Source organism: Neovison vison, chromosome X, assembly GCF_020171115.1.
Source record: "Neovison vison isolate M4711 chromosome X, ASM_NN_V1, whole genome shotgun sequence".
Classification (NCBI taxonomy): domain Eukaryota; kingdom Metazoa; phylum Chordata; class Mammalia; order Carnivora; family Mustelidae; genus Neogale; species Neogale vison.
In genome coordinates, this window is record NC_058105.1 from 90,129,729 (window position 1) to 90,268,531 (window position 138,803).

The 138,803-nt window shown below is 43.1% G+C and overlaps 2 protein-coding genes, 1 non-coding gene and 4 pseudogenes across 3 annotated transcripts; 4 read left to right on the forward strand and 3 right to left on the reverse strand.

The window, feature by feature from the left end:
* Nucleotides 1–9,423: 9,423 nt before the first annotated feature.
* On the forward strand, nucleotides 9,424–9,530 carry LOC122897770. The gene has a single exon (XR_006382613.1). It is a non-coding gene; the product is annotated as a U6 spliceosomal RNA (small nuclear RNA).
* Nucleotides 9,531–46,817: 37,287 nt separating this feature from the next.
* Nucleotides 46,818–86,919, forward strand: ZNF41 (zinc finger protein 41). Its single transcript, XM_044235048.1, has 5 exons — nucleotides 46,818–46,888; nucleotides 65,977–66,283; nucleotides 79,427–79,553; nucleotides 79,818–79,913; nucleotides 84,302–86,919. Exons 2-5 carry the CDS (start codon nucleotides 66,212–66,214, stop codon nucleotides 86,332–86,334), a joined length of 2,328 nt encoding a protein of 775 aa, XP_044090983.1. The 5' UTR covers nucleotides 46,818–46,888; nucleotides 65,977–66,211; the 3' UTR covers nucleotides 86,335–86,919.
* On the forward strand, nucleotides 86,582–86,912 carry LOC122896940 (annotated as a pseudogene).
* A 6,883-nt stretch (nucleotides 86,920–93,802) lies between the features above and the next one.
* LOC122896656 lies at nucleotides 93,803–94,243 on the reverse strand (annotated as a pseudogene).
* A 4,364-nt stretch (nucleotides 94,244–98,607) lies between these two features.
* LOC122897711 lies at nucleotides 98,608–98,740 on the reverse strand (annotated as a pseudogene).
* Nucleotides 98,741–110,165: 11,425 nt separating this feature from the next.
* ZNF157 (zinc finger protein 157) lies at nucleotides 110,166–112,814 on the reverse strand. Its single transcript, XM_044234737.1, has 3 exons — nucleotides 112,649–112,814; nucleotides 112,380–112,475; nucleotides 110,166–111,447 (listed from the first exon to the last, which is right to left on the reverse strand). The coding sequence occupies exons 1-3, from the start codon at nucleotides 112,812–112,814 to the stop codon at nucleotides 110,225–110,227; spliced, it is 1,485 nt and encodes a 494-aa protein (XP_044090672.1). The 3' UTR covers nucleotides 110,166–110,224.
* Nucleotides 112,815–120,010: 7,196 nt separating this feature from the next.
* On the forward strand, nucleotides 120,011–121,459 carry LOC122896658 (annotated as a pseudogene).
* Nucleotides 121,460–138,803: the final 17,344 nt, after the last annotated feature.

Consider the following 138,803-nt stretch of genomic DNA (forward strand, 5'->3'; position numbering starts at 1 on the left):
ACCCCTATTGCCGTAGTCCTGAGTAAAATCTGTTTTCACCACTCTAACTACTGTCCAGCTCTGGCTTTTCTTTGACGATGGGAGGTCCCGGCCCCTGACACCCCCAGGCCTCTGGCTTTCCTGTCCGATTTCCTCTGTCCGAAGTGGGGGGCCTGCAGGGACAAGGCTGTGCAGTCCCTACAGCAGCTGGGTTCGGTCCCTTCCAGCACCTCCACCCGGGACCACAGAGACTGAGAGACCAGGATCTCCAAGGAGGGGCCCCAGGCCCCGGCAGCTAGGGGCGACAGTTCAAGATCAGCCACAAAATGCCGGGAGGGGAACTGGACCCAGGCGGAGTCACCAGCTGGCCCGCCCGGGCCCCCTCTCGGCCGGCTCATTCCCCTGGTCTAACAAGCAGCCAGGTCCGCAAGCTCCTCGGGCTGGAACCCCCACATTAACAAGCGGACGGCTGGAGAGAGACAAGGGAGAGAGGGGTGAAGGAAAAAGCTGCGGCAAAATGGAGGAGGCGGCGGTGAAAAGCAGAGGAAGAGCAGCCGCCCCTTCCAAGTTTACGGCGAGAACGGCAGGGGGCGCCAGAGACCGCCGAGGCCAAGGCCAGGTGCCACTGCGGCAAAGGCGCCCGCCCCGTTCTCCGCAGTGTGGAGGGCTGGCCTCCGCCTTCGGACGCTGGTCGCTCCGCCCCGTTCCGCAGCCTCGGCGCGGTGACTGTCGTGCTCACTCCTAGCTCCGCTCTCCGCGATCGTGGTTCCTAACGTGAAGCAATGGTCCTCCTCCCTTCGTCCTCCCTCTCCTCCCACGCCTCCTCCATCTTCTCGTCCATCTTCTCCTCCATCTTCTCGTCCGTATTCACCTGCCTTCGATACATAGATGGTAAAGAGATAGGTGTGTGTGTGTGTGTGTGCGCGCGCGCGTGTGTACAGGTAGCTATCCAGGCTTTATTTGTAAAAACGGAACCATTGAAATCACAGTTGAACAGTAATAAACTAAGGAACCCAGGGTAGACTGCCTCTCTAAAGACTATGAAACCATTTAAAATACAGTTTCTCGAGACTGTGTAACATGACTGGAAAATGATTTTTCATGCAATAGTAAAGCAAAATATGCAAGAAAATACGTGGATTTCCATGTTAAAAAAATGTTTACTTGAAGAAAAGGAATGACAACAAATATTTCCCCCCACACACAAAATATGAGTAATGGTTTTCTGGAGGTATGGTAATGCTTTTCCAGAGCTTACACATTTATAGAGTATGTATGAATTCGTACTAAAATAAAAGGAAGTCTTCTCTCTTTGCAAATAGAGGGAGCAGGCTGCATCAGGGCTGTGACTGGGCGGGAGAGGGAGCCTGGGCAGGGTGTGAGTAGGACACCGGGTCTCCTGAGCAAAACCGTGGCTGCTGTCCTCCACACCCTGGGGTCTACCCCATACATCTCTAAAACCCGCAGTTCTCGGCGCCCCCTTCCTCTGTGTGCAGGTATCTCATCCTTAAGACCCCCCCCACACACACATATACAAACCCACCCACACAAACCCAGAACATTGCTCTAGAAGCTTCTCGAAGTAACCTGCTAACATTTCTCTGCTCAAAATAGTTTTAAAATCTTTTCATTGACCTAATGAATTGAAGAAGTGTATCCATGTCTGGCATTAGAAGCATTAGCACATTTGGCCCTGATTTATAGTTTCCTGGTAACTGCAATTTTCCCCATAGGTATATGTATCAGACAAAGGAGGCAAGTGGCCATTTCTGAATCCTCCTCACCTTGCCAATGGTACTTAGGGCCATCTATGCCCCTGGGCCCTGGGCTCAGAGCCCTAACGGGGAGCTCAGAGCCCCAAGGTGTGTTGTCTTGGCCCCAGGGAGCTTTGAGTCTAACGGATGGGATTGAAATGAAAAGACAGGTAACGCTTCCTGTTACAAATCTGGCCCCTGCCTTCAGCAACTAGGCAGGTGGTTGGGCGGAGAACACTGGCAAACAGCGAAGCAAGATTTTAAAATAAGCATTTCATTTCCACGCATATGATACACTTTATAGTCATGTTCAGGCCCCACCCAGGCCCCTAAAAGTAATTTTCACTCAAGTATATTGGGCCCAGGATGGCAGGTAAGGAATTTGAAAACAGCCCTGATCTACTGCTTCCTGCGGAGGCGCAAGAGGACACACTTGGCCGCTTCTGTGTCTGTAAGAAGGAGCTCTGTGTCTTCTGCCTTCCTAACTCACTGGGGCAGGCAAAGAATGGTTTCACACTGAGCCTGTGATCTTGATTTGCCGCTCTGGCTACGGTGGAGCTGAAATACAGCTTCTGACTGAACTGCTACGGGGTCGGCCACCTTTTTGCCCAAAGTACACCTGCCCGCTAGGCTGGGGCTCCCTGGGGGATGGAGCAGAAATGGCTGTGCTCCCCTTCTCCCTAGTCACACCCTTTCTTCCTGTGTTCTCTGTGTTCTCTGCACCTGACGTGTCCCTTCTCTTCCAGCTTGTCACCATGACTGGAATAAATGGAGGGATGAGTCAGGACCTGGCAGTGATGGAGGAGTTGGAGGGGAGGGGCTGGTCCTCGGGCTCTAACACTTCCTGTTACAAATCTGGCCCCTGCCTTCAGCAACTAGGCAGGTGGTTGGGCGGAGAGGATTGAGGCACCAGGAGTTGACACTGGTCATTTTTCCCCCTCCTCCTCCCAACTTTCTTTGGCTGTTTTTTCTGCTTTATGTCCCAGATCGACTTGACATTCAGCTGCACTGCACTGCTCCTTTCAGGACCTCAGTCCCCACCCTCTTCACTGTACATCAAATCCGGATCCACAATATTTTTAGGATGCGATGTGTGTGTGTGTGTGTGTGTGTGTTAATATCAGAAAGAAGAACACATGGTGTTTCTCTAATTGTCAGAATTAAGGTTCAAATGGCATTTTTGAGGAGCACCTGGGTAGCTCCGTTGGTTAAGCATCCAACTTTTGATTTTGACTCAGATCATGATCTCAAGGTCATGAGATGGAGCCCCATGCCAGGCTTGCGCTGGGTGTGAAACCTGTTTAGGATTCTCTCTTCCTCTCCTTTGCCCCTACTCCCCGCAAAAAAAAGGAAGGGAGGAAGGAAGGAAGGAAGGAAGGGCGGGCATTTTTGAGTCCCATCTATTAAAGAGAAGATATCTGACATGAATCTGGTCCTTGTTATACCCTTCTCTATTCTAGTTTTTGTTTTTAATTAATCTATGGGTTATGACTCACATAGTTATCAATGTGTTATTTTAGATAATAATCTTTTAGGGGCGCCTGGGTGGCTCAGTGGGTTAAAGCCTCTGCCTTCGGCTCAGGTCATGATCCCAGGGTCCTGGGATCGAGCCCCGCATCGGGCTCTCTGCTCAGCAGGGAGCCTGTTTCCTCCTCTCTCTCTGCCTGCCTCTCTGCCTACCTGTGATCTCTGTCCGTCAAATAAATAAATAAAACCTTTAAAAAAAAGTTATAGATAATAATCTTTTAAAAATTTTTTGAAGATTTTATTTATTTGAGAGACAGAGTGAGAGAGAGAGATCACAAGGGACGGGAGGGGTACAGAGGGAGAGAGAGAAGCAGGTCCCCCTCTGAGCAGAGAGCCCAATGCAGAACTCCACCCCAGGACCCTGGGATCATGACCTGAGCCAAAGGCAGATGCTTAACTGACTGAGCCACCCAGGTGCCCCTATATAATAATCTTCTGATCATATTTTGACATTCAGTTTTATAACTGCATTTAGACTTTTATAAACCATGATTGTGTCTAACCAGCTTCAAGCTTCACTGGCCAGACCCCACCAGGACCAGCACTTTGTCCCATAGGAATATAATGCAAGCCATATAAGTAACTTTAAATTTCTTGCAGCTACTTTATAAAATGTAGAAGGATACAAGTGAAATTAATTCAAAGAATGTATCTCAATTAACAAAACACATCCTAAGTCATTACCATTTCGACATGCAATGGATCTGAGAATATTAATGAGATACTGTATTCTGTTTTCATACTGAATCATTGAAATTCCACATGTAGGGGCACCGGGGTGGCTCAGTCATTCAGCGTCTGCCTTTGGCTCAGGTCATGATCCCAGGGTCCTGGGATCAAGCCCCGAATCAGGTTTCCTGCTCAGCAGGAAGCCTGCTTCTCCCTCTCCCACCCCCCCTTGCTTGTCTTCCTTCTCTCGCCATCCCTCTCTCTGTCAAATAAATAAGTAAAATCTCCTTGAAAAATCCCACGTGTATTTTACATATCTCAATTCTTGATGGCCAGCAGCTGCTATATTAAACACTGCAAGTCTATGAACCTCCATCCCTTTGTAGGCAGGATGAGGAATCAACAGAACTGAATTTGAAGATGAAATTCTAGCCTGTCATTTTCAACTATGTCATGTTAGGGAATAAGCACAGCCAGTCACAGTCAAAATACTTGCAATTCTCTTTAGTTCAACGACTGAGCATGTTGAAACAAAGAAAAGTAGCAGAGATTTATCTACTATGGCTAATTGTTTTATTACTCATTTTAATAATGATGACCATTTATTAAGCACTCATCTCATGCCTGCTAGTGTGTATTTTATGGACCTTCTGGAAGCATCCTGTTAAGCATGTCTGGAGGCAGACTGCCTATGGATTAATCTTGATTTGATCCTTTATTAGCTGTGTGCCTTTGAATAAGGACATTGAATAAGGACAATCCTGTTTTCTCAGGATAATAATGCCTAATGCACTGTTGACATGAGGATTAAATGAGGTAATTCTCAATAAGACCTTACTCCACTGGGGCGCTCGGGGCGGGGGGGGGGGAGCTCAGTCAGTTACGCATCTGCCTTCGGCTCAGGTCATGATTCCAGAGCCCTGGGATCGAGCTCAATGTCGGGCTCCCTGCTCAGGGGAGAGCCTGTTTCTCCGTCTCCCTCTGCCCTCCACCCCAGCTCATGCTCATTTTCTCTGTCAAATAAATAAATGAATAGAATTTTTTTAAAAAAAGACCTTACCCCATTGCCTGGCTCGTAGGAGTTCCCCAGTGAATGTTCACCTGCTACCATTAGTGTCCTGCTCAACCCTTAGGACAATCAAGTCTATTTGAGGGATAAGGAACCTTGGCTTTCCAGGGGTTACAGGAGCTGTTAGATGATGATGGAACTGGTCTTTAAGTCTTTGTTACCCTGCCCCAGAATCCAGGGGGTTTTAATTCCCACGATACTCCCTGTCTCTACTCTCATCGTCAGCTTCATAACCAGAGGAATTGGTTGCGTATGATTTGGAATCTATCCAATACAAAGCCTACTTTTTTTAAGTTTTATTTTTTAAATTTTTAAAAAAGATTTTATTTATTTATTTGACAGAGAGATCACAAGCAGGGAGAGAGGCAGGCAGAGAGAGAGGGGGAAGCAGACTCCCTGCTGAGCAGAGAGCCCAATGCGGGGCTCGATCCAGGGACCCTGAGATCATGACCTGAGCTGAAGGCAGAGCTTTAATCCACTGAGCCACCCAGGCGCCCCCCACCTTTTAAAAAAAGATTTATTTATTTATTTGACAGAGAGAGAGAGATATCACAAGTAGGCAGAGGGGCAGGCAGAGAGAGAGGGGAAAGTAGGCTCCCCACTGAGCAGAGAACCTGATGCAGGGCTGAATCCCAGGACCCTGAGATCATGACCAGAGCCGAAGGCAGAGGCTTAACCCAGTGAGCCACCCAGGTGCCCCCAATACAGAGCCTTCTTATGGGATTTCCAGGCAACAATGAAGAAAAGCAATTGCAGAACCTTAGGGGAGTAACAATTCAGAAATGAAATAGAAAAATTATATATAAGTCATTTTTATTGGCGGGACTTCGGGGTACAATTTTTCTTACCTATGAACAGCCATACAACTTTTTCTATTCATAGATCATTGTCCATTCATTATAAACATTCAGAGTAAACAGAACAACAGAAAACATTTTTAACAAGAATCTGTATTCCCACTAACACAATAAAATCACCAGGCTTCTTTTTTCTATGTATTTGTTAGGCCAACCACAGAGAAACAAACCAATGGTACAGGTACATATAAAGATGGAACTGAACAGAGAGAGAGAGAGAGAGAGCGTGTATGCGTGCGTGCACATGACACTGACCTCATCAGGTTTGGAGTTATATTAAGCAGCAGGAGATGCTGGAAGCTAGAGGGTTAGCTTGGGATGGGCAGCTGATGGGAATGGGAGGGCAAGACTATTTGGGTCTGGCTAGGAAGCAAGTGGTGCTTGAGATCCCCATGTGCCCTTTGCTCTCTGGGGACATCAGGTCTCTGGGGAGTGACACGTGCTTCACGTGTTCACATTCCCAGTTCCTGGCAGGCCCCCCCTTGGCTCTATCTGTCTGTCTCCCTTCCCCACTCCAATCCCTCAGCTGGTCCTTAATGGTTCTGTGTTTTCCGATCCAAGATATATACACCCTCTCGTGGCTTCTTACCTCCGCCCACACTTTTGCCATTTTCTTAGACCCTTCCCGTCACCCAGTTTGAGGGTGCCATCTGTTTTCTCCCAGGACCCTGACTGGCAGGATAGAAATAGCCCAAAAGTATTTTTCTTACTTATATTCCCTTCCCATTTGCATTTCACATACCTATTTTCGTATACTGTGTTGTCGTGATGTAACTGTTCTTTATTTTTTTTTTCAGGTTCCACATTTTCTATTGCGTTGTTTAATGTACGTGTTCTGACAATGTGCCGTGTGTCAATAATGTGCCCCATCCCCCACTGTCTGGAGAGTGCCATCCTCATGGCCTTGGCCTTTGAGAAGTATTTGAGTCTGGGCATGTGAGAGCGACTGGTCGGAGTACAGGGCCTTTTGCTGGGACATCTTGTAGGAGAACCACAAGATTATGGCCTTTGGGGGCACCTGGTGGCTCAGTCAGTGAAGCGTCTGCCTTCCTCTCAGATCATGGTCCCAGGGTCCTGGGATCGAGCCCCACATTGGGGTCCCTGCTCAGCAGAGAGCCTGCTCCCCCTGCTTGTGTTCTCTCATTCCCTGTCTCTGTCAAATAAATCAATTAAATAAATAAAAATAGATAGTGGCCTCTTGTGTTCAGACCAGCTCTGAGTCAATAGTCGAGAATTTTGCAAGACAGTGAAGTGATGTCATCTCTTTCCATGTTTTAATTGGCATCTCTATACCAGCCAGCACAAGATTTACATTCGCGGCCCAGACCTTTCTTGACAGCTTCGGTCTCCTGGGTATATTGTTCTTTGAACATTTTGCTGTTTTTAAAGATACCTAAAAACTCAATATTAACCTCATCTGGCTCCTAGGATGTAAGCCTAGGAGCAGGGCAGGGACTTTGTTTCTGTTTGTTGTTTTACTCCTGTATGGTCAACGCCATATGGCAGTTGCTCAATAAAAATTTGTTCAATTCTGAAAAAATAAATGTATTATTCCTTTTACTTATTTTTTTATTTAAAGATTTTAATTTATTTACTTATTTTGAAAGAGAGAGAGCATGAGTGGGGGGAGAGGCATAGGCAGAAGGAGAGGAGGAAGCAGAAGGAGAGGGAGAAGACGGCTTCCCACTAAGCAGGGAGCCTGACGCAGGGCTCCATCCCAAGAATTTGGGATCATGACCTGAGCCAAAGGCAGATGTTTAACTGACTGAGCCACCCAGGAGCCCCTGTATTATTCTTTTCAGCCAAACTCTATCAGAGCATGCGGCCATAAAACAATTTACTTAAAAAGGTATATAGAGCGTTTTCCATATTTCAGGGTCTCTTGTAAGTAATAATTCCCTAAGTTTTATACCTGTGATTTTTAGTGGTGTTGAGTCATTTCTAAAGGATAAATTATGAAACATGAGGCTAACGTGCTAAAAGCTGTGAACATTTGTAAGCTGCTGCCTTCGGCTCAGGTCATGATCTCGGGGTCCTGGGATTGAGTCCCGTGTCGGGCTCTCTGCTCGGTGGGGAGCCTGCTTCTCTCTCTCTCTGCCTGCCTTGCCTCTCTGCCTATTTGTGATCTCTCTCTGTCAAATAAATAAATAAAATCTTTAAAAAAAAAAAAAAGCTGTGAACATTTGTATGGTAAATGATATGTATGATCAAATTTTTTCCCAGTGGGGATTAGGAAAAAAACACCAGAGCAATGCTAGACTAAAATGGGTGAGTTTTAAAATATGTTTTTAAAATATCCCCATTAATAGAATCAGCATACCATCTTGTTTCCCTTTTCTCCTTCCTTCCTTCCTCTCTCTCTCGAGATCTCTCTCTCTCTCTCTCTCTCTCTTTCTTTCTTTCTTGTCTTCTTTTTTTCCTAGAAAAAGACTGGCTGGTCAGGTATTTGAGATGTCAGAGTAAATGGTCATCTATTCTGGAACCAAACAATAAACAAATGAAAACACAAAACCCTAGAGTTAAAACTTATGCTTAGATGTCTAAAATGCCTAAGATCTCTCCAAAGAGAATTTCAGACAGTTCATCCCTGAACCTGTAAGTAACTAGCGTCTCAGAGATTTGAGAAAAGGAATCCATGTCACTGTGAAACTTACCACTAGCAGGAAACAGTCGCAACAATGTGTAAGCTCTTGTCACAACAAACAGCAACTATACCAGGGGTTCAGAGAGCGTAAGGATAAAGGGTAAGGATCTGAAGAAGTTCAATATGTCTCCCTTCCAGACTGGATTGCTGGTAGATTTTAACATCGAAAGGTATCTACATTATACTGATGAGCAAAGCAAAATAAAACAAAGCAAAAGTTTCAATACCCAAGGTCACTTGTCAATATTGGTATCATGAAAAGGAAAACAATGCTGTGTCATGTGTGTATCCGTAAGTGCAATTAAAAAATGCACATCTCCTACGAAGTATTCTTATCAAAATATAACACATGAATCTGATCAAGCTTCTAACATCTGTTCACAGGAACTTGAGGGGATAAAGGTACACATCATAGGCCACAAGGAAGATGCGGTGAGCTAAATCCAGAATGTGAAAAATTCCAGGCCAAGGCACCAGGATGCTTTCACAAGTAAAACACAAGAATAAAAGAAACGGAGGGGGCGCCTGGGTGGCTCAGTGGGTTAAGCCTCTGCCTTCGGCTCAGGTCATGATCTTAGGGTCCTGGGATGGAGTCCCGGATCGGGCTCTCTGTTTGGCAGGGAGCCTGCTTCCTCCTCTCTCTCTGCCTGCCTCTCTGCCTACATGTGATCTCTCTCTGTCAAATAAATAAATACAATCTTAAAAAAAAAAAAGAAGGAAATGTGTTATTGATTAAAAGACACTTAAGAGGCATATTGACGACATGCAATGTGGACATTATGTTCTTATTGGAACAACCCAGTTGTAAATAAGAGACTTAAGAGACAATCAGGGAAACCTGAACACTGATAATATTAAGTGATTTTTGATAGATTTTGGAGTGTGTTAATGGCATTGTGGCAATGTTATTAAAACAAAGAGTCCGTGCTCGCTTCGGCAGCACATATACTAAAATTGGAACGATACAGAGAAGATTAGCATGGCCCCTGCGCAAGGATGACACGCAAATTCGTGAAGCGTTCCATAATTTAAAAAAAAAAAAAAAAACAAAGAGTCCTTGCGCTTTAGGATGCATAATATAGTATTTATTTATTTATTTTTCTATAATGTGGTATTTATTGACAAACTGTTACAGTGTCTGGGACTTACTCTTCAATAGTCAACAGTGGAGTTGAAGCACAGAGAAAACAAGTTACACGTCGATAGTTGTCGAAGCTGGGTGACAGATAAACGAGGGATTATTTTACTAGTATTTTATCTTTCTTAAATTAAAAAAAATTATTTTAAAGTGGGCTCCACACCCACTGTGGGGCTCGAATTCACGACACTGGGATTAAGAGTCCCGTGCTCTACCAACTGAGCCATCAGGTGCCCCTAGCATTTTCTCTTTTATATAAGTTTTAAGGTACCTATAATAAAAATAATAAGCGCTTTTGGGGTGCCCAAGTGGATCAGTCGGTTGAATGTCTGACTCTTGATTTTGAACCCCAAATCCAAGTCCAGCTCTATGCTCAGTGTGGAGTCTGTTTGAGATTCTTTCCATCTGCCCCCTCTCAAATAAATAAGTAAATATATCTCTAAAAAATAATAAACACTTGTAAGAGTAGGTTTCAAAATAATGCATAATATTAGAGATTTTTGGAATAATGTTGGGTCTTTAGGCAAAAGACAGGCTGGGAAGATACATACAAAAACAATAATGGGGGCACCTGGGTGGTTCAGTTGGTTAACACTCCAATTATTGATTTCAGCTCAGGTCACAACCTCATGGTTGTGAGATCGAGCCCCACCTCGGGCTCTACACTGGGCCTGGAGCTTGCTTAAGATTCTTTCTCTCTCCCTCTTTCTTTGCCCCTCTACCCCCTCTAAAAATATTAAAAAATATATATATATATCAGCCAGGAAAAAAAAGAGAGAAAGAAATAAGAGGCATCCAAATAGGAAGAAGTAAAATTGTCTTTGTTTGCAGATGATATGATCTTATATAGAGAAAATCTTAAAGACTCCACACACACACACACAAACCTGCTAAAACTAATCAATAAATTTAGTGAAGTTGCAGGATACAATATCAACATATTGAAAAGAATTGTGTTTCTATACGCTGGTAATGAAACCCCTGAAAAAGAAATAAAGAAAAAAATTTTATTCACAGTAGCATCAAAAACAACAAAATACTTAGGAATAAATCTAACCAAGGAAGTAAAGGATCTTTACTCTGAAAACTCCAAGACTTTGATGAAAGAAATGGAAGAAGATACGAATAGAAAGATATCCTGTGTTCGTGGATCAGAAGAATTAATATTGTGAAAGTGCCCATATTACCCAAAGCAATCTACAAATTCAATGCAATCCCTATCAAAATTCCAATGTCATTTTTCACAGAATTAGAACAAACAATCCTAAAATTTGTATGGAGCCGCCAAAGACCCCAAATAGCCAAAGCAACCTTGAGAAAGAACAAAGCTGGAGGCATTACACTTCCTGATTTTAAACTATACTACAAGCCTGTAGTAATCAAAAAAGTATGGTAGTGGCATAAAAATAGACACTTAGACCAATGGAACAGAATAGAGAGCCTAGAAATAAACCCGTGCATGAACAATCAACTAATATTTGTCAACGGAACTGAGTACTCAAGGGGGAAGGAGAGTCACTTTAATCAGTGGTGCCAAGAAAACTGGATACCCACATGCAGAAAAATGAAAGTGGACCCCTGTCTTCCACTGTCACAATAATTAACTTGAAATGAATTAAAGATCTAAATTTAAGACCTGAAACAGTAAAACTCCTAGAAGAAAATATAGGGTAAAAACTCCTTGACATTGGTTTCCCCAAGAATCTTCTGGATATAACAGCAAAAACACAAGCAACAAAAGCAAAAATGAAGAAACGGCATTATATCACACTAAATACCTTCTGCACAGCAAAGTAAACGATTGAATAACACTAAAAGGCAACCTCGGGGCGCCTAGGTGGTTCAGTCGTTAAGTGTCTGTCCGCCTTCCGCTCAGGTCATGATCTCAGGGTCCTGGGATAGAGCCCCGCATCCGGGCTCCCTGCTCAGTGGGAAGACTGCTTCCCCCTCTCCGGTTGCCCCCGCCCCGGTGTGTTCCCCCTCTCTCACTGTCTCTCTGTCAAATAAATAAAATCTTTTTAAAAAAAAGAAAAGAAAAGACAACCTCAGAAATAGAAAAAAACGTTTGCAAATGATATATCTGATAAGGGGTTGGTACCCAAACTATATTCAAGAACTCATACAACTTAATGGCAAAAAACCTAACATCCCAATTACAAAGTGGACAGAGGAACCGAGTAGACAGTTTTCCACAGAGGATCTACAGATGGCCAACAGGTATATGAAAAGGTGCTTGACATTACTCATCATCAGAGAAATGCAAACCAAAATGACAATGAGATATCACCTCCCACTAGTCAGAATGGCTGTCATCAAGAAGACAAGGGATAAGCATGGGCGAAGATGCGGCAAAAAGGGAAGCCTCACGCACTGTCAGTGGGAATGGAAACTGGCACAGTCTATAGCAAGCAGCACAGAGGTTCCTCAAAAAATAAGAAATAGCACTACCATATGAGCTAGCAATCCCACTTCTGGGTATATATCCAAAGGAACTGAAATCAGAATCTTGTAGAGAGACATCTGCTCCCCACGTGCTTTGCAACATTATTCGTAATAGCCGAGACACGGAAACAACCTAAGTGTCCATCAGTGGATGAATGGATAAAGAAAGTGTGGTATATCTATAGATGTATCTACCTCCATATATGATATATAATGGAATACTATTCAGCCACGAGAAAGAAGGAAATCTTGCCACCTGCAGCAACATGGGATGAAATTCAAGGGCATTGTGCTAAGACAGAGGAAGGCAGCTAGTGTATGATCTCACTTGTATGAGGAATCTAAAAAAGCCGAACTCATAGAACCAGAGAGTAGAATGGTGGTTACCAGAGGCTGGAGGGGTGAGGGAAATGGAGTGATATTGGTCAAAAGGTACACTCTCCCAGTTAGAAAATGAACAAATTCTGGGGATCCAATGTATGGCATGGTGATTCTGGCTAATGATACTGTATCATGTACTTTAATGTAGCTCAGGGCATAGACCTTAAAAGTTCTCACCACAAAAAAGAAATGGTGACTATGTGATGGGATGGAGGTTGTAGATATTGCTATGGTGGCGATCATTTTGCAACATGTAAATATATCGAGTCAACGTGTCCTACACCCACCCTAAACATATACAGTGTAATGTGTCAATTACGTCAAAGCGGGAGCCAGGGGGTAAAAACCGCCTAGGATCGGAATAGTCTTTCTTAAAGAAAATCACAAAAGTACAGTTTATAAGGCAAAAATTTGGTAAATGTCTACTTCAGAGGAATTTCTGCTCAATTAAGGGGCCCATAGACAAAGTTAATAGACCAATGAAAAATTGGAAGTCAATATTTAAATGTCTAACACCAACCAAGGACAATATCTACTGTATATCATGGAACTTCTGCAAATCAGTAACCACAATGGAAAGCTAGGAACTCCAATCGAAAAACAGGCAAAACATGACAGGCAGTTCCTAAGCCTGATGCCAAGAAACATATGAAGCAATATTTGAACTTTTTAATAGTTAGAAAAGGGTAAGTTAAAACAACTACGATATAGGGGCTCCAAGGTGGCTCAGTCATGATCTCAGTTTCCTGGGATCGATTCCCATGTCGGTGTCCTTGCTCATCGAGGAGTCTGCTTCTCCCTCTCCCTCTGTACCTCCCCCTACTTGTTCTCTCTCTCTCAAATAAATAAATAAATAAAATCTTTAAAAAAAAAACTATGATATGTTATTTATACCCATGAGGTTATCATAAATTGGAGAGTTGGATCATGCCACATTTTGGCAGGGATGAGGGGACAGATGAACTCCACGCCCAGTGGGTGACAGCAGCCCTTTGAGAATGCCATCTGGCAGTCCTCATTTAAGTATAGCTAAGTCCTATGACTTAGAAATCTGAGACCTAGGCAGAAATCCCCGGGCAAATCCTGTCCTCACAGTGGACATAGATGAGGACGTAGATTGCTTGCTAGGGGGCAGTACGGGTGTCTGACCCTGCTGGAGAAGCACCACAAGGGACCAAGTAACATTGGTGAATCCTGAAAACACACGCTTCACAAAACAGAAATTATCCAACCAACCGCATGACCAATACCATCTCTTTCATTTTTTAACTTAATAAACTATGTTTTTAGAGTAGTTTCGGGTTCGCATAAAATTGGTCAGATAGGGCAGAGTTCCCGTACGCCCCCCCCCCACAGCTCACAGGTTCCCTTGCTAGTAACATCTCGCCTTTGCGTGACACATTTGTTACTACTCATAAGATAATGTTAATACCTGATTATTAACTGAAGTTCATGGTTTACATTATGGCTGACTCTTGATTTTGTACAGTTCTAGGAATTTTGACAAATGGTCATGACATGTATCCACAATCACAGTGTCATACAGAATAATTTCATTGCTCTAAACCTCCTCTTGTTCCACCTGTTCACCCTTCTCCCTCTCCCCACGAAACTCTGGCAACTGCTGATCTTGTTATAGTTTTCATCATTTTTAAAAATGTTTTTTATTGCGGAAAGCCTGGGTGGCTCATTCGGTTAGGTGTCTGCCTTCAGCTCAGGTCATGGTCATGGGGTTCTGAGATTGAGCCCCGCCTTGGGGGGGCAGGATCCCTGCTCAGGGGAGAGTTGACTTCTCCCTCTCCCTTTGCCCCTCCCCCTGCTTGCGCGCTTGCTTTCTCTCTCTCTCTCTCAAATAAATAAATAAAATCTTAAGTAAAATAAAATAAAGTGGTTTTTATGATGGCAAAAGATATATCCCATAAAATTTACCGTTGTAACCATTTCAGGTGCACAGTTCAGGGGCTCTAAGTAGATCCACAATGTAGGGCAACAGAGCTCAAGAACCTTTTCATCTCACAAAACTGAAACTCAGCCCCCATTAGACAACAGCTCCTCATGGCCTTCCTCCCCCAGCTTCTGGTAACCACCATTCTGCTTTCTGTTTCTATGAATTTGACTACTTTAGATCCTCCATGAAAGTGGAGTCATACAGTATGTGCATTTTTTTTAAGATTTTATTTTATTTATTTGAGAGAGAGAGACAGTGAGAGAGAGCATGAGCGAGGAGAAGGTCAGAGGGAGAAGCAGACTCCCCATGGAGCTGGGAGCCTGATGTGGGACTCGATCCCGGGACTCCAGGATCACGCCCTGAGCCGGAGGCAGTCATTTAACCAACTGCGCCACCCAGGCGTCCCAGTATGTGCATTTTTGTGACTGATTTATTTCACTTAGCAGAATGTCGTCAAGGTTCACACACACTGGAGCCTGTGCCACAATTTCTTTCTTTTTTAAAGCCGAATAATGTCCCATTATACGTAAATACCACATTTTGTTTATCCACTCATCCATTCGTGGCATCTGCCTTGTTTCTACCTCTTAGAGAATAATGCAGCTACGAACATGGGTATACATGTCTCTACCTTTTTTTTTCCAGAATGTCAAAAAGTTGGGACCATATGGTATGTAACCTTTGCATATTGGGCCTCTTCCACTAAGCAATGAGTATTTAAAGTTCCTTCATGTAGGGGCGCCTGGATGGCTTGGTTGGTTAAGGGCCCAACTCTTGATTTCATCTCAGTTCATGATCCTGGGGTCTTGAGGTCAAGGCCAGCATTAAGTCCTGCCTCAGGCTCTGCACTGGATGTGAAGAGCCTGCTTGGCATCCTTTCTCTCTCAATATCCCTCTGGTCCCTCCCCCACCTCTAAAAAAAATTAAATAAAAAACAGAAATTAATTTTAAAAAGAAAAGAAAGTTCCTCCATGTCTTTTCATGGTTTGATAGCTTGGTTTATTATTATTAATAATAATTGAATAATATTCCATTGTGTGGATGTGCCACATTGGTTTTTTTCTTTTCATTCACCCTTTGAAGGACATTTTGGTTACTTCCAGTTCTTAGCAATGGTGATGAAAGTACTATAGACGTTCCTGTCTAGGTTTTAGTGTAGACATGATTTTCAGCTCATTTGGGTTACTACCTGGGAGCACAATGCCTACCTAGGTCATACGGTGAGCTTACATATAACATTGTAAGGAAGTGCCAAATACTTCCAATAAGGTTATACCATTTTGCACTCCCATCAGCAATAAATGAGAGCTCCCACTGCTCCGTATCTTCACCAAGATTTGGTGTTGTCAGTTTTGTGGATTTTAGCCATTCTAATGGGTATGTAATAGACTTTCACTGTGGTTTTAATTTGCAATTTCCTAAGGAGGTATGGCATGGAGCATCTTTTCATGTGCTTGCTTGCCAACTGTATATCATCCTTCGCGGTTAATTTTCTGTGGGGGATCAGGGATGGACTCTGTGGCTGTCAGTGATCAGTGGACTTCAGAGCACACTGTGTAAGAATCTATGCAACTATTCGTTGTCTGTTGAGTCCGAGGTAGAAGTCTCTGGATGTCACGTTTTGGGTGTCTCTTGGATCAGTGATTTGGGATCGGTTGATATCAAGGGTTGGAGATCCGTGAGGGCCAAGAAAACAGAGCTCTGTTGCTTAAAGCAACCGAGGGCCTGTGAGAGTTGTTGGCTGGGGCGGGGGTGATGTGTAGGTGAGTAATTGGGAGGCCTATGGGTTAGTGAGTGTGGTTGTCTGCAAGGTAGTGATTGGGGGGAATCGGGGGTGTGGGTGCTCTCGTAGTCGATTATTAGGAGCTCTACATTCTGTGGGGTCTGTGTGGGACCAGATATCAAATATATCAAATATCAAATATATGTCTCTTAGTGATTAATAGTCAGTAATTAGGAGGTTTGGGGGTCACATAAGTGGGTTTCCTGGGGTACCTAGATGGAGGCAATTCCTTTTTTTAAAGATTTTATTTATTTATTTGGTAGAGATCACAAGCAGGCAGAGAGGCAGGCAGAGAGAGAAGGGGAGAAGGAGGCTCCCCGCTGAGTAGAGAGCCCAGTGTGGGGGCAATCCCAGGACCCTGAGATCATGACCTGAGCCGAAGGCAGAGGCTTAACCCACTGAGCCACCCAGGCGCCCCTACGGAGGCAATTCTAAGATCAGTAGTTTTCGGCCAACACCAGATTCTGGGGTTAGCAATGCTGAGCATATGATGAGGTGATTAGGAGGCTTTGGAAGTCAACAGATGGAACATTCCTGGAGGTCATTTTCTGGGTGTGTAATGGGTCAGTGATTCACAGCCCAGCAATGTCCATGACTGCATCCCAATGATATAGTTACTGAGAAATCAAATCTATAATCCCCCAAACATGAACAACTTCTGTGTAGCAGGGGACCGTACGGTGCATTGTAGGCTGTTTACCAGCATCTCTGGACTCTCCCTTTTAAGCCCCAGAAGCACAATCACTACCTAATTGGAAAAACTAAAGTGTCTCCAGACATTGCCAATGTCCTTGACGGGGTGTGTATGGCAAAACTGGCCCCTGTTGAGAATCACTGGTCTAGAAACAAGGCCCAGAGAATCATGCTGACTATAAATGATTCACCTCATCCCTCATAATGATAGAGAATCTCAGAATGAGATATGGTTATATTCGATTGACAGTGGGAACGTTCAATGTGAAATGGGAAGGTTGGAAAGGATAAGAAGGATGAAGTGTTCTGTAAGCCTGTTGGGTCTGGTTACACAGCTCGCTGTTGGCCCGCACGTTCTAATTTGGGAAACTGACTGGCTTGCTAGAGGTTAAAAGTCATGAAAATTCAGTTCTGAAGTTCAGAGGAAGGTAATGGTGGGGGTGTAGTTGTATTCGGGATAAGCGTGTGGTTGATGGGAAAGTGTGGGGTCTTGATCTTGCTGTCAGCAGGCACTAGATGTTTCGTTTTGAGGATGTCTGTGATAAGACCAGCTTCCTGCCCCTGTGGACTGCCTCGATCGTAATTTAAAGTTTCAGTCTCGGTGGCAGGCATGCTGCTTTCTGCTATTATTTTTGCTTATAAAAATCTTGAGGAGGATGTTGATTCTGGCAGGATCGAGCTGATGAATTCTCTTCCCAAAAAGCAACTCTAAAAGCTGGAGGGAAAGAAATGGTCAAAACAAACCAACCAATTGACAAAAAACAAACAAAAAAGCCCAAAAAACAACCACTTGGGTCCCCCCAGAATTAGACTAAATGCATACTACAAATTGAGAAGTGGTTTTTTAAAGGATTTTGTTTATTTATTTGGCAGAGAGAGACCCAGCAAGAGGGAACACAAGCAGAGAGAGTGGGAGAGGGAGAAGCAGGCTTCCCACGGAGCAGGGAGCCCAATGCGGGGCTCAATCCCAGGACCCCAGGATCATGACCTGAGCTAAAGGCAGACGCTTAATGACTGAGTCACCCAGGCTCCCCGAGAAGTGTTTTATTCATCAAAACTGTTCAACTGTGGCCCAGAGCAGGATAGTTTGTGGGTTTTTTTCCCAGTGGGGGTCCCATCCCTCCTCCCATCCCATCCCAAACAACCCAAGTGTCCTTTTTCCTCGTGGGGGTCCCATCCTTCAAAAGTCATTCAAGCAGGGCAAAGCAGACTGGGAAAACACGTTTCACAGTGGCTTCTGGAGCTAGCTAGAGTGATCTGGAGTCTGGCCAACTTAAGTGACTCTCTCAGCAGCAAGCAAAGGGAGGGGGCCAGCAGTGCCATTTATCAGACCTGACAGCCTGTTGGGGGCTATCAATGGACTGATCTGCTGGGAATTGAACTTGGTGGTCTGGGAGGTGGGACATCCATAGGAGACCAGTTGTCTTGGGCAGACTGGAGCCCGTAGGCATGGGCAGCTGAGCTGGGAGCATACCCAAATCACCCACATAGTGTGCTCAGGGTGGGGCGTGGGGGGAGACACGAGCAAGCCCCATCGGGGGGGAAAGAGTAGCCAGGGAAGATCTACACGCACTCTCCAGCCGTAAAGCGAAGTCTAACACGGTTTGACCTGTTTTCACACAACCTCTGATCAGTCTTTGGCTGTACGCTACACTGTACGGACAGGGGGTGATCTTCAAAAGTCACCTTTAGTACAAAACGAAACAAAACGAAAAACCCAGTGGAGACATCCATGGCTGCACATTGCTGGGGAGACAAACTTCACAGATTTAGCTTGGCAATAAAACCTGAGCGAAATGCATGGACCAGCCTTTGGAGAGTTCTGAAAAGTACACAGAGCAGGAACCCCGAGTTTGAGGTGCTGTTGAAATGGTGGTGAGCTTACCATTTTTTATTCCTCCTCCAGGATGCCCTGGCTTGAACTAAATGCAGTTGAAATGGGAAATGAAGACTGTGCTATAGAAAGATCGGGAGAAGCCCTTTAGTTCTGGGGCGAGGAATGGAAAAGAGAATGCCTAATGCTCAGAGAGGACATGGAAATCCCCCCACCATTTCATTTTTATTTTTATTTTCTCTGGTCTCCTGTGCCCAGGCCTCGAAGCAACATCATGGTGTCATCAGAGTGGCCAAAGGAGCCAGAACCAGGAGGGAGGGGACACCTTCCTTTCCAGCAAGTGGAGCTGTGGGCCCAGGAGGGCGGAACCTCCCTCCCACCACAGAAGGAAGAACTCGGTAAACCCCATAAAATGATTTATGAACTCCAGAGATCAGTAAACTTGTTCTGTAGAGGGCCAAGCAGTAAATATTTTAGACTTGGTGCACCACACAGGTTCTATCACAACTACCCCTCTCTGCCATTATACTGGAAAAGCAACCGGTACAGGAACAAACGAGTGTGTCTGGTTCAAATAAAACTTTATTTCCAAACACAAGCAGCAACCTGGTTTTGGCTCACAGGCTGCAGTTTGCTGGCTTCTGCCATAGAGGAGTGAAGACTTACGTGCACACCAAATAGGAATGCTGATCACAGCCCTATCCATACTTGTCCCAAACTGGAAACAACCCCAAAGGTCCTTCAATGAGTAAATGTGTAAACAACTAGGATACATTCATACAATAGAACATACAAACTATGCTGAGTGTACTCAGCAATAAAAAGAAATGAATGGGGTGCCTGGGTGGCTCAGTTGGCTAAGAAGCTGCCTTCGGCTTGGGTCATGATCCCAGGGTCTTGGGATCCAGCCCCACATCAGGTTTCCTGCTAGGTGAGAAGCCTGCTTCTTCCTCTCCCTCTGCCTGGGGCTCCACCAGCTTATGCCTTCACTCTCTGTCAAATAAATAAATAAAATCTTAAAAAACCTGAACATGCATACATGCATCGACATGGATGAATTTTAAATATCAAGTTGAGTGAAAGAAACCAGGCTTAAAACGTTAGGTACCGTAACCTGAATGAATGTTCCTGATGATTCCATTACATGGCATTCTGGTAATAACAAAAAGAAGGGACGGAGACACATCAGTGGTTGCCAAGGGTTGCCAAGGATGAGGGAGAGGTTTGATTATAAAGGAGAAGCATGAGGGAATTTTTCAAGATAGGAAACCGTTGTGTATACCGATTTCAGTGGTGAATCAATATATGGGTTAAAACTCATTGAACTGGGGGCACCTGGGTGGCTCAGACAGTTAAGCAGTTGCCTGCAGCTCAGGTCATGATCCCAGGGTCCTGGGATCAAGCCGTGCATCAGGCTCCCTGCTCAGTGGGAAGCCTGCTTCTCCCTTTCCCACTCCCCCTGCTTGTGTTCCTTCTCTCACTGTCTCTGTCAAATAAATAAATTAATTAAATCTTTAAAAAAAACCTCATTGAACTGTACAATGGAATACATCAATTTTACTGCATGCAAATTTTAAAACAATCATATCCTTGCATAAGAAAAATTAAACTACACTCCAGGTGGGCAAAAATGCTGGCTATAAAAATGTTGGATGACAATATAGAACATTACTAAATAATTTCAGTTTGTAGAAGGATTTTTACAGTAAGATATAAAATATAAAAGCCAGAAGGAAAACTATTGACAAATATTACCACATCTAAGTTCAAAACTCCTGCAAAATAGAAGATCGTAAATAACATTGAAAGATAAGTCAGGAGGCATCTGGGTGGCTCAGTGGGTTAAGCCTCTGCCTTCCGCTCGGGTCATGGTCTCAGGGTCCTGGGATTGAGTCCCACCTCAGGCTCTCTGCTCTGCCGGGAGCCTGCTTCCCCCCACTCTCTGACTGCCTCTTTGCCTACTTGTGATCTCTCTCTCTGTCAAATAAATAAATTTAAAAGTCTTTTAAAAAAAAGGAAGGATAAATCTCAAAAGGAGAATGAGGTTTAATATCTAAAACTCAGGAATTCCAACCAACCAATGGGAAAAATTTTTGTTTAAAACCCGTAAAAAAATGGGCATGTTATGTGAACAAGCGATTTATAGAAAAAGAAATACAAATGTCCAGTTAATTTAGAAAATTTGCTCAACAATAGAGAAGTAGAAAGGTATTTAGAGACACGCAAAGTAAAACCAATATATGATTTAGTTTTGCATGAGCTAAGGAGTGATTGCATCCAACGTTGGAGATAGAGTGCATAATTGGCAGAAACTTCCACTCATAAACATTGCTGATTCTACTTTTGTTGGATAATTTGGCTGTTTTTTAAAATAAAGATTTATTTAGTTTAGAGGTGGGGAGAGGCGGAGGAAGAGAAGCCTCTCCAAGCAGATTCCCCACTGAGCACGGAGCCCCGCATGTGGGGCTGGAGCTCACAACCCTGAGAGCACTACCTGAGACAAAATCAAGTCAGACGCTCAACCCAGGGGGCCACCCGGGAGCTCCTAATTTGGCAATTTTATTACAATTAGTAGTGACCATCCTTGTCCTAGGAATTCTATTTCTAGATATCCCTTCTCCTAATAAAAGATTCACATGAATACCCACAGAATTGTGCACCAGGGAATCTGGCGAGCATTCAAGTGAAAACTTAAGAGTGACCTACAAGTTCACGGGTAGGGAAATGGCAGAACAAACAGTGGCATTCCCCTACTATGGAGTAATGACAGAGTAGCAGTTCAAAATGATGAGGTAGTAAGTATATTCACTTCCTTTTGCTGCTGTAACAAATTACCACAAAGTCTGTGGTTTACGACAGCACGAAGTTATCATCTTAACAGTTTTGGGATGTGGAAAGTTCTAAATGGGTCTCACTGGGTTAAAATCAAAGTGTTTGCCAGGCTGCATTCCTTCCGTAGGCTCTAGGAAAAATTCATCTTCTTGCCCTTTCTATCTTCTAGAGGTCACCTACATTCCTTGGCTTATGATCCCATTTTTCATCTTCAAAAGATCAGCATAGAAATCTACCCCCACCCCGCCCACAGCCCTTCTGCTTCTCTGTCTTTTAAAAAAAAATTTTTCTATTTCTTTGCTGAGAATGCCTGGGGTTTTGGGTTTTTTTGTTTTGTTTTGTTTTTTTGTTTGTTTTTTAAGTTTACTTATTTTTTTCAGTTATCTATATGCCCAATATAGATCTCACGACCCTGGGATCAAAAGCAGCATACTCCACCAACTGAGCCAGCCACGCCCACTGCTTATAAGGACCCTTGTGATTATACTGGGACCAGCCAGATAAGCCAGAATAATCTCCTTGTTTTAGAAGATAACTAATCTAATCATACTGCAAGTCCCTTTTGCCTCGTAAGGTCACACATTGCTAGGTTCCAGGGATTTTGATGTGGGTATCTTTGAAGGCATCATTATTCTGAATACCACAGATAGCTTTATGTGTATCAATATGGAAAACTCTCTGATCCATATTCAACCTACACTTTTATTTTAATTTTTTTTATTTTTTAAAAGATTTTATTTATTTATTTGACAGACAGAGATCACAAATAGGCAGAAAGGCAGGCAGAGAGAGAGGAAGGAAAGCAGGCTCCCCTCTAAGCAGAGAGTCCGATGTGGGGCTGGATCCCAGGATCCTGGGACCATGACCTGAACCTAAGGCAGAGGCTTTAACCCACTGAGCCACTCAGGTGCCCCTCAACCTACATTTTTAATTGGAAAAGCAACTGGCAAAAAAAAAAAAAAATAAGAATATCCCCAGAAAAGGAAAAACCACAAACTATGCATTTTTCTGTGTTATATATATGTATATATATGTGTGTGTGTGTAAATGTACAGAAAATAGTCTGGAAGGACACCCAGGAAGCTGATCCACAGCAGTGACCTCACTAGATTCTAGCATTGGAGTGGGCGGCCAAGTGTAGGACAATGAGCTCAGACTGGGGCAGGTCAGAAAGTTGCAGAAGAGATTTTTTTCAAGATTTATTCAAGGGATTTCTTCAAACAGATGGAATCTTCAAAAGATTCCATCAAGCAGATGGAATGAATAACCTGTGTTTATTATTTGAATCCCAGCACCAGCACTTTCTAGCCTGCAATTTGAGATGATAGGAGATAATAGAAAATATCGTTTGGTTTCTGCTCCCCATTCCTGGCACAGAGCTCCAAAATTCCTTGTAATTTCCTAAGTGATGAGAGCACTAGAAGCACCTTTTGTTCTAATATTTAGTCTTTGACCTTGCTTCCTGACACTTGCCTCCTGAAACTCGTAATTTCCTGGGTGATGGGCGTGTCTTTTGTTCTGGTGAGGCAACTGTGGGTGGCCTCCCAGATAAGGGCTGGTCCGGGGGAAAGACCAAGCCATGATTAGATACTTGGGATTTTCAGCCCCATCCCCCATTGTCTCGAAAAGGGTGAAGGGCTAGAAATGGAGTTAATGAGCAGTCATGCCTATACAATGAAGCCTCTGTAGAATCCCAAGAGCTTAGGGTTCAGAGAGATTCTGGGGTGGTGAACACGTGGAGGTGCTGAGAGAGTGGCACCTGGAAGAAGGCACGGAAGCTCTGCCCCCTCTCCCCATACCTGACCCTTCCATCTCTTCCATATGGCTGTTCATCTGTATCCTTTATCATATATTTTTTTTAGAGTTTATTTATTTATTTGACAGAAAGAGAGCACAGAGAGGGAACACAAGCAGGGGGAGTGGGAGAGGGAGAAGCAGGCTTCCCGCTGAGCAGGGAGCCCGAAGCGGGGCTCAATGCCAGGACCCTGGGATCATGACCTGAGCCAAAGGCAGCCGCTTAATGACTGAGCTACCCAAGTGCCCCAGTCATTTTTTTATAATAAACCAGTAAATGTAAATAAACTGTTATTCTGGGGCACCTGGGTGACTCAGTGGGTTGGGCAACTGACTCTTGATTTCCGTGCAGATTTGGGATCTCAGGGTGGTGACATTGAGCCCTGTGTGGGGCTCCAAGCCCAGTGCGAAGTCTCCTTGGAATTCTCTCCCTCTCCTCCCGTCCCTCCCCCTGTGCGCTCTCGCTCTCTCTCTCTCTCTTTCCTTCAAATAGATAAATGAATAAGTAAATAAATAAAGTCTTAAAAAAATAAAACAGACCATTTTCCTAAGTTCTGTAAGCCACTCTAGCAAATTAATCAAACCCAAAGAGGGCATCATGGGGACCTCTGATTTATAGCCCCTCAGCCAGAAACACAGGTGACAACCTGAGACTTGGGATTAGCATCTACGTAAGGAAAGGGGGCAGTCTTATGGGACTGAGCTCTTAACCTATGAGATCTGATGCTCTCTCCAGGTAGAGAGAATGAGGTAATTACTCATTAGTCAGAATGAGTTAAGTTGTAGGATGCCCCCTTTGGTGTCACAGAGAATCACCTGGTGTGGGGAAACACCTCCCCGCATTGACTGGGTGACCAGAAGTGTCAGAAGTGAAGTGTTCTGTGGAGCACCTGCATGGCTTAGTCATTAAGCGTCTGCCTTCAGCTCAGGTCATGGTCCCAGGGTCATGAGATCAAGTCCCACATCAGGCTCCCTGCTTCCCCTTCTGCCGCTCCCCTGCTCGTGCGCACGCTCTCTCGCTCTCAAATAAATAAAAATATTTTTTTAAAAATCATAAAGAAGCAAAGTGTTCTGTGTAAGAGTGAAGGAGGGGGAATTGTAGGTTCTATCTACCTATGCAGTTACTTCCTTAAACTTTCTGCACTTCAGTCTCCTCAGCTAATAAAATAGGGAAACTCAGATGACCTCTCTCAGCAGGTGGTTGTGGGGTGTTGTGCGGAGTGCCTGCAGCAGTGCCTGTTACATAAGCGTTTGCTGCTGATGTTATTACTATTAACCCAATGGGTGGAATATGTTGATAACATCTATCAACAGGAATAATTCCAATAGGAAGAAGTCCAAGGTCAATTCCCGGTAAGCACAGAGAAAACCAAATAAACCGCTAAACCGGACAATTATCAACCGCAGGAAAAATGAAAAGATGAGCAGGAAAGGAAAAATAATCAAACCACAGCATGGCCCAGCGGTGAATAGCTTATGTGGTCGAAAAAATAAATACTGACCTTAGATCTAGCTGAGTTACAAGGCCATGTTAGGAGGATGGAGCTTGGGCAGTGAGGGTGTGAATGCTGGAGAGGGGTGGCACGCGTGGGAGAGAGCTGAATCCTTATCTCCTGTGCTGGAAAGCCGAAACACAGTGCCTGCCAAAGAACGGATGAGCAATACATGCATGAAATGTACAGATGGGAGGTAAGAGCAAAAGAATCAACTAAATGCATTCGAAGTAGTTTCCCCTTTGAGAAGCTGGAAAAGGGGCGGAGGAGTCAAGGAAACGCTTTCTTTCTTTCTTTTCTTTTCTTTCGTTTTTTTTTTTTTTGGTAACAGGCCTTAGAGAAATGTGCCAGTTTTTACTAAATGTGGGTGTAATGTTGTTTTGTTTGTTTATTGAAAGATGATTAACATACTGTGGTGCAGCCACTGTGGAAAACAGTATGGCGGGGCGCCTGGGTGGCTCAGTCATTAAGCATCTGCCTTCGGCTCAGGTCATGATCCCAGAGTCCTGGGATCTAGCCCCACATTGGGGTCCCTGCGGAGCGGGAAATCTGCTTCTCCTTTTACCCCTCCCTCCGGCTCATGATCTCTCTCTCTCAAATAAGTAAATAAAATCTTAAAAAATAAAATAGATAAAACTTTTTAAAAAGACAAATACTGGGCACCTGGGTGGCTCAGTTGGTTAAGCAACTGCCTTCAGCTCAGTTCATGATCCTGGAGTCCCAGGATCGAGTCCCACATCGGGCTCCCAGCTCCATGGGGAGTCTGCTTCTCCCTCTGACCTTCTCCCCTCTCATGCTCTCTCTCCATCTCTCTCAAATAAATAAATAAATAAAACCTTAAAAAAAAAAAGACAAATACTGCACGATCTACATATAGGAGGTCCCCAGAGTAGACAAAATGAAAGAACTGGAAATTAGAATGGAGGGGCTTGCCAGAGGCTGGGGAGGGGAGGGAAAGGTGGGGAGTTGCATTTCATGGGTACAGAGTTTCAGTTTTGCAAGATGAAAAGTTCTGGAAGTTGGCTGCCCAGCAGTGTAAAAATACTTCACAGTACCAAACTGTATGCTTAAAAACAGTTGAGACAGTAATTCTGTTGTAATTTTTAAATTTACTGGGCAAATACATTGTGGAGACCCTTGAGAGAGGCCACAGTGCTGGATATAATATACGAAGTACAATAAAAATCAGCTCTAGATTTTAGTCATGCTGCAGTACTGGAACTACCACAGAACTCTGAGTAAAATTAATGAGTTTCTATTTCAGTTCTTCCCCTTTTTAGATGTGAAAATAGACAGAGGGTAATTTTCACTTGCCTTGTTTTAAAGGTGTGTATGAAAATTCCTATCGGTCAATGCAAAGGTATTTTTCAGACCAAGAGTGCAGAGAATTCACCATCCATGTTCTGGGCTTGAGAAAAATATTCGACAAAATTCTCGAACCTTAGAACAGAAATCTCGAAATGAGGAAAATGGCAGCAAGAAATGACTCTTGTAATAGACACATAAAATGAAATCTAAATGGAGGTGACTGCATTTAAGATAAATATTCTTCACTCTAAGAGAAAAAAAACCCACAATAATAGCCCAGGGTCTGAACATTTTTATTAAAAAATAAAATATTAAAAAAATAAAATATAGATCAAGAAAGCCATATATCACCAAAGCGTAGCTTAAGGGGTTTATGATAAAGCAAACATCCTTGTCACCACTACCAGACTCAAAAGAACTTTGTCACTCACCCCAGAAACCTCATCCAAATTCAACCCATCAACTATTACACTGACTCTATAGCGATTATCTCCTTGCGGTTTTTTTTTATAGTTTTTTAAAAAAGATTTTATTTACTTGACAGCGAGAGACAGCAAGAGAGGGAACACAAGCAGGGAGAGTGAGAGAGGGAGGAACAGGCTCCCCGCCGAGCAGGGAGCCCAGTGCAGGACTCGATCCCAGGACCCTGGCATCCTGACCTGAGCCTAAGGCAGATGCTTAACCGACTGAGCCACCCAGGTGCATTTTAAAAATTGTTTTATTGCCCAAGTGTCCACCCAAACATTGGAGTTTAGTCTTCTCCATTAAAAAAAAAAAAAAAAAAGTTGTTAGGTTTCCAGGGCTCCTGGCTGGCTCAGTCAGAAGAGCATGTGACTCCTGATCTTGGGGTCATGAGTTCAAGCCCCGTGCTGGGTGTAGAGATAACTTAAACAAATAAATAAATAAATAAACTAACTTAAAAAAAAATCACGAGATTTTTACATCTCTTAATTTTCCAAGTTCCCACTCAGGTCTGGATTTGAGTGATTGCCTACACGTGGTGCAGACATCTGCTTAAGCTACTGAGCCACCCAGGAGCCCCCAGGAAAAATGCTTTATTCTTTCCCATTTGTTTGCCATTTTCAAGAAAACGGTTTGGGGCGCCTGGGTGGCTCAGTGAGTTAAACCTCTGCCTTCAGCTCAGGTCATGATCTCAGGGTCCTGGAATCGAGGCCCGCATCGGGCTCTCTGCTCAGCAGGGAGTCTGCTTCCCCCCCCCCCCGTCTCTCTGCCTGCCTCTCTGCCTACTTGTGATCTCTCTCTCTCTCTGTCAAATAAATAGATAGATAGATAGATAGATAGATAAAGAGATAAATCAATAAATAAATCTTAAAAAAAAGAAAAGAAAAGTTTGGTCCCCTATCATCTTCCAAAGTCACGACTTGATTAAACATCATTGTGACATCATTAATTTAACCATGTTAGCTGGGTTTCAATCAGATTGCAATTATGATTTTCTTGAAGCTCCAATGATCTCATCTGTGGCCAATGGGAGACTCATGAAGCTGGCCCATGGGTCCTTTGGCCATGATCCTAAGAAGCCTTAACCGCTTCCCCACAATCTGCTACAATGACAATATTCTAGGGTCATCTTGTACATTTCCAGTCCCAGACCTAGAATCAGCCATTTCTCCAAGAGACTGATTTCCTTTCATGGGAAATTATAAGGCTACAATCTGAATGCCAGGGTGGCCCGCTATTGAGCTGGTCATTGTTTCTAGGCCACTTCGGCAGACAGAACTAGAAAGGACTCACACGTGAATGCACACATTCTTTTTTTTTTCAATGCCCTATCTTATGAGATCATACTGATACTTCCAATTCAAATTCAGGAATACACATTTTTTGGTTTTGAAACTCTTGTGTATTGTATCTGTATTTTCTTCTTCCACGCCCAAAACACAGGCTCTCAAAGAAAAGAGGGGATGATAGAATATCTTATAATTATTCACTGGCTTTACCCCACTGTGTTAGAGGTTCCCAAGTTCACCTCACACTTGGTGGCTCGCTAGAAAAATTCATAGGATGGAACATATAGTCATATTCATGGCTAAGGTTTATTACAGCAAAAGGATTTGTGACAGAAAAAAAAAAAAATAAGGGACAAAGACGTAGGTAGGCAGAGTCTAAAGGATGCCATGCAAAGGCTTTCTTCGGCTGTCTCCCTCCCACGATGGGTCACACAGAGCTCACTGTTTCCCTGGCAACGAAATGCAGTGACTCACATGTGACGTTTCTACCGAAGGAAACCATTAGAGACTCAATGCCCAATCACTGGGGGCTGGTCACTAGACAATCTCTGCCTAGCACATACCAACAGACTAGACACTTTTTTTTTAGGATTTTATTTATTTATTTGAGATGAGAAAGAGAGAAACAAAGTAACAGGAAAAAAAATAGAAGAAAAATAGTGACAGAGAGCATGAGCCAGGAGGAGAGGGAGAAACAGACTCCCTGTTGAGCAGGGACCCTAATGCAGGACTCGATCCCAGGACTCCAGGATCATGACCTGAGCTGAATGCAGACACTTAACCGACTGAGTCACCCAAATGCCCCAAAAGTCCAGACTCTTAGGAGGAAAGCAGGTGAGAATCATAAGCCATGCTGTTGGCACAAATAGTCTGGGTACAGGGAGCCATCCTGATCAGTTAAGGAAGAGTAGGACCACTCCCCAAATCCAAATTCCCAGCCAAGTGCCAATCTTGCAAGCAGGCCTTTCAAAGGAGAGCAGTCTCTGGCCTGCTTTATTAGCCTCCTTCTGGATAGCCCACCCCTTGGATCTTGGGCAGGTCAACTTTACAGCAAAATTATCAGTAGGACCAAGGGGGTGAGACCAACCAGCAGCCTTGACCTCATTCCTACCCTCCAGGAGTCCTCTATTTCTCCAGTTAAAACAAATCCCATTAACCACAAAGATCTATCTTAGAAAGCCAGGTGGTTTCTTCCATAAGTTTCTATGGTAACACTTTTGGACTTGGCTCATGGCATCCATTCAGACACAGCATACCCTGGTCAGGAAGCAGAAGCTGACCTGAAAGTCTTCCGGGCTGAGGCAGTGTCAAGGTGGTCCGGTGCACAAACACAGGAGGTGCGATCCCAGAGGGCACATGTGGCACCCCAGGGAACAGTTGACAATTGTTAGGATGCCCCAAGCAGGACAGACATTAGTGAGGCAGTATGGGTTAACAGAGCACCCTCCCCACCCAAGTCCCAGGGTGGCGTCTCGCCTAGTCCAATCCAAATAATTCCATTTAGTCCTTGGTTTCAGAGGGATGGCCTGAAAGCAAGCCGGTTTCCATCGGTTCTGCTTGTCTGAGACATATGTCTTCCCTGTCCTGAACGTGGACGACATCTGGAGGTGTCAGAGCCCCCTGCAGTTGGGACGTGGGCCTCGGCAGTGAGTTTGTATATTCAAGGTGCTCACAGCAGCTTGGGAATCAAGCCCCGTGGGGGCATTTTTCTTCCAGAAGACGGGAAGCTTCCAGAACAGTTCAGAAAAGCAAAGATCATTAATGCCCGCTCTACTCCCTGGCTCCTCCCCAAATGTCTCCTGATTTCTCCATGGTTACACCATCAGTGTGTCTCACGCAGTGACCTAACCTTCCATTTCCCAAGCATTTTATTCTCCACCAAACCTTTTGTCTGGAAGCGTTGAGTGCAAGAGGGACAGAAACATTTTCCCTAGAAAAAAAATTATTATATGATTTTAACCAGAAGGATGCATCACGTCCGGGACAATTCCGGGACAGGAATTGGTCAGGAAGAATTCTCAACTTTCAATTTGTTTCAAAATGGGTTTACATAACCTCCCACTCCTTTCATGCTGATCGTTTTCCCAGTGAACAGCCTAGAAAAACACCCAGCCCGTGCTGCGGACAGCTGCGTTTGGTCATCAAATGCCTGGCAAATGTGCGTGTAGCACAGAGTGATGAAGAGCCAGGCAGGCTCCCATTTCAAGGGTACAAACTGCAAGTAATCTGGAAATTTGGAACACAGCACGTCGACAGCGGCGACACATCTCCAAGAGAGGGTCAGGAGTCACATCTGTATGGGACTTCACCCACTGGTGAAGGGTCACATTCCCTGCAATGTCACCCCCACAATTAGTCTCTGTATCAGTAATAGAAAGACAACCAGAGGGGCAGCTGGGTGGCTTAGTCAGTTAAGCCTCTGCTTTCGGTTCAGGTCATGATCCCAGGGTCTTGGGATAGAGCCTCGAAGTTCCCCTGCTCAGTGGGGAGCCTGCTTCTTTCTCTCTCTCTCTCTTTCTCGCTCTCTCAAATGAATCAATGAAATCTATAATAAATACATAAATACATAAATAAAAATAAAGCCAACCAGCAGCTCCATATTGGAGAACAAGCCCACTCCTGGGGGCATCTGTATGATATTCGGATAGATCCACGAGTGTGTTTCTGATTTCTTTGCCGGTTCGATTTGGTTGGTTGGTTGGTTTGTTGAGAACAGATGGGTGGTTCGAGGGAAGGAATGGGGGCTGGGTGGGATAGACAGGTAAAGGGAATTAAGACATAGACACTGCCAGTGATCAACTAAATAAGTCACCAGGATGCAAAGTACAACGTGGAGAGTATTGCCAATAATATTGTAAATATTTTTATTTATTTATTTATTTGTCAGAGAGAGAGAGAGAGAGAGAGAGAGAGAGAGAGCACAAGCCGGCAGAGGCAGAGAGAGAAGCAGGCTCCCTATTGAGCAGAGAGCCCGATATGGGACTCGATCCCAGGACCCTGGGATCATGACCTGAGCCGAAGGCAGCGGCTTAACCCACTGAGCCACCCAGGCCTCCCTGCCAATAATATTGTAGTAACGTGCTAGGGTGACAGATGAGGACGACACTTATCATGGGGGGGGGGCTGCATAACGTATGGAACTGTTGAATCACCATGCTGTATCCCCAAAGCTGATATAACATTATCTGTCAACCGTACTTCAAGAATCAAACATAGAAATGAAAAAAAAAAGGCTCAAATATTCTATTCAATCTGCACCTGCACCTGCATCTGTTCCTAGTTTATGCACCCCACCCCCACCCCCTGTCCCAGTGGGGGGCTGTCTTAAATAGGCAAGCCTTCCAGAATCTGGGTTCTGTTCTTTGAGATGTGTTTCAGTTCGGCACAGTTCACGGTCTGGCCAAAACAGCTGCAGAAGCCAACTCTCAGCTTTCAGCTTCGAGTCAGGCCCCAGCAATTGAGATATGGGAATCCAGGACTTTTTTTTTCCAAAGCCCGAAGCTTTTCTTCAGTAGCAGCAACGCCAAGACAAGGAAGTGCCAGACAGCTGTGCTCCCAGTCCCAGTGCCAAGCAAAGCTTCCCTAATAGCCCTTTTCATCTTGTCAGTTTCAGAGTCCAAGCCCACCCACTCAAACATACGTGCATGGGGCTGGAAAGCCTCTGTGGGGTCCAGGCACCTCGTTTCCAGAAGAGCACCTTAGCAAACCAAAAGCTGAGTTTCCCATCTCCAGAGGTGCCATTTCTATATGGGCACTGCCTCTTTTTTTTTCTTTCTTTCTTTTTTTTAAAAGAGTTTATTTATTTATTTGACAGAGAGTCAGCACAAGTGGGGGGAGTTGCAGGCCAAGGTAGAGGGAGAAGCGGGCTCCCTGCAGAGCAAGGAACCCTACTCTGGGTTGGATCCCAGCACCCAGCATCAGCATCATAGGGCTCCTTGCTCAGCCAGGAGCCTGCTTCTCCTTCTGCAGGACTCGATCCCAGGATCCCCGAGATCATGACCTGAGCCAAAGGCAGACAGACACCTAACAGACTTGACCCACCCAGGTGCCCCAGACTGCCTCTTTTCATGGTTGTCTCTTTTTCCAGAGACTCCAACAGGCAAAAATCATCCCTTATGGAGTCTTGCTCTGTCTTCAATACCCAAAGACTTTAAACTGCATCTGCACCCAGGCAAGACAAAGTGAGGGAGCTGGGAGCCACAGACACTTTTTGCTTCATCTATGGCTTTCCTGATGCGGACCTCCTGCCTAGCGCTGATGAAAACATCTGACCCTTTACATCCATTTTTATCATGCCCCCAGATGCAGTAGCCACAGGATCCAACGTCTTTTTAAAAATCCCCCTCTTTTATCCTTGAACCCCTAGCTGTAAAATCAGCATTTACAGGGTTAACATTACAGCTGCGGGAGCTCAGGAGTAAGGAGCTGCCGCCTCCCCCCACCCCCGCCCCACTGCAGCCAGAACCGGGCAGCTGCTGAACTGGAAAAAAAAAAAAAAAGGTTAGAGTGGTTTTTTTGTTCTTTTCTTTTCTTTGCCATTTTTTGTCCCTCTGGTTTATCTAAAGCCTTGCTCCAGCCCTCGGATGCAATTTAGCTGTTTTTCTTCTACTAAGAGGAGAGAACAACACAGGCTTAACGTTTTTTTAGTCCACCCCAAAATCTGCCTTCCGGGAATTTGGAGATCCTTTCCCCTCCTACCTGGAGGAGAGAGCAACTACAAACTAATTTTGATTTGTCTTTAACTCCTACAAAGCTCACTGGGGCAGGCCATCGGGGGATATTTGGGCCCTTTCTCCTCCCCCTGGAGGACAGAATGTAAACCAAAGGCATTGTCCGGAGTTGTTCTTTTTCCTCCCTTTACCCAGCAGGACCAAGAGCAACCCGGGAACATTCTAGCAAGCCAACTGGCCTTCTAACTTTAGATTTATGGTCTTCAAATTCCGAAGAGAGCTTAGCCACCCAGACACCAGGATTTTTTTTTAAGCTTTTATTTCTTTATTTGACAGACAGAGATCACAAGTAGGCAGAGAGGCAGGCAGAGAGAGAGGGGGAAGCAGGATCCCCGCTGAGCAGAGTGCTGGATGCAGGGCTCCATCCCAGGACCCTGAGATCAGGCCTGAGCCAAAGGCAGAGGCTTTAACCCACTGAGACACCCAGGTGCCCCCAGACACCAGGATCTTGTCATTTTCCCCAGGATCTCCCCAGGATCTTCTTATTCCCTTTTTCTTTTTCCTAAGCCATGCTGGAGCCATATTTCAGTGAGTCAGATTGTTCAACTGAGTCCCACCACTGCCACCACATCCAATGATCTGCTATGAGGACTCCTGGGACTTGGGTTATAGTGGTATCCACACTAAGATTTATAACAGCCAATAATAAATACTAGAATCCACAAGGGGAAACGACACAGGAGGATGCCAAGCACAGACTTCCTCACTGTCTCCCTCCCACGAGGGGTCACACACACACAGCTTGCGGTTTCCCGGGCAACAAAAACGCAACAATACTCGTTTCCTCCAGGAGAAGCCCATTAGAGACTCAGTGGCCAAGGATTTCACTGGGACTTAGTCACTAGGCACCCTCAGCAGAGCACGTACCAATATTCCAGATCCCCAGCACTAAAGCAGATGTTTGCCATAAACCACACCGCTGGCACAGTCTAGGCATAATAAGCCATGCTTATCAGTCAGGGAACAGTGGGAACCCTCCTGAAATCCAAGTTCTGAGACTCGAGCCAAGGCAAACCTTGTGAGCGGATCTTTTGAGGGCTAGCAGTCTCAGACTTGCAAAGTTAACCCCTTTCTGGGCATCCATGCTGATCAGTCCCAGGAAAACAATACTAATTCTACCACCACTGACCTGATTGCCACAAAGAGTTTAAAAACAGGAGCATATGCTCCTCTATTTTCTTCCAATTCCTTTCCCGGTTGCATTGTATCTACATCATCTGAGCTATGACCCACTCAACTCTCCCTCTAAACTGTTACTGAGTCTTAATTCTTAGTTCAGTGCTTACTACCAATCCTTAGGTCAAAGACTCCTGAGCCATTGTGATTTTCTGAAGCTTGTTCTTTAACAGACTCTTTAGAAAGGACTTAGGAGCACAATATTTCTTGAGTTTTTGCATGTTTTTGTTGAAAGACGGCTTTTCTTGGTATCAAGTTCTTGGCTCACATTTTCTCTTCTTGTTATTTTAAATGTTGCTCCACTTTATCCTAACATAAAAGGCTGCCATCACAGTCTGATGATGATCTAATTTTCTTACCCTTATCTATCACTTGCTCTTTTTTTTCCCTAGAGGCTCAAAGATTTTTTTCTTTGTTCTTTATTTTTTTTAAGATTTTATTTATTTATTTGAGAGAGAGACAGTGAGAGAGAGCATGAGCGAGGAGAAGGTCAGAGAGCGAAGCAGACTCCCCATGGAGCTGGGAGCCCGATGTGGGACTCGATCCCGGGACTCCGGGATCATGACCTGAGCTGAAGGCAGTCGTCCAACCAACTGAGCCACCCAGGCGTCCCATCTTTGTTCTTTATTTTATTTTATTTTAGGATTTTATTTATTTATTTGACAGAGAGAAATCACAAGTAGATGGAGAGGCAGGCAGAGAAAGAGAGGGAAGCAGGCTCCCTGCTGAGCAGAGAGCCCGATGCGGGACTTGATCCCAGGACCCTGAGATCATGACCTGAGCCGAAGGCAGCAGCTTAACCCACTGAGCCACCCAGGCGCCCCTGTTCTTTATTTTAAAGTCAACCATGGGGTTCCTGGGTGGCTCAGTCGGTTGGGCATCTGCCTTTGGCTCCGGTTGTGATCCCGTGTCCTGGGATGGAACCCTGCACCAGGCTCCCTGCTAAGCAGGGAGCCTCCTTCTCCCTCTCCCTCAGCTGCTCCCCCTGCTTGTGTTCCCTCTCTCCCTGTGTGTGTGTGTGTGTGTGTGTGTGTCTTTCTCTGTCAAATAAATAAATAAAATCTTTAAAAAAATAGAGTCTAACCATTTATGAGAATAGGACAGGGTGGTGGTCACTCTGGGTGGATATTCTTAAGTATGTGGGGTGCCCTTTCCAATATTTTTTTTCTGTACCTCCCACCTGCCAGAGACAACAGCCATGTGTACATTAGACAACTTGAATTTATCCCATGGCTGATACACAGCTCATTTTTTCCATCATTTTTCCTTCTATATTTTGGTTTGGATAGTTTCTATTCCTATGCCTTCAAATTCGCTAATCTTTACTTCCACCGTGTCTCACCTGCTATTAATGCCGTCCATGCATTTTTCATTTCAAACTTCATATTTTCATCTCTAGAAGTTCTTTTTTTTTAAGATTTTATTTATTTATCAGAGAGAGAGGGAGAGAGAGTGAGCACAGGCAGACAGAATGGCAAGCAGAGGAAGAGGGAGAAGCAGGCTCTCTGCTGAGCAAGGAGCCCGATGTGGGACTGGATCCCAGGACACTGGAATCATGACCTGAGCCGAAGGCAGCTGCTTAACCAACTGAGCCACCCAGGCGTCCCACATCTCTAGAAGTTCTATTTAGACCTTTTTAGAGTCTTCCATGTCTCTCCTTAAGATGCTTGATCTAAGCTTTTGAACATTTGGACTAGAGTTATAATGACTGTTTTCATGTCCTTCACTATTGATTCAAAACCGCCATGACTTCTGGGTCAATTCAAATTGATTGATTTTTCTCCAAATTATGCATCATGAGTTCCTGGTTCACTGCATGCCTGGTTATTTTTTGCTGGGTGGCAGACATTGTGAATTTTACCTTGCCTGGGGCTGGATAGTTTTGTATTCCTATGAATGTTGTTAAGATTTATTCTAGGACACCATTAACGTATCTGGGAACAGTTTGATTCTTCTGGGTCTTGCTTTTAAGCTTTATTGAGCAGGGGCAAAGCAGGTACACTCCAGGGCTATTTTTGCCCTCACTGTTAGTCTCCTAAGTACTCTACTCAATCATCTATAAATTATGAGGTTTTCTTCTCTATCTGGTGAGATCAGGAACTCTTGCCAGCTCATTGTGAACTCCCAGGATTATTCCTGCTAATCCTTCTTGGTTCTTTGCCCAGCCTTGGGTAGTTTCTTGTATGTGAATACAAGAGCTGAGGAGTACTTAGCTGAAGACTCGTCTGGGACCCTCTGCAGACCTCTAGAGCTCTTTTCAACTCTATGCAGCCCTCTATTCTCTAGTACCCTGCCCTTGACCTCCACCTGCCTTGGTCTCCTCAGACTCCCAGGTCCATCTCCTTAACTCGAAAGAAGCACCAGGCTCTGCCTGGATTCCCCTCTCAGTGCTGTGATGGGAAACCATCCAGGCTGAGGCATTTGCAGGGCTCACTTCACTTGTTTCCCCTTTCACAAGGATCACTGTTCTTTGTTGGTTGATGTCCATCATCTTGAAGACCATTGTTTCATATATTTTACCATTTTAGTTATTTCAGTTGGGAGGGTAAATTTAGTCCCTGTTACTCCATCTTGGTCAGAAGCAGAAGAAAGTCCGGTATGCCCTCTCAGTATGTAGGGTTGTTTTATTATTATTATTATTATTATTACTCCAAGAAGTTTTATGGAATTATAGTTTTTAGTATTTATTTTGTTTCCTTAGTATGATTTTCTTTTTCAGGGACTGTACTGGTATATGAATTAGATCTCTTTCTAACTTTGATATTTGTCACTTGTTCTCAAATCTTTTTACTTCTTTAAAAAAATGTTCATCTTTGTCACCTTCTATTTCTCTTAAGCATTATGTGTTGTGTTTATTTGGTTTGTGTTCCTTGTAGTTTAATCTTCTATTCTGAAATGATTTTTCCTTTTAATTCCAAATATTTCCTGAGATCTATCAAGTCATTTCTGAGTTTTTCTAGTATTAATTTTATGTTTTCTTTCACTGTTTTACATTTTTTCTCTCTTTTTAAAGCTTTTATTTTCAAAGAATTTCTACACCCAACCCAGGGCTCAAACCCATAGCCCCGAAATCAAGAGTCAAACGCTCCACTGACTGAAGCAGCCAGGCGCCCCTTACATCATTTTCTTCATATCTTTTAGCTTGTTCAAAGTAGCTGGCTCGGGGGTAGAGCTCAGGGGTAGAGCATTTGACTGCAAAGTAGCTGGCTATAGCTTTGATCTGTTCTGTAGGCGTGGGTTTCTAGCACGCCTTCATTGTCTCTTAGGGTGGTATTCTTCCTCTTATCCTGATAGCGACATTGTATGGGATTTTCCTTGTACGCTTTTTATTGCTCTTCTTTATACAAAATTCGTTTTCCTTAACTTCTGGAGGGAGGTGGGGTTCAGGGTAGCTTCTTAAATGTCAGAGCTCCCTCTTCTGTTGTTTTTGCATAGTGCTAAAAATTATGGCAACTTGTTTCGAAGACTTCTTCACTCTATTCACCTACTTTTATCTGGGCATTCTCTTTCTTTACTGTGGTAGGCTAGATTGTTTCTTCCTAAAAGATATCCAAGTCCTAATCCCTGAAACCTGTGTTACCATAAAAGGACTTTGCAGATGTGATTATAAGGATTCGAGGTGAAGAGATTATTCTGAATTATCCAGGTGGCCCTAACTGCAATAGAATGTGTTTTTGTACAAGAGAGGCAAAGGGAGATCCCACAAATAGAAGAGAAGAAAGAAATGTGATATGTAGGCAGATATTGGAGTGATGGGGCTACAAGCCAAGGAATGCCAGCAGCCACACAGAGGCTGGAAAAAGCAAGGAATGAATTCTCCCTTAGAACTCCCAGAGGGAGCATGATCATGCCAGCACCTTGATCTTGGCCCAGAAATACTGATTTGGGACTTCTGGCCTCCAGAACTGTAAGAGAATAAATATCTTTTGTTTTAAGTCACACAGTTTGTGGTAATCTATCCTAGCTGCCATAGGAAACAGGCTTTGGTGCTGGAAGAATGGTGTTACTATAAGAAATCTCAAAAAATGTGAAAGTGACTTCAGAAGAGGGTAACTGGGTAATAGGTGGAGGCTGGAAGAATGGTAAGGAATAGGACAGGAAAAAAAAAAGCCTAGATTGCCTAGAAATAGAAATCCAGATGCAGAAGGTGCTGCTGGTGAGGGCTCAGAGGTAGAAAAGCCTATTTTGTCTTAGAGACGATAGCCGATTGATAGATGATAGATAGACAGATAGATATAGATATAGACATTCAACAAACTGTTGGCATAAATATGAGCCTTCAAGTGTTGCGCATGAGGGTTCAGAAGGAAATGTGGAACATCTTGCTGGAAACTGGAGGAAAAGCGATCCTCATTATATCTAAACAGGGGATGTAGCTTAATTGTTTCTACAGTGATAGGGAGAGCAGAACTTCTTTTTTTTAAAGACAGATTTTTTTAAAAAGATTTTATTTATTTATTTGACAGAGAGAGAGATCACAAGTAAGCAGAGAGGCAGGCAGAGAGAGAGAGAAGCAGGCTCCCTGCAGAGCAGAGAGCCCAATGCGGGACTCGATTCCAGGACCCCAAGATCACGACCTGAGCTGAAGGCAGAGGCTTTAACCCACTGAGCCACCCAGGCACCCGCTGCGGAAATTTTTTAAGCAAAGTGTTGAAGGTGTAGCCTGGTTTCTCCTTGCTCCTTATAGGAAAAAGTGGGAGGAAACAGGAGAAACTGAAGGAAGAACTGCTGAGCAAAAAAGGCACCAACGCTTGAGGATTTGGGAAGATCTCAGCCTATCCAGATTGCAGAAGGCGCTAAAATTAGGAGATTCACTGTCAGGAAAGCACGTTCTGGAGATGGTGCCAAGAGTGTGGCCAGATAACCTTTTGCTATTACCAAAGAGATTAAGCATTTGACTCAGTGATCCCCTCCACCTTCACAGCAGAAGCCAGGAGTAGAGATGGGATTAATGAGGGAAGCACGTGTTGAGGCACCTTTTCTCCAATGGCGTGAATCCCTGTGACATAGAGAGGGGACCCGCAAGGTTTTTGAGACCATTACGTCATCGGAAATACTGCCAGTGTGGACTGAAAGGGACAAAGATAGGATGAAATGAAATGAAGGCTGGCAGATTCCTGAAACAAGAAACAGGCTTCTGAAACTACTCAGCTTTGAACATGCATTACCCTTCCAGAAAAAGCATGAATGAGTGGAGTTTTGGGTGGGATAGGGCCTCAAGCTATGAACGATTATTTCCCAGACTTAAAGTCTGATGAGGTCTGCCCTCCTGGATTGCAAAATGGCTCAGTGACAAAGGCTTTCTATTTTCCTTCTATTTTTCTCTCTCTTTGGAAATAGGAATGTCTATGACATTTATCCTATGCCTGTCCCACCATTGTATTTGGGGAGGTGGTTTTAATTTGTTTTCTTGTTTCACAAGTGCACAGATTGAGCAAAATTTTGTTCCAGGATGGCATACTAAAAGAAAGCATTCATCCTTGATTCAAATGATGAGATTTAATACTTCTGAGCTGATGATCTTTAGATGAAATTTTGGACTTGAGTTGACGCTGTCATGTGTTGGCCCTTTTAAGGGTGTTGGGGTAGCGTGAACGTATTTTGTATGTGGGGTGGACATCGATATTTGGGGACTAGAGGGTGGACTGTGGTAGGTTGAGTAACAGCCCCCCAAAGATATCCTCGTGTTAACTCCTGGAACAGTGAATGTTAGATTATTTGACCCAAAAAAAAAAAAAAGACTTTTCAGGTATGACGGTCTTAAGATAAGGCGTTAAGACCCGTTAAATTAGGTGTCTTGAAGATAGAGCGATCACCTTAGATTATCCAGATGGGCCTTAAAGGCCATCACAAGTGCTCTTACAAGAGAGAGGCAGAGATGACATGGGCAGAAGAGGAGATGACGATGTGACCACAGAAGCAGATTGAAGTGATACAGCCACAAGCCAAGGAATGCCTGCAGCCTCGGGAGGGAGCTGAGCTCTGCTGACACCATGATTTTAGCCTAGAGATGCCAATTCAGAGTTCTTGCTTCCAGAACTGCGAAAGAAGAAATTCATTGTCTTAAGCCACTGTAGGAAATGAATACACTACTGTCGACTGTTCTAACCTGCTCAATTTTTATTTCACCCCCAGCAGTTTCTCCTTTCCACCCCCAGATCCCTGTGCAAGGAGAGAGCCCCCCGTGGATCAGTATGGTAAAGGGTTAATTCAGCCCCACTGGAGTATCCAAACCTCACACTTTCCTAAGAAAGTTTTGGCCCTTGAACAGCTCCTGGGACACAACTTCTAAGACCTTGGAATATCCTGCCTCTTAAGAATATCTTTGTTTGGGGCACCTGGGTGTCTTAGTCGGTTAAGTATCCACCCTCGGTTCGGGTCATGATCCCAGGGTCCTGGGATAGAGCCCCATATCGGGCTCCCTGCTCAGTGGGGAGTCTGCATCTCCCTCTCCCTCTGTCACTGCCCCTGATTGTGCTCTCTCTCTCTCCCTCTCTCTGTCAAATAAATAAATAAAATCTTAAAAAAAAAAAAGAGTTCACAGGAATTAGGTTGCTCCACCCCACTCAGACCTTACCACAGACCCTTTGCACTTGCTTCTCACTGCATGGAGCAAAACACCTGCCTGTTTCCGCTGCTGAATTCATGCTGGCCTACCATACCAGATGACTGTTTTGGCATTCTCCTGTTCTCAGGTTTGTCAAATGTCAGTTACTTCTTTCTGCTTTTTCCCATTCAAATAACTATATCATACAGTTCCTGTGGCTGTTGGTAACTTGTCCTCACCCACATGTATTTTGAGACTCATGGACATTTCCTCTATCTATTGCTGTGTAAATAAACCACACCAAAACATAGTGGCTTAGAATAATAACCATTTTATCACTCGTGATTATCTGGGTCTCGAACTTGGGGAGGGCATAGTGGGGAGGACTTGTTTCTTCTCCATATGATGTCCGAGACAGCTAAGGTGGGGTCGAACGGTCTGAGATGATTTCATCATATGACTGAGACCTCAGTGCTGGTTGGGAGCTGGGGCTTCAGTCCTCATGCACATGGTCCGTTTTGAAAATACTATCTCATTGTCCAGGGTCTCTGTCTTCAAAAGGATAGAGTCCCCTGCTTGTGCTCTTTCTTTTTCTCTGCCAAATAAATAAATAAAATCTTTAAAAAAAAAAAGAAGTAAAATCATTCTAAAGATTTTTTTTTTTGAGAGAGAGAGAGAGAGAGAGCGAGTACAGAGAGAGGGACAGAGGGAGAAGCTGACTCCTCACTGAGCAGGGAGCCCAATGTCGGACTCTATCCCAGGGACCCTGGGCTCATGACCTGAGCTGAAGCCAGACACTTAACCGACTGAGCTACTCGGGCACCTGGAAGTGAAAACGTTCTAAATGTTTCATGTTCCTGAGAAATTAGGGGTAAATGCAGATAATGTGTGTGTTCAATCTACCAATAGAGAAAATCTGAATCATGTTCATAGTGGAAGAGTAATAACCAGTAGATTGATAAGCACAGTTGAACATCCAAATTACTAAGAAAGGGAAAAGGAGATTGAACAGAAACTTGACAGAGACAGCAAACGTAAGGAAATGGAAAAAGAATGAGCAACAACAGAGATAGTCCTTCTGAATATAAGACACAAAATCAGGCATATCATTAACAAACCCAGTAAGAGACTGGGGAATTGGGTTTAAAAAACAAGAGTTCTTGGATGCCTGGGTGGCTCAGTCGGTTGAGCATCTGCCTTCAGCTCATGATCCCAGGACCCTGGGACTGAGTCCTGAATTGGGCTCCCTGCTCAGTGGGGAGCCTGCTTCTCTCTCTCCCTCTGCCTGCTGCCTGGGCACATGCTGTCTCTCTCTGACAGGTAGATGGATAAAATCTTTTTAAAAAAACAAAACAGAACAAGAATTCTGTGTTGTTTACTAAAAGAGGCAAAAATTAACAATAGCAAAGGATACATATCAGGTAAATGCAAGCAGAATGAAAGCAGGTCTGATGATATAATTATCAAGTTAAATTCGATGGCTAAAAGCATTCAACAGATAAAAAGAGATATTACATAATAATAAAGTCTACCTTTGATGAAGATATAATATGTATAAACCTTTACAAAAACACAAATAGAATGAGCAAAAATAATAGAGATGAAACAAAACCTTAAAATCATAATTTATAGTGAAAGATTATACTTCTTTCAGAATATGATGAATCAAGTTAACAAAAACAAAGGCAAAAAAGATATGAAAATTATAATCAATAAGATATTTAATCTACATAAAAAGAACTTTATATCTTTTTTAATTTTTTTTAAGACTTTGTTTATTTATTTGACGGGGAGAGAGAGACAGCGAGAGTGGGAACACAAGCAGGGGGAGAGGGAGAGGGAGAAGCAGGATCCCCGCTGAGCAGGAAGCCAGATGCGGGGCTCCATCCCAGGACCCTGGGATCATGACCTGAGCTGAAGGCAGACGTTTAATGACTGAGCCACCCAGGCGCTCCTATCTTTGTTTTAAAAAGATTTTATTTATTTACTTGAGAGAGAGTGCATGCAAGCTGGAGGGAGAGGGGAAAAGAATCTGAAGGAGACGCTGTTTGGAGAGTGGAGCCTTGCCACATGCTTGTTTCCCAGGACCTGAAATGACGACCTGAGCAGAAACCAAGGGCCAGACAATCAACCGACTCAGCCAGCCAGGCACACCAAGAACTTTATATCTTACAAAGAGACTATATAATCCCATGTCCTTGCAACATTAAAAGACATTCAGTTGTCCCACCTGGCCTAAGAGAAATGATGGATACATTTTTAAAAAGTAGGGCCTTCAGGGGCACCTGGGTGGCTCAGTGGGTTAAGCCGCTGCCTTCAGCTCGGGTAATGATCTCGGGGTCCTGGGATCGAGTGCCATGTCGGGCTCTCTGCTCAGCAGGGAGCCTGCTTCTCTCTCTCTCTGCCTGCCTCTCTGTCTACTTGTGATCTCTCTGTCAAATAAATAAATAAATCTTTTTAAAAAAAAGAAAAAAAAAGTAGGGCCTTCACAGATCATTTCCTGTGATAAGAGTCAGTAAGAACAGAAATAAATTAAAATGTTACCGAAATACCTTAACCAGCTGGAAGTTAAGAAGCACTTTCCTAAATAAATCATGATGAAAGGGGTCTATGTTTCATAAACTCTACCAGCTCCTAGAGAAAGGTGGAAATTTTCCAATTTATTTTATGAAAGAATAACCTTAATGTCCAAATGGAAATATATTGCTCAAAAAACAAGATGATTGGAGATAATCTTTCATAAATGTGAACGAAAATTTCTAAATGAAGTATCCACATAACAAATCCAGACGTGTCTCCAGAAAACAAGGGGCTCCTGGGTGGCTCAGTCAGTTAAGCATTCAACTGTTGATTTTAGCTCAGGTCATGATCTCAGGGTTGTGAGATCGAACCCCACCTCTGGGGCTGTCTCTGTCTCCTTCTGCCTCCCCCCCACACCCCCCACCACGCATGTGCTCTTTCTTTCTCTCTAAAAAAAGAAAACGAAAAAAAATACACCATAACCATTAAGATGATTCTAAAAATGTTAGTGTAGTTTAATATTTATAAGTCAATCAACAGAAGTCATTACCCCAACACTTTAGAAAAGTTACATAATGCTATTGATATTTCAAAAGTATATGACATAATTCTAGCCATTATATTGATAGTAAAAACTCAAAATAACAGTAGAAGGAAACTACTTAGGGTGCCTGGGTGGCTCAGTCGGTTAAGCATCTGCCTTCAGCTTGGGTCATGATCCTGCTGTCCTGGGATCAAGCCCCACATCGGGCTATTTGCTCAGCAGGGAGCCTACATCTCCCTCTGCCTGCTGCTCCCCCTGCTGTGCTCTCTCTCTCTCTGTCAAATAAATAATAAAATCTTAAAAAAAAAAAAGAGTCTGTTTCTTTTTTTCTTTAAGAGTCTGTTTCTTAATAAATTTAAATTTAAATAGCCACATGAGCTTAGTGGCTACTGTACTGAACAGCTAACACAATAAAAAGAATCACAGCAAGTACTGGATAAATGAGAAAATATTATCTATATCTGATAGGTTGTACAATTAGAAAACGAGAGACTATATACTAAGAAGCTACCAGAATTGGCAGGTAGTTTTGATAATGGGCTGGATACAAGATAAAATTATAAAAATAGGTATTTTCTTCCTACACTAATAGTAAGCAGATAGGAATAGCAAGCAGGCCTTAACATTGACAACAAAAATATTGTGACTATCTGAGAACGAATTTAACCAAAAAAGACGATGGACTTATAAGAAGATGACAAAATGTCATTGCCATATATAAGATATAATCAAGTGGAGACTCATGAAATCTCTAGATACAAAGGCTTATTGTAACGAAAAGCATTGACTCTTCCCAAACTATTATATTAGGGTAATATAATTCCAATCAGAATCCCAAAAGTTTTGTTTTGTTGGGGTTTTGGGGAGGGGGTAGTGTTCATTTTGAAACTTCATTTTAAACTTCAGGGAGTTGTTAGAAAAATAAGTTTGCGGGCGCCTGGGTGGCTCAGTGGGTTAAAGCCTCTGCCTTTGGCTCAGGTCGCCCATTGGGCTCTCTGCTCAGCAAGGAGCCTGCTTCCCTTCCTCTCTCTGCCTACCTCTCTGCCTACTTGTGATCTCTGTCAAATAAATACATAAATAAATAAATAAGAAAAATAAATTTGCAAGAAAAGAACTCCTTTGAAATCAGATTGCAGAGACACAATCAAGAAAGAGTTCAGGTCAGGCAAAACATATATGTGACCTTGTATGAACAAAGTGATATATAATTCAGGGGATACAAGGCAGTGTGTTTCATAAACAGTGCCACGTGGCCCTGTTGAATTTTACCTGAGCCCTGTGATCCTGGGAAACAGTGAAGGCTGAGAAATCCCCTTATTCTTTCATGTTCTGGAAAACTGCTTACTGCTAAGAACTCCCCTTTCCTCCCTGACTTAGACAGGACTCGCGGATGCTCCTGTTCTTTACGTATGACAAGGACAGACGCAGACCTTCCAAATTCCCAGTCCTTGCCTCATAAACACTGACTTTGTTTCAGAACAAAATGCTTGTTACCAAACGGCAGTCGAGTCTCTCTCTTTCCTGCAGCCTCCTGAACTCGGCTTGTCCCCAAGTCTGAGACGCGCAAAAGATTGTGGAATGGGCCCTCTCTTCTCAGCCTCCCCTGGGAGGGAATCAACTGGCCACAGTGGGCACTTTCCTTTCAGATCCCATTGGCCTTCTCCTGCTAAAGCAGTTCCTCGCTCACAGATTATGCTTATTTATGCTTATCTCGGCTTGCCTCCTCCTTACCCTGTCTACAAATGAGAAGCCTTTTTCTGCTTGGTTATGAGATAATTGCAGATTTCTAAAATGGAAGCTTTCTCCCTATTTGATACAGCAAGAACAAACCTTGACCTTAGCCTCATACCATACGCCACAGTAAATTCCAACTAGATTTAAAAAATTAAAGCAATAAAAATGAAATAAATGTTAAGACTCTTTTTTTGGGGGGCGGATGTGGAATGGGGGAGGAGGACCATGCAAGACAGGAAATACAGAGGCCAGGAAAGAAAGCTTAGACATTTAAATTGAGAGAATGCGTCTTTCTAATTACATATTGAAGGACACCTATAAAATGCAAAGGAGAATAAGAGTTAGGGGGAAATACTGTGGCGCAACTCAGGAAGGGTTGCTATCCGTAATGCACAAAGAGCTTCTACAAATCGATAAGAAAAAGACAAATCACTCCAAAGTAAATTGGACAAAGGATATGAAGATCTGCAGAAGAGAAAATCTAACGGGTCAACAAACAGAAAAAGATCCTCTGTTGCAGAAGTAGTCAGGAAAATGCAAATTAAAGCGATTAAACAGTACTGGCCATCGCACTGGCAAACATGAAAGCATCAACATCTAGTGCTGAAAAGATTTGCCTCAACGAACTCCTATTTTGCTGCTGGCAGTAGGCATGTTACAATCTTTTGGGGAACTGATTTGGCTGTATGTATTTGACAACAAAATACCCTCACCTGAATTTAATAATATTAAACTTCAAAATATAGAAGGCAAAAATAGACTAGCACAATGAAAACCTGACCTAAAAATACAGCAGGAGAATGTCTCACCACTCTCAGGAACTCATGGGGCAAGCAGAAGAAAATCATCAGGAAGGAAATACATTTTTAAGGCCCGACTAACAAGCTTGAGCCAACAAACGCATATGTTCAACCCAACAACTGGAAAATACATCTTTTAAATCAGATGAAACATTTCTGAAACCTGGGCCCGTGCTTGAGCCATAAGGCAAGTTTCAACAAATTTCAAAGACTCAGCATCATTCAGACAAAATTCCCAGACCACGATGCGATTAGGTGAGAAAACACTAATATTAGATTAACTTTGTGTGTGTTTGGGAGAATGAAAAATGGTGTCAGGAACTGTAAACTTTTCTGCACTCCCTCTCCCTTCCTTCGTGGTATCATTAATTCCAGAGGAGTATGTGACAAAACTCTCCGTGCTCTGGGAAACGCTGGGCTGGGCTGTTCTCCCTGTCGCAGCAGCCTGAAAAAAATCCCCATTCCCTTGCCCTAGGAGTGCTGGAGAAGTTTTGCAAGTTGGACAATGGACTTCTAAATAATTCATGGTTAAAAGGGGTAAAAACTTAAAAATTAGCACTTGAAACCAAACACTAATGGAAAGCCATCAAAACTTGGATCTTTGGAACTTTTAGCCTGAAGGCTTTCATAAGGACACCAGGAAGGCTGATCACTTGGTTTAAAAAAAAAAGAAGGATGAAATGCCCCACCACTGGTATCTTGGGGCCCTCCAGTTCGTCGCTCCACGGATCCTTGGTCCCCAGCGCTAAATCGCCGGAGCTCCCCGCGCCCAGAGTGGTTAAACTCTCGCTGCGGGCGACTTCCGCTTCCTGGCCTTAATCTGACACGTACTGTTCTCCCCCCGCCGCCCCGCCCCGCCCGTGGCAACCACCCAGGGTCGGTGACAGTCGAGGAGCCCGGCGATGCCCTCAGCTGAGGCGGAGACAGAGAGGCGCCGGCAGGTGGGCACGTTGCGGCGCCCTGGGCCCCGCCGCCGCCGCGAGCCACCCGCGCCCGCCAGGGGCCGTCCCGTTCGCTCTAGAAGGGGAGCTGGGGCGGAGGCCGGGGCGGGGGCGGGCCAGCCTGTGGACCCGCGGCTTGGAGGGGTCTTTCTAGCGGGGACCCTGTGGCAGGACGCGAGTTGGGGGGTGAGAGGGTGGCCCAGCGGCGCGTGAAGAAGCCGCGGCTCCCCGGGGATGCGGCCCGAGGGCGGGGCTCCTGAGCGCCAGGAAAGGCGAGCTCCGCGACCTGCGTCCGGGCGGCCACAGCGGAGAAGGTGGCGCGAGCGGGACAAGTGCCGGCCGCACAGCCCGCGCTCCGGCCGGGTCGGCTCCCGGGAGACACCGCAGGGCCAGATCCGGCCGGGGCCCGCCCGCTCCGCGGCCGAAATGAGCACCCTTCCAAGATGGCGACGCCCGTAGAGACACTCCCGAGGGGCCAGCCATGTTAGCCGCCTGACAAAGTCACTAAAGAACATTTGAAAGCCCGCCTCTCCACCGCCACGCACAAGCGCTAACACGGCGCGAGGGCACCCCTGTGGGACTGCGGCCGGCCGCTCCCAGGCTGACACTGAGCATGTGCACGGTCAAGTCCAGACACGGAAGGGTCCCTCAGAGGTAGTTTCCACACTTAGGGTTCAGGGACGTGAGTTTAACAGAGGCGGCAGAGTTGGGCCATGGAAGCACTGACATGATTATGGGGGTGTGGTGACATGGATTTCGCACTCAGTGATGCTACTCCGTAGGGTGAGTGATGAGGCTTCTCTGAAGTCCATTAAGTAGGAGGGGCGTGGAGTGAGTGACACGGATTTGGGGTGACTGATGGGGTCAGTGGGGAAAATAAAATGCGTAGTCTGCAGGTTGAGTGATGAGGGTCCTGGGGGTCTATAGGGTGAGCATGAGGACACTGTGGGGGAGAGTGGTGAGGATTCTCAGAAGTCACTGATGGGGTCTTGCGGTGTTAAGTGATTGGACCCGTGGGGTAAGTTATGGGGGTCTGTGGGGTGATTGATAGGGTATTAGTGGAGTAAGTGATAGGGGCCTGCAAGATGAACGATTGGACTTCAGTAGGTGAGTGGTGAGGGTGTTTGGGAAGTAATGGGTGGTCTGAGGAGTGTATGGTGGAGAGTTTGTGTGGTATTGAAGGATCAGTGAATGAATGATTCGGACCATAGGGTGACTTGCGTGGTCTGTGAGGTGCATGGTGGGGTTTATTGAGTGGACGGTCAACGTTTCTGTGGCATCAGTCACGCATTTATTTGGTACTGATTGGTGGAGGGCCAATGGAATCAGATCTGCTGCCTCAGCGATGGGTGGTCTTAAACCAAGATGAAATTGTCTCAAAACCTTACTTTGACTTTGTTGGACCTCCTGTATTTTTGTTTTCTGCATCATTAATTTCTCCCCTTGATTTCATTATTTCTCTTCTTTCGTTTTTTTCTTTTATTCTTAAGGTTTTATTTATTCACTTGACAGAGAGAGAGAGAGCACAGCAGGGGGAGTGGAAAGAGAGAAGCAGACTCCCCACTGAGCAAGGACCCCAGTGCTGGGCTCCATCCCAGGACGCAGCAATCATGACCTGAGCTGAAGCCAGAGGCTTAACCTACTGAGCCACTCAGGCTCCCTCTTTTATTCTTTTCTTCTTTTAATTCCTAAGTTGAATGCTTATCTCATTAATATTCAGTCACTTTTATTTTATAATATAAGCTGTAAGTTCATGAATTTTTCTCTAAGAACACTTTAGCTCCATGTAACAAATTTTGATACATAACATTTTCACTAAAGTTTACTTCAAATGTTTTCTAATTTCTGTTGTGGTTTCCTTTCTGACCCCATAGTTATTTAGATATGAGATTCTGATTTTCAAGAAAGTTGAAATTTTTGTTACTGATTTCACTCAGAGACTGTCGTCTGAGTGATTTTAAGGTGCAGAAATGGATGTTCCTTAAAGTGGATGGTATGTATTGAACTTTATTTTTTTTTAAAGATTTTATTTATTTATTTGACAGAGAAAGATTACAAGTAGGCAGAGAGGCAGGCAGAGAGAGAGAGGAGGAAGCAGGCTCCCTGCCGAGCAGCGAGCCCGATGCGGGACTCGATCCCAGGACCCTGAGATCATGACCTGAGCCGAAGGCAGCGGCTTAACCCACTGAGCCACCCAGGCGCCCCTGTATTGAACTTTAAATTATTTTCCAAACCTTTTGTAAAACTGGTACTCCCACCAACAACATACAAAAGGGCTCACTCCAGGGGCACCTGGGTGGCTCAGTCTGTTGAGCATCTGTCTTGGCCTGGGGTCTTGATCTCGGGGTCACATCCCTGATTTGGGCTCCACACTAGGGGGGGAGTCTGATTCTCTGTCTCCCTCTGCCTCTTCCCCCATCCTAGACCACCCCCTCCCTGCTTGTGCTTGCACTCTCTTTAATAAATAGATAAAATCTTTAAAAATAGAAAAAAATTGAAAAAATAAAAGAGCTCGTTCTAACATCCTCTCCCACACTGAATTTTGCTGCTTTTTAAATTTTCCCCATTCTGAGGGCCAGACAGAATGGTATCTGTTTTTACTTTGGTAAAGTAAATGGTATCTAGTATCTTGTTTTAGTTTGATATGCATTTTCCTGGCAACTGATGGTTGAATACCTTTGAATGGGTTTTTTAAAGTTTTCATATCCTTTGCTGTTTTTTCCCTTTAGGTGGTTTGTCTTTCTGATTTGTGAATATTAACCTCGTGTCATTTATTGAGGTCTTTTCCTTTTTATCTGTCTTTATATCTTGACTTTTGAAAGATGTTTTCACATATAATTAGAAAAAATAATCATCCGATCAGAGATATCGGTCTTTTTCCTTTTCAGGTTCTGAGTATCTTCTGTTGCTTAGTGAGTTCTCTCCACTTCATGCTTAAACAAATATATGCCTGAAGTTTAACATTTGTATTGTTTTAATTTTTAAAGATTACTTGTTTATTTATTTATTTGACAGAGAGAGATCACAAGTAGGTAGGGAGGCAGGCAGAGAGAGGGAGAAGCAGGCTCCCCGTTGAGCAGAGAGCCTGACTCGGGACTCAATCCGAGGACGCTGAGATCCTGACCTGAGCTGAAGGCAGAGGCTTAACCACTGAGCCACCCAGGTGCCCCTAATTTTTTTAAAATTAAATTTCAGGGGCGTCCGGGTGGCTCAGTGGGTTAAGCCGCTGCCTTCGGCTCAGGTCATGATCTCAGGGTCCTGGGATCAAGTCCTGCATCGGGCTCTCTGCTCAGCAGGGAGCCTGCTTCCCTCTCTCTCTCTCTGCCTGCCTCTCCATCTACTTGTGATTTCTCTCTGTCAAATAAATGAATTAAAAAAAAATAAATTTCAGTCCAGCTGGAATTTACTCTGGTGTATGGTGTGAGATGAGATTGAAGTTTGTATTTCCTGTTTGGATAGTGTATTTGCTGGCACCAATCATTACATGAATATACTTTTCTAATTCAACTGCATGCCACTTTTGTCACATAAATTTCCAAATGCATATTGCTCTATATCTGAGCTCTTTCCTTCTGATATATGTTATCTACTCCCCTTTAAAAAAGTGTATTGACTTTTAGCAATAATTTTAATATCAAATAATGCTAGCCTCTTCACTGTTCCTTTTCTTAATTTTTTTAAAAGATTCTATTTATTTATTTGAGAGGAAGAGAAAGGTAGAGAACACGAGTGGGGGGCATGTCAGAGGGAAGGGGGAACCAGACTCCCTCCCCCCGTGCCTGACACAGGGCTGGATCCCAGGACCCCGAGATCATGACCCGAGTCATAGGCAGATGCGTAACCAACTGAACCATCCAGGCACCCTTGTTTAATATTCTTTAGTATTTATTTTTCCATGTGAATGTTAAAACCATCTTATTTTGTTTCAAAACAGCCATTAAAACTATGTATTTTGTAGTTTTCTTTTTTAAAAGATTTATTTATTTATTTATTTATTTGAGAGAGAGAGTGCATGAGAGTTAGAGGAAGGGCAGAGGGAGAGAATCTCTAGCAGATTCCCCACTGAGCAAGCAGCCTGACTAAGGGCTCCATCTCATGAGATCATGACCTGAATCGAAACCAAGAGTCAGGGGCGCCTGGGTGGCTCAGTGGGTTAAGTCGCTGCCTTCGGCTCAGGTCATGATCTCAGGGTCCTGGGATCGAGTCCCGCATCGGGCTCTCTGCTCAGCAGGGAGCCTGCTTCCTCCTCTCTCTCTCTGCCTGCCTCTATGCCTGCTTGTGATCTCTCTCTCTGTCAAATAGATAAATAAAAAAAAAATCTTTAAAGAAACCAAGAGTCAGAGGCTCAACTAAGGCCCCCAGGAGCGCCTGTTGTTTTCTTCTTATAGACCCAGCACCTTTTTAAAAAAGATTTTGTTTATTTGACACAGAGAAAGAGAGAGAGATCACCAGTAGGCAGAGGCAGACAGAGAGAGAGGGGAGAGCAGGTCCCCCCTGAGCAGAGAGCCCAATGTGGGGCTCGATCCTGGGACCCTAAGATCATGGCCTGAGCTGAAGGCAGAGGTTCAACCCACTGAGCTACCCAGGCACCCTGCCCAGCACCTTTTTATTTTAAAAATTGCATTCTTTAATATTTTACCTTTATTTTTGTCACCATGGTGAAAAGCATACTTTTTCTGTTTCCAAGAAAGAAGATATTTTGCAGAAGAAAAGATCTATCAATTTTTATTTTCTTTTTTAAAAAATTTCTTTTCCAGTGCAATGATCAGATTCTCAGGTGAATTCTAGTTGCTTTTTATAATCTCATAGTTTTCCTAGATAGATTATCCAGTTAACAATGTTACTCTCTTTTCCTTCCAAATATTTATTCTGATACCTCATCTTCTCTTGCATTAGCTAGCATTTTCAGAATAATGTTGAATGATACTTGATAGAGGTTATCCCTATTTTGTTGCTAATTTGAAAGTGAAAGGTGCTCATTCATTCATTCATTCATTTATTTGCTCATTCATTTATTCATACATTCGAAAACCATTTATTGAGTACTTTCCCCTTGCCAAGAGACTGGGTTTGAAATCCTGCATGGCCACTTACTAGCTACATGATCTTTTTTTTTTCTAACAGATTTATTGATATAATTCATCTACTATAAACTTACGGTAAACTATCCATTCAAAGCTTACAGTTTGGTGGTTTTAAGTATATTCATAGAGTTGTGCAACCACCACCACAATCTAATTTTAGAATATTCTATAACCTCAAAAAGAAACATGGTACTCATTCCTCATTCCTATTCTGTATCACCCTGCTGCAGGCAACCCCTTTCTGTCTCTGTAGGTTTAGCTGTTCTAGGCTTTTCATATAAATGGGGTCATACAACAGGTGGTTTTTTGTGACTCTCTTCTCACATTTACCATAATGTTTTCAAGATTCATTCAGGTGTGTGACAGCATGTATTGGTACTTCATTCCTTTTTTATTACTGAATAATATTCTTTTGTGAGGATATACCACATTTTGTTATCCCATTCATCAGCTGAGGGACGTTTGGGTTGTTGCCACTTTTAACTACAATGAATAATGCTGCTGTGAACATTTGTGTCCGCATTTTTGTGTGAACATCTATTTTCATTCTCTGGAGAGTGAAATTGCTAGATCATATGGTACCTCTATGTTTAACACTTGGAAGAACTGCCAAACCATTTTTCAAAATGGCTGTGCCATTTTACATCCCACCAGGAATGCATGTAGGTTCCAATTAGTCATAGCTCCGCCAACACTTGTTACTGTCTTTTTTTATTCTAGCCATCCTAGTGGGTGGTAAGTGCTATCTCATTGTGGTTTCGACTTCTATTTCTCTAATGACTACTGATATTGAATATCTTTTCATGTGTGCAATGGACTGAATGTTTGGGTCAATTCAAATCCTTTGCCTATTATTAATTGAGTGATTTGATTTTTTATTATTGAGTTGTAAGTGTTCTTGATATGTTCTGGATACAAGTCCCTTGTCAGATATGTGATTTGCATGTATTTTGTCCCATTTTGTGGTTATCTTTTCACTGTCTTGGTGGTTGACTTTGTAGCACAAAAGTCTGTGATTTTGATACAGTCCAGTTTATCTATTTATTTCCTTTTGTTTCTTGTGCTTTTGATGTCATAGACTTTTCTTTCCCCATGGAATTATATTGAAACGCTTATCTAAAATCATTTGACTGTGCAAGCCCTGGGTGGCTCAGTCAGTTAACAGTCTGGCTCTTGATTTTGGCTTAGGTCATGATCTCAGGGTCGTATCATCAAGCCCTGCATAGGGCTCCTCGCTCAGCAGGGAGTTAGCTTGTGTCTTGCCCTCTGCCCCTCCCCCCATTCATGCTTGTGCGCACTCTCTCTCAAATAAATAAAAATCTTTAAAATGGTAAATTTCAATTATTTTCTTTTCTCTGATTATTGGTCTTAACAGGTTTCTGCTTTGGGGGGATTAATTTTGGTAGTTTATGTTTGCTGGGGATTTTATATTCTCACAGAGCTGCTCATAATGCTTAGTTAAATTATTTTGTTCACTCCCACCTTATTGTTTGTTAAGACTGCTTTAGCTATTCTAGGGGCTGTGCCTTTCTGTATAAATTCTAGAATATGTTTGTCTATGGATGTTGAACATATTCTCATGTACTTTTTTCCCTCTTTGGTGAAATGTCTCTTCATGTCTTTTGCCCATTTTCTAATTGGATTGGTTGTTTCTTCAGTGTTGAGCTTTGAGAGTTCTTTATGTTATACTTATGAGTCAGATACTTTCTAACACTCTGTAGCTTTTCATTTCATCCTCCTGACAGTGTCTTTTGCAGAGCTACAGTTTTTAACCTGTTGAAGGCAAATATATGTATTTTTTTTTTTTTACTGATCATGTTTTTGGTGTCATATCTAACAACTTTTACTAAGCCCTAAGTCCTGATGATTTTCTCCCACATGGTCCTTTTTTAAAAGATTTTATTTATTTATTTGACACAGAGAGAGATCACAAGTAGGCATAGAGGCAGACAGAGAGAGAGGAGGAAGCAGACTCCCTGCCGAGCAGAGAGCCTGATGCGGGGCTTGATTCCAGGACCCTGAGACCATGACCAGAACCGAAGGCAGAGGCTTTAACCCACTGAGCCACCCAGGTGCCCCTCTACAAAAAATTCTTGCTGAGATTTTAATAGGAATTATATTAAGTCTGTAATTCAACTTGTGAAGAATTGGTATTTTTACTGCATTGAGGCTACCTGTCCATAAGCACAGTATCTGTCTCCATTTATTTAGATCTTTGTTGACTTCTTTCATCAACATTCTCTAGTTTTCAGCAGGCAAGGCCTGTGTATGTTTTCTTTCATTTACACCTAAATATTTCACTTTTTGAATGATGTAAAGTATTGTGTTTTTAATTTGTTTCATTATGTTCATTTGTAGTATATAAAAATACAGTGTTTTTTGTGTGTTGTTTTGTGTTTCATAACCTTGCTGAAGTCACTTATTACTTCTAGAAGGTTTTTTTTTGAAGATTTTATTTATTTATTTGAGAGAGCAGGAGCGAGCATGGGTAGGGGGGAGGGACAGAGGGAGAGAGAAAGCAGGGTCCCTGCTGAGTGTCCCATATGAGGCTCCATCCCAGGACCCTGATTCCATTTCACTCAAGAATTCCATGTGATCCCTTCTGTGGGATCAGGGATCATGACCTGAGCTGAAGGCAAATGTTTAATCTACTGAGCCACCCAGGATCCCCTTCTTCTAGAAGTTTTTGTTTAGCGTCCTAGGGATTTTCTATCTGGACCATCATGTTACCTGCAAGTAGGGTCAGTTTTATTTCTTCCTCTTCAATTTCTATGCCTTTTGTTCTTTTTTCTTGCCTCATTGTACTGGTAAGAATTTTCATTACTGTATTGAATAAGAGTGGTGAGAGTTGACATCCTTGTGTTGTTCCTGATATTAGGGGGCAAACATTCAGTCTCTCACTATTAAGTGTGATGTTAGTTATAGTTTTTTTGGTAGATCTTATTTTTAGCAAGTTGGCAAAGGTAACCTTTATTCCAGGTTTTCTAAGAGTTTGGTTTTTTAAAATCATGAATGGGTGTCAGATTTTGTCAAAAGCTTTTTCTGCATCAGTCGATATGATCATGTGATTTTTTTCTTCTGTGGCCTGTTAGTATGGTAAATTACATCAATTGATTTCCAAATACTGCACTAGTCTTGCATTCCTGGAATAAATATCAGTCGGTCATGGTGTATAATTCTCTTTGTATGTTGCTGAATTACATTTGCTAATATTTTGTTAAGAATTCTTGCATCTATGGGGTGCCTGGGTGGCTCAGTTGGTTAAGTGACTGCCTTCAGCTTGGGTCATGATCCTGGAGTCCCCGGATTGAGCCCCACATCAGGCTCCCTGCTCAGCGGGGAGTCTGCTTCTCCCTCTGACCCTCTCCCCTCTCATGCTCTCTCTCTCACCCTCTCTCTCTCCAATAAATAAATGAAATCTTAAAAAAATGAATTTTTGCATCTATGCTTTTGAAGGATATTGGTCTGTAGGTTTTTTACACTTTTTTGGCTTAGGCAATAGACTTATTCATCAAGAAAATACTATTTTCAAATACAGGTGATGACAAAATGTGCAAAATTTGCTATGCAAACTACATAAACTAGTGGGAAAACATGAGCACGTCAATGACATATTTATTGTACTCTTTGTCTACTTTTGGTATCAGGCTTTAGGGAATGAAGTAGGAAGAATTCCGTCTTCTATTTCCTGGGAGACATAATGTGCCATTGGTGTTAATTCTTCTTGAAAAGTTGGTTGAAGTCTCCAGTGAAACCATTTGGCCTAGAGATTTATATTTTAAGAGTTGTTTTTAAACTTGCAAATTGCTTTTCCTTAATAGTTATGAGGCTATCCTAACGAACTCTTTTGTATTGGAAGAGTTGTGGTGGTTTGTACTTTTTGAGGAATTGGTCCATGTCCTCTAAGTTGTCAAATTTATTATTGTTTTTTGTTTTTTGTTTTTTGTAGGTTAGCCAGATTTAATGGAACTAAATGATTATACAGTAACATTTTATATACTCAAATTTATTATTGTATTCCTTTATTATTGTTTTGATGTCTGCAGGGTCTGTGGTGTTATCCCCTGTATCATTCTTGATATTAATCATTTGTGTCTCTGATTTTTTCTTTGTCAGTATTGCTAAAGGTTTGTTTAATTTTATTATTCTTTTTGGAAAACCAGCCCTCTGTTTCAGTGGGTTTTTTTTCTGTTGTTTTTCTGTTTTCAGTTTCATTGATTTCTGCTCCTACCTTCATTGTCTCCTTTCTTGTGCTAGCTTTGGGTTTATTTTGTTCCTTTGTAATTTTTTTTTAAGATTTTATTTTTAAGTAATCTCTACACCCAACGTGGGGCTCAAACTTACAACTCTGAGATCAAGAGTCGCATGCTCTACTGACTGAGCCAGCCAGGTGCCCCTCCTTCTTTAATTTCTTGAGATGAGAGTTTAGATTATTGATCTGAGGCTTTTTCTCTTTCACTTATAAATGTGTAGTGCCATAAATTTTCCTTGTAGCACTGCTGTAGTCTATGGAGCAGAGTCTTGTGCACTGGTTATCAAATCTCAGGGGAGGACTCCAAACACTTTTGCCTGCTGTGACTTGGTATCAGAATCACCAAGGAAAACACAGTCCAATGAAACACTGAATGATTTACTTGCCTAGAGTAGACATCCTAGTACACATCCTCTCCTCATAGCTAGTGGGTCCCCTGGCAGCCAAATGGCGAGTAAGCATAGGAAAAGATCCTTCACTCCATTACTTAGCAAAGAAATCTAAATTGAACTAAACTAAGATACTATTCACACCCCTCTCATACTGCAGTGGAAGAACCCCACCCACTCCCCCATGGAGTCTGAAATACTGAAAACTAAGGGCATGCGGAAGAGCCATTGACATACAAACTTGCGCAGAACAGAACAGCACACACTGAGTTCAAAATAGGGAAAGAGGGCGCCTGGGTGGCTCAGTGGGTTAAGCCACTGCCTTCGGCTCAGGTCATGATCTCGGGGTCCTGGGATCGAGTCCCGCATCGGGCTCTCTGCTCAGCAGGGAGCCTGCTTCCTCCTCTCTCTCTCTCTGCCTGCCTCTCTGCCTACTTGTGATCTCTCTCTGTCAAATAAATAAATAAAATCTTAAAAAAAATAGGGAACGATATTCCCACACAAGGCAGTAGCCCAACACAGGCTGTGTGGGCTCTTGGTCTTATGTTTCAGGCCCAGGGTCCATTTTTTTTAAGATTTTTTTTTATTGATTTGAGAAAGAGGTAGAGAGAGAGACAGAGAGAGTATAAGGGAGGGGGGAGAGGCAGAGGGAGAAGCAGACTCCCTACTGAGCCGGGAGCCCAACATGATAGGGGTGTGGAACTCCATCCCGGGACCTGGAGATCATGACCTGAGCCAAGACAGAGACTCAACCATCTGAGCCACCCAAGCACCCCAAGGTCCATTCTTATATGGTCAAAGGGGAATTAAATGATTAGATGCCCAAGACTGTATCCTACACATTTTGATATGTTGTATTTTAATTTTTATTCAGTTCAGTGTATTTTTTTTAATTTCCCTAGAGATTTCCTCATTGAGCTGTGTATTATTTAGAAGCATGTTGTTTAGTTCCTAAGTGTTTGGGGATTTTCCTGTTACCTCTTTGTTTTGATTACTAGTTTCATTCCACTGTGGACAGAGAACATACTGTGTATGATTTTAATTCTTTTACATTTGTTGAGATTGGTTATATGGTCTAGGATATGGTCTATATGACATTTTCTGTGGGTACTTAAAAAGAATGTGTATTCTGTTACTGTTGGGTGGAAAGTTCTATAAATGTCGCTGAGATCCTGTTGGCTAATGATGTTCATGAATTCTTTTATAACCTTGCTGATTTTCTGTCCAATTTTTCTTTCAGTTGTTAAATGAAGGGTAATGAAGTCTCCAGCTGTAATTGTGATTTTGCCTATTTCTCCTTTCAGTTTTATCAAGATTTTCTTCATATATTTTGCAGTTCTACTGCATGGTGCATACACATTTAAAATTGCTATGTCTTCTTGGTGGACTGACCCTTTTATCATTATGTAATGTCCCTGTCCGTCCCTGGTAATTTTCGTTACTCTGAAATCTACGCTATCCATAATTAATAAATCTACTCTTGCTTCCTTTTAATCAATGTTTCCTGATACATCTTTTCCATCCTTTTACTTCTGACCTACATGTATCATTATGTTTGAAGCACATTTCTTGTAGACAGTATATAGCTGGGTCATGATTTTTTAAATAGAATCTGCTAATTTCTGTCTACATTTGGTGCATTTATGCCATTTACATTTTATGTAATTATTTATACATTAAGGTTTAAGTCTGTTGTATTTTGTGTTTTCTTTTTTTTTAAGATTTTATTTTATTTATTTGACAGACGGATCACAAGTAGGCAGAGAGGCAGGCAGAGAGAGAGGAGGAAGCAGGCTCCCTGCTGAGCAGAGAGTCCGATGTGGGGCTTGATCCCAGGACCCTGGAATCATGACTCGAGCTGAAGGCAGAGGCTTTAACCCACTGAGCCACCTAGGTGCCCCGTATTTTATCTTTTCTGTTTGTTTTCTCTGTTTTTGTTCTTTTCTCTCTTTCTCTCTCTCCTTTTTTTTTTTTTTTTTTTTTTGGCCCTTCTTTGGAATATTTGGACATTTTATTTATTTTTTTTATTTTATTTATTTAATTGACAGACAGGGATCACAAGTAGGCAGAGAGGCAGGCAGAGGGAGAGAGAGAGGAGGAAGCAGGCTCCCTGCGGAGCAGAGAGCCCGATGTGGGGCTCGATCCCAGGACCCTGGGATCATGACCTGAGCTGAAGGCAGAGGCTTTAACCCACTGAGCCACCCAGGCGCCCCATATTTGGACATTTTAAAGAATTCCACTTTGCTTATCTAGTGTTTTCAGGAGGTTCTCTTTATATAGCTTTTTTTGACCTGATATTGTGTGTCTCATGTAATACATACACAACTTATCAGAGTCCACTGGTATCATTTGACCAGTTCCAGGGAAGTGTGGAAACCTTACTTACCTCATGTCCCTTTATCCTCCTCTATTTATAATATAATTGTCTTAAATATTTCCTTTACCTGCATTGAGCACCACATTAGATGGTGTTAGAATTTTCACTTCAACCATCAAACATAATTTAGAAAACTTAGGAGAAGGAAAGCATATTATATTTACCTACATTTTCCCTCTTCCCATGTTCTTTCTGGCTGGTGTTCCAAGATTCCTACTTCTATTATTGCCTTTCTGGTTAGAGAACTTCCTGTAGCTATTCTTTTATGGTAGGTCTCCTGGTAACAAATTCTTAGTTTTCCTTCATCTGAAGATGCCTTAACAGTGCTTTGATTCCGGAAGGATATTTTCTATGGGTATAGGATTCTAGGCTAACGATTCTTTTCTTTCAGCGCTTGAAAAGTGTTGTGCCATTTCCTTCTGTTCCTAGTGGCATCTTCTTCCAATAGAAGGCTGTTTCGTCTATGTTGAAAATCTGTTGTTTAGCGTAACCACCTTCAGTAATTATCTTAGCTGAATCTTCTGGATAAGGACGCCTGGGTGGCTCAGTTGGTTAAGCAGCTGCCTTCGGCTCAGGTCATGATCCCGGTGTCCTGGGATCAAGTCCCACATCGGGCTCCTTGCTCCGTGAGGAGCCTGCTTCTCCCTCTGACTCTGCCTGCCACTCTGTCTGCCTGTGCTCGCTCTCGCTCTCTCTCTCTGACAAAAATTAAAAAAAAAAAAAAAAAGAATCTTCTGGATAATTAGCTTCAGCTTCCATACCAGCACCTGCTGCTTCACCTTACACTTTTATGTTATGGAGACAGCTTCTTTCCTTAAAATTCATGAACCAATAGGGCGCCTATGGGGCTCTGTCCGTTAAGCATCTGCTCAGGTCATGATCCCAGGGTCTTGGACTCTGGCCCCTGCATCAAACTCCCTGCTCAGTGGGGAGCCTATTTCTCCCTCTGCCTTCCACTGTGCTTGTTCTCTCTCTCTCTCAAATGAATAAATAAAACCTTTTTTAAAAAGTCATGAACGAATCTCTGCTCACTTCAGACTTTTTTTCTGCAATTTCCTCGCCTCTCTCAGCCTTCAGAGAACTGAAGAGAGTTAGGTCCTCGATCTGGATTAGGCTTTGGTTTAAGGGGTTGTTGTGACTAGTGGTGTGGATATGGCTTGTGGTGCCCCCAAACAATTATGATGGTAACATCAAAGATCACTGACAACAGGTCACCATAATAAATATAATAATAATGAAAAAGTTTGAAGTATTACAAAGTATTACCAAAATGTGACACAGAGACATGAAGTGAGCAGCTGCTATTAGAAAAATGGCGCCGACAGACTTACTTGACAGAGTTGCCATAAACCTTTAATCTGTCAAAACTTCCAATATCCAGGAAGCACAATAAAATGAGGTATGCCTGTATTTCTTTGCTGAGATTTTCTGTTGTCTCATCTGTGTTAAGTATTTTTCCTGATTGCCCAATGAAGCGTGTTTATGATGGCTGCTCTAAAATCCTTGTCAGATGGGGCGCCTGGGTGGCTCAGTCAGTTGGGCGTCAGACTCTTGATTTTGGCTGGGGTCATGGTCTCAGGGTCATGACTGAGCCGGGTATTGGGCTCTGCACTAAGCAGGGAGTCTTCTTGGGATTCTCTTTCCCTCTCCCTTTGCTGTCAGTAATGGTGGTGGGACCCCAGTGTTTTTTGTGGTGTTCGGCCTGAGTGGAGCCATTGTTGTCTAAAAGTTTTCTGTCTTAGTAGTCTGCCTCTTTCCTGGTCCTTTGACTAGAGAGAACAGGCTTTTCTGGGGGCAGTTTGTGTCTGTACCCACTGGCCTCTAGTTCTAGGTTGCTGGCTTCTCCAGCACCAAGTGTAGGCTAGATCAGGCTAAAAAAAAAAAAAACAGGAGAACTCACTGCCAGGATCCCTAGTCAGTCTGGATCCAGGGTCAGTCTGGCCTCTTCACTCCACCTTTTCACATCTTCCTGTATTTTTTTTAAAAGATTTTATTTATTTATCTGAGAGAGAGAGTATGAGTGAGAGAGAGAGAGAGAGAACAAGCCAGTGGGAGAGGCAGAGGGAGAAGCAGACTCCTCATTGAGCAGGGAGCCCGATGTGGGGCTCGATTCCAGGACCCTCGGATCATGACCTGAACCAAAGGCAGACGCTTAACTGACTGAGCCACTCAGGCACCCTTCTCCCTATATTTTATGTATAATATCCACACTTTTTAGTTGTATTTAGTTGTATTAATTGTATTTAGCAGAAAGAATAGGTAAACTACTCCATCTTCCAAAGAAGAAATCCCCATAATTATGATTTTGAAGACTTCATGTGGTTTCATGCATTTGTGTTGGTTTTATTTGTACATATTGAATGGCCCTAAAAATTTATGCAAAAGTTTATGTACTTTATTGTATATTTTATTAAAAATGAACCCCATTGTTAATCTACGGAACAGTTTGGATTTAATTTCCTCCTCAGTAATTATATTTCTAGATATGCTTTCATTTTCTTACATTTGCCTGGTGTATATTTTTTTAAAAATCTTTATTTAATTATGACATAATACAGGAAACTGCACAGATTATGCATTTAGCTTGACGATTTTTTAACAGACTGCGTGAACATGCATAACCACCACCTAGATTTAGAAATAGAACATCGCTACACCCAAGAAATACCCGCCTTGTGTTCCTTTCCAATCACTAACCTCCTCCCAAGGGGTACCAACAGCCTGACTTCTAACAGCATAGATTAGTTTTACGTGTTTTTGAAATTTATATAAACATAATCCTACGGTATTGATTCATTGCTCTTTTGGGTCTGGCTTCTTTGGCCAGTGGAATATCCATAAGATGAGATTCTTGTCTGTTGTGCATAGTAATCTGTTCATTCTTGTTACTGTAGAGTACTACCTTGTATGATTATAGGACAACTTGTTTATCCATTCTGATATTGATGGGCATTTGGATAATTTTCAGTTTTGAATAAAGCCACTCTCAACATCATCTTGTCTTTCAATCAAAATATGTTCGCCTTTCTCCTGAGTACATTCCTAGGAGTGGAAGAGCTGGGTCATAGACTATTACTTGGGTTCAGCTCTCTCTCTCTTTTTTAAGATGTTATTTATTTGAGAGAGAGAGAGCACATGAGCAGGGGGAGGGGTAGAAGGAGAGGGAAAAGCAGGCTCCCCACTGAGCAGGGAGCCCCAGGCGGGTCTCGATCCCAGGACCTGAGCCAAAGGCAGATGCTTACCCTGCTGAGCCACCCAGGCGCCCCTGTGTTCAGCTTTCATAGATAACACCAAACAGTTTTACAAAGTGTTTGTGCTACTGTATGCTCCTCAGAAACAATTTATGAGTTCCCATTGCTCATATCCTCACCAGCTCTCTTGGTTATTTTCCATCTTTTCCATTTTCAGCCATTTCTGGTGGTTATGAAGAAGTATCTGACTGCCGTTTAATCTATGTATCCTTGCTAACTAAAGTTGAGTATCTTTTCCTATGCTTATTTGCCACTTGGCATATCTTCTTTGGGAAGTGCCTGTTCCCTTTGAGTTTTTCCTGTTACTCCTGTTGATTTCTAGGAATCCATTTGAGATATGAATTGTTTGTCAGATACCAGTATTACAGTCATCTTCTCCCACTGTGGGATTTGCCTTTTCACTCTTAATTTTGTCTTCTGATGAGCCAAGGTCTTTCATTTTAGTGTAGTCCAATTTAATATCCTTTTATTCTACCAGATATCAGAACTTGATATAAAGCATATTAATTAAGATATGATAGTAGTGGTCCACATATAGACAAGTAGAATAGTCAAAACACAGAGTCAGGAATGGACCTCTACCTAGATGGTCACAAAGCAATACTGCAGAGCAGTGGAGAAAGGACAGTCTTTTCAATAAGCCATGTTGGATCTCCTTGATATCCATATGGAAGAAAAGAATTTTTTTTTAAAAAAAGATTTTATTTATTTATTTGACAGAGAGTATGCATAAGCAGGGGAAGGACAAAGGAAGAGGGAGAAGTAGACTCTCCACTGAGCAGGGAGCCTGACGTGATCTGGGGCTTGATCCCAGGACCCCAGGACCCCAGGATCATGACCTGAGCCAAAGGCAGACACTAACTGACTGGGAACTCAGACACCCCCCAGGTGCCTTGGAAGAAATGAATCTCGACCCTAGCACATACCACACACCAGAATCCTTCCCAAGAAGGCTATAAATCTAAATGTAAAAGATAGAACAGTCCAAATTTAGAAGAAAACATTGAACATCTTTATGACCCTGAGTTTTCCTAACTAAGACAGAGCGACCAACCATAACAGAAAGAATGATAAACAGCAATGGCATGTTTCTGTCCAATGCTTCATTTCACATCTTTGTCTTTTTGTTTTACATATGTGGCACCTGTGTTTTGTTTTGTGAACCAGTCCCATTGTCTTTGTCTTTTATGGCAGGAGTCAGCTCATTCAATTTAGTTGATTTATAACCTATTAAATTTCGTGCCTTCTATTATTTTATGCTAACTATTTATTTGACTTGGTTGGTATTTCTGCTCTTTTCCTATTTTTGCTGGTTTGGTCACATTTCTCATTCCCCTCTGGGTTCATATTATCTAGGAATTCTGATAGTTTGGGATTTTGATTACTTACGTCAATTTCTGCTAGTAGTTGCCTTCACCTTCCTTACAAATATAATTGTCTATCTTTTCTCTATTACTAGATCCAATAATGTTGTAATCACATTTGGATCTAGGAATAGAGGTGCGTGATTTGCCTTCTCTTCGTCATTTTACTCAGTAGATTTTTCCAGGCTATTGTAAATTTTCCAATTAATGGTAATCTTATTCCATATGCCTAGTTACATTATTTTTCTTTATTCAGATATAATATATATTACAAGAATCATTTCTCAAGACTGCTTTCCTCTGGTTTTTGAGGTTCCTGTTACTATTCGACTTATAATTGCTTAGACTCTTCCTTTGAGTGGTTTCCTGAGCTAGGAATGGTGGCATTTAATGTTATAAATGTTTTTATGTCTAAATTTGTCTTTTGCTCTGACAGAAGAATAGTATCAAGCTAGGATTCGTTTAAAATTCTAGGATCTCAGCCCCTTTCTCTCAGTAATTTGTAGATATTTTCTTCTAATATGATTCCTATCATTGCAAACAATAAGTCTAGTTGCCATTGTGAGCCCTTTCCATTGTAAATAACACATCGTTTCTGCCTGGAAGTATCTTAGGTTTTCTTTCTTTTTTTTTCGTTTTTTTTTTTTTTTAAGATTTTATTTATTTATATGACAGAGAGAGATCACAGGTAGGCCAAGAGAGAGGGGGAAGCAGGCTCCCCACTGAGCAGAGAGCCTGATGTGGGGCTCTATCCCAGGACCCTGAGATCATGACCTGAGCCGAAGGCAGAGGCTTAACCCACTGAGCCACCCAGGCGCCCTTTAGGTTTTCTTTTTATCCTCTAAATTCAATGCCACATCAGGTTTGGGGCTGATTTGGTTCATCTGGGAGTCAAGGATTGGGGGGATTTCCTTGGGGAAGGATCAATGAGGTAGGGTCCAATAGGATTAGATAATCTAAAGCCTATATATGTGATTCAAAATGGGGCAGTGAGTGACATTCTTGGGAAATTCTTGAAGTTTTATAGGAGTTGGAGATAAGGGGTGCTTGGGTGGCTCAGTTGGTTAAGCGTCTGCCTTCAGCTCAGATTATGATCTCAGGGTCCTGGGATCAAGTCCCGCATCTGGCTCCCTGCTTAGTGGGGAGCCTGCTTCTCCCTCTCTCTCTGTCTCCCACTCCCCTTGCTTGTTCTCTCTCTCTCTGGTCAAGTAAATAAAAAAATAAATAAAATCTTTTAAAAAAAGAGTTGGAGATATATGTATCTGAAGCCATTGATTAGCCCACGAAAGTTATTGATTGGACCCTGAGGTGGCAAATGATTGCTTGTAAGCCTGGGATTACAAGTTTTGGGGGGTCAGTCTGGTGGCCTTTTACGAGTTATTGATTGAGACCTGTGTATATCGGTAAATGCGGGACTGTGTGAGTTAGTATGTGATAGACTATTACTAAAGATTTTATGGGAGTCACTAATTCTCCATATGGGCTGTGAGTTATGGGGTCCTATAAGAGGTCAGGTTTGGTCTCTAAAAGTCATTGAGTTGGTTTTGCTATTGAGGGTGTATCGCCTGTGTTGATGATTATTTGGGGGAACCTATGAAAACCAGTGGATGATACCATCTGGGACACGATTTTGTCACGCAGTGTGGGTTACTGATTTAGGAGCCTGCACAGACATGCTGGTTGTCAGTGCCCGGATGGGAGCTGGGGGAGGGAGGCAATGAGTTTATGTTTTCATATATGGCAGAAGAAGGTGGGCTCTCTCAGTTGCCCAGAGCAGACACCGAATTATCCAGAAGCTCAGTTTATGCACTTGTGGTATGATCACCTCTAGCCAGAGCACTTTAAGGGCAGCAGGAAATGGAAATAATTTTTTTTGTGACCTCCCATGTACAGAATACCATATGGCTTAGTATTTAAGAAAATGTACCTTGGAGCCAGACATACTTGGGTTTGAGTCCCTGTCCTTCCCCCTTTCTTAATATCTCTGAACATCTCTATGTGATGATAAATGGGAATAATACTACTAGAATACCTAGTTCATAGGATGAGTTTGAAAATTAAAAGAGGTACCTGCTTTGCCCTTGTAATAATAATAATATTTAATATCAATGGAGTATGTTCCAGGTGCCAAGTAGGAATGAGTGCTTTGGAGGTATTTAATATACCATTTAATTCTAATGACCCTATGAGAACAGATGTTTTCATCCTCAGTTGTAAGATAAAGAAACTCAGACTGAAGTGACTTCCCCCAAATTCTAGCTAGAAGATCTGGAATTAAAGCCCTCATTCATTTTATACTAAGTCTTACGAGTATTATTTTTTCATATTATATGCTAACACTTAGTATTGGTTTTACTGAACATTTTCACAGTATCCAGCACAGAGAGCTGCCCCCTCGGTGCCCCCAGGAGGCAATTGTGGGGAGAATGGTGAATGACTGACCACGTGGACACTGGCTTTTCAGCATTTCTTGGAGTCTCTGCGGAGCCCCCAGGCCAGACCCCAGCAGCTCTGATTGGGTCCCCGGCTGCCTACCCGGCTTCGAGCTCCTGGGAAGAGCGGAGTCATCGGCAAGAGAGCCCGGAGAGCTGAGGCCCAGAGGGAACATGCCAGCTAACCAGAGTTCTCCCCAGTGGTCCTCGGTCCTGGCTGCAGAGGGACATGGCAGCCTGTGTGAGGTGAGGAGGGAGAGGACTCCAGGGGCTAGAGTTCACCCAGTGAGGAGGCAGCCCTGACTTGTCCCCAGGGCCACAAGGAGGGGGCAGGTGGGTCACAGAAGTGGCTGATTCCAAGACTCCAGGATACCAGGTCACCGTCCTCCAGCTGTGTGAGTACCACGTAGCCGGTGTCCCACATCCAGAGCCCTGTGTGTTTCAGTGGTCATGTGATGGAGGGAAGGTGGGATGGGAGGGTCACCCCACATCCGGGGTCCTAGCAAGGAAGACACTACCCCTGACCCACAGCACAGACCCTGCACTCTCCACTGGCTCTCTGTAGATGCTCAGCTGATCAGTCCCCCCTACCCCAGCCTCCTTTCTCCCTTGTCTCAGGGGATTTGCTGATTTCTCCTCTATCCTGATCTAAGGCAGAAAAACCCCTTTTCTCTGGAACTGAGAAGATGGCAGGGTAATAGGACAACAACAGGATCCAGGGTCCTTCTAGTTCTTCCTCTTCCTTTCAAAGGTGTAAAATGGCCCGAGAATGGACATGACTTGCCCAGGCCCCTTGGATTTTGAGTAACAGCGTTAGACTGGAACCAGGTCTCCTGAATGGGTCCTCCACCCTCACCACACCACAGCCAAGACCAAGTTGCCCACTACAGTTTCCCTTTGAGCATCTGGGTGGCTCAGTCTGTTGAGCGCCTGCCTTTAGCTCAAGTCATGATGTCCAGGTCCTGGGATCGAGCCCTGTGTCGGCTTCTCCCTCTCCATCTGCCCCTCCACCCCCCGCCCCACTTACGTTCCTTCTCTTTCTCTCTCAAATAAATATTTTTTAAAAAAATAAAAAGAAAAATAAATGTTCCCCTTGAGAATCTGTAAACAGGAGAAGGAGATGAGAAAGCCAGAACCTGCCCGACAGCTCCTTGTTTCAGACCTTCCTATGGGTGCTGTCACCTCTGGGACAGGCTTCTGGGACAGGCTTCTGGTCACAGAGGCTCAGGGTCACGTGGTCACTAGGATATTAAGCTTTAAAAAATTATTTTGATTTTTATTGTTTCATAATTTCATTATACCACGATAAAATGTTAGAAACACAGGTAAACAAATAGAAGAGAAGGAAACATTACTTGTAATTCCAGCATCACCCAAAGTTAACCATTGTTAACATTCAGCTACATTTCCAGTTCATTTTTCCTTTGTATGCACATGCGTGCATGTATGTGAGTGTATGTTCAGGACTGTGTCTGTGCACACATACCAGACACGGATACATCCTGTAGCTCAAATTTAAAAATGGAATCACAGTATTTGGTTGCCTCCTTTTTCATTTGTCAGCTTAACATGATTTTCTGGGCATTAAGTATTTTATCTTCCTATCTGCATAACGCACAGCATTATGTCCTTTGGATAAACTTGAATTAATTTAACCAATCCACTGTATGTGTATTTAGGGTGTTTCAGGTTTTCTGTTGTGATCAACACTGCTGTGGGAAAATTCCTGCACTTGAATCTTTTGCTCACGTCACTGAAATTATATTTGGGTCAAAGGTATGAAGCTGTCGAATGGTAAACAAATTGCCGCCTAACCGTAGTGCCCTTCCTTCCATCCAGGGAAATGTATAGGCTCCATCGTGTCAATCACAGACCCACAGTTTGGGCCCACAACAAAGTACTCCTCCCCAGTCTTTCTGCAGGTGGCCTCTTGCCCAGCCAGTGTGTGGGAATTTCTAGATGAAAGATTCTGGGCTCTACAGGGTACATTTCTCCATTCATCTCTTCCTTTCCAACCACAGACCTCTGACCCTTTTCAAGAAGAGATGGAAATGACCAAGACACTGTTGAATGTTATTTATTCACTTATTTATTTGTTGGGTTTTTTGTTTTTTTCGTTAGACGTCAGGGAGCAGGGAATGGGCAGAGATGCCAAAGAACCAATAAGAGTGTCCCTGGAGGTAGGGAACAGCCAGCGGGACCAGGAAATAGTGGCTGAACCTGGAAAAGAGGCAGAAGGGTCAGTAAGAGAAAGAGGGATGAGGAACAGCTGAAGGGACCCTGGTGCTCTCCCTGGAGATGGAAGATAGCCAAGGGACCCAGGGGACAGATGAGAGTGCAGCGGAACAGAGGAAACGGGAAACAGAAGCCCGGAACCAGGGGCAGTGGAGAGACCAACAAATAGTCCTGGGGACTGGAGAAGTAGAGAGCAGGGAAAAGCCAGCAGGTCCAAGAACAATAAGAGGGATCCCAAAATAGGAGGAGGGACCAGAAGGTAGATAGCAGCCAGAGGAGCAGAGACCATCAGAGGGATGGGAAAACAAAATTTGGCTAAAATGGAAAAAGTAGAGGGGCACCTGGGTGGCTCAGTGGGTTAAAGCCTCTGCCTTCAGCTCAGGTCACGATCCCAGGGTCCTGGGATCAAGCCCCGCATCGGGCTCTCTGCTCAGCAGGGAGCCTACTTCCTCCTCTCTCTCTGCCTGCCTCTCTGCCTACTTGTGATCTCTGTCTGTCAAATAAATAAAAAAAAAATCTTTTTTTTTTTTTTTAAAGTAGATAGGTTTGGCATTCGGGGCAAGAGCCTGTGGGACAAGCAGCTTCACAAGGCACCAGGGCTTAAGGAAGAATCCAAGGGGATAGGGAGAGGTAGAGGCTCCAGGGAACAAAAAAAAATAGGAAAGAATGGGAAGGGAGTGGATAGCAGCCAGAGGAGCAGGGACCAGCTGCCGAGGCTATAAACAGGGAGAAGGGTGGGGAGGGGACAGGCCCACGGGACAGGTGGAAAGACAGGGAAAGGCCTCCCAGGCTGAGGAGTAGCTGAGGACATCAGGAGCCACACGGAACAAGGAAGAGTCTCTAGGTCCAGGAACAGCCAGAGGGAACAGCAAAGCTGTACTGGGCATAGGGTGTCTCCTGGAGGTCCCCGGGGCTAACCAGGGGACTAGAAACCACTAAGTGGCCATGTAAAGCTTATCTGGTGTTGGAGAGCAGTTTGATGGACCAGAGAACAGCTAGAGGGACTAGAGAATAGCTGGAAGGCATAGTAGGCATTCCTGAGGCTGGTTAGCAGCGAGAGGCCCCATGTAACAGGCACCGGGGTTAAGGGCCAGTTGCAGAAGCCAGGGAGAGGCTGAGGAACAGCCAGAGTTCCCTGGAATAGGGTGACAGGGTTTCCTGGGATCAGGGATTTCAGTATCAAAATAGGGAAAGTCCTGGGCAAATGAAACCCTACCCAGGAAACAGAAGAACCAGCAAATAGACATGATGTAAGTGATGGAGAAGGGAAAGTCCAAAATCAAGCATGGCGGAGCACCCAGAACTGGTAGACTTTAGTGGTCAAGAGTCTAGGCTAGGATTTGGTGGTCAAGAGTCTAGGCTAGGAGCCGGGTTGACCAGCTGTCTGCAAAGTCCCCCCCTCCCACCTCCCCAAACCAGTTGCAGGAGTGTCAAGTGAGAGTATATTAAAAATGCATTCTGGATTTGCTGAAGGCACAGGGAAGAACTGGGACCGGACAGCAGTCAGGGGCCTCAAAGGGCAGTCAGTCTGTGCCAAGTAGAAGGAATAAGAAAAGCTCATCAGGACCAGGGAACAGCCAGATGGACTAGGGCGCCATCAGAAGAATGATGCCGCAGACTAAGGTCAGCTAGAGGGAAAACTGTCGGAGGAAACACAGGACAGTCAGAGGCACCAGGGAGCATCAGAGGGAAGAAGAAACAGGAGGCGTGGAACAGTTGGAGGAACCCAGGGACAATTCAGAAAGAGACCAAAGGGCACTCAGAAGGAGCAAGCAACATTTAGAGGGAACAGTAAACAGAGGGACCAAGGCAGTCCGATGGGGACTAACGCTGAGGGAATAAGGACCAGCAGAGGGAGCAGCAGGGAGAAGAGACAGGAGTGGGCAGGGGAAGCAGGGGAAACCGAGAGGGAGCCGTGGAGGGGTACGAGAACAGTCCAAGGGAACAGGGACCGACCAGAGGGAGCAGGGAAGATCAAAGCAACCCCAGCCAAAGGCAAACACACACAGAGGCTGGGTCTTTGGCCTCTGGTGAGGGCCCAGGGAGCCAAGAACTCGCTGCACACTTTCAGCCAGCCCCATAAGCACCACGGAAGCCCTTCTGCTAGGCTGGGACAGGGTATAGGAGGGCCGGGTCAGATCACAGGAGGGGATGTGGAAGTGTTCAGCGACAGGAGTGAGGCAAGCCCAGAAGTGGGGGTATGCAGACCTAAGCCGGCTGCGGGAAGGGCGGGAGCTGAGGGCCAGGAAACACAACGGACACTGAGTAGTCAGTCCTGGCAGCCCACTAGGGCCCCCGGGATGAGAGCCCGTAGTGTGTGGCTCAGATGATCCCGAAGGGAGACAGGAGAGCTGAGTGGGTCGCTGGAGAGCCGCGAGGAGCTAGTGTGGGGATCCTCACCTCGGATGAGGAAGTCCTTGCAGGGGTCCTGGTGGTGGTAGGCGTGCCATCCTGCCCGGTATAAATGGGACAGGAAATCAAACCTTTTCATAGGTGGGGGTGAGGCTGAAATCTGGGCGAGTCTGTGTTAGCAACTTTCTCCCCAGATTTCTGGCGCCAAAACCCCCCTCCCAAAGCTGCTATTTTTGCGGGGAAGGGGAGCAAAGACGGGCATCTGTGGGCAGTATACTTTGCGTCTATTTATCTTGTGTCTGTCCATGCTGAGAATGCCTGTCATGGGCTTTGTACACTTTCCCTGCAGACGGGACCTTCATGACTCCCAAGGAGGGAGGGACTGACTGAGGGTGGTCTTTTGTCCACTAGCTTGGGCCACTGGAGTTGTTAAAATGTTGAACAGTGCCAAATGAGTGAGTATTTTCATTCTTGCACACTGATTGGTAAATAGCCACGCATGTCCCGCCCCCTGAGGCTCCCCCCCCACCCCGTGTTGGCCACACACCTGCCCCTCTGCCCTCGGGGTAGCTGGCAAGCTGCTCCAGAGGATGGGCGGGCAGAATGAGAGCTTCCCGCAAGCCTGACCCCAGGGTTCCCCCTCATTGACTGCCCTTGGGTGATGAAGATGGTACAGGTCAGGTGTGTTCCTGGGGGCTCAAGTGAAGGTCCTCCTCTCAGCAACCCTCAGGGCTGTGCTCAGGAGTGCTGGCTTGGTTGGGGTAGGGGCGATGCTCCAAGTGCTGGGCTCGGCCCAGAGTTTGTGTTGCTGCCTCCAGAAGCTACTGGTGCTGGAGAAGGTACTGTGAGTTCCTGCACGCTTGGTGCCCCTGATCATTCGCCAGCAAGGGGAGGCCAACATATTCTCTGTCCTTTAGGAAATCCTCACCCACCCCGAGGCCTAAAGAAATATTCACCTAAATTTTCCACGAGGAGTTTCAAAGCTTTGGTTTTTTGTTTTTAACTTTTGATTCTTCTGAAATAATTTTGAAATGAAAGAGAAATTACTGGAACAGCACAAAGAACTATGTACCCCCTGCATCCAAAATAACCTGTTAACATTTTGCCACATTTGCTTTCATTCCATTCTTGATATATGCCTGTGTGTTTGTAAGTTCGTGTCTATGTGTATACACACAGCTGTATTTAAAACTTTATTTTCTGAACCGCTTGAGAGGAATTTGCAGACACAGTTTTTAGTATTTACCCCTAAATACTTCAAGGCGAATCTCTTAAGAACAAAGACATTGTCTTCTGTAACCACAGTACAGTTTTCGGAAAGAAGAAATTTCACATTGATAAGGGGCTAACATAGCATGTATTACCTAATTATCTAATCTGGAACGTATAATATACAGTTTCCCCAGCTGTCACAAGAAGGTCCTTTATAGCATTTTCCCCTGGTCCAGGATCCAATCCAGGTTCATTTATTACATTTCCTTGGCATGTCCTTTTAGTCTTGGATCCAGAAGAGTGCCTCAGCCTTTCCTTGGCTTTCATGACATGGACCGTTTGGAAGAATGTCCCTCAACTTGGATTTGTTTCTTGCTTCCTCATAATCAGATTTAGGTCATTCCTTTTTTCGCTCAGGAGTATCACAGAAACAGTGCTGTGTTCTTCTCAGTGCTTCGTGTCAGTAGGCATTCAATATCAATTTAGATTTCATTGATAATATTAACTTTGTTCACTATGACTGAGACAGTGTCTGTCAGGTTCTGTAACGTGACTGTCTTTCCCTGTGTAATTAATAACTGTTTTGTGGGGAGATGCTTTGAGGCTATGTAAATATCCTATTTCTCATGCATCCAGTGACAATTCTTGCCTCTAACAATTAATTACTCTGCTGTTTCCCTAATGATGTTTTTCTAATCCCATCATTTCTTCCGCATTGATTAGTTGGCATTCCAAGGAAGAACAGCCCTCGCTCTGACTGCTGAAAATACAATTATACGCCAGGCACAATGAGCACACCTTGACTTGTCATTCATCACTAATGGGAACCAGAGCTTCTTGGAGAAATGACTGATTCCAGGTTTAGAGCAGAGAGTACAAAATGACCGTGGAAGAACTCATTGTACTGAAAAGTAATAGAGTGCTTAAAAGATGAGGCCATGTCAAAATGACACAGGAGCCACCTGGAGGGAACTCCCTGTGGCCAAATTGGACAATTTGAGTAGCAAAATAAAAAATGATAGCAATAGATTATAACCCACTGAATAAAGTAGGAAGTCACCAGCCCATATAATAGGGGGATAGGTTTGTAGGTAGGCAGAGAGGAAAGAAATGAATGCATTCTGATCTTTTCTGCTGTGCTCACTACTCCAGTCCTTCTGAGGATAATATTGGTAGCTTGTTAAAACTTTTTATTTTTGAAATAATTATAGATTTACTGGAAGTTGCAAAGATGGAGAGAGGTCTCATGTAACCCTTCACGCAGTTTCTGCCAGTGGTTACATCCTGCATCACTGAGTATCACAAACAGGAAACTGACATTGCTACAGTGTGTGTGTGTAGTTCTCTGCCATTCATGTACTGATTCTTCCTTTTTAAAGATTTTATTTATTTATTTATTTATTTATTTGGAAGAAAGAGAGGGAGAGAGAGCATGAGGGGGGAAGGTCAGAGGGAGAAGCAGACTCCCTGCTGAGCGGGGAGCCCAATGTGGGACTCGATCCCGGGACTCCAGGGTCATGACCTGAGCCGAAGGCAGTCACCCAACCAACTGAGCTACCCAGGCGCCCCCATGTATTGATTCTTGTGCAATAATACAGGTACAGAACAGTTCCATCACCAAATAAGTCACTGGCATTGACATGTTACCAGTTAGAATGAAGCATAGAAGACTTAGTGACCTTTAAATCCCTTTACCCTTACCAGATTATATTATAATACAGTTGTCTTAAATATTTCCTCTACATACATGGAAATCCATAGTAGACAAGGTAATACGTCTTGCTTTGACCTGCAAATGTAATTTAGAAAACCCAAGAGGAGGAGGAATGTCTATTGTCTTTTCTTGTATTTTTACTTTTTCCATTTTCTCTTCCTTCCTGATGCTCCGAGATTCCTTCTCTTATTATCTCCTTTCTGTTTACAGAACTTGCATTGGCCATTCACTTAGGGTAGGTCTGCTGGCCACAGATTTTCCTACACCTGAGAATATCTTGATTTCCTTTTCACTTCTTTCTTAATTACAGCTTCACACAATCCATTTCACAACAATTTCATCACCTCAAGAAGAAGCCCCATTTCCTGCAGCCGTCACTCCTCCCCACCCCTCCACCCCCGTTCCCTGCCTCCCCCAACCCCAGCAACCACTCATACACTTTCTGTCTCTCTATAGACTTCACTCTTATGGACAGTTCACATGAATGGACTCATATATTCTGTGATCTTTGTGTCTGGCTTCTTTCACATAGCATAATGTTTCAAGGAACTCCCTCTGGTCAAATCTGGGACAATTTGAGTACCAAAATAAATAATGGTAGTAATAGGTTATATATAACCTGAAGAATAAAGTAGGAAGTCTCCAGTCCCTATAGGTGGGTAAGTTTGTACGTAGATACAGATAGGGAAGAAGTCTGGCATGTTGGACATGTACCAGTTGTAACATGTGTCCATTATTTTATTCCTTTTTATGGCTGAATAATATGCCATTCTATAGATGTATTGTGTTTTGTTGATCCCTTTGTCAACTGATGTACGCCGGTGTGATATCCACCTTGTAACTCTTATGAGTAATGCTGCTCTCGACATATGTGTCCGTGTTTTTATGCAGCCGTATATTTCTTTTTTTTTTTTAAGATTTTATTTATTTATTTGACACACAGAGATCACAAGTAGGCAGAGGCAGGCAGAGAGAGAGGAGGAAACAGGCTCCCTGCTGAGCAGAGAGCCCGATGCGGGGCTCGATTCCAGGACCCTGGGATCATGACCTGAGCCAAAGGCAGAGGCTTTAACCCACTGAGCCACCCAGGCATCCCCACGGCCGTATATTTTCATTTCTCTTGAGGATGCATGTACCTAGGAATGAAATTGCTGGGTCAAATGGTAGCTATATGCAGTCATTTGGGGAGCTGCCAGATTGTTTCCCGAAGCAGCTGCACCATTTTACACTCCCCCGGCAATATATGAAGGTTCCAATTTCTCCACGTTCTCACCAACACTTGCTATTTTCTGACGTCTTGATTCCAGCCATCCTAGTGGGTGTGAGGTAGTATCTCATCATCGTTTTGATTTGTATTTCCCTGATCATTAATGACGCTGAGCACCTTGTCATGTATTTATTGGCCACTACCAGTTCATTTCTTTTTATTGGGGGGTAGGGGAGCAGGGAAGGGGGCTGGGGCAGAGGGAGAGGGAAAGAGAGAATCTTAAGCAGACTCTATGCCCAGCACGGAGCCCAATGCAGGGCTTGATTTCATTACCCTGACATCATGACCCGAGCCGAAATCAAGAGTCAGCCGCTTAAATGACTGAGCCACCCAGATGGCTTTTACTACTTCATTTCTTAGGGGTAGTTTTGCCAGATATGGCAGGGTCGACAGTTCTTTTCTTTGAGTACTTAAAAATGTTGTGCCAGTGTACCTCGGTGGCTCAGTCATTTAGGCAGCTGATGCTTGATTTTGGCTCAGGTCATGATCTCAGGGTCCTGGGATCAAGCCCTGCATCAGGCTCTGCTTTCAGTGGGGAGTCTGCCTGAGGATTCTCTCTCTCTGCCCCTCCCCCTGCCAATATAAATAAATAAATAAATCTTTGGGAAGAAAAATGTTGTGCCATTTGCATCCCTCCTTCATGGTTTCTTTCTTTTTCTTTTTTAAAAGATTTTATTTATTTATTTGACAGACAGAGATCACAAGGAGTCAGAGAGGCAGGCAGAGAGAGAGGAGGAAATAGGCTCCCTGCTGAGCAGAGAGCCTGATGTGGGGCTCGATCCCAGGACCCTGGGATCATGACCCTGAGCCGAAGGTAAAGGCTTTAACCCACTGAGCCACCCAGGTGCCCCTCCTTCATGGTTTCTGATGAGAAATCTGTTGTCACTTTGTTTTCTGCCCATAAGTAAGTTGTGGCTTCTCTCTACCTAATTTTAAGATTTTTTTTCTTTGTCTTTAGTTTTCTTCTGATTGTAAAGTGTCTTGGTGTAGATTTCTTTGGCTTTTCCTCTGGGGGTTTTCCTCAGTTTCTTGAAACTTGTAAGTTGATAATTTTTGTTAAATTTGGGAAATTGTCAGCCAGTTTCTTCAAATATTTTTTCAGACCCACACTTGTTCTCCTCTCCTTCTGGGACTCTGATGACACGAATGCCAGATCTTCTATTACTGTCTCACAGGTCCCTGAGGCTCTGCTCATTTTTTTTCCAGCCAATTTTCCTTTCTGTTCATATTGGATCATTTCCATTGTTCCATTGTCAAGTTCTCAGATTCTTTCCTCTGTCCTCTCTATTCTCCTGTTGAGCCCACAGTGGAGTTTTAAATTTTGTCAATGTATTTTTAGGTTCTAAAATTTCCATTCAGTTTGTCTTTGTATCTTTTCTTTCTTGGCTAAGACTTTCTATTCTCACATTTCTTTTGAGTATGTTGAAACATTTCTATGATAGGTGCTCTAAAATTCTTGTCAGATAGTTCTAACATCTGTGTTATCTCAATGTTGGTATCTCTTGATTGTCTTTTCTCATTCCAGTCGAGATTTTTCTGCTTCTTCTCATGATGCCTGATTTTTCGGTTATGTCCTGGATATTTTGGGAGCTATGACAGTCTAGATTTTATTTAAATGCTGTGTTTAACAGGTCTCCTCTGACACTGTTCTGCTAGAAAGGAAGAATCTTCTTCTGAAGAGGATTCTGAAAAATGCTCCTTATTGCCAGGTAGATGTAAAGTTCAGGTTCCCCAGTTGACCTCCTTTGACACCCCAGAAGGAGACAAGCCCCTTGTTGCTACTGGGCAAGGGTAGGATTTCAGGCCTTCCTGCACACAATGTCTGACACCACCTTGGTGGGAAGGCAGACGACACCTTGTTGTCGAGTGGGGTTGGAAGTCCAAGGGCCCCACGTGGCCTAAAGTGATACTATGGGCAAAGGGTCTCGTTACCCCCAGGCTGAAAATCTAGGCTCCCCATTCAGCCTTTGCTGATGAGAATGGGAGTAGGAGCACAGTTCTTTTCCCTGATACTTGGCTGGAACAGGGCGGTATCATTGAAGTTTTTCTCTCTTGCTACATTGCCTTTTCCCTGGTACTTGAACTCATGAAAGCAGGCTTTCCTGGGGCTGTTTTCAGTCTATGCCAGCTGGCTTTCTAGGTTGCCAGTTTCTCTAGCACCTAGTCCAAGATATGTGGGGCAAAAAGAAAATGGGGAAATCACCACTGTGGCATTCCTCAGGTTCCGACAAACATGGTAAGTTTGCCTCCCTCTCTCCAACTTACAGAGTACCCTTATCTTTGTTTTATATATAATGTCCTGGGATTTTAGCTGTACTCAGCAGGAGAAATAGAGAGAATTATGTCTATTCCATTTTGGTCCCATTGGTGATTTTTAACTTAATTTTTGAATAGGTAATACATTCACATGGTTCTCTCCCCAGCTCCCCAGATTTCCCTAGCCAGAAAACTGGTCTTGGGTCGTGTGTGTGTGTGTGTGTGTGGCATGGGGGTCTGGGGGGTGTAATATGCTTAGGGATTATGCAAATAAAAGGCACTAAGAAGATATTCTTTTTTAACGTTTTTTTATTGGTTTATTTAGAGAGAGGGAGCAGAAGTGGGAGGAAGGGCAGAGAGAGAGGGAGAGAAAGAATCTCAAACAGACTTGGCACTGAATGCAGAGCCTGACACAAGCCATGACCCCAAGATCACGACCTGAGCCAAAATCAAGAATCGGTCACTCGGGGCTCCTGGGTGGCTCAGTCATCAAGTGTCTGCCTTCGGTTCAGGTCATGGTCCCAGGGTCCTGGGATCGAGCCCCACATGGGGCTCCCTGCTCAGCAGAAAGCTTGCTTCTTGCTCTCCCACTCCCCCTGCCTGTGTTTCCTCTTTTGCTGTCTCTCTCTCTCTGTCAGATAAATAAATAAATAAAATCTTTGTTTTTATAAAATCTTAAAAAAAAAAAAGCATGTCACTCAACCAACTGAGCCACCCAGGCATCCCCGAAAATATCCTTTTTTATAAGTTTTTATTTATTTATTTGACACAGAGAGAGTGATCACAAGTAGGCAGAGAGAGAGAGGGAGAAGCAGACTCCTGCTGAGCAAAGAGCCCCATGCCGGGCTCGATCCCAGGACCCTGAGATCACGACCTGAGCTGAAGGCAGAGGCTCAACCCACTGAGCCACCCAGGCGCCCCCCAGAAAATATTCTTAATATTTTTCACACAGAGAATAGATACTGTTACTATTATGTTGAACACTGGTTTTTTAATTACTATCAATTTTTAACTTTTTATCATGAAATATACACATTTTGAATAATGCTGCTGTAAATATTCTGGGCCATGCCTCCCTTTGCACATGTACACATATTCCAGTTGGGCATATTGCCACGAGTGGAATCACTGTGTTCTCGTGTATGCATGCTTTAACATTACCCAATAAAGATAAAATGCTTTCCAGCAAAGTTGCACCAATTTAGATCACCATCAGAAATATGAGAGTTCTTATCATACCACATTCTCCTCAACACTTCATACTATCAGTCTTTTTCATTGAGGACATTCTAGGGATTTTATAGTGGTATCTCACTGAGGGTTTTTTTTTTTAGATTTTATTTATTTATTTGACAGAGCACGCACAAGCACAGGGAGCAGGAGAGGGGGAAGCAGGCTCCCGGCTGAGCAGGGAGCCCGATGCAGGGCTCCATCCCAGGACCCCAGGATCATGACCTGAGTGGAAGGCAGATGCCCAACCAACTGAGCCACCCAGATGCCCCTCACTGTGGTTTAAATTTGCATTCCCTGGTTACTAAGGTTAAGCCCTTTTCATGTTTACCGAAACCTTGAATTTCCACTTTTGTAAAATGCCTGTTCAAATGCTTTGCCCACTTTTCTCCTCGGTGATCTTATTGGCTTGTAAGAGTTCTTTACGTCCTCTAGATATAAACCCTTTGACAGTAATAGGTGTTGCAGATATCTTCTATTCGGTGGCTTTCCTTTTCTTCTCTTATAACACTACCTTTTAAATGAATAGAAGCTTTAAAATTTATGGTAGCCAGATGTCAATCTTTTTCATTATGGTTAATTTTTTTTGCATCTTCTTTGAGAATTATTTTCCTAATCTGTGATCATAAAGATACTTGTTTATATCATCTTTTTCCTGTTTTGTTTTGTGCCAAAACCTGGGGATGGATTTTCTGTATTGCCTTTAAAGGCTCTATTGCTTCACCTTTCCCCCTATGTGTTTCTTGTTATTCAATTTCTATTTTATTCAATTCTGTATTGCCATGGTCTGGCACATGATCAATCAGTAAATGTAGGTAGTACCCACATTAACTAGAGGACTTAAAGAGAGCCTATTTTAATCCTCATGTTTGCAAAACAATGACTGACTATATAAACAAATGAACGTACTACATACACAATGAATGTCAAGCTACTTCAATAAGTTTTTTTCTCTCACAGAATGAAATACAAAACCAGGTACTGAGCAAAAGCCCTATGTGGTACATTACGGTAAAACATCATGAAAAAACGATTTCCTATTTGTCTTCCTTCCAACCTTCTCCCCCACCGCCCACCGCCCCCTGCTGACCCTGTTGCCTTGAACGGGACTGTGCTGTTACAGGTCTCCGTGTCATTTGAGGATGTGACTGTGGACTTCAGCAAGGAAGAGTGGCAGCACTTGGACCCTGCTCAGAGACGCTTGTACCGGGATGTGACGCTGGAGAATTACAGCCACCTGCGCTCAGTGGGTAAGCACAGCTGCCCTGTGTGCCTGCCAGGCGCCTGAGTGTGGCTATTTCCATTCTCAGCTGCTGGGTGTTCTGGAACATCTTGAGTGTGTGATGGGGTCATCTTTGATCTGTCCAGGACTCTTCAGTCCCTTTTCAGCACTCATTATTACTCTGTTGCCAATGAAATGTGCTTACTTTTCTGGAGAGCAAATGGAAATGTCATTGAAAGTCCCCTGAAATCCACTCAGCTGGACCCAATCCTGTACTATGTCCTGTTAACAGGGTGCCAGGTTCCCAAACCAGAGGTCATCTTCAAGTTGGAGCAAGGAGAGGGGCCATGGACATTGGAGGGGGAAACCCCACATCAGAGCTGGTCAGGTGAGTGAGTGTGACTCAGGCAGATGGGGCACATGGAAGCAAATCTCATTTTTTTTCGAAGAGGCTGATAGCTTTGAAAGGCTGTGAAGATAACTTGCCTGCAAGTTCTAAACTGCCTTTTTTTCCTTGGGATTTTATTTATTTATTCCACTGAAAGAGCAAGAGAAGCACATAAGCAGAGGAGTGGGAAGCAGCAGACAGAGAGACAGAGAGACAGAGAGAAGCAGGCTCCCCACTGAGTAAAGAGCCGGATGCCGGGCTTGATCCCAGGGACCCCAGGATTGTGTCCTGAGCCAAAAGCAGATGCTTAACCAACTGAGCCACCCAGGCACCCCAAGAGTTCTAAACTTCTATAGTTTATTGGAGATAGTTCATGGAAGCTCCTTTGATACCTGAACAGTTTCTCCAAGTACAATTCTTGCAAATAGCCATTGTCTTCATTGCTTGGCATTTTGACGAGAGAGCTGTCTCTCATCTCTGTATCCTGGATCACTTCGCTCCCACCCCCTTTCTCTTAGATTCTTTCCCTGCACATTCAGACATTTTAACATTTCTTCCCTTTTATTCCAATTCCGCATGTTCGTTCCAGGGGCAATGGAGCTACTGTGTTTATCTGTGAATTTGTGTTGTATCCGTTAAAAGCTGGAAGTATGGGTTTATGAGTCTATTTTTAGTACATATAAAATATATTGTGCCCCAGGTCTTAATTCTGTTCCCTTTTTTTCACTCATCCATAAGGTCTGTCCGTATTACAGTGTGTTCATCTGGCTTCATTCCTTCAAACGGCTGCATAATATTTTATTACTTGCCCCTTTTTCCAGCCTTGTCATCTTCCTCATACCCCCCAGCCATGAGGTTGCTCTAAGGGCCCCGTCCACTGTTCACCAGTCTTTTCTTCATATACATGCACACATTCATCCGTATTAAATCCTGATGACTCTGCTTTTGACATCTCCAGTCTGGTTTTCACTGGTATTTTAGTACCAGATTTAGCTACCCAGAAAGTTCCCACGAGATGTTTCTCTTGACCCTCAGTACGTCAGAAATTGGAGTCATCATCTCACACATCACCTTCCCACCTTCAAATTCTGTCACATTCCGTCGGTGCTTCTTAAATCTTTCAGCCTTTTTTTTTTAAAGTCACCCTACAGTTCCTAGTGCTTTTCCATTTTTGCAAATACCATTTTCAGTTCTCAGCCCATCTTCCCAGTTCCCAGTGATACCACCTAAAACCGGCTCCGTGTTTTCTTATGCCTGAATTATGATGATTTTATGCCTGTTTGAATTCACTGATTCCATTCTTTCTATTAGTTCACTTTCAGTGACCCTTTGGGTGTCTTCTTTGGAAAACTGTCTATTCAGTTCCTCTACCCATTTTTTTAAATTGGTTTGCTTGCTTTGTGCCAATGAGTTGTATGAGCTTTTTATAGCATTTGGATATTAACTCCTGATCAGATACATGACTTGCAAAGATCTTCTCGCCTCGTGTTTGCTGCTTTTTCATTTTGTTGATTGTTTCATTTGCTGTGCATTTCTGACATCTTCTTGATGTCTCCCACATTTGTCAGTGTTCCATGAATCTGACTCTCTATTCTGTGCCCTCTCCCTTCAGATGACACGTTTGCACCTGGTGATCAGATTTTGGTGTTCTGCGAAATGGCTCACTTAGTCCAAGATAGATGGCTCTTTATTTTTCCTCACCTTTCTTTCCACAGGAATTCAGGAAAAAAAGCACAGATTTTAGACTGTGTGGTAACTGAGGCCTTTACCTCCATGTTTTTAGAAAGTTCTCAGAATGAAGAGCCTGTTTCTTACTGTACAATTCAGGGGCTGATCAGAAGAGAGAAACTGTGTACAAATTTGAACAGGGAAAGTAGAACATAAAGAATTATTGGGGCTCCTAGGTCGCTCAGTTGTTAAGCCTCTGCCTTCAGTTCAGGTCAATGATCCCAGGGTCCTGGGATGGAGCCCCACATCAGGCTCCCTGCTCAGCAGGAAGCCTGTATCTCCCTCTCCCTCTGCCCCTGCTTGTGTTCCCTCTCTCCCTGTGTCTCTCTCTGTCAATAAATAAATAAAATCTTAAAAAAGAAAGAATCGTTAGCTCTGGTGAGACAGAAATGACAAGAGATTAGCTAGTAGAAGTAAAGAGAAATCTAAAGAATAAAGGAACCACAGATAAAAGGAACAGCCAGTGCCTCTAGGGCTGCAATGGGCCACCCACCAAGGAGCCTCCCCTGCTTCCCAGGGAAGAATCTAGACCTTGTTGAGGGGCCCAGCCATGGCCCAGAGCACAGAAGAAGAGTAACTGAGGTGCCATGCTGGTGGAACTTGCTGGAAAGCCCCCCCCCCCACCGCGCCGGGGTTCCAGAGAAAGCTCAACACTGTGACAGATATTTAAAGAGACTCAGATCCATCTTTGTAGAGCAGGCAAAGAGGCATGAACTTAGAGTTGAGAGGCAGTAAGTTGGTTCCCAGCACCTTTATTCTTCCATTTTTCTGAAGCAAAGCATGGGTACTATTTGGCAAACTTAAATTCATTGAATTTGGGGAGATCGGCAGAGGAGAATCTCTTGCTGTCTTTCAGAAGGAGGTTTCAAGCGTCAGCTCAGGGGAATTCCAAGGACCATAGATTATGTTTGGCAAGGGATGACAATTGCATGAAATGTTAACAATTTCAGTCTTTGGGGCGCCTGGGTGGCTCAGTGGGTTAAGCCTCTGCCTTCAGCTCAGGTCGTGATCTCAGGGTCTTGGGATCGAGCCCCACATCGGGCTCTCTGCTCAGCAGGGAGCCTGCTTCCTCCTCTCTCTCTGCCTGCCTCTCTGCCTGCTTGTGATCTCTGTCTGTCAAATAAATAAATAAAATCTTAAAAAAAAAAACAATTTCAGTCTTTGTGTTCTGAAAGAAAACCATGCCAAATTCAGTATCGGTATGAGTGGTACCATGTCTGATTTGTAAATTCATAGCAGATATAACCTCGGGAGAAGTGTCCTAAAATCAGAGCTAAAATTTTGAATATGCGGAGGAGCAAAACAACAAGCTCGGTGTCAATGTATAGCGTCTTTTGTATAAGAAGTCTGAGATGAGGGGCGCCTGGGTGGCTCAGTGGGTTAAAGCCTCTGCCTTTGTCTCGGGTCATGATCTCAGGGTCCTGGGATCGAGCCCCGCATCAGGCTCTCTGCTCAGTGGGGAGCCTGCTTCCTCCTCTCTCTCTCTCTCTCTCTCTCTCTCTCTCTGCATGCCTCTCTGCCTACTTATGATCTCTGTCTGTCAAATGAATAAAATAAAAATATTTTTAAAAAAAAGTCTGAGATGAATGGATTTGTTCAGCAAGTCAACTCTGATCGCAGCGGGCCATTCGGGGACCACGTTCCAAGTCCCTGCTCTGACATCTCCTAGGGCATTGTTGTCAGCTGTGTGGTGAATGTTGGGTCATTGTTGAGTCCAGTGGGAAGGAGAGAGGGGAAGAGTGTTGCCCACTGTCTTAAGTCCCAGCCTGGCAGCTGCACATTTCATTTCTACTCATACTCCACTGGTGAAGACAAAGGAAGGCTGGTAAATGGGTTGCCCAGCTACCTTCTAGTACTATAAAAGAAGAGGCAAATGCAAATCTTTTTTTGGTGGATAGCTTGCAGTTTCTGCCGTAGGTGGCTTTCCCTGGCCTATTTGACACTTGTTGAAAGCATCGATCCCTGGGACCAAGGAAAACTTGCAGCTGGCCGAGAGTTGGAGCACGGTATCTATTTACTATTTAGATGGCTGATGTTGGCACGGTGTTTCCTATAGATGTAGAAGAATGGGTCTTTGAGGCACATAAAGTTTATGCTGGTGCTCCTGTGGTTCAGAGGGAAAAGCGAGAGAAGGCAAAGAGATTAGAACAGTTTAGAGCTGATTAGTAATGAAGACATATAATCTGAACTCTCTTTCCCCTGCCAGGATTCCCCTTAACAGACTTGGGTTTCTTCTTCTTGTTAGACTCACTGTCCAGACCTCCTCCACAGTGGATATGAATCCCCAGGATTCAAATCCCATATCTCTCATTTATTTAGCAATTTGATTTCAGCAAGATGCATAACCTCTGTGCTGCTGTTTTCTCATCTGTGAAACATGGTTGGTAATGATGGCCGCCTTTTAAGGTTTAGTGAGGATTAAATGAGCTACTACGTGTGAAGCACTGGGAATGGGGCCTGGCGCATTATAAATGGTATATAATTATTTCGTATGTAGTAAGCACTTTAGAATAATTTTATATGACTACATTATTACTATTTTCATGATTGTCCTATGGACTCTTCCATTTCTGTGTTCACCTCATCTGAACTACATGTACCCCCTACCCTCTGCTAATTGTCCTTCGTGTCATTTTTACTTTTTTCTTTTTCTTTTTTAGACGAAGATATTGGGGGAAAGCAACACCAGAGAATTGCTGGGAAAGTTTCATTGCATTGTGAGAAATTTGGTCAACCCATAGGAGAAGATCCATTGTGTTCCATTTTAGAAGAATTGTGGCAAAACAACAGCCAGCTAGAGAGATATCGGGAGAGCCAGAATCACCCTTTAAGTCATGTGAAAGTGTTGATTAAGGAGAGAGGCTATGAATGTAAGAATATTGAAAAAATAATCCATGTGAGTACCAAGCTTGTCCCTTCAATTAAAAGTCTCCGTAACTATGACCCATTTGGAAAGAGTCTGAAGCATACTTTAAACTTACACAATCATAATAAAAGCAATGCAACAAAGAAGCTTGATAAGATTTTTGGAAATGATAATAATTTTGCCCCTAGCTCTTCGTCTCCTGAGACTGTGAATACAGGGGCAAATTCCTGTGACATTAATCAATGTGAAAAACATCTTGGCAACAAACAAACTCTCATCCACCATCAGACAATTCAGACTGGGGAGCAACTGCCTGTATGTACTGAGTGTGTAAAGAGCTTCCCCCAAAAGCCGCATCTCTCTGAGCATCAGAGAATTCATGCTGAGGAAAAATCCCATGAATGTCATAAAAGCCACAAAGCCCTCAGGCAGAAGCCACCAATTAATGTACCTCAAAGTGCTTATACAGGAGACAAACCCTATATATGTACTCAATGTGAGAAGGCCTTTACTCTCAAGTCGAACCTCATTACACATCAGAAAATTCATACTGGGCAGAAACCCTATAAATGCAGTGAATGCGGAAAAGCCTTTTTCCACAGATCCTATCTCTTTAGACACATGAGAATCCATACGGGAGAAAAGCCCTACGAATGCCGTGAGTGTGGAAGAGGCTTCTCCCAGAATTCAGACCTTACCATACATCAGAAAACTCATACGGGAGAGAGACACTACGCGTGCAGCGAATGCGGGAAAGCCTTCACCAGAAAGTCAGCACTCAGAATGCATCAGAGAATCCACACAGGAGAGAAACCCTACGTATGCCCTGAATGCGGGAAGGCCTTCATCCAGAAATCCCACTTCAACACACATCAGAGAATCCATACCGGTGAGAAGCCTTACGAATGCAGCGAGTGCAGAAAGTCGTTCACTAAGAAGTCACAGCTCCACGTGCATCAAAGAATTCACACAGGGGAAAAACCCTATATATGTACAGAATGTGGAAAGGTCTTCACACACAGGACAAACCTCACTACACATCAGAAAACTCATACTGGAGAGAAACCCTATACGTGTGCTGAATGTGGCAAGGCTTTCAGCGACCAGTCAAATCTCATTAAACACCAGAAAACGCACACTGGAGAGAAACCCTATAAATGCAACGGCTGTGGAAAAGCCTTCATATGGAAGTCACGCCTCAAAATACATCAGAAATCTCATATTGGAGAGAGACACTATGAATGCAACGAATGTGGGAAAGCCTTCATCCAGAAATCGACACTAAGTGTGCATCAGAGAATCCACACAGGAGAGAAACCCTACGTTTGTCCTGAATGCGGGAAGGCCTTCATCCAGAAATCCCACTTCATTGCACATCATAGAATCCACACCGGAGAGAAGCCTTACGAGTGCAGTGACTGTGGAAAGTGCTTTACTAAGAAGTCACAGCTTCGTGTGCATCAGAAGATTCACACAGGGGAGAAACCCAATATATGCACCGAATGTGGAAAGGCCTTCACTGACAGGTCCAATCTGATAACACACCAGAAAATCCACACTAGAGAGAAACCCTATAAATGTAGTGACTGCGGAAAAACCTTCACTTGGAAGTCCCGCCTCACTATCCATCAGAAATCTCATACTGGAGAGAGACACTATGAATGCGGTAAATGCGGGAAAGCCTTCATCCAGAAAGCAACGTTAAGCATGCATCAGATTATTCATACTGGAAAGAAACCCTATGCCTGTACAGAATGTCAGAAGGCCTTCACCGACAGATCGAATCTCATTAAGCACCAGAAAACTCACAGTGGAGAAAAAGCATAAAGCCACCGACTGAAAAGGCCTTCAGCTGGGACTCAAACCTGGAGATACATCAGAGGTCTCAGAGTAGGGAAGAGGAGTGCCAGATGCTGTGATCAGGGGTGCGGGGTTGGGGCAGGGAGTGGGCATGACGGCCCACAGCTTAAGGGAACAGAAGGCAAACAAAGCCAAGTGTCCTTCAGCCAATTGGAAATAGAAACACTGGCACCACCAGTTGATGTGCAATTATATGCAGAGGGAAACACTTTGATATGGGATTTGGGCCATAGTCCTTTTCGGTTGCATGATTAACGTGGAGACCCTCAAGCTCCTGCAAACAGTAGAAAGACAGACCCCAGGAGATGACTTGTAATCTCTTATGTTTCACTTTTTGGATTGTATAAATTCAGCACTGATTGGTTCTTCATACCCTGGGATGAGGAAGTGCTTAATACCGGCCACCTTCTTTTCTAATGTCTCGGGTGGGGAGAAGAGTTTTCATTGTCCAAACACCCTTGGAGCACCAAAGTCAAGGCAAAAACCTACTGGGAAGACAGATCTGTGAGGAGAAGCCAGAAGTTTTTGTGATCATTGACATTTAAGACCCAGAAAAGATGGCCACGAGGCACTGTTCTTTCTCTTCCCTTCTCCAGAGTAGATTTTTAAAAAACGAAATGGAATTTTAATGACTTTATATATTGGCAAATTAGGCACAACTGTAGCCAGGGTTACAGGAATATAGTTACTAAACCTTACAGACATCTAAAGGTGGCAGTTTATTCCCTCATTACTTCCATGCTGTGGCCACAGGTGATTCACATCCAAAAAAGGTATGCGTACTTTCTGACCTGTACACCAAAAGCTAGCTTTCATGTAGCCCACAGACCACAGACTTCTCATCCCCTTAGTAACTGACCCTAAAACAATGAAACTGCCCAGGTGGTGGGTATTATAGAGGGCACGGATTGCATGGAGCACTGGGTGTGGTGAAAAAATAATGAATACTGTTTTTCTAAAAATAAATAAATTGAAAAAAAAAAAACAATGAAACTGAGCCACGACACACTGGACTTCTGGTCTCATCTACTGAAGCTTCTGCTTTCTTTAGGTTTCCTGTTTAAAGGGAGTGGTTGATTAATTGGGTTTCAAGACATAACATTGTGATTTTGTTTTTCTTTCGATTTGGTAAGATACATTCATTTTCTACATGCACATGAAGAGCAGAATTGTGTTGATTGCTATGGGATAAAGTCATGTTGCACTGTATTTGTTTAGTCTAAGATACGATTATAGTTGAACAGCTAGAAGACTTCTCTAGAAAGAGCACTGCTTTTTTTAAAGCACTGATCTAAAGACACTTTCTCATTTTCCCTTAAATGTTTTTTGATACTCATAAGAAAAGGGGCTTTCTAACATGCAAATTTACCTGATTTTTAAACCTTTTTATTAACGTATAATGCAGACAGAAAATGCAGCTATCGTAAGCAAACAGCCCAGTGGATTCTTACAAACTGAACACACTCAGATCAAGAAACACAACATGCCCAACACACCAGAAGCATTCCCTGTTCTCCCTTCCAGGCCTTGTCCCCTCAACTCCCAAGATAAACACTATCTGACTTCTAATAGCATCGATTAGTTTTGTCTGTTTGGTATTTTATGTAAATGGAGTCAAATAATTAAATATATTTCATATTTTAATAATATACTCTTTAGTGTCTATGTTTCCTTCACATTGTAAAGTAAGGGTTCATCCACTTTATTGAATACCCTTGTAGATCATTCATTCATTCTCATGGTCACGATATATTCCATTGTGTGAATTGTAGTATACCACAGTATGTCTGTTCCACTGTTGGTGGACCTTTGGGTTGTCTGCAGCCGTGGGCTATTGGAAATAGTGGTGCTATAAATATTTTAGTACCCATTTATTAGTGACCATATTTATGAATCTCTGTTAGGCATATTTCTAGGCTTTGAACTGCCAAATCGTACAGTATCCATATGCTCAGCTTTAGTTTATAGAACTAGTTTTCTAACGGGGCTGTACTAATATACACTCTCACCAGTGCAGTAGATGAGTTCTAGTTGCTCCAGGTTCTTGCCAACACTTGGTATTTTCCATCTTTTTTTTCTTTAGCTTATATAGTCTCCATAATGTTAGTATCTAGTGATATCTCCGTGTGATTATAATTTTTATTTCTTCCAATTCCACCATAGCAGCTCCCAAGACAGTTAATGATATCTGAGATCTGAGACCCAGGCGCGGTTCTCACATGCTTCACAGTAAGCAAATACTAAGTTTAAATCTTCCCACACAAAAAAGCCTAAAGCCAGATGGTTTAACTGGTTAATTGCATTAAACATTTATAGGAGAATAATATCAAAGCTCCATAAAATCGTTCAAAAAATAGAGGAAGAAAGAACAATCTCCAAGTCTGTGAGGCCAGTATTACCCTGATACTTAAGCTATACCAACACATAAACACATAACAACAAACTACAGAACAGTATTCCTCATGAATATAGACGTAAAAATCCTCAACAAAATATTAGCAAATTGAACCTAACAACATATAAAAGAATTATACATCATGACCAAGTGAGGTTTATTCCATGATGCAAGGCTGCATCAACATTCAAAAATTATTCAATGTAATGATATTATTAAGCTGAGGAAGAAAAGTCACATGATCTGCAGATTCAATACGATTGTATCAAACTTTGAGCAGGCTTTCTTCTCTCCAAAACTGATAAACTAATCTTCAAAATATTGAGAGATGTAGAAAGGATCAAGAATAGCAAAAAGGTTGGGGCACCTGGGTGGCTCAGTGGGTTAAGCCTCTGCCTTCGGCTCGGGTCATGATCTTAGGGTCCTGGGATCAAGCCCCGCATCGAGCCCCGCATCAGGCCCTCTGCTCGGCGGGGAGCCTGCTTCTCTCTCTCTGCCTGCCTCTCTGCCTACTTGTGATCTCTCTCTGTCAAATAAATAAATAAAATCTTTAAAAAAAAAAAAAGAATAGCAAAAAGGAATCTGCCAAAGAACAAAGAGGGAGGACATTTGCCGACCAATTTAAAAATTATTATAAAGCTACAGTAATTGAGATAGTATGGGGATAGATCAACAGAACAGAATAGAGTCCAGTAATAAACCCTCATGCTTACTGTAAACATCTTGTTTCTACTTTATTTTTTTTCCACAAAAGAGCGAAAGCAATTCAATGGGGAAAGAAAACCCTTTCAACATTTGGTGGAGGGATAATTAGATATTCACATGCAAAAAGATAAATTTAAATCTTGCTTCACACCATCCTAACAACTCAAAATGGACCACAGACATAAATATAAAAGCTAAAACCATAAAGGTTTTATCAGAAAACAGGAGAAAAATCTCTGTGACCTTGTTTTAGACAAGAAATTCTTAGATAGGACACCAATAACATGATCCATAAGGAAAAAAATAATAAACTGGACTTCAGCAAACCCAAAACCGAAAAGTTTTTCCTTCAAAAGACACCACTGAGGAAATGAAAAGACAAAACAGACTGGGAGAAAACATTTGTAAGTCCTATGTCTGATAAAGGACTTGTATGCAGGATATATAAAAAACTCCTACAACTTGATTAAAAAAAAAGACAAACAACCCATTTTAAAAATGGGCCAAAGATTTAAAGAGACCTTAAGCACATAAAGAAACGCCCAACATCATTGGTCGTTAAGGAAATTCTCATGAAAACCACAATAAGATACCCCTTTGCATGCACTAAAATGGTTATAATAAAAAAAAGACTATCATAACAAATGTTGGCAAATACATGGAGAGTTAGGAACTTTCATACATTTCTGGTGTAAATGCACTAAAGTGGTATAGCCACTTAAGAAAAGTGTCAGTTTCCTTAAAAGTTCATCATAAGTTTACCATAGGACCCAGCGATGTCACTTCTAGGATCTGCCCAAAAGATATGTAATGTGTTCACGCAAACACTTGCACCGGTTCATAACAGCATTATTTATACCAGGCAAAGAGTAGAGACAATCCAAATGTTCATCAACTGGCAAATGATACACAAAATATGATGCATTCAACAATAAAAAGAAACAAACACTAATAAACACTACAACATGGGTGAACCTCAAAAATACTACGCTAAGTGAAAGAAGCAAGACACAAAAGATCAAGGATCGTATTCATATATTGTATTTCTATGTATTTTCCGGAAAAATCTATAAAGATCTGTAGACTAGTGGTTGTCTGGGGGTGAAAATGGGAATGGTCATTAACTGTAAATTAGTACAGGAATCTTACTGGGGTGATAAAGATGTCCTAGAACTTGATTGTGGTGATGCTTTCATGACTGGGTAAATTTAATGAAGGTCATTGAGGTGATCCTTAATTCCATTCCTTTTTGAACACCTGGATTCCCTGCCGTACCATCTGTAGCCCCCTACAGCTGGAATGAACTGTTGTTGTCCTGGAGCCTGTTGTACATTTAAGAATGAAATTTTGTTTTGAAAAAAGTCCTTGAACTGTACAATTTAAATAATGGAATGTAAATTATACCAATAAAGTTTTCTTTTTCAGAGTTTGTTTTGCCTGTTTTCGCTCCTTTACATTTCCATACGAATTGTAGAGTAAGTTTGTCCATTTCAACAACAACAAAAAAGCTGCTGTGGTTTTGATTTGGATTAATTTGAATCTATAGATCAATTTGGGGATAATTGAAATTTTAACAACACTGTTTTCTGACTCATAAATAGGTATATCTCTCAATTTTTTAAAAGATTTTATTTATTTATTTGACAGACAGAGATCACAAGTAGGCAGAGAGGCAGGCAGAGAGAGAGGAGGAGGCAGGTTCCCTGCTGAGCAGAGAGCCCGATGCGGGGCTCAATCCCAGGACTCTGGGATCATGACCTGAGCCGAAGGCAGAGACTTTAACCCACTGAGCCACCCAAGGGCCCCTATCTCTTGATTTCCTTAAGTATTCTTTAATGTTACATTTTATTACATTTGTCGTTTTGGGGTTTTGTTTTGTTTTGTTTTTAAAGACTTTATACATTTATTTGTCAGAGAGACAGAGAGAGAGCACAAGCAGAGGGAGCAGCAGGCAGAGGCAGAAGCAGTCTCCCCCCTCAGCAAGGACTTGGGGCATCTGGGTGGCTTAGTGGGTTAAAACCTCTGCCTTTGGCTCAGGCCCTGGTCTCAAGGGCCTGCTTCCCCATCTCTCTCTGCCTGCCTCTCTGCCTACTTGTGATCTCTCTGTCAAATAAATAAATAAGATCTTTAAAAAAAAAAAAAAAGAAGAAAAAGAAGAAGAAGTAGTCTCCCCGCTGAGCAAGGACTTGATCCCAGAACCCTGGGATGATGACATTAGCCAAAGGTACACAGGTCTTTCGCATCTTCTGACAAATTATTCCCTAGGTTTTTCATATTTTTCATGCTTTTTTACTTCATGTCTTCTTGTTTCTACTTTATTGTGTGATATTGGTTTTTTTTTTTTTACTTAAATTTCTTTTTTTAAAGTAACTTCTCTACACCCAACATGGGACTTGAACTCACATCCCTGAGATCAAGAGTTGCATGCTCCACTGACTGAGTCAGCCAGGCACCACTTTAAATTACTAGTATATAGAAACTCAGTTGATGTTTATATGTTTATCTTGTGCAGAAGTTAGAGGAAAGAGTCCCCACACAAGACTGCCCTCACTTATGACAGCAACAGCAAGTTCAAGGGTCTCTAAGACCACCCTCTCTGTTTCAATAATTCACTAGCTGGATTCTCAGAACTCACCGAAAGCTGTTAATACTCACAGTTACATTTTATTACAGCTGGAGGATAGACATTCAAATCAGTCAAGGGAAGAAGGGAATGGAACACAGTCCTGGAAGGTAAGCTTCCAGTTGGAAGGAAGAGCTTCCAGTTGTCCTCTCCCCATGGAGACATTATTCTCCTGGCCTTGATAAGTGAAAACAGCCAACCAGTACTAAAGCCTTCAATGGGCTCCATCACGTAGGCATGGTTGACTGCTCACATGGCTGATTTCAGTTTCCAACCCTCAGGAGGCCAAGCTTCATGCAACAAAGCCCCCACACTTCATTATGTTGTTCATATGGCTCTGACCCTCACCCTAAATCACCTAGTTACTATCTGGAAGGCATGAGACCCCCCAGGTAAACAAAGACATTCCTATCAGGCACGACATTCCAAGGGCCTAGAGATTATTTTCCAGAAGCTGAAGGCAAAGGCAAGACTTCTCTTTGAATAAGCTTAAATTATTTACCATACAGGCCATCCCCCAACCTTTGGCCAATGCTCTTTCACAGCAAAATATATTTACCTGAACTTGTGATGAACTATTTATCATAAAAATTAGCTAATGGTTACTGAAGTTCAGTTCTTCAAGCCACTTTCCATCAGGGGGAAAATAAAGCCTTTAGCTCAATTACTCAATATATTTGACCACCAGTATATATAATATATATAATAGTATAATCTTAACCATAATGCCAACATTACACATCATAGTATAGTAGTAGAGGTGATCTATGTACACATTAACCCTATAATCAACAATAAGGTATTGTACATTTAAAATTTTGCATCTCTCCTGTTAAGGGTTCTTTTCCAAATTAAAATAAGTGTTTTTAAAATGAAGGAAGAGAGGTGCCTGGCTGGCTCAGTCAGTAGAGCATGGGACCTTTGATCTTGGGGCTGTGAGTTTGAGCCCTATGTTGGGTGTAGAGATTACTTAAAAATAAAATCTTTAAAAAAATAAATAAAAATTAAAAAATAAAAATGAAGGAAAAATAAAGACATTCTCGGATTAACACTCAGATTCTTGAAACTATAAATTTACCTCATACCAAATTTAGGAATTTTTTGGCAGTTATTTATTTGGGTAGTTCTTTAGTCATGCCCTAGTTCTCCTCTCCTCCATGACTCGGATGACAGGATCATTAAATACTGCGTGATTGTCTCACGAGTCCCCTGAGGATCTGTTCATTTTAAAAATTCTATTTCCTCTCTGTTGCTGAGATGGGGTAGTTTCTGCTCTCCTATCTTCCAGCTCCCTGATTCCTTCATTGGTTCCCCCAGTGAGCTTGTTTTTTGAGGTCTTCATCCTGGTTATTGTATTTTCAGTTCTAAATTTCCATGTGGTTTATATATATATTTCTGTATCTTTGATGAGACTTTCCATTTTTTTGCTGAGAGGCTATTTTTTCATTTGTTTCAAGTGTTCTTTTTCTTTTTTTTAAGAAGATTTATTGATTGATTGATTTGACAGAGACACAGAGAGAGGGACCACAAGCAGGGGGAGTGGGAGAGGGAGAAGCAGGCTTCCTGCATGGAGCCGGGAGCCCGACACGGGGCTCAATCCCAGGACCCCGGGATCTTGACCTGAGCTGAAGGCAGATGCTTAACAACTGAACCACCCAGGTGCCCCAGTTTCAAGCGTCCTTTTTGTTCACTAAAGCATTTTTTTTTTAGTTTTATGGTTTTATTAACACAAATATGACATGCACATGAGCTGTCTGTTCATTTTCTTCACTTCGCAGCCTGGCATTGGGATTGGTGATGCTGATGGACAGCTGGGCTGCTCTTTCTACAGTGGCTCGGCGGTTCTTGGAGGAGACATTGTGAACAGCCTGGGCGCAGAAAGATTTGCTGCACATCAGCAGCACCTGACATAGACTAGGAACTTCCAGAAGCCACTGGGCAGTGTGTGCTCTGTTTTCTTGTTGCTTCTGTAACTGATGTTGGGCATCAAGGTCGGGCCTTTGATTCTTCTGCACACCCTATTATCAATACCTCTGGGTTTTCACCAGTTGTGCTTAATTTTGACCTATCAGTCTGACTGGTCCCAGATGAACTTACTTCTTGGTCCTCTTTCTAATGATCTTTGGCTTCACGAGGGTTCTGAGGGCGGCCATGATACCAACTAGTAGACGGCTGCCATCTCTGCAGGGAGCGCCAAGGAAAAGGAACCAGTTTTATTACAGCTGCTTTAAAATCTTTGAAAGATAGTGTCAGGTAATTTGTCATCTTTGTGTTCACATGTATTGATTTTTTTTTTCATCCAGTTTGATATATTCCTGGTTCTTGGTATGACAAGTGATTTCCAATTGAAAGCTGAACATTTTATGTATGTTATGAATCTCTGGATCTTTTTAAGCCTTCTTTTTATTTTTAAAAATTTCTTGAATTAGTGAATATATTTATTTTGTATTTTTTAAATTAACACATAATGTATTATTTGTTTCAGGGGTACAGGTCTGTGAATCACCAGTCTTACACAATTCACAGCACTCACCATAGCACATACCCTCCCCAGGGTCCATCACCCAGCCACCCCCTCCCTCTCACCCCCCTCCCCTCCAACAACCCTCAGTTTGTTTCCTGAGATTAAGAGTCTCTTATGGTCTGTCTCCCTCTTGGGTTTCATCTTGTTTCATTTTTCCCACCCTTCCCCTATGGTCCTCTGTCTTGCCTCTCAAATTCCTCAAGCAAGTGAGACCATATGATAGTTGTCTTTCTCTGATTGACTTGCTTTGCTTAGCACAACACCCTCTAGTTTCATTCACGCCATTGCAAATGGCAAGATTTGGGGGGTTTTTTGATGGCTGCATAATATTCCATTATATATATATATAATGGAATATATATGGATATATATATTTCACATCTTCTTTATCATTCTTCTGTTGATGGACATCTAGGTTCTTTCCATAGTTTGGCTATTGTGGACATTGCTGCTATAAACATTGGGGAGCAGGTGCCCCCTTTGGATCACTACATTTGTATCATTGGGGTAAATACCCAGTAGTGCAATTGCTGGGTCATAGGGTAGCTCTAGTTTCAACTTTTCAAGGAACCTCCATGCTGTTTTCCAGAGTGGCTGCACCAGCTTGCATTCTCACCAACAGTGTAGGAGGGTTCCCCTTTCTCCACGTCCTCACCAACATCTGTTGTTTCCTGACTTGTTAATTTTAGCCATTCTGACTGGTGTGAGGTGGTATCTCACTGTGGTTTTGATTTGTATCTCCCCGACGCCGAGTGATGTGGAGCACTTTTTCATGTGTCTGTTGGCCATCTGGATGCTGTCTTTGTAGAAGTGTCTGTTCATGTCCTCTGCCCATTTCTTGATTGGATTATTTGTTCTTTGGGTGTTGAGTTTGATAAGCTCTTTATAGATTTTGGATACTAGCCCTTTATCTGTCATTTGCAACTAACTTGCCCATGCTGTCAGTTGTCTTTTTGTTTTGTGGACTGTTTCCTTTGTTGTGCAAAAGGTTTTGATCTTGATGAAGTCCCAGTAGTTCATTTTTGCCTTTACTTCCCTTGCCTTTGGTGAAGCTTCTAGGAAGAAGTTGCTGTGGCTGAGGTTGTGAGCCTTCTTTTTTTTTTTTTTTTAAAGATTTTATTTATTTATTTGACAGACAGAGATCACAAGTAGGCAGAGAGGCAGGCAGAGAGAGAGAGAGGAGGAAGCAGGCTCCCTGCTGAGCAGAGAGCCCGATGTGGGACTCGATCCCAGGACCCTGAGATCATGACCTGAGCCAAAGGCAGTGGCTTAACCCACTGAGCCACCTAGGCGCCCGTGAGCCTTCTTTTTAAACTGGCTTTTTCTGATATCATTCCAGCAGGGAAAATGAGTGGAGGGTGCTAGTTTGCTAATGCCAGGTATGGGAAGAAGTCTAGCTTCCCCACTTGGCCTCTGTTGATAACAGAGAGGGGAGGCTCCTTGCTACTGTTGGGTAGGCCTTGGAGTTCCGCTCACAGGTAGGGCTCCACTTATATTTCCCTGGGTGGAAGGGGTAGCCGTGCCTTCTTTCTGCTCTCTATATGGCCTCCAGTGATATGACCGTGGGGGGAAAGAGAGGGGTGACTTGACACTGCCAAGTAAGAGAGCAAGTCTAGGCTCCCCACATGGTCTCCACTGACACCACATAGGGGAAGGCTTGTTACAACCCGGTCAAGACAAGCTACTGATTAGCTCTGTAATCAGTCTTTTCTGAGACCACCTTGGCAGGGGTTTGGCATGAATTCACAGCCTCTAGAGGGTGAAACCATAAGCTCCTCACTTGGCATCTGTTGGTGGAGGTGGGAATTAGGTCACATCTTTTTCTACACTGTTTTGATTCAATAATGTAACAACTTTCTAAAAGTTTACTATCTCTTGGGGCTGCCCATTTCCTGGTTCTTTGACAAAAGAAAGAAGGCTTCGGTTACGGTCATTTGTCTTGTTTGGGTCCATTGGCATTTCTAGGTTGCCAGGTTGCACAGTCTCAAATGCACAAAGAAAAAAAAATCCATAGAACTCACCAGTGTGCTCTTTTTTGGGTTCTGATCCCTAGTTAGTCTGCATTCTTCCCCCCACCTTTCAAAGTCATCTTACGTTTGCTTTTATGAATATTACTTCCAGGGGTTTTTTGTACTCCAGGGGAGAGACAGGGAAAAAGGCAACTACTCCATTTTCCCCGAAGTGGAAATCCTGTATTGGGTCTCTCTTTATATTTTTTCCACGTCTCTACTAACTTTCTGAGGATATGCAATATATTTGTTCATTCATTCATTCATTCATTCATTAAATAAGTCCAAACTCTTACTGTGTGATTAATGGTTGAAATCCTTAAGATGAACTCGATGCTGCACATTGTTCCCTCATGGAATCCACGCCCAAGTCTGCAGCATACAATTTTTGGGTCCATCATTCGACCAACCGGTCCCAGTGGTATTTCACCTTTCAGCTTTGGCACTGCAGTTACACTTTCCCTTCCTCTTGGCAGGATAACCACATTTGCCACAAGTCAACTTCCGAATGTGGTAGGCCCTCAAGCCACAGCGCAGAACAATGTGTGTGTCTTACTACAATGCTTTCCAAATGATGAAGTCCCCTTCGTCATCTTGTTTAGGTGGCCACGACCAAAGAGCTGGGGAGAGAAGCCACTGTGCAATAAACTCATAATAATTATTTAATATCCTTATTTGTTAATTCTAACATGTATGTCCGCTCTGGGTGAGTTGATCGATTGCTTGATTATTCTCACTACATGTGCTGTTTTCCTACCTCTTTGTGTACTTATTTTTTTTTTTAAAGATTTTATTTATTTATTTGAGAGAGAGAGACAGTGAGAAAGAGCATGAGCGAGGAGAAGGTCAGAGAGCGAAGCAGACTCCCCATGGAGCTGGGAGCCCGATGTGGGACTCGATCCCGGGACTCCAGGATCACGCCCTGAGCCGAAGGCAGTCGTCCAACCAACTGAGCCACCCAGGCGTCCCTCTTTGTGTACTTATTAATTGTTGATTGAATGCCATTGTGGATTTTACTTGTTTGGATACTGGATACTTGTACATTTTTATAAACTATTTTGAGTTTTGTTCTGGGACACAAGTAAGTTACATGGAAAGTTTTATCCTTATATAAGGTCTTCCTTATATAATTTTTAGGTATATCTGGAGCAGAGGTCAACCTAGGGCCAATTATTCCCCACTACTGGGGCAAGAGCTTCTGGAATTTTCTATGCAGTGCCTTATTTTTCCAGTCTGGTTGGTGATTATGGCACTATTACCAGCCATGCATGAGTATCAGACCCCATTTCCTCTTATCCTTTTAGATAGCTCTCTCACTGACCTCAGTTTCCTCACCCACGTGTGCTGATCAACACTTTATTCAACACTCAAAGAGGACCCTAGAGGGATCACTTGGTGCTTCTCTCTGCAGTTTTCTCCCTTCTGGTGGTTTGTCCTATGAATCCTAGCTGCCTTCTCCTCCTTAGACTCTCAGTTCCTTCTCAAGTCAGGGAGAATTCACTAGGCTTTTCCTCAGTTCCCCCTCTCTGTGCGATGCAGAGATGGGATGTCTCTCAAGGAAGTATGCTAGAACAATCAGACGCTTACTTTATTTATTTCCCTTTCCTCAGGGATCACTGTTGTTCATTGCCTGATACCCAGTGCCTTGAAAACTGTGGATTGTTGTTGTTGTTGTTTTTTCCATGTGTTTTGTCCATTTTGTTTGTTTGTTCTAGGCCTAAGGGAAATCTGGTCTCTGTGACTCCATCCTGGCTGAAATAAGTCATGGAAGAAAATTTATAAATGTGAAGTTTTGTCAATGGAGGTCACCAGTATGAGATATACTTGAGTTAGTGTAATTGTTATGAATAGGGAATACTGTAATCTGGGTTTGAGACAATATGCCAATGAACTTGTATCAGTGAATGTGGAATTTGTATCTATTAAGTGCTCATCAGTGTGGGATATATGGGGAAGTATTTAAGAAAGAGGAGATATGTTAATATAGGCTGTCACTAAGAAATATTCTCCAGTATGTGAAAATTTATGAATATATTCAACTGAGATTTTCAATGTAAAAAATTCCAGTGGGCAGGCATTTACTACACTTGATCTTAGCCAAAGGGCTGAGAAGTGATAGGCAGGCATTTACAAATCAGATCAGTAAATTGGGTTGTCAATGAGAGATCTGCTTAATGAGGACTTAGGAACAAAGAGATTTTTCACCAGTGATCATCAATGGAGTTTTATGGGTTGGGGGCAGTATTTATGAATATAGATCCTGATAAATGTGGACCTACCAATCAGGGATACATTGATAGGCGTGCATGAATGGGGAGATATACAGTAGGTATTGTGTTTTTTGTTTGTTTTTAAAGATTTTTATTTATTTATTTGACAGAGAGAGAGCATGTGAATGCACAAGCAGGGGGAGGGGCAGAAGGAGAAGCAGACTCCCCAGTGAACAGGGATCCCAATGCGGGGGTCGATCCCAGGATCATGACCCGAGCCAAAAGCAGACACTTAACCGGCTGAGCCACCCAGATGTCCCTGTGCAATGGGTCCTATGCAATAGGTGTTGTATAGGCTAATGTAGTATATGTCAACAGGAGTATTATGATTGGATAGTTGTAAAACCAGCTGAGCAATAGAGCATATGCCAATAGGCAGATGTTTGAAAGATAAGGCAAGGGGCGCCTGGGTGGCTCAGGTGTTAAGCGTCTGCCTTCAGCTCAGGTCATGATCCCAGAGTCCTGGGATCGAGCCCCACATCAGGCTCCCTGTTCAGCGGGAAGCCTGCTTCTCCCTCTCTCATTCCCCCTGTTTGTATTCCCTCTCTCGCTGTATCTCTGTCAAATAAATAAAAAATTTTTAAAAAATGAAAGAAGGCAATTTGTCATTAAAATCATGAACAAGTTATACAATCAGGTGGATATTTAAGAATACAGATTTTTTCAAAGGCAAGCAACAATGGAGTATGTATTGTGATGGTTATCAAAAAAGAGATTTTTTTTGAGAGAGACAGTGTGTGCAAGGGGAGGGGAGGGGCAGAGGCAGAGGGAGAGAGAGAATCTTAAGCAGGCTCCACGCCCAGGCAGAGTCCAACACGGGGCTCGAATTTATGACCCCGAGAACATAACCTGAGCTGAAATCAAGAGTTGGATCCTTAACCAACTGAGCTACCAGGTGCTCCAATAGAGATTTTAAAAATAGGGGTTATATATAGATTTATTAGTTTGTTATGTGCAAAATATCATTGGTGTTTATATTATTCTTTAGTTTTTTTATAATTTCAATTTTAATAAATAAATACAACCTATGTGTTTCAAGTAAATAAACAAACAAATAAAAAATAAAGTTATTATAATAAGAAATATTCCAGTGGGGATGGCTGGCTGGCTCAGTGGAAAGAGCGTGGGACTCTTGATCTCAGGGTCATGAGTTCAAGCCCCATGTTGGGTGTAGAAATTACTTAAATAAAAACAAAACTTAAAAAAAAAAAAAAAACAACAAAGAAAGGGCTCCTGGGTGGCTCAGTTGGTTAGGCATCCAACCCTTGATTTCAGCTCGGGTCATAATCTCAGATTTGGGAGACAGAGCCCCCTCGCTGGGCTCTGCACTGGGTATGGAGCCTGCTTTAGATTCTCTCTCCCTCTCCCTCTGCCCCTCCTGCACTTCTCTCTTTTTCTCTTTGAAAAAAAAAAAAAGAAAGAAAGAAAAAAGAGGGGCGCCTGGGTGGCTCAGTGGGTGAAAGCCTCTGCCTTCGGCTTAGGTCATGATCTCAGGGTCCTGGGATCAATCAAGTCCCACATCAGGCTCTCTGCTTGGTGGGGAACCTGCTTCCCCCTCTCTCTCCGCCTGCCTCTCTGCCTACTAGTGATCTCTGTCTCTCAAATAAATAAATAAAATCTTAAAAAGAAAAGAAATATGCCAACGGGTGTTCATGAATAAGATTTCTCAATGTCAGACACCTACGGGTGATATGTCAATGGTTTTTATTTCTCAGTGGGGGGATTTGTCAAGAGGGGTCATGAACAGAGATATCTTAACAGATATTTTTGAATGGAGCAGGGTTTTTTTTCCCCAAGAGGTTAATGGATGAAAGATTTGTCAATGGGTACGTATTTATGGAAGGGGAGATATACCATAAAGAATCATAAATGGAGATAAGCCAGTGGGACGTTCATGAATAAATAGATAGCACAAAAGTGGCTACAGTAGGCAGAATTCCGAGAATGACCCCCAATATCCCTATCACCCTTACCTAAACTCCTCCCCTTGAATGTGAGTAAGGAAACTTGTGAATATGAAGCCCTGTAACTCCATGATTGTATTACATTAAGTAGCAAAAGGGATCCGCCAATGAAATTAAGGTTAATCGGTTGACCATAAAATAGGGAGATTACCCAGGTGAGCCTAATCTCATTAAGCACAGGAGCCCTTCAATAATGCAGTTTTCTCCCGCTGGTGGCAGAAGAGAGATCAGAGAAACAGAAAGCATGAGAAACGTTTGGCACATCCTATTGGCTTCGAAGACAAAGAGGCCCAAGTGGGGAGGCACGCAACTGGCCTCTAAGGGCAGGGAACGAGCCCCGGCTGAGCAAGGAAATGGGAGCCTCAGCACCACAGCAGCAAGACTCTGAATATTCTGCCGATAACCAGAATAAGGTTGGAAATGGGTTCTTCCTGTGAGCCTCCAGGTAGGAGCTCAGTGTGGTCAGCTTCGGTTTCGTGAGACCACTAAACAGAGAATTCAGCCAAGCGCTCCTGAACTTTGGACCTACAGAACTGTGAGTTAATAAACAGATGTTGTTTTGCTGCTCAGTTTGGGGTAATTTGTTACATAGCAACAGGAACCTAATAAAGTATTCGCCAGTTGGGTATTTATGAAAGAGGGGTTATGCCACAAAGGGGGGACTTTCCAAGGTATTTACCAATGGCTTGGGGATTTGTCGTGTGCAATCTCTGCCAACAGCTGAGATTTATAAACATGGGGATTTGTCTACAATAGGGATTGCCTAAAGGGGAACTAACTGTTGTGGGTTGAGTTATGTCCTCCAAAAAGGTAGAGTGAAGCCCCAATTCCCAGGACCTTAGAATGTGACCTTACTTGGAAATCATAACAGGAACATATCACTAGGGGCGATGGCTGTCCTCAGAAGTCTTTGAAAACGTTGGTATTTGCCAGTGTGGGTATTTACACACCAAAAATTAGTGTATGAGCATCATTCTCAGAAAAAAGACGGTACAAATGAGCACTTTAATATTTATAATGTTTTGGGGAAAGACCATCAAAATCATGAGTTAAATTAAAGGTACCATGGGCGCCTGGGTGGCTCAGTGGGTTAAAGCCTCTGCCTTCGGCTCAGGTCATGATCCCAGGGTCCTGGGATCGAGCCCCGCATCGGGCTCTCTGCTCAGCGGTGAGCCTGCTTCCTCCTCTCTCTCTGCCTGCCTCTCTGCCTACTTGTGATCTCTGTCTGTCAAATAAATAAACAAAATATTTTAAAAAAATAAAAATAAAAAAAAATACATTATTTCCAATATTATAAAGTATCATTCCTAATAAAATATTATTTGTAATAGTATAAGTAATTTACTAGGATTCATCACTACAAAGTTATAAATTATATTTACTGTTACCACTCATAATAATAAGTAATAAAGAGAGCTGACTAGGTGTCTGGCATTGTTTTAAGCACTTCATGCATATATGACTTCATTTAATATTCACACTGTTCCTGTGAGTTAGGCATTATTTTTAATCCCCATTTTCCAGATGTAAAAACCGAGGCATAGAGAGATAATGTGATTTCTCCAAGGCCACACAGGTAGGACAAGGAAAAGGTAAGATTTCTTAGGCAAAACCGTAAGCAGACACTAATGAAAACTTTTTTCATTAAAAAAAAAAATCACAAGGACTCAAATTTTAAAATACTGACCAAGTTAAAATCTTTTATTTTTATAATCTTTTTCTTTTTAAAACATTACTGAGGTGTAAATCACATACAATAAATTTTATCCATTCAACACGACAATTAAGTTCATTTTAGCATATTCACAAAGTTGTGCAACCATCACAGTAGAATTTTAGAATAGTTTCATCATCCCAAAAAGGAGACCCTGTACCCATTAGCAGTCTACTCTCCTCTGCTCCCCCTTCCTCCCACCCCAGCCATAGACAACCACTAAGTTACTTTCTAACTCCACAGTTTTGCCTATTCTGGACATTTCATATAAATGGAGTCATACCATATGTGATCTTTTGTGACTAGCTTCTTTCAAGTAATATTTTCAAACTTCATCTGTGTTGTAGCAGTATCAGTACATCATTCCTTTTGATTACTGAAGAACATTCCACGGTAAGGCTATACTGTATTTTGATTAGCCATACATCAGTCAAAGGACATTTGTGTTGTTTCCACTTTGGGGTGATGATGAATAATGCTGCTGTGAACATTTGCGTATAGGTTTTTATATGGACAGGTTTTCATTTCTCTTGGATGAATACCCAGCATTGCAATTCCTGAAGCGTACGGTAACTCTGTTTAACATTTCTGAGACACTTTCAAACTGTTTTCCAAAATGGCTGCCCCACTTTATGTTCTACCAGCAATGTAAAATGGGTTCAATTTTTCCACATCCTCACCAATACTTGTTGCTGTCTATACTTTTCCTTCTCGCCATACTAGTAGGTGTGAAGTGTTATCTCATTGTGGTATTTTTTTTTTCATTGTGGTTTTGATCCCCACGTCCTGATGCCTAATGATGTTGAGCAGTTTTTCTTGTGCTTAGACCATTTCTATAGCTCATTTGGAGAAATTGCTATTCAGATCCTTTGCCCATTTTCAAGTTGCGTTATTTATGTTTTTATTATTGAGTCATAAAAGTTCTTTATATGTTCCAGATAAAGGATAAAGGATAAAGATAAAGGATATGTGATTTGCAAATATTTTCTCCCATTCTGTGGGTTTACTTTTTACTTTCTTGACAGTACTGTCTGCAGAACAAAAAAGTTAATTTTGATGAAATCCAATTTATCTGTTTGTTTTACAGTGTCTGCTTTTGATGTTATATCTAAGAAACCATTATGGGACAGGATTTGAGTACAGATTTGGCACCAGCATTTGTGTTCTTCATTACACTACATTACCTGCCTAGAAATGAAATCACTGCTATTAATGTTACACATGAAGTTATTATTAGGTGTTTTGTGTTTTGACCTGAAAAAATACACCCATCCAACATCCTCCCACCCTAGCACGGACTTCAGGATTCTGGGTGTGGATTGTGAGGTCCATTTTTTAGGGGAAGTACTGAGACTTAGTGGAGGGAAGGGCCACCCATTGAGCTGGACTTCCCCCAGCCCCCGTGCTGCACACCTCACAGGGCTGACACCCTCATGTGCTTCCTCTCCACCATCCATCTCTCCCAAGTAGAGATTCACACCCAGACGCATGGAATGCTGAGGTGGAGGGTAACTCCCTTTACTTATTTTAGTGGATTTTCTGGAAGGGTAATGGAGGAAATGTGGTGACACCAGGACTACAGATAGCCTGCCAGGAGCCACACAAAGTCTCTGAACTAGGAAGCCTCCCTGTAAGGTAAGTTCTCCACGGTGGCCGTAACTAAAGGGAACTATGTGGAAGGAAGGTGCTTCCTCTGCAGCCTGACACTCTTTGTTGTCTGATACTCCCAGCCACATCCAGTGGCTACAATGGTCCTTGGTTTTGAGAAACAGTTGGATAAACCAGAAAATAATCAGGTGTGAATATACCTAGGATTGAGGTAACAACTGGGAGGGTTTGGTAAATTATTCCAGGCATTGGAGAACAACCAGAAGCAGCAGGAACAGTCTGTGGCTGAGAAAATATTCCAGGACACGGGGAACAGTCACTGCAGTGATGTGAAACAGTCAAAGACACTATCAAACAGCCAGAGGGACAGAGAACAGTCCTTGGAGTTAGAGGATAGACATAGAAACTCTAGAATGGCCACAGGAAGTCATTCCTAAATGTTATGCAATAGCCAGAAATACCTAGGAGACAGCCAGAGATAAGGGAACAGTCTCAGGCTGATGGAATAGCCAGAGAAAAAAGGCAACAGCTGGAGGGGGACAGTGTCTGGACCGGAGGAACAGCAGGATCATCAAACATCTGGAGAGACCACAAAAATAGTCCTTGTATATTTGGAAGATAATCAGAGGGACTGCAAAACAGCCAGAGCAACAGGGGATAGACCCTAAGGATCAGACCACAGCAACAGGGGATAGACCCTAAGGATCAGACCACAGCAAGAAAAAAAAAAGAAAGAAAGAAAAAAGAAAAAGACGAAGGAGTAAGTTCTGAAGTACAAGGAACAGAAAAATAAAGCAGCAGTCCGAGGGACTGGGGAACCACCAGAGTCCAAGGAACAATTGCAAGGATTTAAACAATAGCCAACAAACCAGCATGCAGAGATCAGGGAACAATGGCTGGTCCTAATACAGGGTCATCATAAACTGTGGGGAATAATCACAGAGATCAAAGACACTATAATTAGGACTAGTGGGAATTCAACAGACAGTCGTGGGAGCTGATATAGCACAATCAGGCATAGCTATGGGGGACTACTGGGCATCAAAGACCCTGTCCTAGTGGCTAATACAGGATCATCTGAACCAGGAAGGGCTCTAACGTAGGGTAGGCTCTAATGAGTCCCAGCCATTCTGATGAGGCTCACGAGGCCAATACACAACACTAGGGAATAATGAGGGACCAGCATCCACAGGGATGGGGATAATAAATGAACTGATGCTGAGATAGAGACGTTATCACTTTAGTGGTGCTCCATGGCTAATCAGCAGAGTGACTAAGGCTAAGAGCTGATTTTTTTATGATCAAAAACACTGTATTTGTGACCAATATAAGTGGATAGTGATGACACTAATTCAGGGTCAGCAGCAGATGCCAAGACTGAGAAGCATGAGGCAAAGATTAAACTAATGAACAGTCACAGGGCTGAGGCTACTCTAATGTTAGCATACGCAGTGATGAACTCGAATGTATGGTCGACACGCACTCAGCTGGGGCACCGATGCATTCTGACACTGTACTAGTGGCTCATGATTGTAACTTAAGAGGGTCAAAGACACTGTACTGACAGCTAAAAGGTGACCAGCAAGTTGGGGCTAATGGGGAATCAGCAGATACCATCCTGGAAGCTCATGGAAGTTAGTCTCCGCTCTTGTGGCTAATTGGGGATCAGCAGACAGAGGGAAGGTAGCAGAGTAGGATCTGCAGATACACTGCTGGGGCCTCATGGGTGTCAAAGAACCTACTGTTGGCTAATGGAGGAACAACAGATACCATGAGAGGGGCTAATGTGGGGTCAGCAGACTTGACTGAGGCTTCAACTGGTCAGAGACACAGAACTTGTGGTTAAAGGGAGGAGATTTAGCTGACATAATGATTCAACTGAAGAGAAAAAAAAAAACGTGATGCATCCTCAAGGAGTTCATACTCAGCTGGTGGCTAATAAATAAAAAGACTCTTTGGGGTACCTGGGTAGCACAGGTGGTTAAGCTTCAAGTCGGTTTTGGCTCAGGTCATGATCTCAGGGTCATGAGATGGAGCATTGGGCTCCACACTCAGCCTGGAGTCTGCTTAAGATTCTCTGTCCCTCTCCCTCTGCCCCTCTGCACTGTGCTTATGCTCTCTCCCCACTCTCTCACTAATAAATCAATACATCTTTAAAAATCAGTCAATCAAAAGACATTGGTGTATGGTCAGCAGATACAATGACAGGCTGTAGTGGGGGGTCAGAAGACACAGTGATGGGGGCTCTTTTAAGCAGACACCACTGGGTCTCAAGGTTAAAAATCTTGAAGCTTGGTAAATAGGAGATCAGAAGACAGAGTGACAACGTCATCTGAGTTCTGCAGATACTGTATTGGGGCTCAGAAGGATCAAGCTCACCACACCGGTGGATAACTGAGGAACAGCAGATAGAAACTGGTGCAGTTGTACTGTGCTGTGGGTACATGGTGGGGTCAGACACTGACTACAGGTGGCTGATAAACATCAGCATAATGAGCGCATCCAACGTGGTTAGAACACATTGGGTTGACTATATCGTATGGTGGCCAAGAGGGGAGCAGTAGACACTGCCGATATGGGTCAACAGACACTACATTCAGTCTAACAGAAGGCAACTAGACACATTACTGTGAGTTAATGGGAGGTCAGCAGTCACCGTGCTGAATCTAAAGGAAGGCAAAAAACCCCCGTGATACTGAGTTAATGGAAGATCGTCAGTCACAAAGCTGGAGGCTAAAGGGGTGAAAAGACACTCTGCTGTGAGCAAACGGGTCAGCAAAAATTGAAATGGCAGCGAAAAGGGGTGGTAAGACATGATGCTCCGAGCTAACGGGGAGTCAGCAGACTTTGCTGGATCAAAAAGTTGTGATAAGACAAGATATTGTGAGCTGATGGTATAGGTCACTGTACAGACACTGTGCTCTAGGCCCACAGAAGTAAAAAGAAATGCTGTAGGTTAATGGGGCTGACATATCCTGGGGTAAAACCTACTGTGGCGGTGGCTAATGGAGGATCAAGAGGAATTGTGCTTAAGCCATTAGGAGTCAAATACACACAGTAGTGTTGGCAGTGAGGGTGCTAACCGAGGGTAAGCATAAACCATCACGGGGCCTCAGTGAAGGTCACCTTCATGAAGCAAGGCCATTTTAAAAGCCTTCAGAGGACTAAGTCTCCCATTGCCAGTGTTCTTATCTGATCTAGTGGTCAAGATTCCTGGTTTTCTCCCTGGAAGCCCACGTATGGCTCCTGTTGTGGGAACCCATAACATTTGTATTGTTGCTTTTAAATTTTAATTGAGATATAATTTATATCAATAAAGTGCACAAATCTTAAATTTACTCATTTAATAATTTAATATGCATTCCAATCAAGATACAGAATAGTTCTTTCACCCCCTAGGAAGGTCCCTCCTACCCCTTAGGATTTAATCCCCATCCCATAGGCAACCACTGATCTGCTTTCTGTCACTGTAGATTACTTTTATTTATGTTTGACATTTTCCATAATAATAATAAGAAGAAGAAGAAGAATTTTAAAACATAAAATTGAAGTTTTTTAAATGGTTGAGCTGAAGATTAAAAGAATAAATAAGATAACATCTTGATAAATATAATTAATACTCAGTAAATGAGGGTTAGGGAATGCTGTTTAAAAAATGCATAAAGTATAATATACACATTCACGTGTATGCTGTATTTGGAGGCATCTGATGATTAATCCAAATATCCTGGGTCTTCATATTTATTATGAAACATCCAGGAAACAAAACAAAAACATGTACTTAATTTAGCATCAATTTACTATAGCATAGTGCTACAAAATACTAATGGCAAAGGATTAACTTTTGTGGATCAAAATGGTGCATTAGAAAACATTCCCAGGGTGCCTGGCTGGTTCAGTTGGTAGAGCATATGACTCTTGACCTTGGGATCATGAGCTGGAGTCCCATAGTGGGCCTAGAGATTACTTAAAAAAGAAAGAAAAAGATAAGCTTTACAAAAAAAAAAAAAGAACACATTTTCCAAGTTGAGAGGTTTGGGTACACACTAACAAACCTCCACTAAAGGGTATTTTTCAGGCAAAGAAGAAAATGATCCCGGATGGAATGCAGAAAGGAATGAAGAGCAACCAAGATGGCAACAAGTGGGTAAAATGAAATGAACATATAAAACAAAAATGTTTTGTGGGAATACATGACTGTATCTGTGTATGTGTGTATATGTATGTGTGTGTGTATATATATATACACATATATATAATATATACATATATTACATATAAATATATAAGCCCCATAATACATTATTACATTTTAAAATATATATGTACATACAGATATATGAGCAAAGTTTCTATTAAAAATTAGCTTTAAAAGATAATTTCTTGGGGAAAACCATAAAATACTATCAAAGGTCAAAAAGGCGACTTAAAAAATAAAAAGACAAACCATATTCATGAATACAACAGCTTCAAGCCATTTTACACCTTTCAGACTGGCCAAAATTTGAAAGACTGCTAATAAGTCCTGGTGAATACATGGGAAAATGTAAACTTCATCTCAAACTGCTCATGAGAATGTAAGTTAGTACAACCTAGAAGGGGAAAAATCCAATTATTTAACAAAGTTGAAAAACTTCTGTATCAATCTGAAGAACCCAGCTGGGGACAGAAACAATACCAGTTATTTTTTAATGAAAAGAGCTTATTATAAAGACTTTTTAGCTAGTCGCAGAGTTACTAACCATGTAACTGAAAAGATAGGGAACATTAAAATTATCGTGGCGATAGCAACTACAGGAAGCAGCTGGGCTAAGGTAACAAGGGAAGAAACTGGAATTGAAAAGTTGGAGGAGTAATGTCATGTGGGTGGGACTCACACCTCTAGGGAGGTGGCACCGGCCAGCGGCTGCCAGCCTCTCTGAGGGGGTGGGAGGCGTACCGTATATAGGGGATTCCGTGGGTGATGGAGATCTACAACCTGGATTAAACTACCGCCCCCAGGAGGAACTGCTGCTGGCCAAGGGAAGAAGTAACACTGGGCTGACACTCAGATGAACAGGGAGCTAACAGGAAGGGGGAAAAAAAAGAGCAGGTCCCTTCTTCCCTTTAGTATCTCTTATTGGCAAGACCCAACAGGAAGAACATGGCAAGACAGAAACATGTTTTGTAGAGTCACAGCCCAAGCACCACAAAACACAGTGTAGAAGGGGGATGTTAGAGCGAGGGCACAAGAGCTGAATCACTTTAACACTGCCTACACACTCTATGACCCATCAGTTCCATTTTTAGATTTAGACACCAAACACAGACACGATACAAATGTCTTGCACCAAGAGAATGGAGAGAGAAATGAATGGATCATACCTATATTTATCCATGTGGACAGACCCTGGAGAGGTAACATTTCATGAAAGGAGCAAGCTGCAGAACTTTCAACACCGTGTGATACCATTCACGTAAAGTTTTTAAAAGCAATAGGGTATTATATATTGTACAGTTCACACTATACACACAAAAATTCTCAGGGTAGATGACAAATCCTCAATGTTGAAAGGAAAACCTTAACTTTAGAAGAAAGAATAGGAGAATATTACCACCCTGAATCTGGTCCATATTCCAACCTAAAACCTCAGCAGAAGACTTAACAAAATTAAACAACCAGGCACAGTCCATGAGGACATATCTGTAACACACATAACTGAAAAAAGATTTCTATATTCTCATATAGTAAAAAAACAAAGCCAATGGACACTTAAGCCAAGAAGTAAAAGAGAAGCGGCCCATTAAAAACAATGAGCAAAGGATAGAGCACTGTCAGTGCACAAAAGAAAAAACTGAAATGGCCAATCAACAGACAAGAAGCTATGCCACCATACCATAGGGAAATGGGAAATCCAAATGAAATGAAAATGACAATGAGCTATCCCCTAACAGGAACTGGGATGTATTTTCACACCAGTGTAGGAGCCAAACTGTTACAGGCGTACTTTGGGTGCAGGGTGACCAGATGACCCAAAGGGCTTGATCAAATGGTGATGGGAGTCTTCACAAAGAAGCTTTCTCCATTGTACAAGGCAAGGGCCGGCCTACGTGGGTTCTCTGATGTTCTGTGAGGTGTGCTTTCCGGCAAAAGGCTTTCCCACATTCCCGACATTCAAAGGGTCTCTCTCCTGTGTGAATTCGCTGATGTTCAATGAGGCGCACTTTCACGTAGAAGGCATTTCCGCATTCGCTACATTCGTAAGGTTTCTCTCCCGTGTGAGTTCTCTGGTGTTGACAAAGGGATTTCTTCATACTAAAGATTTTTCCGCATTCGCTACATTCATAGGGCTTCTCTCCTGAATGCATCCTCAGGTGTTCAATGAGGCGTGCTTTTACGTAGAAGGCGTTACCACATTTATTACACTCATAAGGTTTCTCTCCTGTGTGAATTCGCTGATGTATCCCAAGAGATGAGTGTACCCTGAAAGATTTCCCACATTCATTGCACTGATAGGGTTTTTCACCTGTGTGAGTCCTCTGATGATTATTGAGAGTCATTTTCATTCTGAAGAATTTCCCACATTCACCACATTTATAGGGTTTCTCGCCTGTGTGAATTCTTTGATGTTGGTTTAGGGATTTCTTTGCACGGAAGTTCTTCCCACAGTCCCCACATTCGTATGGTTTCTCCCCTGTGTGAGTTCTCTGGTGCTGGGTAAGGGATATCTTAACTCGAAATGTCTTTCCACATTCACTACACTCGTAGGGCTTCTCTCCTGTGTGAGTTCTCTGGTGAATCATGAGGGTTGCCTTCTCAGAAAAGGTTTTCCCACATTCGGTACATTCATAAGGTCTCTCTCCTGTGTGCGTTCTCTGATGTAGAATGAGTTGTGACTTCCTGCCAAAAGATTTCCTACATTCGTTACATTCAAAGGGTTTCTCCCCTGTGTGAGTTTTCTGATGAGCAATGAGGTATGACCTTGCACTAAAGGTCTTTGCACAATCTGCGCATTCATAAGGTCTCTCCCCTGTGTGTATTCTCAGATGTTCAATAAGGTTTGATTTCCGGCAGTAAGCTTTCCCACATTCGTGACATCCAAAGTTTTTTACCCCTGTGTGTGCCTTTTTAGGACCAACAAAGCCTGTTTTCTTGTAGAAGATTTTCCCGTAACCATTATATTCAACAGCTTGGTCCAAAGTTTGAATCTTCTGATGCCGGAGGTCATTATCATGCCCGAGGGCATTACCCCCAACAGAACTGTTGTCACACAGCAGTGAGAGAGATCCTTTAAAAACAAATCAGATCACCTTTTCACTTAAAACTCAACAACGGCTTCCCCTGTCACAGTATCAAATGAAAGTGCTGCATAAAGTCTATTAAAAAAATGCTTAACAGAGCCTAAAAGTCTCTACATGATTGGCCCCCAGCTAACTCTCTTGATTTTGCCTCTCACCACCCACTGTTAAGTTGCACTGGCCTCTTTGCTATTTTTAGGATATACCACTCAGACCAGACCTGACACGTACTATCCTCTCTACCCAAAATATTCAAAATCTCCATGGTTCTGTCTCTCTCCCATCACTGACATTGGCGGACTCATGTTAACCTCACCAAAGAGTCTTCCCTGAGCACATTCTCTACAAGCACAGAACCATCACTAGCCAGCTTTCATATCTTGCACTGATTTTCTTTTTACCACCAAACATGATGTATTTGTCTCTGGTCCCTTTCCCTCATCAGACTGCAAGCTCCAGGAGATCAGAGCTGTTAGTTCATTCGCTGCTGGACCTCCACACCGTGAACGTGACCAGATTAGAGCTGATACTCATTTAAGATTTGGTGGAACACTAAATGAATGAATGAGTGAAGGCCTGACAACAGAAGGCGTCCCAGGCAACAGAGGGAAGGAAGGCAGTTTCGAATACTAAAGAGAGGCAGAACAGCTAAGAATGTCTGAGATGAGGCAGACAGGGATAGATAAGAATGGCAGGTAACTACAGAAATCAAAACAAAAGCGCATGGAGCCGTGAGCGTGAGCATAACTGGCAGGTGTGATTTAGGGATCTGAAGTGCGCAAACCTTACGTGGCCTCCAGTCATTTCCAAAGCACGAGGGCCTCTAAAAAGAGATTACCAGAGAACACCTCCCAGAGTGTTTTGACCTGCATTTCTGGGCTCTTATTTCCCGTTTCCATGTATCTGGCTACTGCACACTCACCTGGGTAACCAGGGCCTGGGGATTCCTCCTCTAATATCCACAGCTCTTCTCCTCGCTCCAATTTGAAGATCATCTCTGGTTTGGCCACGCAGAGGCCTGTTAATGGGAAATGGCACAGGACATGGGCCAAGTTGTCTGAGCTTAGGGCCTCTGATGGAGGAGGAAGGTGCATCTTCGTGAGCTGCACAAGGAAGGGGGCCCATTTAAACCTTTCACTGGGGGGAAGCGACGACACACACACTTCCCGGTGCTCCAAACTGATCAGTCACCTGTGACCCCTGCATCTAGAACTCGAGCATCATCAAAGTCTACAAAGGCTGCACACATCCCAGTAACCAAGACAGGACACACATGCGACCGGGAGTGACATGGGAGATAATCCTCACCCACAGACGCCAGGTTGCTGTAGTTCTCCAACATGACATCCTTATGCATGGTCCTCTGAGCGGGGTCCAGTCTGTGCCATTCCTGTCGGGTAAAATCCACAGCCACGTCCTCAAATGACACAGATCCCTGTAACAACAATCTGCAAGGATCAGAATGGGACACACAGAGAAGATGTGTGGGAACTAATTCCACGGAACACTAATGTAATAAGAATTAACTAGGAGTTGGGGCGCATGGGTGGCCCAGTGGGTTGAGCCTCTGCCTTCGGCTCAGGTTATGATCTCTGGGTCCTGGGGTCGGGTCCCGCATCGGACTCCCCGCTCAGTGGGGAGCCTACTTCTCCTTCTGCCTGTCCCCCTGCTCATGTTTTCTCTGACAGATTAGTAAAATCTTTTTAAAAATAAAAAAAAAGGAATGTGATGGAGTGCCTGTTCTCAAAGACCTCATGCTCCAATAAAGAAACTTGTATATAAACACATTCTTGCCAGGTGCCTGGGTGGCTCAGTAGGTTAAGCGTCTGCCTTCAGCTCAGGTCATGATCCCAGGGTCCTGGGATTAAGCCCCGCATCGGGCTGCCTGCTCAGCAGGAAGCTTGCTTCTCCCTCTCCCACTCTCTCTGCTTGTGTTCCCTCTCTCACCATCTCTCCCTCTTGTCAAATAAATAAAATCTTTATTTTTTAGCACACGGAAGCTGTGCTAGACAAGTGTGCAGGGTGCAGCGGGCTTTCACAAGGGATGGAATGGGATTCTACTTTGTGTTATCAGATTCAACTCGATTCAGCTTTATTTGGGGAGACAGAGCTTTGAATCCCTAAACAAGAATACAATTTCCCCCCACAAACATGGGGCAATCACATAAGAAAAGGCAGGAAAACATGAAACACACATGGTGAGTTAGGGAACCTCACATAGAACAGTGTGACGGAAAACGGCACTTCAGGCTACAATGAAATAAAGGCTGTGGAGACACTCAGGGGCCAGAGAGTGGAGGGAATTTGCAGCTCTTTTTCCCTACACATTATCAGTCTCGAAGATATTTGACTGCATACACCATCAGAATATTTTCTGACCTTTGCACAATATATTCATACTTCTAAATTATATAGAAGTACTGTCAAGTGGGGGGAAAGCACAGAATATTAACTCCCAGAAAAATGGCGTGAGCAGATGGGTTGGGGCTGGTGGCACATTTGAGATTAGCAAAACAAGAGAGATACTAGGCTGGCAGAAGGGGAAATTAAAATAGATCTTGGACCTCAGCTGGAGTGTTTATGACACATACTGATAGACATCCAGCTGGCAGGTGGGTATATGATTCTGAAGCTCAGAAGAGAAGGCCAGGATAGGCCAAGGCTTGGGAGGCAATCACATTTCAGTACCAGCTGAAATCACCAGAATAATCTGGACAGCTAAGAAAAAAACAAAGAGCTTGAGAAAACAAGTACTGAGTCAGCAGGGACACCAAAAGGGCAGGAAGCTTGAAGGAGGGTACTGTGGGACAGAGAGAATGGGAGAAGTCCTGTTTTTTTTTTTTAATGCAATCCTGCCCCAAAGTCAGCCCCAGAGTCAAAGCCACAAGCTTTGTAGAAGCAGACACCTCGCACTCTGAGGAAGAGAAATCTTTTTCTTTAGCAAGGATAATAGTGCTCTGAAGAGGGTGGAAAGGAGAGCGCCTGGGTGGTTCAGTCGGTTAAGCGTCTGCCTTCGGTTCCGGTCCTGATCGCAGGGTCCTGGGATCAAGCTCCACATCGGGCTCTGTGCCCAGTGGGAAGCCTGATTCTCCTCTCCCACTTCCCCTGCTTCTGCTCCCTCTCTTGCTGTGTCTCTCTCTGTCAAATAAATAAGTAAAATTAAAAAAAAAAAAAAGCGACTGCCTTCGGCCCAGGTCATGATCCCGGCATCCCGGTATCGAGTCCCGCATCAGGCTCCCAGCTCCATGCGGAGTCTGCTTCTCCCTCTGACCTTCTTCCCTCTCATGCTCTCTCTCACTCTCTCTCTCTCCCTCAAATAAATAAATAAAATCTTTTTTTTTAAGAGTATGGAAAGGATCCACATTGCCTTTTCTCTAACCAGCCCCCCCACTTGGCCCTGAGGGTAAACACAGTTATAGAAAGTGAGAGCCAAAGTGGAGAGATTAAAGCCCTAACTCTCCAACCAAAAGACCATGGAGGGGACCGTGGGGGAGCGGGATCGTGGAAGGGGGGAATTGCTCTAATAAAATAGCCTAGAATACATGAAACAAAACTAAAAGAACTGGAAGGAAAAAATGGGCAAATCCACATTTACAGCTGTTGACTTTCGACACTTCTTTTACTAATAAAAGTAACTAGAAGACAGAAAATCAGCAGGGATATAGAAAAACTGAACATCAACCAACTGACTTTGCAGAGCATTCCACTCAAAAATATAGAAATTAATTATGTTTCTTCAAACACACATGGAATATTCACCAAGCTAGAACACACCCAGCATCATAAAACAAACCTCAACACACTCCAAGGCCCGTTGGGTCCCAAGGAAAGTTGACCTGGAACAACCAACTCCGAGATATATTTTAATAAAACAATTAGAATTTAGAGACAAGGAAACTATTCCCTCAGGGCCTCCAGGCAAAAGATGAAATAACTCCCAAGACAAGATAATTAAACTGGCATCAATTTCGCAAGACACAAAGCAGTAGTAATGTAGCACTTTCAAGAAAGTGAAGGGGGAAAAGTACCATCAAAGGCAATCCGATGCTTTATACTTGATACTCTTCAAGTATCGAGGCTATCAGAAGAACAGCTGAGTGGGTCAAAACACTGGTGCCCTCCCCAAGGAATTTCATAGAGCTGCACCATCCAACTTGGTAGCCACTAGACACATGTGGTTATCGAAATTTAAGTTTTGATGAATTTAAATGGAGTAACATAGGAAATTCAGTCTCTCAGTCACATCAGGCATATTTCCAGTGTTCAGTAACCACATGTGGCTAGTTACAGTCCTGGACAGTAGAGACCCAGAACATGCTCATCGCTGCAGGAAATGTTATTGGCCAGCCCTGTACCATCCAACCAAAACCAATGAATGGGAAAATTCTGGCAAAAGCCTAACAGTGAGCATTCCATATACTAATTGTAAAGCTATGACTAAAACAAGGTCGAAAGACAATGTATAAACTTGAAGTTGTCCTGACAAAGTAGAAGAACAAAGAAAAAATGGAAGAATAGAAAGAAAAAGAGAAAAGATGAGTAAGGTCACTGACTTCTATATAGGCAAAGCTGAGATACAAATTAGATGTTATCAAAGATTAATAAGGAAAAAAAGGTAGGGCCATCTGGTTGGCTAGGTTAGTGGAGCGTGTGACTCTTGATCTAGGGGTTGTAAGTTTGAGGCCCATAGTGGGTGTAGAGATTACTTAAAAATAAAATCTTAGGGGCACCTGGGTGGCTCAGTGGGTTAAAGCCTCTGCCTTCCGCTCAGGTCATGATCTCAGGGTCCTGGGATCGAGCCCCGCATCGGGCTCTCTGCTCGGTACGGAGCCTGCTCCCCCCCTCTCTGCCTGCCTCTCTGCCTACTTGTGATCTCTCTCTCTGTCAAATAAATAAATAAAATATTTAATAAAATAAAATAAAATCTTAAAAGGTAAACAGGTACAGCCGTTATGGAAAACAGTATGGAGGTTGTTCAAAAAATTAAAAATAGAACTATATGATCCGGCAGTCCCCCTTCTGGGTATGTATCTGAAGGAAGTGAAATCACTATCCCAAAGAGATATCCGTGTTCCCATGATCACTGCAGCATTATTCACAATAACCAAGATATGGTCCATCGGTGGATGAAGGGATAAACACGTGGTTTATATATACAACCAGATTGATTGAGTCATGACAAAGAAGGAAATCCCACCATTTGCAACAAATTAGATGAAACTGGAGGACATGATGCTAAGTAAAATGAATCAGACAGGGGCACCTGGGTGGCTCAGTTGTTAAGCGTCCACCTTTGGCGCAGGTCAAGATCTCAAGGTCATGGGATCGAGCCCTGCATTGGGTTCCTGCTCATCGGGAAGTCTGCTTCTGCCTCTTCCTCTGCCTGTTGCTCCCCTTGCTTATGCTCGCTCTCTCACCCTCTCTTGCTCTCTCTCTCTGACAAATAAATACATAAAATCTTTTTTTTTTAAGGAAATGAATCAGAGAACGTCAAATACTGTATGACCTCACTAGTATGTGAAATCTTTCTTAAAAAGGTCGGACTCATAGAAGCAGAGAGGAATGTTACCAGGGGGATGGGGGAAATGAGGACATGTTGGTCAAACAATACAAAGTCAGTTGTGTAGATGAATAAAGTCTAGAGATCTATGGGCACCTGGCTGGCTCAGTCAGTGGAGCGTGCGACTTTTTTTTTTTAAAGATTTTATTTATTTATTCGACAGAGATCGCTTCTCGGCCTTTTGGCTAAGATCAAGTGTATTTATTCGACAGAGATCACAAGTAGGCAGAGAGGCAGGTGGCGTGGGAGGAAGCAGGCTCCCTGCGATCCCAGGACCCTGGGATCATGACCTGAGCTTTAACCTACTGAGCCACCCAGGCGCCCTGGAGTGTGCGACTCTTGATCTCAGGTTGTGAGATCTACATCCACGCTGGGTGTAAAGATTACTTAAAAATAAAATCTTTAGAGATCTAACATATAGGCATGAAGAACATACTTAATAATACTATATTGAACAACGGAAATATGCCAAGAAAGTAAATTACGGGTGTACTCATCACACACAAAAAAATGGTAACTATGGGGGCGCCTGGCTGGCTCAGTTAGAGGAGTGTGTGATTCTGGATCTCGGGGTTGGGAGTTCAAGCCCCATGGAGGGGTGTAGAAATTACGTAAATAAATGCAACTTTTTTTTAAAAAATGGTAAATATGTGAGGAAATAATATATTTATTAGCTTAACTGTAGTAACTCATTTAAATATGTATATCAAATTATCTTGTCATATACCTTAAACATATACAACTTTTGTGAATAAATAAGCAAATGGAAAGAAAGGAGGGTTTACTAAGGGTACTATAAGAAGTATTAACACGAAGGGGTGCCTGAGTGGTTCAATCGGTTCAGTTTTGGCTCTTGATTTTGGCTCCAGTCATGATCTCAGGGTCGTGAGATCCAGCCCTGCCATGGGCTCCACAGTGAGCATGGAGCCTGCTTAAGATTCTTTCTCTCCCGTGGGGTGCCTGGGTAAGCATCCTACTCTTGGTTTTGGATCAGGTTGTGATCTCAGGGTCATGAGACTGAGTTCCACCTTGGGCTCTGAGCCTTCTTGAGATTTTTTCCCCCTCCCTCTCTCCCTCTGCTCCTACCCCCACCCACACTCTCTCTCTCTCTCTCAAATAAATAAATGTTTTTTAAAAAAGATTTTCTCTCTCCCTCTCCCTCGCCCCCCCACCGCCCCACTCACACCCTCTCCCTCTCTCTGAAAGAAAAAAAGAGAAGTATTAACACAAAGGGAATTACCAGCATAAAAATACAACCTTCTTAATTACCAAAAAAATTTAGAGGAAACACTCAATAAAGAAGCACAGTGAATATAACATACACACAGTTATTAATCAGAAGAGAAAAATGAAAGTATTGAGACCAAACATATTTGTATTGTTTCTATCATCAAACTATAACAGAAATAACTGTTAATGGGCTTACCTCACCTGTTAACGAAAAAAAGATTTTCAAAGTGCCTCACAAAGCAGAGCCCACCAACGCCGTGCATAAGAGACATGTTTAAAACATAGTCATTCCAAAAGGCAAAAATTAAAGAGAGGGACAAAGATTTACCAAATGAAAACAATATAAAAGCAGGGATAGAAATCCTGATGCCAAAGTAGAATTCCAAAAGCAATTATATGAGCCAAAGGAAGATACTCTGTAATGTTAAACGCCCCCTCCAAAATGAAGATTTGACAACAAAGATACGTGAAAATACCTATGCACAAAGTTACACAGCAAAAGCCTCTATAAACCGAAACTATAGGAATGCAAGAAACAGAAGCATTCTTTAATGGGAGACTTTTAATATACCACTCACAAAATGAGACAGGTTAAGTGGACAAAAGAATAAGCAATGATACAAAGGACCCAAGCAACATAATTAATAAGGTGAAACTTTTGGACCTATACATATTGAACATTACAGATCATACAAAATATAGTCTTTCTCAAGCACACATAGGATATTCACAAAAATGGACCATATAGTAGGGCACAAAGAAGATAATCTCAGTAGGTTCCTTAAAATAGAAATGTGACAAATGCCAATCACAATCAGTAAAGAAATTTAACAGTTAGAAATTGACAAGCTGATTCTAAAATTCATATTTAAAAAATGAAGGGACCTAGATAGCCAAAGCAATTTTGAAAAAGGAGAAAGAAGTTGAAGGGCTTATATTATCTCATTTTAAGACTTATAAAGCTACAGTTCTCAAGACAGTATGGTATTTTTTCAAGATACACATGACACAAAATAAAGTTTAGAAATAGACCTGCACATACATGGTCAGTTGATTTCTAACGAAGGTGTTAAGGATATTCAGTAGAGAAAGAATACTTTTAACAAATGGCCCCAGAAAAACTTCAGAGCTTGGATAGTCATGCCCAAAAAACTTCAGAGCTCCTGACTGCCTTGGTGGGTCAGTGGTTAAGCATCTGCCTTTGGCTCAGGTCATGATCCCAGGGTCCTGGGATCAAGTCCTGCATCGGGCTCCCTGCTCCATGGGGAGCCTGCTTCTCCTTCTTCTACTCCCCCTGCTTATGTTCCCTGTCTCACTGTGTCTCTTTCTGTCAAAGAAATAAATAAAATCTTAAAAAAAAAAAAAACTTCAGAGTTCCTGAAGGATCTTACTCAACTGTAAAGACTTCTTATCTCCAGAAGGTAAGGAGATTATGAGGAATTTTCAAAGTAAAATTTTTGTATTTCTGGTCATTTAGTTAACGTGGTGTCTATCAGGTTTCTCCATTATAAAGTTACCAATTTTCCCCAAGTCATTAATGAGTAATCTGTGGGGATGTAACTTGAGACTAAATATTTTGTTCCTCATTAAACTTTCATCCAGTAGCTTTGGCACTCATCAGTGATGCTTGCTTGGCTCGATTATTACTTTAATGATTTCAAAATGCTTATTTTTCTAACTCTCATTCTTTCCACATTATTAATTGGCATTGGACATTAAGGAAAGAACTTTCCCTGTCTCCTCTTCCTTCATTTATTATCAATATGGACTCACGGTTTAGCTTGGTCTCCAACCAGATTCAACACCTAGCTGCACCCAAGACCGTATGCACACGTGTGGGTAAAATGGCCAGGAGGGCAGAGAAGAAACTTCTCTGGGACTCTGTCATGAAAAAATAATGAACTTGATTCCAAAATCTGCTGGCGGAGTCCTAACAGGGGCCATAGTTAGATAAGGAGGATACAGTTGATGGAATTAAGGTGGAAGGTTGGATGAAAATGGGAATGTCTGAATGGACTTTTTCTGAAAAAAAATTTCTGAGATGGATATTGTGTCTAACGAGGGAATACTTCTCCTCTCTAGTATGGTAACACAGAAGGAATAGAAGTTCATCCTTTGGGCAGTATTAATTGTACATGATAACTGAGAATCTTCAGAATTGCCCAAGCCTACACAAGTTGTTATTCTTGATGGACAAAGAGATTACTGCTTTTAGTTAATGGCATGTTAGAAGTTGGAGTGCTGGTCCAACAGATTCTCCTAGAACAGCCTTGTGTGACCTGTGACAAAGGTGGATGGCACAGGAAGACTAACAGCAAATCATCAAGGTTTACATAATTTAGTAACACCTTCTAGAATCAGTAGCTTCTGATATGGTTTCAATAGTGGAAAAACAAAGAAAAGAAAGGAGATTAGTTCTCAGTGACTGATCCTGCAAAGGCTTTTTCTTCTATCTCAATGTAGGTAAAGAGTCAGTGGTACTTTGCTTTCACATGGGGAAGATCCCAATTTCCATGCACAGTACTACCACGGTGTTCTCTGAATTCTACAAGGGATTTGGACTTGATCCAGATCCCAAGGACAATAATACACTACACTGATGACATCATGGTAAAGTCTGAAACTGAAATTCAAGCCAGGACTGACAGACTCGCAATAGCAACACATGGCGAACAGAGGGGAGTAGATAAATCCGACGAAAATCCAAAGGCCTCCTCAGATGGTGAAATTCATCAGAATATGCTGATAGCAAGAGCAATCCATGATATTCCACAATGAACTCTTGCTGGACCACGAGCATGGGCGAGAGCCAGAAACTGAATGGAACTTGAAAGGAGCCAGAAACTTCTGTCATTCTCAGAAGGTCAGGAGGCCTCAGGCCCTGCATAAGGCATGAGTGATGAGATCTAACCTTCTTCCTGAAAGGAGGATTCTGTGGTCACCAGGTCAACCGGCACAGGCATTTCTTTAATATGATGAAGATCAGGGATCTAAACTTACCTGCAAAGCTAGAGAGGCACCATGTGCCCCCACTGGGATGGCAGGATTTTCGGCAATCACTGTGTGCAGAGTCTATAAATCGAAGAGCAGGCCAAATACTAAAATGTCGTCTGTTCACAGGACCCACATGTGCCCGGCAGCCCAAGGCTTTGCTGTGGGAGCAATGACTCTTGCTATGGGCTAAGGAATTCTGGGCAAAGCCCAAACCTTAGAAGGAGGGAGGCTGTCTTGGTCTTGGAGGGTGTAGTTGCTTTACCTAGACATCTCATCTTGATGTTGAATGCTCATGTTGAAGGTAAGTCATTAGAGTGGGTCAGACAATAACACAGTGATTTGAATATTGGCTTCCTTTCTTGCAGGCTTCATCGGTCTGATGACCAAAGTTATAGGTGATGAGTTCACGAACCAGGTCGTTCAGGGGAGTCAAATCAGCACCCCAAAATGTCACTTTTTTATTAATAGTTTTTTTAAAGATTTTATTTATTTGACAGACAGAGACCACAAGTAGACAGAGAGGCAGGCAGAGAGAGAGGAAGGGGGAAGCAGGCTCCCTGCTGAGCAGAGAGCCCGATGCAGGGCTCTATCCCAGGACCCTGAGATCTTGACCTGATTCGAAGGCAGAGGCTTTAACCCACTGAGCCACCCAGGCGCTCCCAAAATGTCACTTTTATAAGTACCTGTTACTGGTATATTTACTTTCTTTTTTTTTTTTTTAAGATTTTATTTATTTGACAGAGAGAGGTCACAAGTAGGCAGAGAGGCAGGCAGAGAGAGAGGAGAAAGCAGGCTCCCTGCCGAGCAGAGAGCCCGATGCGGGACTCGATCCCAGGACCCTGAGATCATGACCTGAGCCGAAGGCAGCGGCTCAACCCACTGAGCCACCCAGGCGCCCCGGTATATTTACTTTCTTAAACTCTTCTGGTGAAATCAGTTCTAAAGAGGACAACATTCCAGTCCTCGTGCACTTCCAGTCGCTGCAGAATATCATGTGCATTGGACGTTACATAGGAATCCGATTTATTCCAGTTAATTTAACCTTCTTCTGTGTGCTCTGTAGACTGAGGGAGTACTTTGCTTTTAAGGCTGGTTAGCTATTGACTCCTCTCAGAACATTGCATGGAATGTAACATTCTAAGCCTCCCCACAAGTGAAAATATGTGGATGTGTTTCAACCAAACCCAAAAAGCTGACAGAAGAACTGTTCAGAAGTAGAAATATTTATTTCAGGATCACACTTGCAAACATGAGAATAACTCACTTATGGATCCCAGTGTAGCCCTTCTGTAACCGCAGAATTATGTTTATGCTGCTGCTATATTAGAATAATTTGTAAAGGGCACCTGGGTGGCTCAGTGGGTTGGGCCTCTGCCTTTGGCTCGGGTCATGGTCTCAGGGCCCTGGAATCGAGCCCCACGTCGGGCTCTCTGCTCGGCGGGGAGCTTGCTTCCTCCTCTCTCTCTGCCTGCCTCTCTGCCTACTGTGACCTCTCTCTGTGCCAAATAAACAAATAAAATCTTTTTTTTTAAAAAAAGGAAAAAAAGAATAATTTGTAAATGTCATCTTGAAATAGAAATACGTATTTTGGGGTGCCTGGGTGGCTCAGTCAGTTAAGCATCTGCCTTTGGCTCAGGTCATGATCCCAGGGTCCTGGGATCGAGCCCCACATCAGGCTCCCTGCTCAGCGGGGAGCCTGCTTCTCCCTCTGCCTCTGCCTCTCTTTCTCTCCATCTCTCATGAGTAAATAAATAAAATCTTAAAAAGAAAAAGAAATACGTACTTTAAGTGCTAATGCAAAGGTAAATGAAAAACACTTTTTAAATATAGAAGTTATGTTTATTTTTCCCATAAGAATCATAAATGTTAATGAGTTACCTATAATGGAAATGATTAATGACTCATGAGCCAGCTGGTTTGGTCAGACATTATACACAGACTTCGGTATACTCCAGAAGGTGTTATTGAACTTGTGAAATTCTCTCGTCTAACCTAAATTTACATTCCACGGTCATAATGTGTAAATGTAGTCTTACTAGAGTAACTGAACACATAAACAAACAAACAAACAAACAAACAAACAAAAAACCCAGAAACCTACTGTTGCCTACCACTGGTACTAAGCAAAAAACACAGCGCCTGATCAGGTTATCTGGATTTTGCAGGATATTTGTTTCATATCTGTGCATATTGTTAGCGCCTATCTATAAAATTACCCAAATAAGGTCATATTTGAATAAGATCCTAAAAAAAAGTAAGCCATCTCAACTGCAAAAAACAGTAGCTCGTTGTACGTGTGTGGGTATGGGTGTGGGTGTGGGGTGTGTGGTGAAAAAAACATATTTAGAATTAGCCAGCTGGACCCAGTTTTGATGCTCCCATTTTTGCTGGCAACATCCAAAGCACCACAGTCAGGAGCCGTCGAACATATGACTTCTTCTCTCCATTGGGCCTGATCAGGATGTTGATGATCTTGGCTCCGTCAATGTCATAGAGCTTCCTCCCAGCCTGTGTGATCTGCTGCTTGTTGGCCTTGACGTCCACAATGAACACAGGTGTGTTGTGGTCTTTCTGTCCTCTTCATGGCTGGCTTGGTAGTCAGGGGGAATATGATGACGGCACAGTGGTCAAGTTTGTTTCTCCTGGGGGCGATCTTTTGAGGCTACTTAGGCTGCCTTCAGAGACGCAGAGTCTTGAGCCGTCAGAAGTTACGTGACAGGCAGATCTTTTTTGTGTGTGACTGGATGCCTTTCAGCACTACTTTCTTGGCCTTCAAGGCCACCGCTTTGGCTGCAGCTTTGGGAAGGGCAGGAGTTTCCTTACTAGCCTTCGGTACCATCTTAGTGAAAGGGAACCGTGGCTCTCTTGATGCCTTTGGCCATCAGGATCCACACTCATATGATTCTGGAACCATCCACAACTTGGGCTAATGAAGGCAGGAGCCCAGGAGGCTCACGAGCAAAATTACTGCGGTGATGGGGATGGAGGTTATGTACGGACCCAGCAACATGGGCTTCCACTCACCAAGGCTGATCTGGCTCCAACCACAGCCACGTGCCCAAGGTGCTAGTCGCAGAGACCAACACTGAGTCTCTGATATGGCAGCATTCTCTGGGGTTATCACCCACCGACCTGGTGGCGGCATGACAACACCGGACCGCTCCCGTCATGGAAAGGGGAGCACGTTCTTGTTACGGGAATAGACAGTCACTCTGAATATGGAGTTGCTTTCCCTGCACACCACGCTTCTGCCAAAACTACCATCTGCAGACTTACATGCTGCCCTACCCACTATTGTGGTATGCAACACCACGTTGTTTCCGACGACGGAATTTACTTCACGGCAGACGATGTTCAGCAACGGGTCTGTGCTCGTGGAATCCACTTGTCTTACAGGGTTCCCCACTGTCCTAAAGCAGCCAGCTTGACAGAATGGCGGAACGGCCTTCTGAAGACGCAGTGGCAATGCCAACTAGGGGGTAATGCCTTGCAGAGCTGGGGCAATGTCCTCCGGGGGGCTGCATGGGCTCTGAACCAGCATCTAATACATGGCACTGGCTCTCCCATAGACAGGAGTCGCGGCTCCAGAACTCAAGGGGTGGAAATGGGAAGTGGCACCAGCCACTATTACCCATAAGGACCAACTAGCAAAAATGTCCCTTCTCGTCCACCATGTGACCTTATGTTCTGCTAGTACAGAGATCTCTGTTACAAAGGGATGAATGCTTCCACCAGGGGACATAGTAGTGAATCCATTTCCCTGGAACCTGGGACTGTCACCCAGCCGCTTTGGGCACCTCATGCGTCTGAATCAGGCTGATTGAGTCTGACTACCAAACAGAAATTAGGGTGAAGTAAGGAGGTATATGCCTGAAACACAGAAGGCCCCTTGGGCACCTGCGTGGTGGCTCAGTTGGTTAAGTGTCTGACTCCTGATTTCAGCTCAGGTCTTGATCTCAGAGTTGTGAGTTCAAGCCCTGTGTTGGGCTCATGCTGGGCTCCGAGCCAAAAAAAAAAAAAAAGGCCCCTTAAAGCATTCTATTGTGCTCTGTGATTAAAGTTAATGGAAACCTATACAACCCAATTCAGGCAAGACTATTAATAGCCGGACCCTAGAGGAATGAAGGTTTGGGTCACCGCACTAAGCAAAGAACCATGACCCACAGAGATGCTCACAGAGGGCAGAGGGAATATGGAATGGGTAGTAGATGTATTTATAAATACCAGTTATGACTACATGACCAGTTACAGAAATGAGGACTAAAATTTTTATGAGTATTTCTTCCTTGTTTTGTTATGAACATCTGTATAAGACAATTATTTTTGCTTTGTGCCCTCCCTTAGCCTCTTATCACCCAACATAAAGTCTATGCATAATGATTAGCTTTACATCACAGTATTTAAGTTATGGTATATCAAGGAGAAGAGTAAACACCACTCAATGACTTTGCATCCTCTTCTGAGGAAATAATTGGCCTGTTTTCGGTTGTACACATGTACACGTTGAACAGAAGGACAACCCTGTTATTCTCTTTATTTGGGGACTAAGCGTAATGTCAGGTGATGCGTGTGGAAGCCAAGTTGACAAGGGGTGGACTGTGATGGTCAGTTTCACAAGTCAAGTTGGCTAGCCATCGCCCCCAGCTACTCAGTCAAACACTGATCCAGGTGTTGCTGTGAAGTTATTTTGTGGTTGCGTTTGAACATCTCCCATTAGTTGACTTTAAGAAAAAAGATTATCCTCGATAATCTCGAGTGGGTTTTATCCAATCAGCGGAAGGCCTTAAGAGCAAAACTGAAGTTTCCCTGAGGAAGAAGTTCTACCTGTGGATGGCAATGTCAGCTCCTCCAGCCAGTTTCCTGCTCTGTGGATTTGGGACTTGCCTAGCCAACTCACACAATCACGTAATTCAATTCTTTGCAATAAATCTCTTAAAGTACCTACAAATATATATCCACTATTGGCTCTATTTCTCCAATAGAACTCTGACTGATACAGAGTACCCCGTTGGGCCTTTAATCCCTATAAGACACGGAGGAGGAGAAGGCAGACACAAAGGAGAGGGTCACGTAAAGACAGAAGCAGAGATTATAGTGATACAGCCACAAACCAGTGAATGCCTATACCCATGAAAAGGTGGAAGAGGTAAGGAAGGGCTCTCCCTTTAGGTAATAAAGCTAGAAGAATTTTGAGGCAAGTGACAGGAAAAACCCAGACTGCCCTGTAGAGAATGTTGGAAGAAATATGGACATTACAGAGCACGTGGGTGGCTCAGTCGCTTAAGCGTCTACTTTCGGCTCAGGTCATGATCCCAGGGTCCTGGAATTGAGCCTCACATTGGGCTCCCTGCTCAGCGGTGGGGGGGCCTGCTTCTCTCTCTCCCTCTGCCTGTCTCTCCCCCTGCCTGTGTTCTTCTGCTCTCTGTCAAATAAATAAATAAATAAAATATCTTTAAAAAAAACAAGAAAAACGGACGTTAAAGGCACTGCTGGAGAGGGCTCAGAAGAAGGTAGAAAGGATGGTAGAAGTTTATATCATTTTAGACAATACATATATCATGAACATAATGTTAACAGCCATATGAACATTAAAGGTGCTTCTCGTGAAGCTTCAGGTGAAAATGAGGAACATCTTATTGGAAACTGAAAGAAAGACTTTCCTTGTCATGTAGTGGCAGAAAATTTGGTAGAATTGAGGTGTACCTGGGTGACTCAGTCAGTTAAGCATCTGTCTTCAGCTCAGGTCATGATCCCAGGGTCCTGGGATCGAGCCCCAAGTCAGGTTCCCTCTTCCCCTAACCCTCTCCCCAGCTGTTCTCTCTCTTTCATAAATAAATAAAATATTTAAAAATTAAATTAAACTAAATTCAATTTTTAAAACTTGGTAGAATTGTGTTCTATAGTTCCGTGGGAATGAAACCTTATAAGGAACGAACTTGGATATTTAGCTGAGAGATATTCAAGCGAAGTACTGAAGGTATAGCCTGGTTTTGTAAAAGGTAAAGCTAAAACAAAAGGAGTATCTTGAGTAAGGAACAATTACGCAGAAAAAAAACAACACTTGATGATTTGGTATATTCTCAGCCTACACATATTGTCATGAATGCTAAAATTAGAAAACTCATTGTTGGGAACTAGTGTTGTGGAAAGCCAAGGGTGTGGCTAATCTTTCCCTGAAAAGATTAGGTATGTGGCTCATCGATCCACTGAACCATCTCCACAAAATCCAGGAATGGCGATGGGATTATCCAGTACAGATCTTTGGGGTCCCTCTTGTCTAAAGGGAACATCCACCAGAGAGTCACAAGGCTTTTGAGAACGCTATAGGTATAGAAACTTCGCCAGCTTGAACTGAAAGGGACAGATGGACAAAAAGAGAACATGCTGAGAGCTTCTAGATTGGTGAACATGTGGAAGTGGGGAGACTGGTATGTCTCGAGAGGGTGGGTTTAGCTCTAAGACCTTTCCCCGTACCTCGCCTTGTGCATCTCTTCATCTGGCTGTTGGTTTGTTTACTTTATCAGACCCTTTAACAAACAAGAAACATTTTTAAAACGACACAAGGCTGCCAGACTTCCAAAATTTTATAGGTAGGCAACCAGCTGACGGAACTACCCAGCTGTAAGTGTGTGCTACTCCGCCAGAAAAAAAAAAGGAAGAATGACTTCAAAGGTAGGGCCGCAGGTGCATCCAGGGGAAACGTGGGCCCAGAGGTAGAGGCCAATGGACGCGCTGCAGGCATCGCAGAGGCTAGAAGCATTGCCATAGGTCCAGAAGCTCAAGAGAAAGAAACACTATTGCAATATCTCAATTCTGTCTTTCTGATGCTTCTTCCTTTGTAAGTCGGTTTCCGCTGGACTCTAATGGGGAAAGAGCACGATGGCAATTTGCTGAACAGGCAGGAAGACCAACTACATCTACGGTATGCTCTGCCAATGGGGACACTTGGGACCCCGCTGGGCACGGTACTCTATCCATGACTTGTCATCCAGGTATTGACCGGCAATTGGCATTGTACTCATTACCTGTGTAGATGTGTCTGACAATATCAGCAAAACAAGCTGGCATCGCACAGCAACTCACAAGAAAACTTCGAAAGAACCAGCCAGGATGTCCAAAAAGGCATGGGAAAGACTTAAAAGGGGGACGGTAATAGATTAAGGACTGAAGATGATGGTGAAGATGGAAACACTTGGAATGCAAATTCTACTCAACAGATGTAGTGAGACTGGTACAATATGTACAACCAATCACTGTTTCTCTTTTAGTTTAAGTAACTAAAATTCTACTGGGGGAATGGAGGAGGGCATTGCTTGTGATGAGCACTGGATATTATACTTAAGTGTTGAATTACTACATTGTACACCTGAAACAAATATTTTGTGTATGTTAACTGACTGGAATTTAAAGAAAAACTTAAAAAGTTCTACTGGGGAGAACCTGGGTGGCTCAGTCCTTAAGCATCTGCCTTCAGCTTAGGTCATGATCCCAGGGTCCGGGGATCGAGCCCCACACTGGGCTCCCTGCTCAGTGGAGAGCCTGCTTCTCCCTCTCCCACTCCCCCTACCTATGTTCCGTCTCTAGTTGTGTCTCTCTTTGTCAAATAAATAAATAAAATCTTTAAAAAAATTTCTAGGGGTTTGGGGGGATGGATGAGCCTGGTGATGGGTATTAAGGAGGGCATGATTGCATGGAGGACTGGGTGTTGTATGTAAACAATGAATCTTGGAACACTGCATTAAAAACTAATGATGAATTTTATGGTGACTCACATAACACAGCAGAAGAATATATTTAAAAATATGCACATACAAAAAATTCTATCGGAGCAGTAGGACTGTTTTATGTTTTCCAACTAATTTATATTTTAAAGTGTTTCTTTAATCCTGTTCAGTGCATGTGAGTTAAAACACATAGACCAATAGAATAGGATACAGAGTCCAGAAATAAACCCACACATATATGTCAATTACTATACAACAAAGGAGGAAGAATTTACAATGAGAAAAAGGCAGTCTTTTCAATGAATGGTGTTGGGAAAACTGGACCGCTATATGCAAAAGAATGAAAGTGGACCATTTTTTACACCATACAAAAAAATAAACTCAAAACTCCTAAAATGAACCATAGGCAATAATTTCTTGGACATCGCCCTTCGCAACATATTTATTGATATGTCTCCTCAGGAAAGGAAACAAAACAATACCATTGGGACTACACCAAAATAAAAAGCTTCTACACACACACACACACACACAGGCTTCTGCACAGCAAAGGAAACCAACAACAAAATGAAAAGGCAACCTATTGAATAGGAGAAGATATCCGCAAATGATGTATCTGATAAGGGGTTAATACGCAAAATACATAAGAACTTATACAACTCAAACCTAAAAAAATATGATTAAATAACGGGCAGAGAGGGCGCCTGGGTGGCTCACTGTGTTAAGCCTCTGACTTCGGCTCAGGTCATGATCTCAGGGTACTGGGATCAAGTCCCGCATCACTCTCTCTGCTTGGCAGGGAGCCTGCTTCCTCCTCTCTCTCTGCCTGCCTCTCTGCCTACTTGTGATCTCTCTCTCTGTTAAATAAATAAATAAAATCTTTAAAAATAATTAAAAAAAAAAAACGGGCAGAGATGGGGCACCTGGGTGGCTCAATTGTTAAGGGTCTGCCTTTGGCTCAGGTCATGTTCCCAGGTCCTGGGATCAAGTCCCACATGGGGCTCCCTGCTCTAAGGGAAGACTGCTTTTCCCTCTCCCCACCTCCCTGTTTGTGCGCTCTCTCTCTCTCTCTCTCTCTCTCTTGCTATCTCTCTTTCAAATAAATAAAAATCTTTAAATAATAAATATAAAAAAATTTAAAATGGGCAGAGAACCTAAACAGATATTTTTCCAAAGAAGACAAATAGCCAACAGACACATGAGAAGATACTCAGCATCACTCAGCATCAGGGAAATGCAAATCAAAATCACAGTGAGATACCAACTCACACCAGTCAGAACGACTAGAATCAAAAAGAAAAGAAGAAAGTGTTGGCAAGGATACAGAAAAGAAGAAACCCTAGTGCACCATTAACGGCCATGTACATTGGTACAAGCATATACTGTGGAAAACAGCATAGAGATACTTTTAAAAATTAGAAATAGAAATACCATATGATCTAGCAATTCCACTACTAGGTATTTACCCAAAGAAAATGAAAACACTAATTTGAAAAGATATAAGCACCCTTACATTTACTGCAGCATTTTATTCACTAGCCACGGTATAGAAGCAGCCCAAGTGTCCATTTTGAGATGAATGGATAAAGAAGATACATAGACACAATGGAATATTGTTGAGCCATAAGAAAGAATAAGATCTTTCCATACAGATGGACCTAGAAGGTATTATGCTAAGTGAAGTAAGTCAGACAGGGAGAGACAAGTACCCTATTTTTTCACTTACACCCAGAATCTAAAAAACAAAACAAACAGACTCATAAACACAGGGAACAAACTGGTGGTTGCCAGAGTGTAAGGTGATTGGGGGAATGAGCAAAATAGATAAAGGGGATTAAGAGGTAGAAACTTCCAGGGGCACCTGGGTGGCTCAGTGGGTTAAGCCTCTGCCTTCAGCTCAGGTCATGATCTCAGGGTCCTGGGATGGAGTCCTGCATTGGGCTCTCTGCTCGGCAGGGAGCATGCTTCCTCCTCTCTTTCTCTCTCTCTCTCTCTGCCTGCCTCTCTACCCACTTGTGATCTCTCTCTGTCAAATAAATAAATAAAATCTTAAAATAAAAGAGGTAGAAACTAACAATTATAAAATAAAAAAGTCACAGAGATGAAAAGTACAGCATGGGGGGGTGCGTCTGGGTAGCTCAGTCATTAGGTGTCTGCCTTCCACTCAGGTCATGATCCTGGGGTCCTGGGATCTGTAAGGACCTATTTAGAAACTATCCCTGCTCCCCTTCCCCCAGGGGATTTACAGGTAACAAAGCCCAGATACAAAGGTGGGTCAGGCCAGGTGGAGACATCGATCAGTGGGGGGGATGCATACGGTCTCCCTGGATACCAAGGAGTATGGGCCCTGCCCTTTGGGAGCCCTTTTTGGCGCCAATCCCAATCAAGGTGTAATAGGCTGGTTCAAATGTCTACTAGGGTAAATTGTAACTCAATTGGTCACCTAGCATCACTGGAGTTTCCTGTGTGTGTTACAATCTCATTGGCTACCTGTGCGTGGCCAGGCCCAACCGCATGGCCTTTGCCCTTAAAAGCTAGTCTGTGAAACAGAGAAGGGTCGCCCTCTCTTGTAAGAGGTGCAGCCCCAAACGTTCGGTTAGATTCTTGGTGCTTGGCGCGAAATAAAGCTTCGCTTGACCTTCGCTTTGTATCAGTCTCGCTCCTTTAATCACGGACCCATTATTGGGGCACAACAGGATCGAGCCCCACATTGGGCTCCCTGCTCAGCGGGAAGCCTGCTTCTCCCTCTCCCACGCCCCCTGCTTGTGTTTCCTCTCTTGCTGTCTCTCTCTGTCAAGTAAATAAATATTTTTTTAAAATAATATAATATATAATAACATTGAAAGTAATATAACATTGTATGCTAAAGAATCTATAACCTAGAAATAATATAACATTGTATGCTAATTATATAGTAATTATATACATTAACTACATATAACTTGTATATGTACAATATAACATTATAGGTAATGTTATAATCTGAAAAAAGATTTTATTATATATTTATTTGAGAAAGAGAGAGTGAATGAGAGAGAGAGAGAGAGTGAGCACAAGCCGGGGGAGAGGTAGAGGGAAAGGGATCCTGACGCAGGGCTCATTTCTTTGTAAACCAGAGTTAATTCCATTTTGAGTTCCCGATCCTCATCAGGCTGGAGAGAAACTCAGCGTTAGTTATTTGGGGATCCCTCACTTAGACTTGTGGATGACTTACTGTATTTTATTTTATTTTTAATATTTTATGTATTTATTTGACAGAGCAGCAGAGGGAGAGGCAGACTCCCATGCTGAGCAGGGAGCCTGACCTGGGCCAATCCCCACCACCTGAGCTGAAGGCAGCCACTTAACGACTGAGCCACCCAGGCACCGCCCCTTCCATCAGCTTTCTTTGTTTTTTAATCTTTATTTTATTTATTTGAGAGAAAGAGTGTGTGTGAGAGAGAGACAGCACGAGCTGGGGGAGTGGGAGAAGAAGAAGCAGGCTCCCCGCTGAGCAGAGAGCCCGATGCAGGGCTCGATCCCAGCACCCTGAGATCATGACCCAGACTGAAGGCAGCCACGCAACAGACTGAGCCACCCAGGAGCCCCTTACTCTTTTTCGTTTAACCAACAATTGAGCCACTCAAGCGCCCCCCCCATCAGCTTTCATATGTAGTATTTCATATACCCAGTATCAGTATGCCGTTAGATGGCATGTTCTGCTTAAGCGTATTTTCTTCTAAAACCCTTAAGCCAGGGCGCCTGGGTGGCGCAGTCATTAGGTGTCTGCCTTCGGCTCAGGTCGTGATCCTGGGATCCTGGGATCCACGGATGGAGCCCCACATAGGGAAGCCGGCTTCTCCCTCTCCCACTCCCCCTGCTTGTGTTCCCTCTCTCGCCGTCTCTCCTTCTCTATCAAATAAATAAAATCTTAAAAAAAAATTCCTGACCCTCAAGTATCAGGAAATCTTTACTATAGAAGAGTTATTGATTTCTTTATGGAGATACTGTAATTCATGTATCTGATTGCACTTCTTACGGTTACGCCTTCCCAAGATATCAGAGATCAGTCTGGACTTCAGAGCCTCTAGCTGTACAGGACTGTCTACCAGCATGCCTACATTCTAAAACGTATGTTGATCTTTTCTTCTTTTTACTCCCTTTTTTTTATCCTAATACTTCTCTACTTATACTTAGAAGCATCTTAAAAACCACAGGAAAACCAAAGCAACAAGTAAATGAACAAATAAAAACTGAGGAGGTGGTCATTTCTAACTCTTCCTTAGATGATCTGGGAAGGAAGAGTTGGGGTGGGGTCAGGAGGGCTAATGAGGAAAATGTTGCCATGTATGACCCGCAACCGTCAGTCTCCAAACAGTATGACCATGCAGAGTATGAAGAGGAAGATGTTTCACTGACATCCACCGAATTCCTTACAACCTAGTGATCCTTCTCCTGCAACACAAAAATTCCATTTCTAGAAAAATGTCTTCAACAAATAATCATGGATGTGCCTAAAGACATAAATTGAGGAATTGCACCACCGAAGTGTCAATGTTAATGAAAACCTACTGTCACTGCCATTGCTCAAAGGATGAAATGTTATGTGACCATTAAGATTATGGAGAGGGGCGCCTGGGTGGTTCAGTGGGTTAAAACCTCTGTCTTTGGCTCAGGTCATGATCCCAGGGTCCTGGGATCGAGCCCCGCATCGGGTTCTCTGCTGGGGGGCGGGGTGGGGGGGAGCCTGCTTCCTCCTCTCTCTCTGCCTGACTCTCTGCCTACTTGTGATCTCTGTCTGTCAAATAAATAAATAAAATCTTTTTTAAAAAAAAGATTATGGAGGGCGCCTGGGTGGCTCAGTGGGTTAAGCCGCTGCCTTCGGCTCAGGTCATGATCTCGGGGTCCTGGGATCGAGTCCCACATCGGGCTCTCTGCTCAGCAGGGAGCCTGCTTCCCCCTCTCTCTCTCTGCCTGCCTCTCCATCTACTTGTGACTTCTCTCTGTCAAATAAATAAAATCTTTAAAAAAAAAAAAAGATTATGGAGAAAATTATCTCTGGACATGGAAAAATATTGATGTTCCACTCCAAAAGTTACTTTTCTTTTCTTTCTTTTTTTTTTTTAAGAAAGGGCGACCATTCTTACTAGTTTTACTTTATCCTCCCACTATTTTCCATATTATAAGATAAACCAATCAAGTAAATTATGTTCATGTCATTATGACCTCTCCACCAAAACAGATACATAAATAAATATCAAAGAAGTAAAAGTTCTGTGATTTTAATCTGAAATGAAATTGAGGTATTTTTTAAAATATTTTTTATTTATTTGTTTGATAGAGAGAGAGAGCACATGCATAAGCAGGGGGAGCAGCAGGCAGACAGAGAAGCAGGCTCCCCACTGAGGAAGGAGAGTGGTTTAGTTGGTTAAGCATCTGCCTTTGGCTCAGGTCATGATCTCAGGGTCCTGGGATCAAGCCCTGCCTCAGGCTCCTTGGTCAGCAGAGGGTCTGCTTCTCCCTCTCCCTCTGACCCTCATCCCCACTTGTTCGTTTTCTTATTGTCTGTAGGGATGCGAGCTGGTGTAGTAACTCTGGAAAACAGCACGGAGGTTCCTCAAGAAGTTAAAAATAAAACTATCCTACGACTCAGCAATTGCACTACTAGGTATTTATCCAAAAGTTACAAACATAGTGATTTGAAGGGACATGTGCACCCCAATGTTTATAGCAGCAATGTCCACAATAGCCAAACTATGGAAAGAGCCCAGATGTCCATTGATGGATGAATGGATAAAGAAAATGTGGTAGATATATACACAATGGAATAGTACTCAGCCATCAAAAAGAATGAAATCTTGCTATTTGCAATGATGTGGATGGAACTAGAGTGTATTATGTTAAGCAAAATAAGTCAGCAAAAGATGAGCACCATATGATTTCACTCATATGTGTAACTTAAGAAACAAAACAGATGACTGTAGGGGAAGGAAAAGAAAAATTAAATAAGATAAAAATGGAGAGACAAACCTTAAGAGACTCTTAACTAGAGGGTAACGGTTGCTGGAGAGGAGGTGAGTACGGGTATGGGGTCATTAGGTAGTAGGCATTAAAGAGGGCAATTGACAAAATGAGCACTGGGTGTTATACACAACTGATTAATCACTTAATTCTACCCTGAACCTAACAATACACTACATGTTAACTGACATTAATTTAAATTTTTTTTAAAAGGGGGGGGGAAAGTACATGAAGAAATAATGGCTAAAAATGTCCCAATTTAGCAAAACATAAATTTACAGGGGCACCTGGCTGGTGCACTCAGAAAAGCATGCAACTCTTGATATCCGGGTTGTGAATTCAAACCCCATGTTGTATACAGAAATTACTTAAAATCTTAAAAAAGAATAATAAATAAAAAAAATAAATTTACAGACTGAAGAACCAGAACCAACCACAAACAGGATAAGAACCAAAGAAATCCACACCAATTCGTATTGTTAAGCTTTTGAAAACTAAAGATTAAAAATATGTACATGGGGGATGCCTGGGTGGCTCAGTGGGTAAAACCTCTGCCTTCAGCTCAGGTCATGATCCCAGGGTTCTGGGATCAAGCTCAGGGGGCTCCCTGCTCAGCAGGGAGCCTGCTTCTCCCTCTCCCTCCATCCCTCCCCCTGCTTGTATTCTCCCTCCCACTCTCTCTCTGTCAAACAAATAAATAAAATCTTTTTAAATAAAAAAATTAAATAAAAATATGTACCACAAGAGAGAAATGACACCTTACCTACAGAAACAATTTGAGTGAAGCTGATTTCACATCAGAAACCATAGAGGCCATAGTGGGTAGCACAACATTTTTCAGCTAAAAGAAAAGAACTGTCAACAATGAAAATATCATTTAGGAATGAAGAAGAAATCAAGACATTCCCAGTTCGAAAAAAAAAAAAAACCTAATAGAATTTGTGTCCAGCAAAACTATCCTATAAGAATGGCTGAAGGAAGCTCCCTAAACAGAAAATGAAAGATAAAGGAAGGAATCTTCTCACACCACAAAGGAAGAAAGAACAGAGGAAACAAAAATGTGGGTAAATACAACAGACCTCCCTTCCCCTCTTGAGGTTTCCACATTATGTTTGCCAGTTGAAGCAAAAAATTATAACACGGGGGCGCCTGGGTGGCTCAGTGGGTTAAAGCCTCTGCCTTTGGCTCAGGTCATGACCCCAGGGTCCTGGGATCGAGCCCCACATCGGGCTCTCTGCTCAGCAGGGAGCCTGCTTCCTCCTCTCTCTGACTGCCTCTCTGCTTACCTGTAATCTCTGTCTGTCAAATAAATAAATAAAATCTTTAAAAAAAAAAAACCTACAACACTCTTAAAAAAAATTATAACACTATTTGATGAGGTTCTAAATACATGTAGATGAAATATTTAAGACAAGAGATGCCTGGGTGGTTCAGTGGGTTACGTGTCTGCCTTCAGCTCAGGTCATGACCTCAGGGTCCTGGGATCGAGCCCCTCATCAGGATCTCTGCCCAGCAGGGAGCCTGCTTCCCTCTCTCTGCCTGCCTCTCTGCCTACTTGTGATCTCTCTCTGTCAAATAAATAAATAAAATCTTTTTAAAAGATTAACAAAAGAAATATTTAAGGCAATTATAAACAGGGGACAGCAAAAAGGACTAAAGAGTGGCAACGTTTCTACATTTCACCCAAATCGGCAAAGTGATGATAGTAACAGACAACACAAGCTATGTATACATGATGTAATACTTAGAGCAACCATTTAAAGTTTTTTTTTTAAGATTTTATGTATTTATTTGACAGAGAGAAATCACAAGTAGATGGAGAGGCAGGCAGAGAGAGAGAGAGGGAAGCAGGCTCCCTGCTGAGCAGAGAGCCCGATGCGGGACTCGATCCCAGGACCCTGAGATCATGACCTGAGCCGAAGGCAGCGGCTTAACCCACTGAGCCACCCAGGTGCCCCTAGAGCAACCATTTAAAAAGCTATAAAGGGGACGCCTGGCTGGCTCAGTCAGTGGAGCACGCGATCCTTGATCTCGGGGTTGCGAGTTTGAGCCCCATGTTGGGTGTGGAGATTACATAAAAATAAAAACTTTTTAAAAATTAAAAATAAAAAAATAATAAATGAAAAACTACACAAAGTGCCTGGCTGGCTCAGTCAGTGGAGCAAACGACTCTTGATCTCAGGGTCACGAGTTTGAGCCCCCCATTGGGGGTACACTTACTTCATTTAAACATAAATAAATAAATAGCTATACAAAGAGACATGCTCATAAACACTATAGGTAAATCAAAATGGAATTCTAAAAAGAAATGTTCGAGTGACTGACAGGAAGATAGGGAAAAATAAAACAGAAAGTGAAAGAGAGAATGAAAGAAGAAAACATAAAATATAGACATAAGGCCTAACATACCCTTAATTACATTAAATGTAGAAGGTCTAGGGGGTGCCTCGGTGGCTCAGTCAGTTGAGCCTCCAACTCTTGGTTTCAACTCAGATCGTGATATTGGGGTGGTGGGATCGAGCCCCGCATTGGGCTCCGTGCTCAGTGGGGAGTCTGCTTGAGATTCTCTCCCACTCCCTCTACCTCTCTCTTGCTTGCGCACACATGCACATTGCACGCTCTCTCCCTCCTCCTCTCTCTCAGATAGATTAATCTTTTAAAAAATAATAAAATAAAAAGTAAAATAAATATAAATGGTCTAACTGCACCAATTAAAAGACAGAAATTGGTAGAAAAAAATTAAAAACATCACCCAAGTGTATGGTATCTAAAAGAGCAATACAGGGGCGCCTGGGTGGCTCAGTGGATTAAAGCCTCTGCCTTTGGCTCTGATCATGATCCCAGGGTCCTGGGATCGAGCCCCACATTGGGCTCCCTGCTCAGCGGGGAGCCTGCGTCCCCCTCTCTCTCTGCCTGTCTCTCTGCCTACTTGTGATCTCTGTCTGTCAAATAAATAAATGAAATCTTTAAATAATAATAATAATAATAAAAGAGCAATACAGGCAGGTTGAAGGTAAAAGTATGGGAAAAGATACATCACACAAACATCCATCAAAAGAACACAGAAATGTTGTTAATTATACCTCAATAAAGCTGGAGAAAAAGAAAGCAAAAGTAGCTATATTAATGTCAGAAAAAGTAGACTTCAGAGAAAAAAATTACCACAGAGAGAGAAGACATCTAACAATAAAAAAAAGTCGATTAATCAAAAGAGACAAATCAATCCTAATGTGTATGAGGCAAACACAAAAGAAAAAGCTAATAAAACTGGGGTGGGGGAGACAAATTAGGGGGCCCTGAGTGGCTGAGGGACTGACTCTTGATTTTGGCATGGGTCATGATTCCGGGGTCACGAGATCGAGCCCCGCAGATTGAGCCTTGCGGTGTCCGTGGGTGCCATGCAGGGAGTCTGCTTCTCTCCCTCTGCCCCTCACCCCACTTGTGCATGTACACTATTAATCTGGCTAAAAATAAAAAACATATATATCTTTTTTAAAAAGACAAATTATAGTTGGAAACCTCAATGCCACTTTTTGCAATTCAGAGCAACTAAATAGAAAATGAGCAAATTTCCATGACCCCACTGGAATGAAACCAGAAATCAGTAATAGAGGGGCACCGGGGTGGCTCAGTCAATTAAGTGTCTGCCTTTGGCTCAGGTCATCATCCCAGGGTCCTGGGATCAAATGTCGCATTGGACTCCCTGCTCAGCAGCGGAAAGCCTGCTTCTCCCTCTGCCTGCTGCTCCCCCTGCTTGTGTGCTCTCTCTCTCTCTCTCTCTGTCAAATAAATAAAATAAAATAAAAAAGACATCAGTAACAGAAAGATAACAAGAGAA

Excerpts from the sequence above, each read along its gene's own strand:
- ZNF41 (XM_044235048.1), top strand. The coding sequence starts at position 66,212 with ATGCCAGCTAACCAGAGTTCTCCCCAGTGGTCCTCGGTCCTGGCTGCA. Across the intron at positions 79,554-79,817 it reads CAGCCACCTGCGCTCAGTGG|GGTGCCAGGTTCCCAAACCA; the intron begins GTAAGCACAGCT and ends TCCTGTTAACAG. Across the intron at positions 79,914-84,301 it reads CCCACATCAGAGCTGGTCAG|ACGAAGATATTGGGGGAAAG; the intron begins GTGAGTGAGTGT and ends TTTCTTTTTTAG.
- ZNF157 (XM_044234737.1), bottom strand. The coding sequence starts at position 112,814 with ATGCATAAGGATGTCATGTTGGAGAACTACAGCAACCTGGCGTCTGTG. Across the intron at positions 112,476-112,648 it reads TCTAGATGCAGGGGTCACAG|GCCTCTGCGTGGCCAAACCA; the intron begins GTGACTGATCAG and ends TCCCATTAACAG. Across the intron at positions 111,448-112,379 it reads CCCAGGCCCTGGTTACCCAG|GATCTCTCTCACTGCTGTGT; the intron begins GTGAGTGTGCAG and ends TTGTTTTTAAAG.